A 124,535-nucleotide genomic window follows, 5' to 3' on the forward strand; every position below is an offset into this window, starting at 1 on the left:
CAAGTTGATACATTAACATTAGATGCTTCCTAACCAAGCATTAAAGAGCACATAATAAACACTGAAAATAAGAGAAAACTAACCTCAGAGATTGCATGATACTTTTTTGTTCATTTATATATCTGTGATGTTCTTTAATTGCTTGCTCCAAATTCTTGGTGGCCAAGAAAGGCCCACTGGTCAACAAGTCCTCGACACGATGCTTTACTTCCCCAAAACTTTGCTTAAATTGTGACATTTTATTCTCAAACTGCTTGTGGGAGCTGGTGCAATTCTCCACCGACTTTCTCAAGTTTTCTTCCTTCACCAAATCCAGTAAGCATTTATGATTCACAGTTTGCAAAGCAGGGTGAAGTTTGATGGATCTTAGTTTCTCAACATCCTTTCCAAAATTTGCCAAAAGATCAGAGTGCATTCTGTGTTGTTGCATATAACGTTTCATGAAATCCCCATAGTTTTGGTTAATAATTCGATAATACTGATCCAAATTACACCTTGCAACTTCCACTGCTCTTTCTTGAACCATCTGTTCTCTCAAAAGCCTCTCACAATGCTCATATTTCATCGAGGTACCAGTATAAATTGCATGCCCCCGATGATAATGGTGCCTAAATTGCCTCTCATAAGAAGGTAAAGCCTTTAAAGCAGGATCCAAAGCATCATCAAGAGGGTGTGGATCATGGGAGGACGAAGGCGATGGAGGCTCCAAATTTTCAGGAACATCAACTTGCTCTGGTGGTGGAGGATGCGCATTACTTTGAAGCCTAGCTTTATTGAAAATGAACACTTCTTTCTCATCAGATGGAAGCTTGTATGCAGACAATGGCCTCTGCGGCTCAAGTTTCAAATCCGAACAAAGAACAAGCTGATCATTAAAATTGATCCCGGTAACAGATTCAATAGACCGCATAACAGCCTCAACGAGCGCATTCTCATCACATTCCAACTCAAAGGAATGTCCATTCTCAGCAATATGAACAAGGAGCTGGCTCCCATTGACCGAACTTCCGGTGATGCTGGAACTCATCTTATCAACACCACCAAATACTTAAATTCCTTATAACACGACAAGACCTCAATTTTCTTCCACCAGAAAAGGAAATCAATCAATTAAGACCAAATAAAGGGTTCCACAAATCAAACTATGACCTATAGTTGAAAGTGAAACACAACCCCACCAAACCAATCAAGCCTGATCTTTTTTTCTTAACCCTAAAACAATATAATTTTTTTTCTTCTATTAAGAACCTAACAAATTCTCAGATTAGTGAAACCAGAACCCAGAAAGAAAAAAACTTGTGCAACGAAATTTGTGATCAATAAATATTCTGAATTGAAGCTCAAAATTTCAGAAAACCCAGAAGAGAAATTCGTGGAAAAAACACGAACTTTAACCTAAGATCTTCTGAAAAACCCTAGTAAAAAGCAAACCCAAGTCAGAAAAAAAGCAAATAATGAAGAAACCGAAAATGCCCAAAAAAAGAGAGGAAAATCTGAAAACCCGACCCGGAAAGTGAGATTCGAATAATTTACAACGAAATTGAGGAACAGAATAGAACAGTTATGATTAAAAATAGATTAAGGGGAAAAAGATAAGGCGAAAATCTTGGAGAAGATAGTTAGAGAAGATTACGTGTGAACGATGATGATGATGATGAATTTCGGAACAGAACAGAACAATAACGTTGTCACGAAACCAAACCAGACCAAACGATGATCTTTTCTTTCTTACGAATCACTCTCTATATACCCTTTTTTTTTTTTTTTTATTATTCTTTTTTCTTCTTCTATCCCCAAATTTTTTTATTGTGTTGAAAATTGCATACAGAGAAGCTTCTATGGGAAGCAAATAAGTATAAGCAACCCTTCCTCTTCCTCTCTCTCTCTCTCTTCTCTAATTGCAACAATACCTTAAATCCAAAGTCTATTATGCATTTATCAAAAAAATTAATCAATTTTTTAATTAAATTTCTATCAAATTTTTCACGGTGATGATATAATCACATGATTTTTAAGGAAAATGATTTTTTTGTTTTGAGAAAATTAAAGAAAATGATATTGTTTGTTATTAGAGGCATATCTATTCTATATTATATAAAGAAAACTAACCCTTCAACACTTAGAATATTATGCATTAATGATATCGTTCAGCTAAACGTGTCCAATCAAATTTTTACAACTATAAATTTTTCAAATACACACTTTCAAGGAACCTATGACAACGAAACAGAATCGAGTACCATACATATTAATGACCCAACACTTGATTAGTGATGAAAACAAAATTATACTCCCTCCGTTCCAAATTATATGTCACTTTGGAAGAAAAAAAAATTGTCTCAAATTGTATGTCGCATTACAATACCAATGAATCATTAATGTTACTTTTCCTATTATATCCTTCACTATTTATTGCTTTCTCTACTTCCAAGTCATTCATTTATTTTTCTCATATTATTTATTAAGGACAATTTTGTAAAACAACTCATAATATCTCTTTCCCACACAAAATTAATTATATTTCTTAATACGTGTGAAATGTCCTAAACGTCATACAATTTGGGACGGAGGGAGTATATTTTTACACCTATTTAACAATTACTATTATTTATTATTATATTGTGGTACTTTTTTTTGTGTCATAAATATTCTAAAATATTTATTTTAACTATCATATCTTAATAATGCATCAACTTTTCAAGGAACTCATGATAATGAATCATAATATGATGAACCAAAGTATTATGAACCGAAATATGGAAACTCCAATGCTTTTGTAGAATATATCAAATATTTACATTTGTTATGTTGTGGTTTATTTAAGAATGTGTTGGATGTGGAAATCCTAATAGGAAGCAATGCTGGAAAAAGAGCATTCTTGCCCATAATTAAATTAAAAACAAATGCGAGTTCAAGACTTCCCTTTGTGCTTAGTAGAAAATAGTTTCCCGTTAGACTAAGTTTTGCCATTACCATGAATAAGTCATAAGGGCAGACCATTCCCAATGTCGGAATCTATCTTCCATGACATGTTTTCAGCCATGGTCAATTATATGTAACTTTATCTAGAGGAGTTTCTCAAAATTCAACAAAAGTTCTCATTAAAGAAGGGAAAATAGAAGGAGAAGATGGAGACTTCAAGAAAAATATAGTTTTTAAAGATATTCTTTTATCGCAATCATAGCAATGTTTCTTTTACATAACATGTCATTTATACATTTATGTTATGATGTTACTAATTACTATTAGAATAAACAATAAAAGATCACTATTTTATCTTTATGTTACATATTTTTTTGCCACATGTCTTGCATCCAAACCCTAAATGGAGTAAATAGAGCTTAGCCTAAATGGAGCATACCCGGACTCATTTTTAAGTATTATTTGAACCTTGAATTATGCATTGTAAGTACATCTCAATTTGTTGTCCATTTACAAGAAATAGACGAAAATGATAAATTAGTGCGACTCGTTTTAATAAGTACACTCTACTACTAGATTCCACTAATTTATCATCTGTATCTATCTCTCTCACACCAATTGACGATAAATGGAGCAAACTCGACATTGATATCCACCACGAATCTTAGGGGTGTTCGAATTGAAGTTTGGATTGGTTTTGAGGCAAAAATTCATACGATCCAAATATTATATTATATGTGGTTCAGTTTGATTTTGGATGATTAATTTTAAAAACCGATTCGGTCCAATTTATTGTGGTTTAATTTGGATTGATTTTTGGATATCAAAATTACAAATTGTAATATTTTTTAATTAATAATAGTATTATAAAAATATGATAAAATAATAGGTTTGATATAAAACATAACATACGACTTATTAAAAATTAATAGTACGAAATAACAATAATTGATTATCTTTCAAACATATGAAATAGTGACAAAATAGATTTTTAAAATATAGTATTAACTTAAACTAATATATAGTATTAGAAGAATTAAAATTTAAAAAATAGCCTAATATACTATGTCATATTTATAAAAAAAAAATGTAAATGTGTATTAAAATGTATATGCGGCTCGGTTTGTGCGACTTTTGATTTTTGAATCGGTTCACGATTTTAATTTTGATCAGTTTAGATTTAGACATCTTTAACGAATCCATCCTTTAACCCGCCCCACTTGTATCATTTTTTTTTTCTTAATTCTCTTTAATTAGAAACCCTTAAACTAACACTTAAATTATATGCATGAGTTTATGCATGAGTGTTATACTTTCTTGGAAAAAGTTAACTTGTGCCATTGAGGTATAAGTTAAGAAGACAAATGTAGTAAGTTTTTTCTGAAACTTGTGCATTCAATGTCTCAAATGTTGCAAAAGTTAAACTTTCAATATAAAATTTATTTTTAATTTCCTTTTCCCTACTTTCTTTAATATATAAAAGTACATGATTGTGGCTCAAGTTCATGCAAGGATGGAGTGGGGCGAGGATTCTCAAACCTCACTCGATACGAAGTTGAACTCTATTTGTTAACCTCGTTAGAATCAGGGATATAGATACCTGAACTCCAACATATTCAAGGACATGGAAGACAAAAACTTGTCATTGCCATTCCCCGTCGCCATGCCTAGCGGCAATGGGGAGCTTTGTGACAAGATAACGACGTGAAACAAGGACAAGAAACACTTTAGGTTTATATATGACTTTTTCTCTTTTTCATATACTTTGTGTTTTGGGTTAGAGTGGTGTTAAGATGTAGTTATATATTTTTTTGAAGAATGTGGGTGTCTTGGGAAGGCCATGGGTTGAATTTTTAGAATCGCTTATATGTTGTTACAATTTTCATATAGTGATATTTTTTAGTAATTGGTTGTCGATCATTATACAATGACTGTGATTATTTCTCCAGACTTTATAGTTTCCAAATTATGTTCTTGTGATTGTATTCTTTTACTTTATGCTTATTTTTTCCAATATCTAACACACTTACAGATATATTCAACTTCCATAAACATGAATATAGAGTGCTCTGTCTTTTTAAGTTATTAATATGATGTTGTGAATTTATTCACAAATTCATCATTTTTTGTTTTTAGCGAATTTGAATTTGTATATTATTATTTATAATAAAAAGAATATATATTTTTGTGACTGAGTTCTAATTTTTCTTTTCTACCTATGGCCCCCTCAACATGGAGTGTTTGTCTGGCCCTAAATGTATGTAAAAAATTATGCTAATAATTAACTATAACTGGTTCTTGTCAAAAATAAAAATAAAAATAACAATGCTGGTAGTAGAATCAAAATGGCAAACTGATCGATGTTAATTAATTAACAATACGTGAAGGTCGTCCTTTAACCGAATGAGAAGGGGTGAGGCAAGAAATATTACAAGAGGGGGTTTGGTCACCCTTTTCTCAAACTCATTTTCTATAAAGAAAAATTTGGTTGATCGGAATGACAAATATTTGGACGCTTGATTTAAACACACGTACATACACGAAACCATGTAGAAAGAAAACTATTACATAAATAATACATATTTTAGTGAATACATTTAAATGATGAATCTAAATATTTATGATCATACAAGACTTTCTCTGGCGCCGTCACCGGTGCAATGTACATCGAAGTTGTTTGTAATATTGTGACTCGTGCATTAGTCGTCATGATGGAACTTGAGGGAGAGCTCCTTGAAACTTCGCTGCGCACAAAGCATGCTAACTTTAGATTCAAAGGTAAAAGGTCTCTATGTTCATTTGTGCATACGAATCTGAATCTGAATCAGATTCCTCTTGGCCAGGCCTGGTATGAAAAATCAGAGTACACATCACAAGAAACAAGGAAAAGATGACACTTTTCTTTATCTTGTCCAAATCTATGTCACATGGGATAAAATTAAAGAAAAAAAAATCAATTCAATAAAAACAAATTATAATTAATGAGTTTCAATTGCTTCATTCATGCATGTTAAAGTTTAATCAATTGATTTGAGATGTCTATGTCTTGGGGGAAAGGTCAAGTGACAGCAACCTCATTTTCGATTAAGTTGTGAAAGAAACAACTTGGGAAATAAACGTTTGATAACTACTAATATAAAGCATTCAGAAAACGTTTATTTTTAAATGAAAGAAAAGTCAATTTTTGTCTATGAGTAATTCTCATTTTGTTGGCTTGACTTTATAAAGAATTGATTGAATAGATGAAATAAAAATAAACTGTTAGGTATATACCCAAAAAAATTGTTAGGCTAACTAAAACCGATCAAAGTTTCATTCTTTCAATTGTGTCAAAATTTAAACTTTATCAAATACATTTATTTTCACAAAAGAAAAATATAATAGAATTGATTTTGTATTCTTTCAATTCAAACATCATTTTAATAATATTTTTAATTTCAAAATTAAGATCATTTGAAATTACGTTTATTACTTTATCTAAATACACACACTACAAGTAGTCTATTCGGAATTTCGGATTGTGTGAGTATTGTAAATTTAGTGTGTTTTTACTTTTTATTTTTATTTTTAGGGAAGAGTGTTTTTTTAAAGTTTAAAGTGGAAAAATAAAAATTGTTATATTTAAACACACACACACACTAGGTTTCACAAAACTAGTTTTCAAAACAACACCCTAAAAAGACAACTTAACATTAAGTTCACAAACATTCTATGGTTACAATTAAGAGCTTTGGCATTCACATGGGGATTTGTTGTATAAGACATAAGACAACTATGTTTCACCCTAAAAAGGGAGTGACATGGAGATGGATAAAGACCACCACAAGAATGATAGAATATATTGTAGCCCACACACTCTCTCTGTGTGTGATATGGTTCTAATAGATAAGTACAACGTGGTCATGTTCAAATGAGATGCCTTTCATAGATATCATAGAATTGTTCATTCTTATTTGCCCATCATAAGAGAATCTCGATCTCCTTCATTGCTCATAATTTGATCATATTCATAATAAAATGAAGGCTTAATACATGCTTTGTTAAAGGACCACTTAGGTAAACGGAGGTAAAGTTATGAGACCAAATTGAGACGGTTTAAAATTAAAGGATCAAAATGAAATTCAAAAATAAGTTAAAGGATCAAAGTATGTATTAAACCTAAAATGAAAGAGGATAAACTATGTTTTTAGGATTAGATATTGGCATAATGTACTTATACATCATCGATCATTCTAAAAGAAAGTGGAAAAAGAGAGAGTTACAAACTTACCATTATTGACCCCATATATGATTCTCTTGTAAACTTGATGTCCATGATGATCCACCTAGTAAGTCAAACTTTGTTGTTCTAAACATATTCTCAATGTGAAATGTGTTATCATGACATCATAAGTATGTTTGGTCAGTTTTTTTTATTTAAAAAACATTTTTAATCATGATAACATTTAGAATTTTATTATAGTTACTATTTCAAATTTTCAAGATAAATATTTTTTAACCTTTTATGCAATTATAAAAAATTAAACATGTTTTTTTTTTTTTTTTTTTTAGGAAAGAAGAAACTCTCAAACACAGATGAGTGGAGTGGGCTTTATTCCTTGGTTTGGGCTGCGCATGTCTAAAATCAACCCTTGTCCGAAGACATGGAAAATTGCTTTCTAGCACCTATCAATTGCTCATAGACACCTCAAGTTATTCAAAATACTTCCAACAATTTTAAAATTGTTTACACAAATTTAAAAAGTAATTTAAGGGTGTGTTTGGATTGAGGGTTTAGGAGGGAAAGGGAGGGAGGGTTTGATTTTCTTTTTTAAATTACCGACTATATATCATGTTTTTCTAAAATAAATTAAGTGTGATTGGAGTATTATATGATTGTTTATCATGTTAATATGCTAACTTTTTAAAAAACGTTTCATAGTGTCCGTAATTTAAAAATTAAAATCAAACCCTCCCCTCCCTTCCCCTCCTAAACCCTCAATCCAAACACACCCTAACTGATTTAAAAAGTTTTGAACGACAATTAACTATCGTTTTGAAGCGAACAATAGTTAGTTCTGCTTAGTGAACCGTAATAGTTGTTTGTGAGCAATTGCTAGGTGTCTAAAGAGAAATCTTCTAAAGTCCTAAGACATGCTTATTTGAGCAAAGAGAGCTATCTTCCACTCTGACATTGCTACTAAAAAAAATCCATATTTTTTTATGACATAAATTGTTTAAAGATGCACTTTCATTGTAAATGTATACTAAAATGTTATCGAGACATTTGATATGTTAGAGTACATTTTTAAATTCACAGCATTCCGCTTCTCCGCACTAAGTGATTGCGAATTTCAACTTAGACTTCTACTCTTATGACAAAAAAAAAAATGCATTTTCATTGTTTAGGAAAAAATGCACTTTCAAACAATACAATACATTTCTTTATTGATATTTTTTTTAGGGAATTTCTTTATTAACATGTACACTTAAACTCTTTTTGGAGTGAAAAAGATTTTTCCTTACGCAAAATTACAAAGTGTACTCTCACATATAATCCACCTAGATACAACATGTAGAACTATTTACTGACTTGTCATTGGTTTAAGTGGTAATGGATTCAGATACTTTAAACGGACGTTTAAAAGTTCTACATTTGATTCATGTAGAAAATTAAATTAAATAGAAAGAACCTACTTTACGTGTCCAATAAATTCTTAAACGAAGATTAATCACGATTAAAGAGTTACAAAAATTTTGATCGTACAAAAACAGACTAAGCTATGTATAGCCTTGTGACCAAGGGAGAACTATTCTAAAAATTTGTATCACATTCTCCAACAAATAATATTGTAATAAAATATGCAATATTGTATGAGTGCTTGTTGTGAACTAGCTAGCGTTGTGGTTTTGCTCAACCTTGTTACTTGCGGATCAATTCATTGAATCTTTACCAAACATGCATTTTAAATTTGGTTAGTAACAGTATATAACATTTTCTTTCTGCTATATAAAAATGTAGAGACGCTGAAATTCCACTCACACCCTTTTCAGATGACATCAAAAAACAAAATCAAACTACATAACAGTTCAGCAACACAGCCGACAATTATACTAATATCAACATTGTTTGCACACAATCATAGTTCCTAGAAAGCATGCCTATTAATCAATATTATCCTTATTAACAACACATCATCCACTACCACTTGAACAAAATCTATATAAACCTCCCAAATTAATCAACATAATCCAAAATTTGATTAATACAAATCAATGTTAGACTCGTTATGTAGTGCTGACATGTCCATCACCACTATTGCTAAACAGCCAATATTCCTACTCACGTGTTTTTTATAAGTCAATTTTGAAATAAAGTCAAACATATTATTAAGCACCAAATTAATGTACGTTTGTTACTTCAAAGGCAGTTAGGCACAACACAAGTCAAACAACTCAATTTTTCCATCACTTCTGCTTCCTTATATTGAGCCACAATTGTACCTGATATGACACATTCCTCAGTTTCTTTCTACATTTCTTTCACTTTTTTTCTCCTTCATTCAGATAAAAGACATAATAATATATTGATTCATGATGTGTTTTTTTAAACAACTTACAATGCTTCTATTTTATTTTCTTGTCCTTGTTCATTCTAGAGTTCATGATGAGGAAAATATTGGTCTTATGAATGATAAAAATTCACTTGTTTCATTCATGTCATACATTATTTCGGACCCCGAAAACGCGCTAAAGAGTTGGAAATTAACTGTTGTTCATGTTTGTGATTGGTCAGGTGTTAAATGCAACAATGAAAGTAATAATAAGAGGATCATAGAGCTTGATCTTAGTGGAAAATCACTAGGAGGAACTATTTCCCCTGCTCTTGCTAACCTCTCTTTGTTGCAAATTCTTGACCTTTCTGGGAATCTTTTGGTGGGTCACATTCCAAGAGAATTAGGCTATTTAGTTCACCTTGAACAACTTAGTTTATCTTGGAATTTACTTCAAGGAGACATTCCTTTAGAATTTGGTTCACTTCACAACTTGTACTACCTTGACTTGGGAAGCAATCAACTTGAGGGAGAGATTCCTCCACCCCTTTTATGCAATGTTACTTCATTGAGTTATATAGACCTCTCTAATAATTCATTAGGTGGAAAAATCCCATTAAACAATAAGTGTATCATTAAGGAGCTTAAGTTCTTCTTGCTTTGGTCTAACAAACTTGTAGGACAAGTTCCTTTGGCTCTTTCAAATTCTACTAAGCTTAAATGGCTTGATTTGGAGTCAAATATGTTGAGTGGAGAACTTCCATCTAAGATTATATGTAATTTTCCACAATTACAATTCCTTTACTTATCGTATAACAATTTTGTTAGCCATGATGGTAACACTAACCTCGAACCTTTCTTTGCTTCTTTGATGAATTCATCAAACTTTCAAGAACTTGAATTGGCCGGAAACAGTCTCGGTGGGAGGCTGCCTCATATTATTGGTAATCTTCCTTCAAGCTTGCAACACCTTCACCTTGAAGAAAATCTCATACATGGCTCTATTCCACCTCACATTGCCAACCTTGCCAACTTAACTTTCTTAAAGTTGTCTAGTAACCGAATAAACGGAACAATACCTCACAGCCTATGCAAGATTAATAGGCTAGAGAGAATGTATTTGTCAAAGAATTATCTATCTGGTGAGATTCCTTCAACTCTTGGCGACATCCAACATCTTGGACTACTTGATTTGTCAAAAAACAAGCTTTCTGGTTCGATACCGGATAGTTTCGCAAAACTCGCTCAGTTAAGAAGGCTTTTACTTCATGAAAACCACCTTTCTGGGACAATCCCACCAACTCTAGGAAAATGTGTCAACTTGGAGATTCTAGACTTGTCTCACAACAAGATCACAGGGATGATTCCTTCAGAAGTTGCAGCATTGACTAGCTTGAAACTATACTTGAATTTATCAAACAATGAGTTACAAGGGATTTTACCATTAGAACTAAGCAAAATGGATATGGTGCTTGCTATTGACGTATCTATGAATAATTTCTCTGGTGGAATTCCACCACAACTTGAAAATTGCATAGCATTAGAATATCTCAATCTTTCTGGTAATTTCTTTGAAGGTCCTCTCCCTTATACATTAGGCCAACTGCCTTATATTCAATCACTTGATATATCTTCAAACCAATTGAATGGAACAATACCAGAGTCACTCCAGTTATGTTCCTATCTCAAAGCACTTAACTTCTCTTTCAACAAATTCTCAGGAAATGTCTCAAACAAAGGAGCGTTTTCATCTTTAACCATAGATTCTTTCCTAGGAAACAATAATCTATGTGGTCCATTTAAAGGCATGCAACAATGTCATAGGAAAAAAAGTTATCATTTGGTGTTTTTGCTAGTTCCTGTGTTACTATTTGGCACACCTGTGATATGCATGTGTAGGGACTCCATAATAATCAAGTCAAAAGTGAAGAAGAAACTTCAAGCCGTTAGTAACAGATGTGACTTGGAGGATGAAGAAGTGGAAACAAAAGAGATCAAGCATCCAAGAATTTCATATAGACAACTTAGAGAAGCCACTGGAGGGTTCAATGCTTCAAGCCTTATCGGTTCAGGTCAGTTTGGACGAGTTTACAAAGGTGTCCTCCTAGATAATACAAGAGTAGCAGTGAAAGTATTAGATGCAACAAAAGATAATGAGATATCATGGAGCTTTAGAAGGGAATGCCAAATCCTTAAAAAGATAAGGCACAGAAATTTAATAAGGATCATTACAATTTGCAACAAACAAGAATTTAAGGCTATTGTTCTTCCACTGATGTCAAATGGTAGTCTTGAGAGGAACCTATATGATCCAAACCATGAGTTAAGTCATAGGTTAGATGTGATTCAATTAGTGAGGATTTGTAGTGATGTAGCTGAGGGAATGTGTTATCTGCACCATTATTCTCCTGTGAAAGTTGTGCATTGTGATCTTAAGCCTAGCAATATACTACTTGATGATGACTTTACAGCTTTGGTCTCTGATTTTGGAATTTCAAGGCTTCTAAAAGGTGATGCCAATACTTCTACATGTAACTCAACATCTTTCAGTTCAACTCATGGCTTGTTGTGTGGCTCTGTTGGTTATATAGCTCCTGGTATGTACTTTGTCAATTGCAATTCAACATTTTTCCATGACATGTTCAAAACTGTTTTTTTGTTAATGATGAATTATAGTTTAAGAATTTCAGTATGGATTTCGATTAGAAATATTTTACATGGGACAGAACTTAAGAGTATGTTTGGAATATTGGCTTATCTGAGCTTATTTACCAATATAAGCACTTGTGAGACTTTCGGAAAACTTACGGAAATAGTTTATGATATGTCCATAAGCTGTTTTCAGTTTATCTCCATAAACTCTCCATGATAGCTTTTGAAAATAGCTTATAGCTTATATGAAAACAGTTTGACTTTATTTTATCTTTTGTAATAGAAATAGTTTATACACAAGCACTTATATGATAAGTATTTACAGTATTAGTATAAACGCGTAATTAAGTTTTTTTTTTTATTTAATCAGGATCTAACTACAGTTTTAAGAAATTGAGCATGGCTTTTTTTTTGTGTGTGTGTATGTGTTATGATTGCCTTTTATCAAACAGTTTTGTGTTGTACATCTCAATATTGTCTCACTCTATTTTCTTGAACAAGACAGAATATGGAATGGGAAAACAAGCTTCAACTGAGGGTGATGTTTACAGTTTTGGAGTGATTCTGTTAGAAATAGTGACAGGTAAACGCCCTACCGATGTCCTTGTCCATGAAGGCTCTAGCTTACATGAATGGGTTAAGAGACAATACATACAGCCACACAAACTTGAAAACATTGTTGAACAAGCACTTCGAAGGTTCTCTCTTTCTTGTGTGCTAAGGCATGGTAGTAAAATTTGGGAAGATGTTGTTTTGGAATTCATTGAGCTAGGGCTACTCTGCACACAACAAAACCCTTCAACAAGACCAACCATGCTAGATGTAGCACAAGAGATGGGGAGGTTGAAGGATTACCTCAATAATTCTTTCATAAGAGAAGATAATTCAATTGAAAAGTAAAAAAAAAAGTTATCAAGAGTTTAATTTTCATCTATTGTAAATGTGAAGCTTTGTACACATTCCATTGTCAATTTATAAATTTTAAATATCTGCTCAAGTGTTAGTTACTTATTATCATATTCGAATAGCTTCGAAGGTGTAGCTCAGTGGTATGAGTTCAGACGCCGAAGGAGGGTCCAAATGTGGCTGCATGCATCACACTGCACATAATCTAAATCCATAAAGGAGGGGTTCAAAAAGATCGTGTTAAGCTATCTTTCCAACATTCCATTAGTTCACTCCCCATCACAATCTTGTACAAGTTACTCCTTCCGTCTCAAATTAGGTGTCCTCTTTCCTAATTTTATTTGTGAGACGGAGGGAGTAATAAACTAATAAGCATGCTTCTTGTAAATTGATAAGATGTGTTGAGCTATCTTTCCAACATTCCATTGATCTATGACAAGGTGGATATTGCAATAAAAATTAATTAATTATATACGTATGTCAGCTTCAAAATGGAGTTTCTTTTGGTTCCAAGACAAACGCAAATCAACATTACATACCTTCTTTAAAAAAAATAAAAAATTACAGACTTAAAAACTGTGATATTTCTACTTAATCCTTTCTGGTAAAGTTCCAATTAAGAATCCCCCAACAAATAAAGCTCATTTTGAAAAATGCTAAAGAGAGACAATATTTGATACATTATTTTAACATACTATTAATCGTTGAGTGAATCTCACTCAGATTGCATTAAATAAAAAATGGACTTATGAAGTAAGGTTATTTAATCAGAAATTCATGTGGATACATTTCATATGCAAATTCTGAATGCTTCCCTTTGCTGTGAAATCCAAGTGCATCACACATCTTCTCTGGTGGTCGGTTTTCCAATTATTATCATTGGAATTTTCCATTTAGTTTATTTAATTCATTAAGCTTTATTCATAACCATGTCACGTTAGTAACATTTTATGTCTTCAAGCTCACGTTACTAACAGCTGGATTCAATATCCACGGAGATATATATTTGATGCAATGGATTTCATAAGTGTACTATAAAGGATTTCACTAGACTCTAGATAACTTTTAAGTCTCACACTTAAATAAATAACTACTGTGAACATCATATCGATAGTGACTGAGTTAGGCATCTATACATATGAATAATTTATGTAAAAATGCACTGTCAATTTTGCAAGTTTTGAATCCACTAAGTTGTATAATCACCGGGGCAAAAAAACACAAGACACCATATTCAGTCACAAAAAATTCAACTCACCTGTCTCGCTAGTGTCAATTGTAAAATATTGAACTATATGAAAATGTATACACTCTTCAGTAACTAAAATTCAGCCTATAAGATCTATTTTACCTTCCTATACCAAACACAATCATCTTTGTGAACAAAGTATAATATGTACACCAAATAATGCTCTGAGTTGATCAGTTATCTGAGATGTTCATTCTGTAATCTGTAGTAATTTGATCAAAGCCAAAAATACAGCATTGCCTGTTCATAGAAATTTGAAAAATCTTATTATAAAGTTGAAGAAAAATAATTCAAGAAACAAAAGTTAGTCCGTAATTATTCCATCCCTTGGTCATAAAGGGCCTATTTGGAATGACTTGACGTATTTGAGCCCATCCACCGACATAAGTACTTGTGAGACTGTTCAGGAGAGCTTACGCAAAAAGCGTATTGCATATTCATAAGTTGTTTTCAGCTTACTCCCGTAAGCTCTCCAGGTTAGGCTGAGAACAACTTAGCTTATATGAAAACAGTTTGACTTTGTTTTATCTTTTGTTATAGAAACAACTTATACTTATGCAATAAGCACTTATATAACAAGGGCTTATGTTATAATTGCTTCATTAAGTTGTTTATTCAAACATGGCCTAAATGTAAAATATCAAAGAATAACTAGGTTTTCTCAAAAGAAAAGGAAAAGGCACATTACCTCTTGAAGAGGTCCCAAAGAAACATCCTCCTTCTTAGGTGAAGCTTTTTTGGTTTTATTACAGTTTCTCATCTCTGACTGTATTGAATTGAGTTGACTCTGAATGTCCTTCAACAACCTCAAATACTCTTCTCCATTTCCTTCATGCCTAATCTCATCTTGCCTTATACTAACTCTCTCCCTCTCAAGCCTATCAATTCTCTGATGCAACTTATGAAACTCAGCTTCAACATTACAATCTACAGCACTCTTCGCACCTTTATGATTTGATTTTTTGACTTCATGATTTGTGCTAAGCATGATGCTCTTGAGCTTCTCCATATCATGCTTAACATGTGCTTCTATGATTTCCTCAGACATAGAATCTGGTTTTATTAATCTGTTATCTACATCTGAAATCCATCTCTCAAGTCTTCTTTTCCCATGTTCACTAACTTCATGCTTTTCACTTGTTTGTGGAACTTCAAATACATCATGCACATTAACCGAACAAGAGGGACTAGAAACTTGCGGTGTATCCATTCCCCTTTCAAAGTGATTTTCTTTATCTGCATTAATAGGATAAGGTAATCTATATGATTTATCAAGAGGTATCTTATTGCTTTCTTGTGAAAATATTGAACATGATCTCCCTCTTCTACTCCTCAGGTTTGCACATTTTTCAACTCCCGACTCTTTACAATCCGAAATCTCGTTCACTTTTTCGTCTAAGCTTTGGATTTGGTTCCAATATGAATCAAGTGTTCCATATGTTAAATCCATAGATTTTCTTGGCAATTCCAAGCTTGGTGAAATGACTTCTCGGTCCCTATCTTCAAGTGTATTAGGAATCACATCTGAAACTGGAATTGGAGTCGGCGATCGATCTCTCTTTCGGTTAGCTCGGTCCCTGTTCTTAGACGGAATAGGTGGCAATGAGCTTAGCCTTTTTATAGTACTACTCTGAACATTTTCTCCATTATGTTGTTGATCATTTCTATTCAAGATATGGTCTTCAGGGAATTCAAACTCACTTGCATTGAAATCAGCACCTAGTGTTAGAAGTTTGTGTTTATAAGCACATACTTGAAACTCAAGAGAAGCAATTTCCATTTCTTTCTGATACATAAGCTCTTCAAAAACCTCAAGGGTAGCCTCGGCATGACCTATCTTTTCCTCTGACATTCTCTTATAGTGACTTGCTTCCATCTTCACCGCAGCCTTTTCACCTTGCAGACGCAGTATCATGTCCATTGCTTCACTTGCTGCAGTTGCTGAGGCTTCTCTTTCCTGATCCAATTCCGCGTATAGTTTCTGCAGAAGTTGTTGTTGCGCACGAAGAGTCTCCTTCATGGCTGTTATATCACTCTCAGACATGATGGATTCTATTGAATGTTGAACTTGAAGCAGTCACTTAGTTTCTACCACCCTAAAATTGATTAAATGTTGAACTTGAAGCAGTCACTTGTTCCTGAAACACAAGATAAAAAATTTAAGTCAACCATTGAATGAGAAAAATAATGATTTGTGGTTGAATTGGGTTCCTTTTCATCCATCCATCCAATGACAAAATTTATATGCATTTTCTCAGATGCTGTTGGTGCTCGCTTAAGATATTCATAACTACCTATAATTTGTTCGAAGTCATAATTTCAAAGTTCGTTATAACCACAAAAAAAAAAAAAAAAATTAATAAAACGACACCAGAAACAGCAAGGAAATGCACGATCAATTACAAGTAAATAGCTAAAAACACAACTACTCGGGTTCATTTTCTTAGATGCTAACTGTTGATTCAAAATTTGTTATAATCACAAAAAAAAAATTCTAATTCATGAAATGTGTGTGTCTTTGATTGATACACTAACCTTGATGAAACTGCTAAAAAAAAATTGCTAAATTGCCGAATCCTAACAGTATTGATAAAAAAAACCAGTTAATATATATCTATTGATCGTAAAAAAATGAAAGCAAAATCTAGTAGAAAATGTGAAGGTGAAATTTTGTATTGTGCAAAAAGAAAATAGAAGAAAGCGCGTAAGAAAAGGTAAAGGTTGCTTAGTAGCATTTGATTGATTGATTCACAGAATCACAGACAGCGACCTAGTACCTAACCATATAAGACTTGGTAACGCTTTTGTAACAAGGAAATGTAATCAAGAACCAAATCGACCCTTCCAATTGTATTGTTTTTATTTTTTCCAAACATAAATAAATAAATAGATAAAATCCTATGATTATGAATGAATATACAAATTGGAGGGTGATGAAGAAAAAAATAAGAAATGAAATTACCTACGCAGAGGAAGTTGTTGGAATGTAGAAAAGAACAAGAGAGTGTGAGTTTCGTTTGTTGTTAAAAGACAAAATCATAGTTATTGTTATTATTCGACTTCTTCTTCTTCTTCATTCTGTCTGATTCTGTGATCTCACTCATTGTTTTGTTTTGTTTTGTGAAATTGTAGGGTCATACTCTTGTCTTGTCTCCCGCAAATGTTCCTTACACGTCGCAATTCTTTTCGATTCTTTTCTTTTTCTTTTTAATTTTAATTTTCTGAGTAATTTTTCAATTTGGGAAAGCCGTTTGTTTGCTCTGGTCAGAGGAATAATAATTTCTCAACGGTTATAATTGAGAACCGACCTCATTATTAAATTAAATGTGTCAAGTCAAACTCCAACACACGCATGCATTCAATTCAACCCTCCCTTCATTCATTTTGCTGCTGGCTTCCTCCTAGTCATGCGTTCAAAAATAAAAGCATTTTCATGACTAAATGCAAACAAAAAATTACTATCGAAGTTCTTAAGTACTGTCCACTCGTTAACATTTCTCAACAAAAAATTACATAATTTTCTTGTATTTTATTTATAGGGTCATGCTGACCAAGAAAGCCAAAAAAAAAGAAATTTTAAATAAAAATGAAAATTTCTTAAGCTTTGAATGCATTGACTACACAATTTTTAATGCAAAATATTATTATATTTGACTCATTAACCAATACTTCCTCCGTTTCAAAATAGATGTCCAAGTCAATCACTTCACATATGTCAATGCACAATTTTAACCGTTAATATATTTAATTATCTAAAGTAAAAAATTATAAAAATTTAATATTTTGAAAATATTTGTCGAGATAAATCAAACAACATCTTACATGCTAATATTTGTATTTATATATTAGTTAAAAAGTATGGTCAAAGTAAGTCAAGTGAATAGCGCACATTGCAAAAATTGGACATGTATTTCGAAACGGAGGGAGTACTAAGGAGCATTTATTAGCATTTCTCTCATTTATATAAATATAATACCCATTGTATATAATCCTCTTGTGTTTTTGTAAATAAAAAAAATGATTTCTATTTTTTTTTATAGGATATAACTAGTTAAAAACCCGTGCTTCGCACGGGTTCAATAACGTATTCGATAAAAAAATTCTTTGAAAGAAGAGATGTTAAAACGACGGAACATTGTGATTCATCATAAAATATGTATGGGCTGATTAAGAGAGCATATAATCAGTTTATGAGATTAGGAATTGACATAATATTTAGGATGAAAACAATTGGAACCAATGAAGGATCAGTGAGTGAAGATAATCTAGTCTAGGATTAGAGTTAAGGTGATCTGTTGAAAGTGCGGATCATGAACACCAAATCTTTATTTGGAAACGACTTGAACGTGCATATTTTTAGGTGGCTTCTCTAGATCAAAAATTAACTTATCACCTACCTCTAACATATGTTCTCGGCAAAATTTGAACCATTGGCCGCCTAAGTATTTTTTGTAACTTGCTCTCTTTGCCGTTATCAAGCGACACTTATACCTTTTTTGAGCTTGTTTGTCGATGAGTGTGATTGTTTTCCGTGTTCCTTTTAGAAATGTCATTGATATCTCATTTGAGAAGTGCTAGGTACAAAACAAATTGCAGTGTTAATTAGAAGTTATATATATGTACATTTCTAAAACATTTACCAAAGCATTATAAAGATTTACTGTAGGAAAATAGCATGTTTTATTTTTCTCAAGAGATTAGAAAAACAACATTACAATTAACATGATACTAATTGGAACCAATGAAGGAACCAACAATGTGCAGATTAACGTTACGTAATTGTTAGGTTTATAAAAGAGATTGCAAGTTTCATAGACTAACCAAAAATGGATTTTTGCCAATACTTACATCAGACAAAATGAAAAGAACAAATGACATCCCAAAGTCAAGATAGTTTACGACTACAGTTCAAAGCGATACGTCAAAATAGTAGAAGTTAAAATAGTTCAACAACAAAGATCTACTTTGGAACAACTCGAATTTGCAAGTTCTTCTGTGACTTTTTGAGATCAAAGATGAGCTTACCACCTTCTTCCATCACTCGTTATCTGCAGAAATTGAACCACTGCCCACCCAAGTAATTTTCATAGCTTGCTCTATCGGCGGTAATGAGATGACAATTATACTGTCTCTGTGTCTGGTCATCAATGAGAGTGATTGTTTTGCGCTTCCTTTCACAATTGTTCTTGACACCTCGTTTGGGAAAGGCTAAATAGGAAAATAACTGCAATATTAGTCTAATGCATATTTACATAGATAAGATGTATGCGAATATAGTTACATATAATTTATAAAATAAAGGTAGCATAACTGATTTTAAGCTAAAGAAAATGTAACATGACTTCTAATTTATCATCATATTATCTTCCTATAAAGTCTAGATAAATGCATGCATGTACATTATATGTACCCCGTTGACCAATTAACATTGTTGAAACAAATGGAAATTAAGCATCACTTCCGCATGTGCATATATAGCTAGCACCAATTGACATTGATATCTTCGAACATTTGGTGCAACTCTCATAATACAATCCAAAATGGATAAGATTGAATTTAGTTGTTTTCCAAATAGTGATGCAATATGTTTCCTAAAACAAATTATGCACATGAAATAAAGAATAATGCAATATGTATTTTTAATTTATGCGTAAAAAAACTCAAAGCATGTTTGTGCATAAAAAAGCAGACATTGACTAAGTTTATAAATTCAGCAATTGGCCTAACCTGAGACAGTTTGGAAAAATCGTTGTACGAAGTATGTTGAGAAGAAGTCGAACTATGACTTAAGTTCTAACTGAAGTTTTGACTCCGAGCTTGAGAAGTGTTAAAGTCACGACAACAATTCAAGAAACATGGTCAAAAAACAATCAAATCGGATTGTAAAATAATAAGTTACTCTAATATTTTACTTTTAATTAAAATCAAAATTTTATAAAAATTATACGCATTAGCGTAACAAAAAAACAGACACACATAAAATATTACTCTAAACGCTAATATGTGTGTCTGTATATTTGCGAGATTGAAGAAAGAAAATAAAAATATTTTTGAGGTTGTTATGATTAAACGATATTTAAAATAAATATATAAGTGATAAAAAGATAATAAAATTTCTTTGAAAAAAAGTAATAAAATTAAATGGAACATCCTTTTAAAAATTAAATGGAACGGCTAAAAAAAATTAAATGGAATAAAAAAACATATTGAAATATAATATTTGAAAATAAAAGAAAAGGTTCCCAAAGTGAATTGAAGAGAGATGCTTGTGAAATAAATTGTCGAGAAATAATTTTTTGAAGTAGCATTCAACAACTTTTGGAAAATAGTTAAAAATAAAAAAATTGGAAAATAGTTAAAATAATTTAAAAATAAAAAAATTGGAAAATAGTTAAAATAATTTAAAAATATAAAAATTGGAAAATAGTTAAAAAAAATCAGTGATGTAGCACTCAATCAAGCAACACTAAACAAAATTATATGCATCAGCGTAACAAAAACACAGACAGACGGACATAAAATATTACTCTAAACGTTAATGTGTGTGTAAATATTTGCGAGGTTGAAGAAAGGAAATAAAATTATTTGGTATCATTAAATGACAGTGTGAATAAAAATATTTGTGAGGTCGTGATGATCAAACAATATTGAAATAAAAATAATTGATAGTGTGTTTGACCTAACTTCTCCTTAAAAATGTAGAGAAGTTGGAAAAAAACTGGGTCAAGCGATACCTTACTCTCCCACAATGGCAATTTAGAAGCAACTGAATTTGGATGAAAAAATTGAAAAATAGTTAAAAAAATAAAAATTATAAAAGTTATTAAAAATATAAAAATTATAAAATAATTAAAAAAAGGTGAAGGGCAAAATGGGAAATGCACCCTGAAAATGTTGAGGTGGCACTAACCACACCCCATCAATAGGAAATTACTAAAATGCCCCTCATAGGGGCAAAATGGTAAAATCCTAGGGACTTATCTTTATAATATACTAGTAAGTAGATAGATTTTTTTTTGGAGTTCTTGTAAATTATTCATGCACATATTGTTTTAAATTGGTCAAAACAATTGCTTTGACTGGCATGAGACTTCATACAAACAAATGTGTATAAATAAAATAAAATAATTTCAGTAAAAAAAACTAAAAGAATAATATTTCCTTTTGTCTTAAAAAATTCTAATATTATAATATATATAAGTGTAAATGTGTAATACAGTCGAAAATAATATCTCCTTGTGTCTTAAAAAACTTATATTCAAAATCACCATTGTTTCTTCACGTCATGTAATGTGGGTCTATTTTTTATAATAAATATAAGGTGGACCTTTTTAAATAAATAAAAACTCTTATTATAAGATTTCAAATTTAAATTCGATACTCTACTTATCGAAATCAAAGCCCTCGTCAATAAGATTGGTTAAAGGAAAATTGTGGCTCATTAAAATATCAATTTTTTGTGAAGAATTTTTAAAATATCATTCTAATTCATCCAATGCTCTAAAAGTAAATATTGTGTGTTCGCTCCTCTAAATGACAAGAGTAACAAGAACAAATAAAAAAAAAAATTATATTCTACTGTATTATATATAATGTTTGAATGGTTTGATAAAAAAATATAGGAAAATGCTAACTTGTGTTCTTGGGACACAAGTTAAGACGTTAAATGTAGAGATCCTTTATTGTAAATTGTACATTCAATATTTTACAAGTTTCAAATGTTATATTTTCAATATAAAACTTATTTTTTTTATTTCCATTTTAAGTTCAATACAAATTAGCATGATCCAAAAACATAATACCCGTAACAATCAATAATTTAATTTAAAAACGTATATGCATTCCTTTGCATAACCTAGTTGGTAGAGACATTGCAATATGCGGAAGTTTGAGTTTGAATCTGAATTCCCTACTTATCCATTGTGAGGTGAATTTCTACTTACTGCTTGTGATCAATGATCATTAAAAAAAACATATACTCCCAACCACGCCTAATAATGTTGTAGTATATGATTTACCATGCACATATGCGTAACCATATCTTTATTTAAAGGGTCTTGACACCACCAAAAATGGGGTCTTGCCGTTACGGACATTAGTTAAAGATTTCACTAATAGAAATTTTATCTTGGAAATACAAGTCTTTACTTGTTTCTTGCAATAATTGCACCACTTTTTTTATGCAAACTTACTTATTTTAGTACTTTAACCAATGCCCCAATGACACATATTAGTATTCTCCTTATTTAAATTGATATTCTATTATACAATTTTGAATGTTACACATAACAAACAATTACTTTTATGAAAATATGAGCAATTTGAGGGGCTTATTGAACAATTATTTGAATATTATGAGGCAAAAATTGTTGTTCTCACATCCATTGTTTCTTAGAAACACATGGAAATGACCCAAAAAAACTCGGCGGTTAACTACCGCCGAGTTTTTTTGGGTCATTTCCATGTGTTTCTAAGAAACAATGGATGTGGGAACAACAACACTCTTATGAGGCGTGATAGCATGCACTTGAAGAACCAAGGGGGTCTTGCAAGATCCAAAGCAGCGTTATGCTGCCTCAATAAAAAAAAATCCACTGATGAGTTACTACACTAGTCACCAATTCTGTTGACAACATTGTTATTAGATTTCTTAACAGATGATGATTAGGCTCGTTTCAGCCTCCCTTTAGCATGTTTATCTATTTCTTCCTTTTGCAATGCAATTTAGCTCTTCTTATTTGCTTGTTTCTTTACTCTATTTATAGATTTACAATACATTACATCTGAGGAGGAAAAGGAGTAGGAGGAATATATTTTACAGAAACCTTCCAATCATTACTAGAGTTCAAAAAAGTAAATATTGTCAACTATTCAAACGTCATACGAAACTCAATAGTTGCCACACCAATAGCTAAAAAAATCATATTTACTTCAAACATTATTTCTAAATAGAAATAAACAGCGTCGAATGCAGTTGTCTTATCACCCAAGTTTTTGTTTTGCAATCAACATATACTATCATTCACACTGAGGAAGAAAAGAGAGAATAAAAAATCTCCCTCATCAAACCCAAAGTAAGGCATGACAGAGAGATTTTTTGTGGGTATATTATACACTAGGGAAATTTCTATCCTCATTCTAATCCACGGGAACCTCTGCTTCCATCTTCAAATCCGAATTGCCAAGAATCTAACAGTAAAAAGGGATTGTCAAACATTTTTTTAAAATGAAAGACGCATACTGAACAAATATCAACAGATAGCAGTGTTCATTGTGCATAGTAGAAATTCAGCATGAGTATGAAGATGTATGGCCCTAAAACAATCACGAGCGTGGATTCAGTTGTATCACCCACAAACAGTAAGACCTAGGTTTCTAAGATAACCATAAAGTTTATATATGCTAAATCTAATTAGGACCTATGTTTCAAATAAAGATATTGAGGTTGGTTTAACTCATCAGCAGTAAAGGCGGGAATAGTTCATACAGCCTGTCACAAATCTATGGCCTTAGTTCATACAGTCTGTTTAAAGGATTTGACCCGTTAAACTGCACAAATACTGAGGCCTACAGCTCTAAGCTCAATTTAGGGCTAAGCATTATAACGTGTTTGAAAGTCTTACTGCAGAAGTTAAATAGAATTTCAGACTAAATAATACTCTTCTCAAGATCAAGCAATGGAAATAATCCTATATCAGATAGGTCCCGGTCAATCTCAGGCCTTGATTTGAGAAAAAAAGGCCAGGTCAGTGTAGTCTCGCTGAACAATTTCCATACTCGATGGCAGTCAGCAACCTCGTCACTCCAAGCTATCATGTGTGCAATCATATATAGGTAATATTCTGGGAGAGAGTTTCCATGTATTTGAAGTAAATAGTTAAGATCATAATAATATGAATGAGAAAAACCAAAAAGAACTTGGTGCATAATCCCTGATCTACCACTTGCCTATAAAAATGTTTAACCAAACTTGAGTATTCCAGTGCAAGAAGTCATGCTAGATATTATTATTTGTTTCAGTACCTTCATGAAGTCAGACAAGACTAAGAAAGAATCCTTTGTATAACCAGCTTCCTCAAGGACCTGTGCCAGAACTTCCTGTATGTACAAAACAGAACACATCACAAGCTGTTATAAGCAGACAAAATCATCCCTCATTATTTTGGGAAATTGAAATGCTAAATAACAATAGTAAGAAAACTGATATCCTCCAATAAAGTCTCCATTCTCAACCTGATTTACATATTTTCAATCACAAATACACACACTGATATCACACACACACACGCACACATACTCAATGACATGTATTTTAAAGGGACAGGAAGAGTACAATCAGTAAGAGTTTTAAAAAAAGCTTTATCTCATCTTCCAAGGTTACATAGTGTCTTTTGCTTAGTTTTTCAGCTTCTCCGAGTATAATTCCATAAATAGGCACATACTCATGTTATTATTTGAGGTGAGTTCTTCGGTGGACCACCTTCATAAGTGGTCCACCATGGATAAGTACTTCAAATTATCAGAAAATTTCAACGACTGAAGACTACACTATTCCGAAATAAAAACTCGTGACATTTCTCATATTTACGGCTAAGACAGTGACTTGATTGATGTCAGTTTAATAAGAGCTACAAATTTATTTTCCGTTTTTTCAATTAAGCCATTATTTCAATCGTAAAAATGAGGAGGATGATTAACATCTACTACCAAGAGACGATGTTTCTCGTCGTTGGAGTTTTAATCATTTTTTAAGTACCAGTCCACCGTGGATCATCCTTTGAAACATCAAATTCAATTGTCGATCATCCTTTGAAACATCAAATTCCCAAAATCGATTTGAAAGGAACTCTAAATAGAAATTGGACATTCTCTATAGTAAATAAGATGAAAAGTGACAGTGAAAGGCCAATTCACACACATAACAGAAAGCATAGAAGGAGCAGGAGAAAGATTGGTAACCTTTCTTTGATGTTCAGACATATATTGCCCAGTCAAATCCCTCAAAACCGTCAACATGTCATCAAAACTAACTTTTCCATTGCAGTCCGTATCATAAACCTTGAAAATAACTACAAAAAGAAATCATTCAAATTCAATCCAGTTATCAATCTATGCAAGCAATGAACAAATTAAGATGAATACACACATTCAATTTTGTGTTGGAGAGTAGAACGTGGACTGAATGCAGACAAGAAAGCTATAAATTCCTTGAAGTTAAAGCCATCCAGCATTCTCAGCAAACTCTGAAAAATTGAATAACTCATTAGCATTTAGCATTTTGAATTCAAATCGATTTAAAGCACCTTGCGAGGAAGAGAAAGAGGGAGATACCTGACCTGAGAGAGAGGGTTGACGGCGAATTCGGGAATGGAGAGAAATTCATCGGAAGGAATGAAACCACAGTTGTTGCGATCAAGCTGACAGAAACGCTGGTAAAGAGAAACGATCTCTTGCTGAGTAACTACAAACGGAAATGGAAGAAGTTAGAAAAATAGAAATGAAGGTGAGAATTAGAGATTGAAAGAGAGAGAGAGAGTATCGTTATCGTTACATGCGTGTTTGCAGTGTTGTTGAACTTCTTCAATGTCGTACTGTGTGAGCATGGAAGATGTGTTACCCATCGATCAATCACCTACAAGGCTACAACATTCAACTCCAAACCCCCTCAGACTCAGAGAGTGAAGAAACGCGAGAGTTCGCCAAACTGCCAACTGTTTCTGGGCCCACATCAATCAATACCTTCACTTTGGCCCAATGGGCTCATTGACTTTTGACCCTATCGAGGAAGACTACAATGCTAGCTAGCCTCTCAAAATTAGTAAAATCATCATATTTGCTCAGTTCCATAATAATAGAAAATTGTGCACCATTCTCTCACTATTATAAATAAAAATTTACTTTTTCGATTCATTTATGATGATGTATGTGATCTATAAAAATTATTGAATGAATCTAAAAAATAAATTTTTGCTTATAATAATGACGGAATGGTGTATAAGTGAAAGATAGAGAAAAATGGTTAAGTGTTTTGTAAGTATGGACGTATTCTTCATTATCATAAATGAAAAGTAGAATATATTAAATGGGTCTTGCTAACCATTGCCCTCAGAGCAATGGTTAAGGAAGTCAAAAGTAGCATAGCATATTTACATTGGTTTCAAAAATATTTTGACTTTTAAAAAATTAAATTTATCATTTTCACCATTTTTCAATGTTATATTTATATTTTTATCCCTTTATCCAATGCCCCAACGACAATGGTTAGCATTCTCTATATTAAATTGATGAAAGTTGTATTAATTAAAATTATAATTGAAAGAAAATAAAGTAATTAATATTGCATTAAAAAGTGAAATAAATCAATTATTTTGAGACTTACAAATGACTCAGTTATTTTAGGACGGAGATAGTAATCGGTGAAAATATTGTTTTTTGAGATAGAGTAAACGATGGTTCTTGGTAAAGGTTAATTAAACTTCATAAAGAGGACCTTTCCATGCTTAGCACATCGGCATGGTTGAAAACATCAAAACTATTTTATATAAATTCTATGTTATTGAGTTTCATACTCATTATGTTTGGGGGATATTTTCAAGTATCAATACACATTAAAAGATTGAGGAGTACAAAAATAATTCGTCAGACGTTCAATGTTTTAAGTCGAAACCAGATCAGTCTAAAGTTTTATGAAAATGTGGTTTTATGTTTGTAAATTCAATGTTTTTTTTGTTGTTGTAAAGTTCATTTCAAGGTTGTAAAACTACATTCTTTTAATTTTTACTACAGATTCCAATTTATTTTTATTTCCTGCGCACCCTTTAAAGTTATTTCCTTAAAATTAAAATTTAATAGCATAATTTTGGACATTACATTAATATTGTTATATATAGAAATTAAGTAAAAGTAATGGCGCAGCTTGTCTATATTTTTTCCCTAAAATTACATTTGTCTACTTAGTGTTGTGGTGTTTCCATATCTTAATTGGAGTATATTAGTACGATAACTTTTTTTTTGAGGGAAGTACGATAACTATTTGTTGTCTTCACTTGGATTGCTATATAAAATGGTAGCATCAATTAGTTTCGTTTGATGTTATTGGAGCAGTATTGAATTCCTATTTGTTGTTATGTGTTCGGATGAAAAGTGTTTTACATCGGAAATGAAACTGATGTAAAAAGTCCATTTTACCTGGTGTGAAAAGTTCTTTGTGTAGTAGTGTAGTTTTTTTTTTTTTACTTTTTAGTTAAGAGAGAAAAAATAATTATACAAATATGTTAACTAATGTAACAATATCATATTATATATATATATTTATAAAAGACAAAATTAAGAGACACGCTTCATATAAGGTTAGATATAACAACTATCCGCATTGAGGATTTACAATAGAATTTACATATAATAATCTCTATATTGTAGAATTCCGAACTAAAATCCAAGTTACCACAATTGATATATCATTATAGTATTTGATTGAATGGATTAATATTCAATACATTTTTTTTAAGGATGATTAACATTCAATACATAGAAATTAGTAATGGCGCGGCTGGTATATATTTCCCTAAAAAAGGATTGTACATGTGTATACTATTTTTTGTTTCAAAAAAAATATGTATACTATTTTTATTTTATATAAACAAAAAAAAAAAAAAAGGGGGTAGCTAATACGTGTAAATAATATTAAATTTCGTAGAAGGCTTCAATTCAGGGCCAAATTAACAATGCATGTACCGGCATTTCTTGTTGTTCACTGAACTGGAACTGACAAGGTATCCTATGAACAAAAAAATAAGTTATAATCATACGCTTTTGTAGTTTTGCAAAAATAATTAAACTGTCATTTTGAATTATTGTGCAGTTTATAATTAATCAAACATGATTCCCTTGGATTTCACCGATGTGGCATATAATGATTCATATGTCTCAAAATAACTACACATGAGTCTGGGAAGTTTAATTAAACATCGGCAAATCTAAATTCCGAAAGGATAAAAAAGAAAAACAAAGACAAAATAAAATAAAATAAAATAAACGTTGGAGTATCAATGGGACATAAGGGGATGTATTGGATTAGGATTCTATGGGATTTTAAAAGACTTTTTAATTATGAAAAAGTCTTGTGGTATTCAATCAAGACTTTTTGCAATTTAAAAAAAGTCTTATGGTATTCAATCAAGACTCTTTGTCATTTTAAAAAAGTCTTGAGGTATTCAATCAAGACTTTTCATCATTTAAAAAAAGTCTTGTGGTATTCAAAATCATTCAAATTTCGAAGGATTGTTTAATAAATTGGATTTTGATGGATTTTGTGGGATTTTGTAGTGTAATTTTAACAAGAAAAAGTCTTTCATGAAAAGATGAGATTTCTTGAGATTGTTTTTATTTTAAAAGTTACTATTTTTTTCTTCTAATCTCTCTCTCTCTCCTTTCTCTCTTTGTTTCTCTATCTCTCCATTCTCTCTCTCTCTCTCTCTCTCTCTCTCTCATCCCCCCTCTCTCCCTCTCTCTATCTCATAAAAAAAATAAAAAAAATAAAAAATTGTATTGAGAATATTATGATAGAGAGTATGTCGTAATCAATGTTCCGCAAATCGAGTGTTAAATCTCCGAGATTATCGAGTTTACATTTTTAGGTACAAAAATCGTGTAAACTCTGAGGTAAAATCGGTTTCTGGTAAAATTGAAAGGTTTAACGAGTTTGACTGAGTTAACACTCGGTAATTAAACTCGTGTAACTCGACCGATTTGTAATGGCTGACACAATATTTTTTTTTGAAAGATTTGTAAGTGCTGACATAATTTTAAATATGTACAATTGAATTTTGTGGGAATAACATTTTTAACAAATAAAAAATATGTATTGAGAATAATGTGTTAGAGTGTTTTTTAGTCCCTTAAAATCTTATAAAATCCATAAAATTCTTAAAATTTGAAAATCAATAGTAAAAGAATTTTTTATTGGTTTTATTTTTCTTTATTCAAACGTTAGAATTTATTTGTTCATTATTTTTATCATTTACGCTTGTAAGTTTGTTCTTTTTCCCCTAAAATTCATCGAATCTTTTGAAATTTTAAAATCACATAAAATCCTTTGAAATCCTTAAAAGTCTGTGTGATAAATCCTTTAAAATCTTGAGTGTATAAAGTCTTTTGCATAAAAAGTCTTTTAAAATCTCACAGAATCAATACAATCTCACACAGTCTTTTAAAATCTTAAAGACTTTTTTTATTAAAATAGTCTTTTAAAATTCTAATCCAATACACCCCCTTAAGCATTGTAAATATGTGATTGTGTTTCTCATTCCTTCACGTGGCTACCAACAAACGAGTATGACATGTCTGCTCATACAAAAGGGTTAGTTATCTGCTGCATAATTTTAGTATTAGTTTTTTTGATGTATAAAAAATATTTTAGTATTAGTTTAATCTTGCACATTTTGCCCTAATTGAAATCTTGATAATTATAAATTACTCTGAATCTCATATCAATTGAGATAATTTATTATGGAGAGATTTCACATTATCCTCTCATATGTGTGTTGAGATGTTAATCCATAATACAGACATATAGCTAGTTATTTTGTTAAAGTTTGTTACTTGACTAACAAGCAACTACTATAAATAGGTTGTAAACATTCTATTCATTTACTAATGAAAATTCAGTTACAACGAATTATTCTCGTCATCATAATCTCATCATTCATCATCTTTCATAGATTACTTAGAGTGCAAGAAATCAATAAGCTGTACTAACAATGTGATGATTACACATCAGAAATCCACTCCTCCACTAGTGTTATTAAAAAAAAAAAAATATTTGAACAACTATTTTTTAACAATTTTGATGACAACGATCTTTCTCTCATACTCTCATTATACTTTTATTCTCTCTCTTCTTTTTTCTCTTTGTATTGTTATTGTCCAATAAGAAAGGAGGAACAAGGTTGTCACCCAAAGTTGTTTAAAATTGGTTGTCAAGATATCATTCCTATAAAAAAAATGTGTAGAGTGTTGGGTCACTGGGAAGCTCGGGGGACCATCCACATCGAGGCTAGAACAACCACTCAAGCAAGAGAGACACCACACTCTTACCCAAAACCTTAAGGCAATGGGGTCCTCTTACTTATAAGGTGTTCAACCTTTACTATTTTATCCGATGTGGGACATATAACTGTTGATTTTTGTAATTTGAAAATATACGATGGAGCTTTTGAAACTATTACCGGGATGAGTCACGACCAGGTCGCTCTCTTTAAGACGTTTCGCGGCACTACCCGAATTGTGCAAGGTAGACTAGCAACCGCGCCGTCTCCAGGATAAAACAGCCCAGATTCTTACTGTACGATTAAAGGCTGCACTGCCAGAAATCGCTCGAGAATGACACCTCGATATGGTACTTAGACCACTCTTCCGAAACCCACAATATGGTTCTTAGACCACTCTTCCGAATCCCACAATATGGTTCTTAGACCACTCTTCCAAAGCCCACAATTTTCCGAAGCCCACAGAAAGAGGAGGAGGAAAAGAACGATTCGTCAACACAAATCGCGGGAGATGAGAAGGGGAGAAAACCAGAGAAGAGTATTCGATTCTCAGTTTTGGAGTGAAGAATACTATTCCCGAGCTCTCAATTTATAAGGAGGATTTCTACTAGAGTGTGTGATCTACCCGATGTGGGACATAAAATTTTCAATTCACACTTTACACTAGTTTCTCCATCCTTATGTTTACATGCCAAAGGCTCCACAAACTCACTAGTATACTCCAAGTTTTTTCATTATACACTAGTGTTCCAACAATCCCCCACTTGAATTCAAAATTGGTTTCGAAAGTTACGTTTTAAACGTTTCCTAAAGATTGCTAGTAAACAAAGGTGTCGCCAACAACTTGAACCTTTGCATAGTGAGTAGTATTCTGATTAACAAGAGTTGCTTACAGCATTGAACTCTATCTCAGACATAGGACCCACACACAACCTTTTCTTAGGTGTTTTCTAAAAAGCCCGTGCGTTAATGGCCTTGCACGTCTATCCCAGTTTTAACGAATGCTCTAGAAATTCTGCCTCGAAATTCCATAAGAACCGGCCTCAGTTCTACATACGTATAGGTGAGTCTATCAGAAGTACTCCTGTAGCTATGTACTTCACTCCATAAGAAGTATAGATCTCATTAAGAGTTTCTATTATCTCAACCTTCGGTCACTGCAGGATCATGCGTTCTCATAGCATGTTCTATCACTTGTGATTTGTTATTACCCATTGAACCTAGTTCTTGGGATCTCCAGTCATTTAGGTCGGGTTTCCATCACTTATGATCAATAGGCATTAGTCCCATACTACTAGATGTATTTGCGACTTTCTCTCTGTTTAGTCCTTTCGTCAAAGGATCAGCTAAATTTTCATTTGTTCGTACGAAATCTACTCTTACCGTTCCGTTCGAAAGATATTCTCTTATCGTGCTGTGTTTTCGTCTTATCTGTCGTCTCTTACCATTGTAATAACGATTCTCAATCTTTGCGATAGCCGCGGTACTATCACAATGAATTAACACAGCTGGTAACGGTCTCTCCCATAAAGGGATTTCAGATAGCAAGCATCTTAGCCAACTTGCTTCTTCACTAGCAGCAGCTAGTGCTATCATCTCAGATTCCATTGTGGACTGAGCCAGAATGGTCTGTTTCTTGGATTTCCAGGAAACAGCTCCTCCAGCAATGCTAAATATATAGCCACTGATCGCTTTGGAATCATCTGATAAGGTGTTCCAATCTGCGTCACTGTATCCTTCAAGCACTGCAGGATATCTTTGATAATGCAGTCCTAGAGTCATGGTCTTCTTCAAGTATCTCATGACTCTTTCGATAGCTTGCCAATGCTCCATGCTTGGCCTGCTCGTAAACTTGCATAATAGTCCCACGGCGTAGCCGATGTCGGGTCTAGTACAATCAGTGGCATATCTGAGACTGCCAATGATGCTCGCATATTCAGTTTGTCTAACACTATCTCCAGTGTTCTTAAATAGCTTCACACTTGGGTCACAAGGTGTGCTCGCAGGTTTACAATCGAAGTAATTATATTTCCTTAAGATCTTCTCAACGTAGTGAGATTGATTCAAGGAAATTCCATTATCAGTTCTAGTAATCTTGATTCCAAGAATTACATCTGCCTTTCCTAGGTCTTTCATATCAAAGTTGTGGCACAACAATGATTTCACATCTTTAATGGTATTGAGGTTTGAACCAAATATGAGTAAGTCGTCTACGTATAGACATATGATCGTGCAAGTGTTATTTTCGTACTTGGAATAAATACACTTGTCGCTTTCATTCACCTTAAACTCATTCTCAATCATAAGATTGTCGAATTTCTCATGCCATTGTTTCGGTGCTTGTTTTAGACCATACAAAGATTTGTCTAACTTACAAACTTTGTTCTCTTGTCCATGGATTACGAAACCTTCAGGTTGGTCCATGTAGATTTCTTCTTCTAATTCACCGTTTAAAAAAACAGTTTTTACATCCATTTGGTGTACTATCAAATTGTGGATAGCCGCCAATGAGATTAGTACCCTAATGGAAGTGATTCTAGTTACAGGTGAATATGTGTCAAAGAAATCTACATTTTCTCTTTGTCTAAAACCTTTGGCTACAAGGCGTGCCTTATATTTGTCGATTGACCCATCAGGTTTTAGTTTCTTTTTCAAAATCCACTTACAACCTATAGTCTTACATCCAGGAGGCAAGTCAGTTAGGTGCCAAGTTTCGTTGGACATTAGAGAATCCATTTCATCATTTATAGCTTCTTGCCATAAATCAGCGTCAATTGAAGACAGAGCTTCCTTGATGCTTGATGGATCCTCCTCTATTGTATATGCCACATATTCGGGGCCATATTCTTTAGCAATTCTTGCTCTCTTACCTCTACGAGGTTCTATAACATCTCTTTCGATGTTTTCATTGCTTGTTATGATTTCAGAAGGTTGATCAAGAACTGAGTTATCAGTGCCCCCACTATTACCCCCACTGTCTCCTGACTTAAAGGGAAATTTATTTTCATAGAAGTCAACATCATTTGATTCTATGATCGTTTTAGATTTCAGGTCGTAAAACCTATAGGCTTTACTATTTAAGGCATACCCAATGAATGCACATTCATAGGATCTACTTGCTAGTTTGACTCTTTTGGGGTCTGGTTTTCTTACATAGGCTAGACAGCCCCATGTTCTAAAATAAGACAAGTTTGGTTGTCTTTTCTTCAAAATTTCATATGGAGAAATTTTGTTCTTTGTTTTGGGTACTCTGTTTAGCACATAGCAAACAGTCAATAAAATTTCTCCCCACCAATGAGGCGCTGCTCCGGAATTAAGCATTGTTGCAACTACTAATTCGGTAAACGTTCTATTTTTTCTTTCCGCTTTACCGTTCATTTCAGGAGAATAAGGAGCAGTTGTTTCATGAATAATTCCGAGTTCTTTATAATACTCATTGAATATATGTGATCCATATTCAGTACCTCTGTCACTTCTAAAACGCTTGATTCTAATATTGAATTGATTTTCAATTTCTTTAACATACTGTTTAAATATATCAAGCGCTTCATTTTTATTTCTCATTAAATACACATGTGTGTAATCCGAGCAGTCATCTATAAAAGTGATGAAATATCTTTTTCCATTTCTAGTCAAGTTTCCATCTAATTCGCATAAATTAGAATGAATTAATTCAAAAGGTTCAGTTATTCTGGTTACTGATTTATGTGATTCTTTATTTATTTTTGCTTGACTACAAAATTGACATTTTTCAAAATCGTTTAAAGATATTTTAGGAATTAATCCTAAACCGCTCATATTTGAAATAATTCTTTTGTTAACGTGACAGAGTCTAGAATGCCAAATATTAAAATCACACAACATATAAGCAGAAGAAGAAATTTTATTCATATCAATGTTCAACTTAAACATGCCATCAGTGGCGTACCCTTTCCCAACAAAAATACCATTCTTAGTGATGGTGTACAAATCAGCCCCTATGCTTTGAGTAAACCCAGCCTTATTTAAAAGAAAACCTGAAACTAAATTCTTCCTAATCTTAGGAGTGTGCAGCACATCCTTCAGTATCAGAGTCTTTCCAGAGGTGAACTTCAGCTCTATATCTCCGATTCCAACAACATCAGTGGAGTGGGAGTCTCCCAACAACACCTTCTGATCACCACAAGCAGTATATGTTTTGAACATACCTCTATCATAGCAGACATGGCGAGAAGCACCAGTGTCCACCCACCAGCCATCAGAACCTGCAATCATATTGATCTCAGTAATCATAGCCACGTAGGGCTCATCAGGTGCAGCATCAGTAGCCATGTGAGCCTGTGCTGGTCGGTTGGTTCTGTTTCTGCACTTGCGTGCCATATGACCTGCTTGCCCACAATTGTAACAGTTGAAAGGTGGAGCAGCATCATTCTTTGGTGGCTGTTGAATCTGGGGTCTTGAATTGTTCCCAGTCTTATTCCTGTTGGAATTCTTATTCATAGGGCGGTTCTGATTCTTAAATGGTTTGCCAGCAGGCTTCAGAACAGCACCTACAAATTTCTTTTTAGTGTTGTTGTTAGAAACAGCAAACACCTCTTCATTCTGGTCCTGCTTTCTCGCTTCTTCTTCAATACGAAGGCGAGTGATCAGACTTTCAAGAGAGAACTCCTTAGTTTTGTGTCTAAGAAGACTCTTGAAGTCCTTCCAGGCAGGAGGCAGCTTATCAATAATCACAGCTATTTGAAATTGTTCGGGAATTGCCATCCCTTCAGCTATGATCTCGTGAGCAATTTGTTGCAGCTCATGTGATTGTGCCTCAACGGACTTATCATCACTCATTTTGAAATTCAGATAGCGGCTTACGGCGTATTTCTTAACACCAGCCTCTTCAGTATCATACTTCTTCTGAAGTGCTTCCCATAGTTGTTTAGCAGTATCACAGAGTCTATAATAATCATATAGAGGGTCTGTGAGTCTATTAAGAATATAATTCTTACAGAGGTAGTCATTTTCCTTCCATAGAGCAATGGCTAGCTGTTTATCTGGGTCAGCTTTCTCAGCAGCAGTAGGGTCTGCTGCCTTACCGTTATTATTCGCTCCAGCAGGAGTCGAACTCGTAGGTGCTATAGGCATAGCTTCCTTCAAAACGTAGGCAACCTTTTTAGTGGTCAAGAAGAACAACATCTTTTGCTGCCAACGTTTGAAGTGGCTACCCGTAAACAGAAACGGTTTGTTAAAGTCATCAGCTGAAACCGCGGTAATCTTTTCAGAACTCATCGTATCGTATTCGAAACGTCTTAAAAATGTTGATTTTTGTAATTTGAAAATATACGATGGAGCTTTTGAAACTATTACCGGGATGAGTCACGACCAGGTCGCTCTCTTTAAGACGTTTCGCGGCACTACCTGAATTGTGCAAGGTAGACTAGCAACCGCGCCGTCTCCAGGATAAAACAGCCCAGATTCTTACTGTACGATTAAAGGCTGCACTGCCAGAAATCGCTCGAGAATGACACCTCGATATGGTACTTAGACCACTCTTCCGAAACCCACAATATGGTTCTTAGACCACTCTTCCGAATCCCACAATATGGTTCTTAGACCACTCTTCCAAAGCCCACAATTTTCCGAAGCCCACAGAAAGAGGAGGAGGAAAAGAACGATTCGTCAACACAAATCGCGGGAGATGAGAAGGGGAGAAAACCAGAGAAGAGTATTCGATTCTCAGTTTTGGAGTGAAGAATACTATTCCCGAGCTCTCAATTTATAAGGAGGATTTCTACTAGAGTGTGTGATCTACCCGATGTGGGACATAAAATTTTCAATTCACACTTTACACTAGTTTCTCCATCCTTATGTTTACATGCCAAAGGCTCCACAAACTCACTAGTATACTCCAAGTTTTTTCATTATACACTAGTGTTCCAACAATAACTGTTTACACCGATTTTTGGTAATGTAAACTTCATTATTCATCAATGGTATCCATCAATGATTTCAGGACATAAATGTCGATCGATGGTGACAAATGTATTTTTAAAGGGGATCGTTCAAGCCTCGCGGTTTATGACATCACTTCCTGCATTCTTTAAGAACATTAATGTCAGAATTGCTTCCAACATCTTGTAATAACAAGTTGTCTCATGACAACATGATAGAAAATTGCCCAAGTGAGCATGTTAAAAAGAAGAAGAAATAGAATAAAGATGAAAAGAAATGCAAAAGAAAAAGGAAAGTAAAACAAGAACATTGATATTAAATTGTAGGAATGTAAAGGGTGGTCGGAATCTGTCAATCTCTCCACTCCTGAACCCGTTTGCTCCCATGGCGTGGGTGTTACAGAGTTTTCAGAAATCAAGAAACCAACCCATTGTTATTATTACAAACTGATATATATAGACCTTATAGAAAAAACTACCAATAACTTCCTATACTTAGAGCCTTACATTTGGCATAATCACAAGACATTAAAAAATAACTTCAATAAACTTTAGGCTTGTTTGTCACCATGCGCTCCAATTGCAACTTCGAATTATTTATGTTTGTCTTTGGTCGAAATTGCGGTGTATCGAAGTCTGTATACTCTTGGTCGAAATCTCTTTGCACTTTGCAACATGTCGAAATAACCCATCTGCCTTGTCGAAAATATAATCATGAGTTCGACCAAATATTTCATTTTTGGTGTTAACAATAACTCACACTTGCAACCAACATAGAGAAGCTTCGGTTTACAACTTGGATTTATAATCGTATATAAAAGTTGAGTATTGTTCAGAACAAGCAGAGAATTTACCTGGAAAGGGTAAGGATACTCACAGTGGTGGTGGACCGATGAAGGAGGTGCTCCGGTCGTTGATGACGGTACTTTGAGGATATCGTGATTGCCACCCCGTTGAAGAGAAGGGGATGTTGTACATGCAGGTGCTCCAACGCTCAAGTCAGTGTATGATCAAGAGTGAGAGTGAAGCATAAAGAGATACATATATTATGAGCTTGTCAACAGCTCTTTATATAGAGTCGAGGAGACCGTTGTATAGTCATGGGGCGGCCGTGATGAAAGGTGTCCATTATGACTGAGATTGAATGAGCGTTACCAACCATTGGTAGCAGTTATAGACTATTATTGGTAGGAGAGGATTCAATACTAAGGGTTGGCTTTGCTTGTTGGGAATTTGAGTAATTGGACCCTAATTTATGGTGGACTCGGTTTTCGCCTAGTCCAAAACAGGTATAATATTTAGGTAATAAATGAGGTAGGTATACGAGATTTTTAAAAAACAAATATACTACTGAATAACAATTGAAATTTGTCTGGTCAATTTTGCATTTTTATTTGTTCGTTAATTTACTAGCAGTCAAAGAGATGTAATGGAATTTGTTCACAATAATAATAACTCTTTGTGAGACTAAACCCAAGTGTATATGTATGAAACAGTCGGTGTAAAGAACAAAAATATGAGCTGAAACGAGAGATACGTGACATGACTTGTCGGCGTTAGTGCATGTGGTGGTGGTGACCATCTCACAGAAAAACCACAACACAAGGTCGCATGTGCCAACGTTCTAGTAATACAATACTGTTTTTGTCGAATACAACTTATGTTAAACATTGTATCTGAGCAACGAGTGTCCCCTTTACGGCCTTCACCCATTCAATAAAATAATTAGGATGTTATATGTTGTGATCTTTAGGTGTAAGACAAACTGTCGTTTTCGAAAAACACTTTGTTTTTGGGAAGGAAAAATAAAGAAAATAGTATAAAGATGTTGACACTAATTTGTACCCAAAAAAATGTTAATAAGTGTTTTAAAGACACACTAATTTGCATCAACACTAGCATGGTGGAGCTTCATTATGAGTCATCGACATAATTTTGATCCCGGTGGAACTCCCTTTAAATTATGAGTTGTGGTGTGAACTATTTGGATTTCCTATTCCTTTAAACTTTTTGATGCATAATGTCGATTCTTGATTGTTGAACAATTTGAACATGGCTCGAATTGGTTTATCACCTTTGTGTGGTGGCTCTGGGTCGTATTTTGATGGCTCGAAATGAGAATGTGTTTATTAACTACAACGTCTCAATTGAAGCAATGTCTGAGAGTATTTAAAAATAAACAAGTGATTGGTATCTCTCCATCCTTGTGTTTTAATCATATTTTTGTTAATCCTCATCATAGTAACAACGAGTCTTGTACATATGTTGGATCCTTCTTATTTTGGTTGTGTGCAGTTGAATGAGAGGATGTTGTGATGTCTTGTTCACCATGTGTTATTATGTCACTACGGCCGAATTATAGGCCATTCTTAAAGGTTTGAACATGACTTTTGAGAAGGGTTTCATATATCTATTTATATTTGTCACGACCCAAGAACAAAAATCGTGACCGGCACACAGACTTATACATTTTAGTCTGGCAAGCCTAACGACCAAACTCGACAAATAACGTAAATAATTTACAGATAACCATTTTTCATCAAAATAATATTTACAGAAATTTGGACAGAGTATCCCCTGTATTTTTAACGTTTCCAAGATATGAATCTTGTCCATAAACCTGTTCCATCATCCAGAAGCTCAAAAAGACAATTTTTACATAACTGTACAACTCAAAATGAGACACTCTAACTCCATATAGCTGCAGATACATTGACTGAATATTTACATAAATAAAAGAGCCATCCATCAAGGAGGCCTACCGAAAAGGGGAAATGATGGACTTCGGATCTACTTGCAGCTTCCTACTCAGCTGCTCGGGAATTTGAAAAAAAAATAGAAAAGAAAGAGTAAGCCACTAGGACTTAGTGAGAGACAACAACCACCACCAACTAGAAAGGAAACATACAAGAGCACGGTTATTTACTTTCTCAAATCTAATGTCAATTTAAATAAAAAATAGTAACCGTATAAAATTGAAGTGATCCACAATTGTTGGTACGCATGGAAATTCACAACCAAAGAGTATGCATGAAATTCAGAAAACTGTGTAAATTTATTAAACCAAATAAGACCATATCAAAATTCCAATATCGTAAAAAAGGTGAAACCAAATCCACAATTTTAAAGATAGTATAGAAATCTGGAATGCTAAAAAGAAATCAACATAATCAAATTCAACTATAATATAAAATCAAATTCAATTTAATAATACCAAAATAATCAACTTTAAATAAAGTATAAAAATCCAACTTTAGTGAAAATAATCAAATGGGTGAATCGAGAACTAGCTCCATCTCGTTGATAGCCCTCTCCTCCTAATGGTGGCCTTCCCATGGGGCGGCTCCATCTAACAGATAGCTCTTTTCTCTCGACTCAAAACAAAGTGTAAACATTTTCAATTAGGGAGTTTACATCTCATTGATAGCCCAATGGCAGCCTTTCCATTGGGGCAGCTTCATCTAATGGAGTAACTCTACCTAATCGAAATCACATACTATGTGCACCTAGGTCGTTGTCATTATAACCGTAATTTTCAAAACCCCATTCTTAAAACACATGTCTAAAACCATATTTCGCAACATAACAAAACTTGGACCAACATACGTTCATCAAAACTCAATCGGAAATCTACCACTTGTAGTCATAAGTAAATCCAAATCAAATCCACATCTTTGAAAAAAACACAATTCCAAAACCATGCTTTAGAACATATCAAAACTAGTCAACACTAGTGCACAAAATATATGCAATCAAATCTCCATTTCAAATCCAAAACTTTATAAATCATAAGTAGCGTCAAAGTGAGTATATATTAATATCGAAAATTCCCAAAAACATATATCTCAAAATCGTATTTCTCCATATCTCAAAACTCATGTCATAGTATATGCAATCAAACCTCTATTTTCAAATCATTTTAATCAATAAGTCATAGATAAATCCAAATAGAGACCATAATAATATCGATGACTTTAAACATAAGTATCAATGAGAAGAAAAATGTTCAAAGGGTGTTCCCCATTTTTATAAACACTTTAACATAGAAAATCACCAAAATATCAATAATAGCTATAATTAAAATAAGTGATAATGATCGTCATCAACTCACAGTTGACGAATCAACTAATTGTGCTCTCCAATCACTCCGGGAGAAGCATGTGAAGCATCCGACGCCATATCTTAAAGAGCCTCAATGAGAAATTACCAAGAGTTGGAACTATTCTCTTCTTAGAACCCTAACCCCAATCTCCAAAATCAAACCCAAATCTCACTTGTACTATGATATAGCTTAGCTTTGTTGTATAATTTCTCTTATGAGTGCTTGATTTGTGAAATAAATTTCATGAGTTGAAAGAAAATTGGAGAAGGAAGAAGTGAAGGAAAGGAGGAACAGAGAGGGTGTCGAGGGAAGTGGAATGGAAAACAAAAGGTTAATAGGCTTTTACTCCCGTGCAATATAGGTCACTTTTGGTTTTCCCCCGTAAAAATTTTTTGTCAGATTCCGTCCTTGTAAAAAAAATTTGTTTTGGAAAACCCCCCTAAGCCAGCTGACTATGCACTTTCGCTGATGTGGCACGCTGAGTCACCGTTTTCTGATGACGTGGCGCGCTGAGTGTATAATTTTTATTTTGTACACGTGGCATTTGTGATTTTTTTTTAAAAAAATAATTAAAAAAACGAAATAAAATTCTAGAAAAATTAATAAAAATGAAAAATAATGAAAACAAATGCTGAAAAAATAAAAAATAATTCTGGAAAAATTAATAAAAATGATTAAAAAATTGTCGAAAAAATACTAAAAAAAAATCTAAATTAAGTTCCTGAAATATTTTAAATTCCTGAATTTTTCCTTTTTTTATAAAAATTCTAATAAAAATTAACACTTCTTATAAAAATTTCAGGAACTTAAAAAATAACACTTTTTTAGAATTTTTCAGGAACTTAATTAAGATTTTTTTTTTTATAATTTTTTCGAAAATTTCGATACATATCAATTTTTCCAGATTTTTTTCATTTTATGAGATTTTTTAAATTTTTCCGGTATTTTTTCAGAATTTTTTTATTTTTTAAGATTTTATTCCTTTTTTTTATTTTTTTTATAAAAAATCACAAATGCCACGTGTGCACAATAAAAAAATAAAAATAGTTATACAGTCAGCGTACCACATCAGTGAAAATACGCAGTTAGCTGGCCTAAAGGAGTATTCCAAAACCAAAAAAATTTACAAGGACGAAATCTGACAAAAAAAAATTACAGGGGGGAAAACCAAAAGTGACCTATATTGCAGGGGGGTAAAGGCCTATTAACCCAAAATGAATAAGAGTGAGTATGCTGTAGAAAGTTCCACCGTGTTCTAGTTTTTTTTTTTTTTTTTAACATGATTACTTAACTATTATTTTTTTATTATTATATTATAATATATGTGTTTAAGTGAAACGGTGCGTTTCAGTCTTCCCCCCTTAAGAAAATTCGTCCTCGAATTTTGTTAATATCATAAACACCACTAACCTTAATTTTGGAATAAGTATGGATACTTTGCATGCAATACTTCTTCGGGTTCCCAAGTGGTTTCTTCACCGGACGGACCTTTCCAAAGAACCTTCACTGAAACAATATCTTTTGAACGTAAATGTCTCACTTCCTTGTCTACTACAGCTACCGGATGTTCGGTGTATGATAAATTCTCATCCAATTGCACATCTTCATAACTAATCACATGAGAAGGTATAAAGGACTTTTGAAGCATAGAAATATGAAAGACCAGATGAACTCCCGAGAGATCCGGTGGAAGTGCAAATCGATAAGCTACATGTCCGACTCTCTCCAAAATCTCAAACGGCCCAATGAATCTTGGAGTTATCTTGCCCCTTTTTCCAAACCGCAAAACGCCCTTCATAGGCGAAACACGTAAAAAATACATGCTCCCCCACTGTGAACTCTAAGGGACGTTGCCTGTTGTCAGAATAAGATTTGTGCCTACTCTGAGCAGTTACTAAACGATGTCGAATCAACTTAACCTTATCAATGGCATCCTGAATCAACTCGGGACCCACTAGCTTAGCTTCTCCAACTTCAAACCATCCTATAGGAGACCTACATCGCCTACCATACAATGCCTCAAAAGGTGCCATTTGGATACTTGATTGGTAACTGTTGTTGTATGCAAATTCAACCATCGGTAAATATTGATCCCAACTTCCTCCAAGATCAAGAACACAAGCACGGAGCATATCCTCTAAAATTTGTATAGTTCTCTCAGATTGACCATCAGTTCGAGGATGAAAAGTTGTACTAAGATTCAAACGAGTTTCTAATGCCGCTTGAAAAGACTTCCAAAACTGAGCAGTAAATTGAGCCCCACGATCAGAGATAATAGATCAGAGATAATAGAAATTGGTACACCATGCAAAGAAACAATCTCCTCTAAATAAATCTTAGCATACTGAGAAGCAGAAAGGTTTTGACTCTGTATGGGTGATTATAGACCATTTGACAAAGTCTGCACATTTCTTACCTGTGAGAATCTGAATCATAGGTGATTTTAGGTTTGATTCAAGATAGTTTCAATGTTCGACATCTTCACTCTCTTTTGATGAATCGGGTCATTGATATCGATCTTTCGTTATTTGGATCATTTATTTTTATCTCACATTTATCGTGAATCTAAATAAGTCATAGATGTTTTCACCAAGAATAACTTAAAATTGGCCCCTTAATTTTAATTTCTGGCACCGTCCCTAATTGTAGGGCTTATCCCCTGCCTTGCATAAAAGAAAAGGAAACTAAAATATTAAGATTTATTCCATGTTTGCGTTCCACACTACCTTATGACTTGCTAACTCATTGTCCAAGTTACACTTCATGAAAAATAAACCCCAACAGTAGGGAGACAAATATTAGAAATTTGGAGACTATATTTTTGTATTTAAAATTATAAGGCTAAAATTGTGAATCAAACAAAAAATCAATGAGAATAGGATGAAGTAGAGTGGTTAAAAGTTAAAACTTTCTTTAAAAAAAAAATAGTGGTTAAAACTTAAAATAATATTGTCTTCGCATGATATTGGTACAAAGTTTCCTCAACTGTGAGTTAAGTAAAGAATGAGTGCTATGAGCTCTAAGTTTGTTTTCTCTGCTCAAAGTGATCATAACCTTCAAACTACAAAAAAACCACCATATCTAAAAAAGCCCCCAACCCCAAAGATCTCCTTCCGTTATAAACTCCTAGGCCCCTCCCAAGAAACCCTCGTCTTCATAATATAAGACCATGTTCAATGACCCTATTGAAAGGGTGATTCAATATGTTGAACCATTGGAAGGAGAGTATTGAAGATGATGTGGAGGAAAGAGGTGATGAATACCTTCAACATGTTGAACCTGCAAACCGATGGACAAATGACGAGTTTTCGTTGGCAGAAACAGGCGCGTGCGTCACACGCGCAGACAGTGGCAAGTGGAACGGCTGGAACATGAGAGAGAAAATGCTGAAAGGATAAGTGGGTGACACTTGGTAGTTCCTTATTGGGTGCCTTTTTTTTTTTTATCTCATCTTAATTTTTAAACTCAATTATTTCATTGAAAATTATTTTATTTTTTAAAACTTTTTTTTTTACCAAAATTCATGATTTTTTTGGCTATAAATTGAGATTTGATTCATTTGATTTGGACACAGAAAAAAACTAAGTTTTTCACTATCTTAATATTATTTGTGTGTCGCGTGCTTAGTTTGTTGTATTATATTTTAAGTTAAGAAAATAAAAATAAATTTTTTAAATAAATTTTGTTTTTACAAAAACAAAAAAATAAACTGTTAAGTGTTTTTTATTTTAATTTATTTATAATCGATAATTGTAATTTTATGTAATTATAAAAACAAAAACATAAAATTAAATAAGAATAAGAATAAGAAATAAAAGGTGGTGAGGTAGAGTGTTGAATGAAAAACCATTAGAGAGAGTAAAAGTTGAATGTGTGTTGAATAAGAGAAAGAAAATGATGTGGAGTGTTGGGAATTGAAAAAGTGGATGTTGAAAGAAAAAAACCATTAGAGGTGGTCTAGGAGGGAGTGATCAGTATACGATGTGTAAGTACGGGTATGATATCTAGTATAGATACAAGCACAGGTACGAAAAAAAAAAGTAAATTTTAGAAATAGAAGGTACATTATTTCAAAGAAAAAAAAAAGATACGTGTATTTTTTTGTTTTTTTTTTTAAAGAAAGAAGGTACGTGTATGTTAAAATGTATTTGATCGGCTAAACAGTAAATATTTGACAACAATATACAACATAAGATAGAACAACATATGGCAAAATTTTATGTTATTAAATTACTTTTGATCTCGATTTTTTGTGAACAGAATGCTATTTTATTATTTTAGTCGACTTATACATTAGACAAAAAATTGTATTGTGATTTAATTTTTGTCTTGTCTTGTAGTTGTCTCTCAAACAATTTTACAAATTAAAAACTTCTATAATTGAAATTGTCTGATCTTATCTTTCATTTTTTATCAGAACAAATGCACCCTTACATACTTCAATCATCATGCTTCAAAGATTTACATCAATATTTTCACCAAAAGTAAGATGAATAATTAAAATATACAATAGAAAAGCAAAATACACTATGCTATTTTTTTATATTTTTTTGTAGATACACTATGCTATTTTTACTCCTACATGTTTTGTCGTATCCACCACTCTCAAGTTTATAAATGAATAGGGATCGTATTTATGGTATGAGTATATGCGTACCTTGTATTAATAGAGAAATGTTAAAGTGCCCTTTGGATAAAGAAACAAAAATAAAAATAATGTGTTGAAAAGTGATGAAAAGTGGTCAAATTAACTTGTAAAAAGTTTACAAATTGTTCTTTTCAATGTAAAGTTATTAATTTTGGTTACCTTCACTGGTGCTTTAAAGGCACTTGTTAACAAGACCTTAATACTACTCCCTTCGGTCTCAAATATAAGAAAATATTCTTTTTTAGGTTCATTGAGTAGTTAATGTATCTGGTCTACATTGTAAAACAGATACATTAATTATTAAATGAACCTAAAAAGATAATTTTTTCTTATATTTGAGATCGGAGGGAGTATATGTTGTGGGAGAATATGATGAGTTAATTGACGTGACAAAATATGAAAGTTAGTGTTACTAGAGCAATGTTATATCTCTAGAAAAATAACTTTAAAAAAATTTCAAGAATAAAACTTGCCATTTTTCAGCCAATCACAATGCACTATTTGCCACAATTTAAGGGGGTGTGGCTGAAAAATAGGAAGTGAACAAATAAATCATGCAATTAAAACTTGCCAACTATGTCTTGAAAAATTCTTGATGCTATTTTTCTAGAGAAATAACATTTTCCGTGTTACTATTATGCATAGAATAGAATATAAAAGTAGTTTTTTTTTTTTTGGATTATGTTTGATGAACCACCTTTATTTCCATCCACCCCTTATACCACCCTGATGTGGCATCATGTGCTTGGAAATTAATTTTATTTTAATTTATAAGTAAAAGAAAACAAAATTAAAAGAAAAGAAAAATTAAACAAGCCTTGCAACGTAACCAAAAAAAAAAAAAAAAGCCTTGCAACTCTGGCTGGTTTCCTCTCTCTCTCAATCCTTTCTTTCTTTCTCTTTCTCACCTAGTTGAATTTAAACAAAATTGGAGAAAACTCATATGCAAAATCAGTGTAAAGTTTGTGAATTTTGAAGGGAAATTGAGAATGGAGGAAATGGATAAAAGGTGTGAAATTTGAATGTGGAAATTGAAATGGGAATGAAAGGAAAAATTTGAGCTATGATTGTGAATTGGGTTAGGGAAATTTGTTGGTAGATAAAGAGGAAGTTGTGGAAGAAATTAAGAAGAAGAATGTTGAAGCTGAAGTTTGGACTGAAGACTTGGACTTGCATGACAGAAGAGGGAAGAAGGCGATGGCTTTGGAGCCTCCGACCACCTACAACCACCCTTGTATGACAGAAGAGGGAAGAATGGTGGTGGTGACGGTCATATGACAATGAGAACGGGAGAGAGATACGATGGTGGTGACGGCGGTGGTGCGGAGGAAGAAATATGGAAAGCGGTGGAGAGAAAAACATACAAGGAGATGAGCCAGAGAATGGAAGAGAGAAGAGGGTGACAAAGAGAAAGTTGCAAAGTGTTTATGACAAAATTGTCCTTAAATTTTTATTGTTTGACAAAATTATCCTCATAATTAATAAAAAAAATGCCCCATGTAAGGATGTACATGATGGTTTGCCACATAAGTGTGTTTATGTATCACTTCTCTGGTTTTAAACAAGAATATAAAAGTAGTTAGAAATGGACGTGTGGTAGATGTGATCAAGTAACCCCCACCCAGCCCCCAGCGACCGTAGCTAATTCCAATCAGAAGAATTTTATTACTATAAACAAAGAAAACAGACAACAAACTACCAAGCGAACTTTCATTCATGTTTTCGGACATGGAGGAAAAGAACAAAAGTAGATCACTTGTTGATAGTGACCCATTTTGATGTAAGCAATCCATTTTTCTACTAAATTATTCTTTCCAGCTTTTATCACCAAGTCAGCTTTTGACATAATTCATTGCCTCTTTTTTTTTTTTTTAACTAGGACTTAATTCATTGTTTTGTTGATATTGATTTCATGCCAATTTTATTATATATAAAAAAATTTATATGATTCGACCAGTTTATGGGTCAGCTGTCGGGAGAATTGACCAAGACAAAGCCTCCGTTCTTAAGAAAAGTTGTCAGTATAATTAATGTGTCTGTTTTATGTGTTAATAATATTACGAAATTGTTCTTTGTATGTGTATTAAATTTAACTTTTCATATTTCAAGACAAGATAGTAGTATTAATTAGGTGTATGTTTAGGAAAAAATAATAAATGCATCTAGTAATTTGAAAAGTGGTTTACATTTAAAGACAAAAATAAAATTAAATGAGTGTTTAGATATAGAGACAGAGGGAGGAGTATAATGAATCAAGAAAAAAAAATCGATATTGTTAAATTTTAATGCAAAGTTGCATGTGTACCTAGACTTAAGCAGGGTGTTCGCAATGCTAGTCCCTATATGAGATTATTGTTAGTTTATCGATTTAGAAAACAAATTTATGGGTAGATTTTAATTTGTTGTATATAGAGTAAAATACAAACGATTAATACAATTTTTTTTCTTCTTTTCTCTCGTTCTTTCTCTTAACTCTCTATTTCTCTTGATTATATTTTTCTTTTTTATTGAAAAGAGAGAATAAAATTAGAGGAGAAAGAGAAAGGTGGTCTAATGTGAAAATGAACCTTCGATTAATGCAATATCTTTTTTTCTTTCTAAAAGTACAAATAATTCAAATTAAAGGAGAAAGAGAAAGGTGGACAAGCTTGTTGTAAAGATGCAACTCTTAACACCTTAATCACATGGGTCCTTATAAGTCAAATCAGAAGAATGTAATCTCAATTGTCGCTAAAAATGCTATCTTCATCTTTTAATGAAAAAAATACAATATTTGATTTATTTGCCCAAAGTTACAAGTCCCTAACTAATTTCCTGTTAACATTTCATAAACCACTTTTTGCATAAGAGAAAAGATAAAGTGTATTGTATGCGTGTCTTTTGATATGAAACCTTAAACATGATGATTAAATTAGGTTAATTTATCTTTCTTTTGAATCTATTTTTATTTATAAACTTTATTATTTTACTTGCCTGATGTGCTCGTATGTGTTTGCTTTTTTATAAAAGTAATCGAAAATTATGCAATTCATTTTGGTTCCTCTATTTTTCTATTTTAACAATAACAAAAAAAAGTGTTGGCTCTCAATTTTAAAAGATGGTTTGTTGTCCCCATATTTATTTATTTATTCAGAATTTTTGTCTCTCGTGTCATTTTTGAGTCATTTTTAATGATGTGACAATTATTTTGAAGTAGTAACGTTTAGTAGACGTAATTTTATTGACATAAATATTCAATGTGGTCTAATATGTGTTGTTATCATATAAATGAATAGGCTATGTCATAAAAATTACCCAAAAATAAGATGCGGGAGCAAAAAAAAAAGTAAAATATAAGGATGAAAATACTATATTTTTTTAAATAGGAGGACTAAAACTTCATTTTTAAAATAGAGGACTAAAAGTGCATTTAAATAAATAAAAGATTATTTGGTTGGGTAAATAAGGATATATGTTTTTTACTGAAAGGATAAAATTTTAAATATAATAATTAAAATGAAGGGTAAAATTGAAAAAAGAAATTATATCAGAACTTGGTATTCTCTTTGTATATATGTACGAAATTGTTTAAATGAATGATAAAATTAGAAGATAACATGAAGTATTCTCTTCATATTCTTCCATAGAGCTGCAACATAATGAATCTAGATAATAGATTGCATTATCTATTCGGTGAATCTAGATAATAGATCGTATTACCTATTCAGATAGCGATTGATGAATCCATGCAAGAATCATAATATTGCATCGGATCCACGGAGCATACAAATGATCATAAATTGAGGGTTTGGGAAGACTTTCGTCAATGATTTTTTTTTTTTGTTCTTCGAAATCAATGCTATGTGCATTGATCGCTCCTCCTATGGTAATCTTGTGATCCAGAGTTGGAGAAACAAGAATAGAGGATGTATTTTCATTTGAGTGGAAGTGCAAGTAATAGGAATTTGCAAAATTCATAGAGAAATCGAAATAGGTCAGAATAGTCATGATCAAAGAGGAAAAGTGAGAAGGAAATATGCAAAAGATGCACGAGGAATAAAGGGAAAAGGCACATAGAGCGAAATGAATAAGAAGCGATCAATAATGGCTACCAGCTATGGTTGAGCTCTGATACGATGATAACATGAATAAATCAAGCTAAGAATAAACTAAATTTCATTCTTGATGTAAAATCAATTTCTTGCATACACGGTAAAAGTCAATGTATGTGTGTATACTTCCTCCAATCTCATTTATAAATAAATCTTTACTTTCTATATTCATTGAATTAATAATTGATGCATGTGATTTATAATATAGAATATAAATAATTTATTCAACGAACTTAAGAAAATCAAAATTTACTTATAAATAAGACCGAAGAGAGCACACACATATATACACACACATACACACCTACCGTATGAACTAAGGTAATAATCAAACTAACAATCTATTAATAATCATCTTTCAAAAAAAATCTATTGATAATCTACCAACTATACAACATTATAGGAAGTTAGATTTTTAATGATTTTGACGTCGTTAACGTTGGATTCCACTTGTATAACATTGGGCATTTTTATGTTATATAACATTGCCTAATCAGGGTGTGCCACATGGCACACCCTTTTTTTATAGTTGATAAGAAAACACGTGAGAGTAGAAACTCAGAAAACCAAAAACGCATTCCCTCTTCTCCTTCTCCCCTGCGACATGTCACAACAATTTCTAATAGGAGCAAAATAACAGATGCTGAGTTTTCATAACAGATGCTCAGTTTCTAATAGCAGCAATTTCACAGATTTTCAATTTAACAGATGCTCAATTTCTCTGCAACATCATTGTAACCCTTTTTCAATAACGGCGGAAAGAGAAGAGGAAAGGTTATGTCGCAGGGGATAAAGAGAAGAGGAAAGGTGGTCGATGGCGGAGAGGAGAACTGTAACAGCCCAATTTTCGCTAGATTTATTTTTAATTATTTTAATACATGTTGATATGTGCTTTTATGTGATTAATTGCCTCTGTGTGTATTTTTGGTTGGGATTATTAGAATTCGGTATTAGAAGGGTAATTTAGTCATTTTTGAATCAAGAGTATTTTGGTCATTAGTGAGCAAGGGTAAATTAGTAATTTCATGGTGAGGATTATTTTTAGTGTTTCAAGTGAGAACCATTATTTTACTAAGTTACTAGTGTGGTAATTAGTTGTGAGCCGGTAAGTGATCGTTGTTATTATTTTACCGTTAAGTGAGTAGAAACATTTTTGAATTAGTGAATGAGTGAGTTAAGCTCATTAAGGCATTAAGGGTTAAGCTCATTTGAGAGGAGCCTATATAAGTTCTAGTCTTTAGAGAAAAATAGGTTTTCATTCTCATTTCATAAGAATTTGAGAGAGGTAGAGAGAGAAAGTTCAAGAGAATGAGCAAAAGGGTTAGAAGGGGGAAAGCTTGAAGAACCAAGAGGTGATAGAGATTTTAGGAGCTAAATTGAAGCTTTTGCTAGGATTATTGTTTGTTGAGGTAAGGGGGGTTAGATTTCATTCATAATCCTTTAGTTTAATTTCTTCCCTAATTCTATGCATAAGTGCTTAATTAAAAATAAGTGATTATTTTGAATTTAATTGATGAAATTCGTGCTTATGCTTTGATGTGATGTTTGGGTATATGAATTTGTTGATAATCAAGTTGTTGATGATGAAATTACATGCTCAATATATGTTTATATGTATACTTTGTTGATGTTGCTCAAATTAGCATAAATTAGTGTTGTTGTTGTTGATTGTGATGAATTCATGTTTAAATAAAGTTGTGGTTGAATTAGATATGTTGTTGTTGCTGATTTGTACCATGAGTATTCCATTTTGTGAAGTTGTAGTTTGAATTGGTGAAGTTTGAGTTAAGTTGTTCATGTGAAGGACCAAAATGAATTTTTGTTACATGAGGTTGTTGACTGAATTTTTGATGTTCTTGGATGAATTGAACCTAGAAGAATTTTTGTTTTGATGTTGTGGTTGTGTTAGTTGAGTCGTTTGGGAGAAAACGGATTTTTCGTGCGAAATGTCGATGTTTAAGCATTTTTGCCAATAAGTGATTATGTGAGGTTTTGGAAAATAATTTTTGGGATGGTTGAAACTTGAAATTTCTATAGATTATGATAGAGCTAAGTGTCACGAGCGTGTAGGCGAAAACGGCATCAAAATCCAATTAACGGTTTGAATTTTATGCGCAAAATGGTGAAAACGAAAAAACGAAGAAAAAGATGTACTGTCAGATGAGCACGGCCGTGCGTGTGCATGGCACGGGCCGTGTGTACACTCTGCCTTTTTTTGGCACGGCCGTGCGTGCTGTTAGGACTTCGATTTTCTGCGTTTTTGTGTTTTTTCACCCATTTCCATTTTGAATTGCCCTTTGGTGTAAACATGAAAGTTTTAGATAATTTTGTTAGATTTCCAATGAATTTAGTTTGACTTGAAAATGTTTTGTGGATTTTGAGTTATGATGAAAACACTCCAAGTGGGTCTTGGAGAAATTTTAAGTAAACTTAGCATAACTATTTCCAAGTCAACCCAAAACTTAGAGTTCGTTTCCAAACTTCAAAACTTGAGTATTAAGAGTCCTATTAGGATATTAAAGAGTAATTAACCTATGTCTTGTTGAATCAAACTTAGTTTTCTTTGATAGTGATTTGGTTTTGCAAAAGGATACGAACTTGTCGTAACTTTGTGATTTTGAAGTTTTGTCGAAGTCGGCTGGTGAAACGCACATGTATATTCAACTACACTCATATGTGATCTAAGTATACGCATAGTCGAGGCCCTAGAATTTATTTACTTGGTTTTGGTTCATTTGTCTCAATTATTTTAAAGTTGTAAAATGAGAGACGAACTTTGTCGAAAATAATCTTTAGGCCCAAATACTTGGAAAATCTTTTGTAGATAGTTTGATATGATTATACGAAGATATGTGAATGATTGTTAGGTGTTGAATATGATATTTATCATAAGGTGTTGTATTTTCTCCTTTACTTGGATTGTGAGAAATAGTATGATGTTGTTGAATTATATGATAAAGTCGATGTTGGTGAATACATATATGTTGATTTATTGTGATATTGTTGGTGAATACATATATGTTAATTGATTGTGATATTGTCGGTGAATGCATATATGTTAAGTGATGACGATTTTGTTGGCGTTTGCATATATGTTAAATGATTGATGATGATGTGGTAATGACTCTTAATTGAATTATGACTTGATTGATTGTGTGGATGTAAACACTTGATAATTCAATTGTTGTTGAAGGTGATCAATATAAATGGAGGTTATCCTTTATATTGTTGTTGAATATTATGAGGTGATTTTGCATTGTCGAGTCTTTGCTTGTATGTCCATGCATCATAGTCATGTTGAGTCTTGATGTTGTAAAAGAGGGTTACTCTTTTACTTCGGCGATAATGTAAGAGGAGGTGTACTCTTACATAAGATGTTATGTTGGCATCTTGGGGTGACGACCTTTGAGGTGATTTGGTACCACATGCATATACGTATCGTGTATAGGCACACATCATATTGGCATGAGTCTTAGTCGTTGCATGTGAATGATGATTGTTGATGATAAGAGTGTTTGATGAATACATACTTGTGACATTTGGAATTGATTGGTTGATGAATTGTGTCATAATTGAATATGTGACTTAATGAATTTGTGCATTGGTGAAATTTGTTGAATGTTGTGATCTATGTGGATTGGTGTATATGTACAATTGTGGACTTTGTTGATGGTTGTAAATGATTGAGCTATGCTCTAATTGCATGTTTTACTTATTGGTGCTTATACACTTGGTGAATCAATTTGATGATAATTATTTTGATAATAATGATGAGGTGAGAATCGTATATTTTTTTTTTTTGTGTGTGTGTGTGTGTATATATATATGATTTGGTGATTCCTTTGATAATGATGATTACTTGCTTATAACTTTGAAATGATGATTTGTACTTGTTGAGTTATGTATGCTAATGAAGAATAATGTGAGTAATACTTTCATTGATTAACTGTTGATAAATGATGAGCTTATGTCGATGACGTGATTAGAGATTGAATATGCTTGATATGCTATGTTAGTAATGTGATAGCTTGAAGTGCATGGAATGGGGGAATAATAATCATGTGATGTTAGTATTCTAGGAGGGGTGGGTATGTATATGTGTTATGCATGAAATCCTTGAATGCTTATGTTTGTTTATGTTGATTATGAATGATGTGAAGCTTACCCCAAGTGGTTTTGACAGCATACCTGTTTGTATGAATGGGTAGACGAAGTGCAGGATTAATTTGCTTTTGGTGAGTTGCTTGGATAGCAGGAGCTATCTCCGTTATCGTTTCCTTTTGAGTCTTAGGGTAGACTCTGATCTAGGATGTATGTCTTTATGATTATTCTAGATTGTTTATGCTGGATTTGTATTATGGGGATTTTGCCCATATGTCGGGTTTTGGAGATTTCATTTATTTCTTTAGAGATGTATGATCTATATCCGCTACGACTGTTGAGAATTTTTATATATGCATGTTGATTTTGTTTTTGTTGAAGACGTAGCGTCTATTTCTTGAATATATGCTTTATTCGCGTGTTTTATTGCTTTAATAGAAATAGAGCGTTACAAGAACAGTGGTGGAGGGATGTAACGGTGATGGAGGAGGATAGTTGACGGTGGGTGGTGAGTTCTGATGTAGTAGGGGAGAAGGAGAAGAGGGAATGCATTTTTGGTTTTCTGAGTTTCTACTCTCAAGTGTTTTCTTATCAGCTTTAATTGTTTTTTTTTTAAAAAAAGGTGTGTCATGTGGTACATCCTAATTGAACATTGTTATATAACATAAAAATGTTCAATGTCACACAAGTGGAACCCGGCAATGTTATAGATCTCGAAATATGTGTAATAATTTCTACATTATCAAAGTAATAATTTTTTATTATTATTAACAGAGTGTTATATTCATAGGAATGTACTAGTTTTTTTTTTTAAGGAGGGATGTACGGGTCTTTTGGTATTGTACATATAGATACGCTTGTTTATGGAGTATTACGTCCATTTTTGTGAATCAAATCCAATCCATAAAGACGAGGTTTGAAAACACCTAAACGGCATAATGCGTCAAAAATACGTTGTTGCATGCATGATGCCACTAGACAGTTATTGTCACACAGTGACATTTAATATCATTGTATTGTATAGTCGACGAAAGCTAAGTAAAAACAATCAATCAAAAACTTATATTTTATTTTGAATTGATTACTATTAAAAATGATATTTGATGTTAATTAGGTCTTGAAATACTCGATGAGAAAATTTTACAGGTTTTAATTCTAACGAACCGGCAAGTCCTATATTACATACCCAAATATAATACTAGTAGTAAAGTATTTGAGATGAATGAATAATTGACCCCACACGTTGTTACAAACGATGATTATTGTTGCAATTGGAGATAAAAAAGATGTACTTTTAGAATTAAGAAATAATAAAAGTTTAGTAAAATTAAAAAATGATTAATTATAAAGACAAGAACAAGAATGGTAATAGCAGTTAGATTAGAGGAAAAGAACAATTAAAAGTAGGTGGCGCGAAAACAACAGACCCCACGTCTCCCTCCTTTTTCCTTAACTGAAACCGTTTTATCATTACCCTTTTTAATTCTTTTTTATTTTTTATTAGTAAACTTTTTCCTTAACACGTAATCATAATTTTTCTTACCTCTTTTAATTCTCTCTCTTATTTGTTTTCTCTTTCCCACTAACTTTCAAAATCACGAAACTGCCATCGCCGGTGAAACTCCTCTCCGACAACCACTTGTAACCTCTCCGTTCAATCTCCGGTGACTCTGATTTCAATCCCAATTTCGTTATTTCACGAACAAGGTGATTTAATTCAATTAGGGTTCTTTCTTGTGGATTCGTTGTTTAGTTTTAACTTTCAATCTGATCGGAGAAACTTATACGATCAGTATTCAGTACAACGTGAAAATTACATTAGAATTTAGTTAATTAGGTTTTTATTAATTTTCCTTTTCTGCAATCTTTTCTATAAAAAAAATTCTCGATGGTCTTGATTAATGATTACTTTGATTATTACCACATTATGCTTGAAATACTTTAGGTTTTTGTTTCCGATCAAGTTTTATGCTTTTAATTATATATTTCCTGAAGGTAGTTTTCATTATTTAATTGAAATTGAAATTGTGAAAAATTTGAGAAAGTTTTGAATGTGTTTATTATTGATTTATGGAAGAATCTGGGAATAAAGTTGAATGAACATTAGTATGTAGTAGTAGTTGTTTGTGTGTGATAACACTTAACCGTGTCTTCAGTGAGAGAGACATGAATCTGTGTTATTTCAGACATTTGTCATGGATCTCTGTTCTGAACCCATTGTTTTGTTTCTTTTCAATCAATTTTTCAGGTTAATAATTTTTTCACCTTTTCCTTCTTGGATTTCAGCAATATTCTTCATACTAGTGTCAAAAATCGAAATTACCACTCTACTATCATTTTTCTATTTTTTATTTTTTGTTGTTGCAGAAAATGGTGTCTGTGTATCATGTTAGGTTTACACAATAGTTATATGGGGATGGACAATGATCACTGCACGTGGATCTACTTGTCTTTGCCCATTCCCCAAACAACAATAACACCATCAAGTTCAAACTTCCACCTTCAATTAAATTATTAAAATTAAAATAATATATAAAACATTATGCAGTATCAATACAAACAAAATACATAATTAATTGGCTTTAGCTCTATTGAATATAATATTATGTTTGCAAATTTGGAAGGGGAAATTTATATTTTATACTACAAAGCAGTTACTATATGGTAAGTATTATCTAAGGAAAAAGTTACATATTGATTAAATTGCTTGCAACTTAATTAGTTTGGTGTTATAGGAGAGAGATTAGTTAGTTAAATTTGGGGCCTGCAATGCAAGTTATTGTATCACTTTCATTGAATTCCCTTTCATGAAAAGGAGTTGAGAGAGAAGAAGAAATTGGACAGAGTGTGTTTGTGTGGAGTGAACCTATTGCCAGCCCACAAGACCATGGCATTCTCGTGAGAGAGACAAAAGGGGAAAAATTAAAGCCTATGCATTTCCTCTTTCTTATCTTATATACCCTCTATTATTCCATTTTATTTTTCACTATCCCTAATTTCCAAGGGGACCCCCCCTTAAACCAGCAAATCAACTTTTTTTTTTTTTTTTTTTTTTTTTTATTAATCTTGAATTAACCATAAACCAAGTTTTAATGATAAAAAACGTTAAATGTACGTTGAGACAGTTTCCGCTAGTTTCTCTCATCCATTACACCAGATGTTGTTTTCCTTCTCCATATTCTTCTTGCAGTGTCTTGATCTTGTTGGATTCGGGGTTTTTTTCATGAAAAAAACATACCCACTTGTGTTAATTACCTGCGATTCTCAAATTCATTCTCCAACAGATCTAAGTCTCTGTAAAGATGTGCGCTTTTTTATTTTTCTCCTTTTGAAGTGGTTTATTCTTTCTTTGTGTTTCTTCTCTTTACCAGTCTGTAGTATCTTACTTTATTTTCATCTGTGACAGATTTATTGCAGAGAAAAGGATCTTCTTTCTGGATAATCTTCGCTGTTCATTTATTCCATTGGATTTGGAGTGCCAAAGTTGCTTGCTATATTTGGTTTAATTTAATGAAAACTTCCATCAATGTGGTCTGATTGGGTTAGAGTGGATGGATGTATGTGAATCAGAGCAAGCATTACGGAAACATAGAACTAGGGAGACCCCGAGACGCCCTCTGGTCCCGGCTGAAAAGAATAATGCAATCCCCACCCGGCGCTCTGGAACTAGGGAAGTTAGTTCAAGGTATAAGTCACCTACTCCGGCAGCGGCTTCTGGTCCTCAACGATGCCCGTCTCCATCTGGTACTCATCGTTGCCCGTCTCCATCTGGTCCTCGTCGATGCCCATCTCCAAGCAGCTTTACAAGAACAACTGCAGCGTCCAAATTGTTACCCAAGAGAGCTCTATCAGCTGAGAGGAAGCGGCCTACAACCCCTACTTCCCCACCAAGTCCTTCTACACCAGCTCAGGATGATGTGCATTTATCCAGAAGGGCAGCCAGTAGCCGTATGCAAGAGAGTCTATGGCCTTCCACAATGCGAAGTTTGAGTGTTTCTTTTCAGTCAGATACCATTTCGATACCTGTGAGCAAGAAAGAGAGGCCTGTTACTAGTGCTTCTGATCGCACTCTACGGCCAACTTCAAATGTGGCACATAAGCAGGTTGAAACACCAAATACACGAAAGCCTACGCCAGAGAGAAGGAGGAGTCCTCTTAAAGGGAAGAATGCCTCTGATCAGTCTGAGAACTCGAAACCAGTTGATGGTTTGCAATCTCGATTGATAGATCAGCACCGGTGGCCAAGTAGAATAGGTGGGAAGGTATCTTCTAATTCCTTAAATAGAAGTGTTGATCATTCAGATAAGATAACCAGAACGTTGAACAGTTCTGTTCCAGGAAGTGGTGTATCTTCACTTAGAAGATTTTCGTTACCAGGTGATGCAAGCAGGCCCTTGCAAAAAACATCTACTGATGTTGCAAGGCTATTGTCGCTTGTTGAAAATGGTAGAATAGGAAGCGAGGTGAAAGCATTTGATGACAGCTTCCAGGTATTAAGACCTCACAAATCTGTTCTTGCCACTACATCAGGTAAAACAGGATTAGCATTTGCTGGAGTCAGATCTCAGTCCTTGGCAACTCCAGGGTCACGTCCTGCCTCACCTAGTAGGACCACAATGCTATCCTCTTCTAGTTCAAGAGGTGTCAGTCCATCTCGGTCAAGGCCAGCAACTCCTCCCGGAGGGGTTAGTCCAAGTCGAATAAGGGCAACCAATTCATCCAACCAATCCAATAATTCAATATCTGTGCTTAGCTTTATTGCCGATTTTAAAAAAGGGAAAAAAGGTGCAGCGTATGTTGAAGATGCTCACCAATTAAGGCTCATGTATAACAGATACTTGCAATGGAGATTTGCCAATGCGAGAGCAGAGGACGCGTTTTATGTTAAAAATGCAATTGTGGAGGTATGACTTGCTATTTCCGGCAAATTCTTCTTTGCGGACTTCCTCTATTACATAAATAAATTGCATATTTGGAATCATTTACCTGCATCAATTTACAAGTACTTGTTCAATGATGCAGAAAACTTTGTATAATGTATGGAGCACTACTTTGTCTATGTGGGAGTCGATAACTAGAAAGAGAATCTATCTCCAACAGCTGCAGCTTGAGCTAAAGCTAAACTCTATTTTGAATGATCAAGTAATGCCTTTCTCTTGACTGAAATATTCCTATCATATTGTATTATTATAGTACCAGTTCAAAAAAATCTTTGTTACTGTAGTACAGTCCGTTCACGTGTTTTTATTCGTTTGAGTACTTTAGTTTCAGACAATTATTGTGGAGTTTATAAGTGACACACATGTACTTACCAAGAGATTGCCCTTGTTTTATCGAAAAATCGTGTTTATGTTAGTATCTGATAATATGTTATTCATGTTTCATGTTAATGGTTGAAATAAGTATCTGTTATACAATATACATAAGTCTTAATTGGTGAAAGTCCAACAGATACTAGCAATTAAGATACGTTTATATGAGATATTATATGATTCTGCTTATACAATATACAATATACATAAGGTTATGATTCTGCTTGTTGCCCTTTCTATTTTTCTTGTCCATACATAAGTATCTGTTATACAATATACATAAGGTTATGATTCTGCTTGTTGATAGTAAAACATCGGAAGAATGGGTACTGTGGTATGCTAAGAGAATCTGATATAGTTTGGAGGTTGCTTACATTTTGATCAGGATTACAGATTTTCTTTCAAAAAAAAGATCAGGATTACAGATTTAAAAAAAACATTTTGATCAAGAAAGTTACAGATATTATATGAAATCTTTTACAACGCTGAGTATCTGATATGATATCAATTATTGTATGTGATGCTAGTTTCTTTCCTTAGTTAATTTTTCAACTTTGAATAATAGTAATAAATTTTTTATGGTCAATGAACTAGATGGCCTACCTTGATGACTGGGCTGCTCTTGAAAGCAATCATGTTGATGCTCTATCTGGGGCTGTAGAAGATTTAGAGGCAAACACGCTTCGTCTTCCACTCACTGGAGGGGCAAAGGTATGCATGGTTTTGTGCTTTTTGGTTTGTTACAACTTACCTAAGAAGTGCACTAGCATCAATTATTCTATGTTTACACTCCTACAGGCAGATATTGAGCCCTTGAAGGTTGCTATCTGTTCAGCTGTTGATGTCATGCAAGCTATGGGATCTGCAATCCGCCCTTTGTTCTCACGGGTGAGTTAACTGTCTCAAGAGTTCTACTGCTGTGATTCACATAATCTCCTAGTGCTAGTTCTATCCTGCTATTTCGAATGCAAACATTTTTGCTGGTTCTATGTGTTAGGATATAGATTTAAGGGGAATTAGAGTAGTTAAGAGTGTTAGAGCAATTAGTTAGTTGGTTAGTTTGTTTGAGCAGGGTATCTTTGAATCATTGTAAAATTTGTGAATAAAGTACTGACTCTATTGTGAAGTGGAAACCCTTGGAGGAGATATTTTCTCTTATTCTTTTTTATCCTTTCTCAGTCTTTCGATATAATTATTCCTTTGTTTATTCAATTCTGTCCAGTTTTGGAAAGTCTTTTCTATACCAAAAGAAAGGTTCCTAAAAATATGTTTTTCTTCCTTTTGATTTTTCATATTAGTAGAACTGAAGTTTTGGGCATTAAAGGGTTAGTATATTTTATGCATTGTTCATCAAATTTTATGTTCTACGAGAGGCTGACCTAATTTAATACTGTGTCTGACAGGTTGAGGGCATGAATAACTTAATTTCTGAAGTTGCTATTGTATCAGCACAGGAGAAAGCCATGCTTGATGAATGTGAAGCGCTACTGGCTTTTTCAACGTCTATGCAGGTAAGAATCATAATATATAGTTGGCTTAATACATCATTTGGTCCCTTAACTTATTTTCCGTTTTCAATTTGGTCCTCTAACTATTAAACGTTCCAAATTGGTCCTTTATCTTCTTTCCATCATTCAATTTGGTCCTATTTTATTCATTTTAACCCCCAAGAAAAGGAGACCGTTGGATAAATGAGGTCTATTAGATCTAACTGTGTATCACCAACACCTGATTTATTCATCTTCTTCCCTCATCTTCATCTTCATACAACCTTTTCATCAATCTTCATCATCTTCAACCTCATTATTTTCAACGGTTTATTATCAATAGAAGCATCGTTTGCGGGAGATCCGGATACATCTAACTTCTCAGGACTACCTATACCGTAAAAATATCCATGAACCGTGGCACCAATCGGCGATGAAACAAGAACAAATGAAGCATAAATTAAGAAAATTGCAAGCGCTCCTACTCAAACAACAATCCAAGAAAATGGTCTTGGATGGTAAGACATTTTGGGTGAATCTTTAGGTGTACCCCAATTCATATCATTCAATCAAAACTCTAGCTACACTCAAAACTGTAATCTTTCGAAACCATAGAAAAATATCTATTATCTAAATGTCAATTATAGAACATAGCAAAACCACATAGGAGATTCAGGTAAGTTGTTCCTGAGATGATGAGATCAATGACCAAGATCAACCCCGTTATATCCAATAATATACAAGTTAATCATCAAAATTAAATAAAATGTAACAAACTTTGATACTTATCAAGAAAAAACAAATTTTTTGAATAAAATCTAGATGAAATTGAAAAACCCAGAAAAATAAATGAATGAAAAAGAAATTTGGATCACGTGATTGATGAAAAGGAGAAACCTTTGTGGCGAGATTGTGAACAAGTTTGGAGTATGCAATAGTATGTGACCAATGCGATGCGGAATTTGGAGGAACGAGAATGAATTGTGGCTTTGTTTGTGATGCTTTTGTCGGTTCTGTAAGCAATAATGAAGGAATAATGATGCTTTTGTCCACCAAAACTTTTTTTTTTTGTGGTGGTGGTGTTAGTTATAAATTTAAATGTTTGATTTTGTGGTTTTTGTTGAAGTTGAAATGATGAATTTTTTAAAGAACAAAAAAAAAGTTGAAGAAGATGAATAAATCAGGTGTTGGTGATACACAGTTAGATCTTATAGACCTCATTTATCCAGTGGTCTCCTTTTCTTGGGGGTTAAAATGAATAAAATAGGACCAAATTGAATGATGGAAAGAAGATAAAGGACCAATTTAGAACGTTTAATAGTTAGGGGACCAAATTGAAAACTGAAAATAAGTTAAGGGATCAAATGATGTATTAAGCCTATATAGTTTATGAACTTAAATTATGCAGATATAATTTTTCAATTTTATGATGCTAAGGACGGGCATAAATTCGTGGAGAATACATTCCACTCACACTTATCAAATTTTGCATTAAGTTTGATTTTCTTGCAATACTTGATTAGTGAATCATACTAGAGCTTCAGTCTAGATCTTAAGAACCTGGGTTGGTTGTAAACTATTTTAATTTTGCTATTACTTTTACTATATACTCCCTCATTTTTCACTGAAATACTAGAAATGAATTAGTTGTTGAGGAAGGTTGAACATGTCATAATGTGAAAATGCTTTGATGGTCAAATGCTTATTTCTTGTCTATTCTGACATTTAAGTGTAGTTTTATAACTCTTTTCACTCTGCCATTTAATATCTGAAAACTGTTGCACATAATTAAACTGTTCATTAAAACTTTGATAATGAATGGGTGGAGGTGTAAGTGCAAAAAACGTGATCAATTAGAGACTTGTGTGTATTTAACCAATATATGTGGCATGCACAGTTATCCACCACACCTCCTCATGGTTTGCTAGTAGTATAACTGCTGCAACTATATTATCTATAGATGTGTGATGGTCACGATGCCACATATATAATATATTCATCAAGGCTATAGTTACTTATTTCATGCTTCCATCTGAATGAAGAAGTGAACAAGCCAAATGTACATAGTTCTTCTTCTTTTCATTTCATGAAAGGAAGAGGCGTCCTTTCAACACTAAGGTCTAGGGCCTTTATCAGTCCCTTACAATTGGACAGTTTGAAAGAAACGAAGCGTATGTGAACTGGTTCTTCAATTTATGGCTTAGACCGAGAGGAATGAAATGCAACGTGCTTTATCATTGTTCTTGTATTAGTTTTTAATTATATACTTTTTTTGGCGATATCAGGTTGAGGAATATAGCCTTCGGACACATCTGATGCAATTCAAGCAAGCTTTGGAGGTAAAAAGGTAACCAATCTCATAGCGCGATTGTTTCTGCGTCCAAAAGTCTTTCAACGCACATCCATATAGAAGCTACAATGTGTAGCTTCATCCTTATCGCGCGTCTACAATGCTTCTACTATGGTTCCAGACACCATCTCAGAAATTTAGACACACATGAGCCTGACCTGCTACCAAGCTAACAGGAAATAGTCTCTTGCGGCTGCACCCAAAGTGGTAGTATTAGTATGTAAATTTTTTAAATAGGTTTTTTTTTTTGGTTCCCCTCTTCCCTCAAATATGTTGGAAATTATATTGTTCAACCATTATCTTTTTCTTTCTAGTTAACACTGGTGGCCCGAGCTTTCCACTTGTAATTTTGTATCAGGCAAATGAAAAGAAAATGCAAAGTAAAAGAACAAAATAGTCTATATTTACATTTATCTCGCCAAGTATGACAAAGAGATTTTGAACATAACGTGGCCTATATCAAATGTGTAGAGATCCTCTTCATTTCTCAAAAGCAATAGAAATGTCCATTATAAAATTGAGATGTAAATGCATGATACATGTCACCACTAAGTTGGAATCCTCTCCTTTTCTCAAAAGATATAGAAGACTCAATTTTAAGAGATGTAGATAAACAAAAAAGTAAATAATGAGTCCCACCACCAAATCTTAAAATTTTAGTAATGGATATCCCCATTTTTATTTTTTTTGAAAAATAAAGGGATCCCTACTCATATCAATCTGGTGTTGCATGATTAGGTGGCGCCTAGGGTCCCTTAACTATACGACGATCTAGAGTTTGATGTTTGATTCATGTATATGAAAATTTATCATGCATGTGAAACACTCCACTCCAAAAGAATCAAGTGAAGTGAAGAGAGAATAAAAGAGTAATTCTTTTTAAAATGTCAAAAAACTGAATAGATGTTTAATGTTAAAGTTGGTGGGTTAAAAATTCACTACTCTTAAAACTATGACGATGTTGGATTACTTGATTTGTGGTGATGTTCATGATACATTTATATGTATTTATATGTAAAGTTAGATTTAAATTCGGAATTAATAAGGAGAAAATGTTTATAAATAAAGATGTTTTGTGTCATAAACGTTTTGTAGACATGTCAACGTGATAATGTAACACGAGAAATGCTAGCAACACTTACTTTTCAACGCTCTTTTTAACATTTACAACGATTTAAACTAATAAAAAAATGAATATTAAAGAAAGTGTTAATAATAAACACACTTTTTCACTGAAGCCGATGAAAAACGATTAACATGTAAGTAAAGTATTTTATGTTCCTTAAAAAAAAAAAAAAAAAAATGTTTTCCACCTACACAAATCGTTTTCAGAACTTAGAAAAAAACACAAACTTTTGTGTCCCGCGAAAGCATAAATGAAAAATTAGTTCAATGATTCTCGGCAATAGCAGTGGCAAACTCAGCCGCAACACACTATTTTCCCTAATCAACAAAGCTTCAACATTTCCTCATCTTGCTCAAACCCACGCTCAATTCATTCTCAATGGTTACCGTTTCGACCTCGCCACCCTCACCAAACTCACTCAAAAACTCTTCGACTTCTCCGCCACGCGCCACGCACGCGCCCTCTTCTTCTCTGTTCCCAAACCAGACATCTTCCTCTTCAATGTCCTCGTTCGTGGCTTCTCCCTCAACGATTCACCTTCTTCTTCCATTTCTCTGTACACCCATTTACGTCGAAATACCAATCTTTCCCCTGATAACTTCACCTACGCTTTCGCCGTTGCCGCTTGTTCTAATGATAAGCATTTGATGCTTCTGCATGCTCATTCTATTATTGATGGGTATGGTTCTAATGTGTTTGTTGGTTCTGCTCTTGTTGACTTGTACTGCAAGTTTTCGAGAGTTGTGTATGCAAGGAAAGTGTTTGATGGAATGCCTGAGAGAGATACTGTTTTGTGGAACACTATGATTAATGGGTTGGTTAAGAATTGTTGTTTTGATGATTCTATTCAGCTCTTTAGGGAAATGGTTGCAGATGGGGTGAGGGTGGATTCGTCGACTGTTACTGCTGTGCTTCCTGCTGCTGCTGAGTTGCAAGAGTTGAAAGTTGGGATGGGGATTCAGTGTTTGGCTTTGAAAATTGGGTTTGGTTTTTGTGATTATGTGTTGACCGGTTTGATTTCCTTGTATTCTAAATGTGGGGATGTAAACACGGCGAGGTTGTTGTTTAGGAGGATTAATAGGCCGGACTTGATAGCGTACAATGCGATGATTTCTGGGTTTACTGCCAATGGTGGGACTGAATGTTCTGTGAAGCTTTTCAGAGAGCTGCTTTTTTCTGGTGAGAGAGTCAGTTCAAGTACAATTGTTGGTTTGATTCCACTGCATTCTCCATTTGGTCATCTGCATTTGGCTTGCTCTATTCATGGGTTTTGTGTGAAATCCGGTATTATTTTGAATCCGACCGTCTCAACTGCATTCACTGCTATATACAACAAACTTAATGAAATAGATTTGGCTCGCCATCTGTTTGATGAATCGCCAGAGAAAACCGTGGTGGCTTGGAATGCTATGATTTCGGGTTACACGCAAAATGGTTCGACAGAGACGGCTATCTCTCTTTTTAAGGAAATGATGAAGACTGAATTCACTCCAAATGCAGTTACCATCACGACCATCCTTTCAGCTTGTGCTCAACTAGGATCTTTAAGTTTTGGAAAATGGGTCCATCATTTGATTAAAAGCGAAAATCTTGAGCCAAACATTTATGTCTCGACAGCTCTAGTTGACATGTACGCCAAGTGTGGGAACATTTCGGAGGCTTGGCAATTATTTGATTCGATGAGTGAAAAGAATACTGTAACTTGGAATACTATGATTTTTGGTTATGGGCTCCATGGATATGGGCATGAAGCACTTAAGCTTTATAATGAGATGTTACATTTAGGGTATAATCCATCTGCAGTCACTTTTCTTTCAGTCTTGTATGCTTGCAGCCATGCTGGCTTAGTAGGAGAAGGAGAGGAAATTTTTCATAATATGGTCAATAAATACAGGATTGAGCCCTTAATCGAGCACTATGCATGCATGGTGGACATTCTGGGACGATCTGGACAGTTAGAAAAAGCCTTAGAATTTATAAAGAAAATGCCTGTTGAGCCGGGTCCTGCTGTCTGGGGTACATTGCTTGGTGCCTGCATGATTCACAAAGACACGGACATAGCCCGCTTGGCTTCAGAAAGGCTATTTGAACTCGATCCAGGTAGCGTAGGATACTATGTCTTACTTTCTAATATATACTCTGTGGAAAGAAACTTCCCAAAGGCTGCTTCAATACGACAAGTTGTTAAGAAAAGAAAACTGGCAAAGAGTCCAGGGTGCACTCTAATTGAGGTTAATGGGACCCCCCATGTCTTTGTATCTGGTGATCGTTCTCATTCTCATGCAACCGATATTTATGCAAAGCTGGAGAAGTTAACGGGCAAGATGAGGGAGATGGGGTATCAGGCAGAAACAGTCCCTGCTTTACATGACGTGGAAGAAGAGGAAAAAGAACTCGCGGTGAATGTTCATAGTGAGAAGTTAGCCATAGCTTTTGGCCTTATCACCACTGAACCTGGTAATGAGATCAGGATCATCAAGAATCTTCGGGTTTGTTTGGATTGCCACACTGCAACTAAGTTTATATCGAAGATCACTGAAAGAGTGATAGTGGTTAGGGATGCTAACAGATTCCACCATTTCAAAGATGGGATCTGTTCTTGTGGCGATTATTGGTGAAGCCGAACTAATATTTTTTCACCACTTAAAGTTATATGGAGCAGAAGCATTATCTAATCTTTTGCTTTCATATTATTTATCTTACAATTTTGATATGGAGTCTGAACCCTCATGTGAACCTCCACTTGAGAAGTACAAAATTTCACAGCACCGGCCTGACTAAAGGAAGTTTCATCCATGGTTTACCTCACTGTGTCCATGGATGATCACAAGCTTGGAGTTATATTTGAACTAAACATATGTTCAAGCTGGGACAGGGTAGAGTGTGTACGTTCAAGAAAGTACCATAATTGCAGAAACATCTTTCAGAAAGGGGTATTTTCTTCTAGGGAGGCTGTTGGTGAAAGCACATGGGGTGGAAGAATAGGCATCTCACATTTCATTTTAATAACATGTATACAACAACTGTGGAAACTGGACGTTCTTCCTGATATACTTGCGTTTTAAACACATTTATTACGTTTTTTGCTCAAATTCAGCTTTATGATCCATCCTACTGCCAAGTTTGATCTATCATTTTCAGGATACTGAGATCATGTCTTGATGATTTTCAATGTGCTCTTGTTTGTTGGCTTTTAACAGTGAAAAAGAAAAGGGTAAACTGCACTTTTGGACCCCTACTTTTGTTGATTTGATTTTACTCCCCACATTTCTAAATATGAAAATATAGTCCCCCAATTTTGAAAATTTCAGAAATTTACTTCGCCACTAACTTGGGACTTATTTTTGCCGATATGTCAAGCTGAATAATGGGCATGTAAGTCATAGAGTGGTGTGACAGTGCATATGTGGAATCTTCTTATTTGGTTTTCTATATCATTAAAGTGTTATTTTAAAAAATAAAACTTAAAATGAAAAAAAAAAAATAGAAATCGTATAAAATCAAAATTTTCAGAAAAATGTGCATTGTGGCACCCAAGGACCTCACCATTCAATATGACACATCAGCAACAATAAGCAAAAAATTTGGTGATGGCGAAAATTTCATAAATTTTAAAATTTGGGGACTGTATTTTTGGATTTGGAAATGTGGGAAGCAAAATCTTACATAAATTAGCAAAAAGAAGGGGACCAAAAGTTTATTTAAGCAAACAAATAAAGAAGGTAATAGAAGGATAAAATGTCGGTGCCTTCTATTTTCAGTCTAAAAGACAAAAGTTACATCATAGTTTGGGTGGGTTAAGCAATCTTTTCGATGTTAACATTATAGCAAGTTAAAACAAACTCTACTTTTTTGTCTGAATTTTCTATATGAACTCAACTTCCCTGTTTTACATATATGAGGAAACAAAGGAAAGCTAATTTAGTAGTTCAATTGTAAAAAACATTTCTATTTCCTTCCTCTTTTGTATTTATAGGGCAACAAATCCAGAATCATAAATTATGGGTATCTCGAAGACGCTTCTTATAGTAGCAAAAACCCAGACCATTAGCTATCAAGAAGTTAGTCAAGTAAGTTCTATTTCCTGTCCTGTTTCTTAGTCCAGGTTTTAAGGGTCATTTACTGTTATATATTCTTACTTTGTACTTATTCGTGGCAATCTACTAGTGCATAACTTGTAAAGATTGTAGAGGAAGAAACAGAAAACCTAGAAAATTCATATAGTCCTGCCAAATGCTACATCCGCAAATATGTTCTTTTCTTTTTTTTGAGAGGAAATATGTTCTTAATTACATGAAATATGTTAATGTTTATGTAATTAATTAATTTAACTCATGATGCAACCGACTTGATGCTTTCATGATTATGAATTGTGAAGAACTAATTGAATGAAGATTCTGTTTCTTTTCTTGTTTGTTGCAATTTCTTCATTATACAATTTATACACATGAGTTGGATTAGATATACTGATTTAGATGCATTTGATAGAATATTATCGACACGTACTAATTTGCAACAATGTATAGGTAAACCGTAAACCTGTACTATTGGTATACTTTTCAATCCTTTGTTATTTGAACCAAAACACAAGATATCCACTACATTTACAAAAATGTGAAAACTGCATTTGCACTTCCTAATAATTCACTCTTTGCTCATTCATTCTTGTGCATCTAAGCTTTGTTGATCCACACATCATACTTCTCAATCAAGAATTCACATAAAGATGTTTATCAAAGAATACTGTAGGAAAACAAACCAGTCTTTTTAACAGTTGATTCCGCATAGCTTGGTATCAGGTCCCTTAGTTTTCATCACGAATGGGTCAATTCTTACCCATAACAAAGAGAAAATGGAAGCCAACAACACTGACCATATCACAACAATGGTGGGGGTGCGGTTTTGCCGACCCATCAAACCTTTAAGGAATGGATATAGATGGACAATCACCCAGAAGGAAAAGAAGAGTTTTCCAAATAGAGGTCCCCATGATTGGTAACCATTGTTTATGGCGTCTGAGATTCCAGCAACAACCCCAACAATATTGATTATTAAGATAGTCGTTGGAGGAATTAGGAGAGTGGTCCACTTGATGGCGTACAATTCTCCAAATTCCTCATCATCTGTTGCCTTGGATGTAACAGTGAAGTTTGTGTCAATTCCAGCAAGAACTTTCAGAAGCCCTTGTATGACAGCAAAGAGATGTGCTGATACACCACCAATGACCCAGAATTGCTCATTTCTCCACCATTCCTCAATGCTGACTCCACTCCATTTCAACTCAAGAATGCCCGTTGCCATGATTGAAGAGAAGAGAGCAACAAAGTACAAACTAGCAAAAGTGCTTATCTGAAGAATGAACAATTAAAAAAAAAATTGAGTAAAAAGGCTTGGCATGAATTCTCTGAGCATCCTTGAACAATGATGCCTAGCATTTCTAGCTGTTATGGATTTAAAAGTTGAATTCCTACTACATACATAAAAAGATCGTGATCATTCTTGTGCTTTTGAAGGTAATATAATGAAATATTGTAATGTTTGTCAAAAAATTATAATTTCAAAAGCTCGTCGTGTCTTAACTCATTTTCTAACAGGAAGATAAAAGAATAAAAATGTTACCGGTGGCATGATGAATTTGTCAGTGAGTAAGCAGACAGCTGGAAGAATACAGTAGGCAACTAGAGGTATGGAGGTGAAGGGGTACACGGTTGTGTTTGCATAGGCAAATCGCTCCAGCCACTTCAGCTTCCCTTCCTTGTGGCCATACCATAAAGGGCAATGATGACTGAAGAAGATCTCAATGGAGCCAAGAGCCCAACGAAGCACCTGGTTGAGTCTATCTGACAAGTTGATAGGAGCAGTACCCTTGAATGCTACTCTCTTTGGCATACAGTAAATGGATCTCCAACCACGGCAATGCATCTTAAAGCCTGTTAAAATATCCTCTGTAATAGATCCATAAATCCAACCAAGCTGCAATTTGGAAAACAAAATAATGGATGAGCTGATTTTCTTATTGTGAACAACTATTGTAAAATATCAATTGAGAGCCTAGGCTGCCAATGTTGGTGTTACCTCAATCCCCCATTCAGTTTTATCTTCATATCCGCAACTGATTACATGAATGGCTTCTTTAAGTTGGCTTGCTGGACTTGACGAAGGAGGTACACCACCCTCTTCCATCAAGACTGAAGTCACAAAAATCGATGACTGCCCAAATTTCTTCTCAAAATTCATCTGGGACATCAGTAACTCTTTGTCATCTTCCATTCCTATATGGACATGTGACAGAGATTAGAACAGGTGAACATGAAATCAATTTGTATAAGGATTTAGTATCAAGATTGCTGACTATTTGTAAAATTAGAACCTCTTAGGCCTGCAGCTTCTCCATTTGCGTCGTTCATTGCATGCTTAACCTTCTTGCGCCTTCCAAAACATGGGCAGCAATCACAACTTACCATTTTTGGACGCTTGGGACCCTTAGGAGGATTATATCCATATAAAGCCTGCCTTCTAAAAACACACCCTGTGCCGACATACACAGGACCCTGAATACCATCTAGACCCTTCATGTTAATCTGCCATGACAGAAACAAGAGGAATTGGTAATATATATTAGCTTGCACTACTACAAAAACATCAATTGCTTCAAAGAAGATCATGTCGTGTTGATGTTGACTTTCTTGCAGTGACTTACATCAAAGAAAACTGTGTTCCTATTAGCATATCGATCATGCGCATCAATGCCATCGAATCTTTGAGGAAACTGGACATAGCAGACTTTCTTCCCTGTTTGGGGGTCCATCAAGAAGCACATGGCCTCTCGGACAGCCTTGCTGTTATTGATATAATGATCACAATCCAAGTTCAGCATAAAAGGAGCATTTGTAAGCACTGCAGAGACCCGTACCTGGAAGTTACATAAATTATTAGATGAGTCAAGTAAGTGTGGTTCAGAAAGGTGAATGGACATCATAAAAATAACAAAATCTGTTTGTTCAAGTAACTCTACCAGAGCATTCATGGCACCGGCTTTCTTGTGGTGTTGAAATCCTGGCCTTTTCTCTCTAGATACATAAACAAGGCGAGGAAGCTGGTTTCCTTCACTATCATGACCTCCACTGTGACCAAGAAAGACTTGAATCATACCAGGATGATCCTTAGTATTGTTTCCTGGCCATGGTGTCCCATCCTGCATAATCCACCCTCCTGCAGGAACCTTCTGAGCTTTTGCCACAAGTGCATTGATCCTAACCTTAAACTCTTCATATTCTCTCTGCCATGCATCCAATTAATAGTCGGTGAGTAAGCTTTAAACTGATTTCAGAACTTCATTTTTTTTCAACAATTCTAATAGATTAATACAAACCTTCATGGACCGACGTTCTTTGACAAAAGTTGGCTGCACCTTGTCCTTTAGATAGTCAATTTTCTCAGAGAAGTACATCTCTGGTGCACGAGGTTCTATCAAAAATTTCTTACAAAATGGTACCCACTTCCTAGCAAACTCTGCCGTTTCCGACAGGGCTTCAAATGTACACATTGAAGCTCCGTCATCAGAAATGTAGCATGATATCTTATCAATGGGGTAGTCCATTGCCAAGATTGAAAGAACTGTGTTGGCTGTATTCAGAGGAGGTTCCTTCAAGGGATCCACAGTACTAACAAACACATCTACAGGAGCAAGCATATTGGGTTCGCCTTCACGCTCATACCTGATAAACAACTTTCTTTGTTCAGAGATATAAATATTTAAACACTGGTATTTCAACAATCAGGAGGGAAGGTCCCTTTACCTGAGTGAAAGACGGTCAAGGTATGTTTCTCTATCAATAGGATACCATTTGGGGAACTGATCAAGGATCCATGATATAGCAAACCAGATTTCACATATAATTGAAGTTAGCCATAGCCCCATTGCATCATGTACTGGATTCATAAGTCTGTATCGGAGGAAGAAGCCAAGAATAACAAGCCGTGCCACGATCACCATCCTATATGGATTGATTTTGCTAGATGCTATTGGTACCTTCCTTGACAGTGGTTGTCTTGCTTCATCTGACCTGCATCGGTTCACATTGTATAGTAGTAACTAACATTAATATTAATTATGATCTTTCAAATATTACTATCATTTCATTAGAATTAAATTGTCAGGAAATGCATTTAGTACTGAAAAGCATACATGTTTGCATCTAGATCTTCATCAGGTTCAGGTCCCAAATTTCCTTGCTGCAATTTCCAGTCATCCATTCTATCATATGATCCATCTTCTCTCCTTTCATCCCACCCTGCACTTCCTGTTTTTATCACAGCATGCCACATATTATAATCATATCCACCATGTTGTAGTAAGCTAAGAAAAGCATTTCAGGGTTGTATTTTAATCAGTGCCAAAAGAAAGGCCTGTATAACTAGTATAAGATTTGGACTTTAGCAAGAAATTAAACCAATTTTGGCATAATCCGTTTTGCAAATGAACCAAGAAAGTGATAAATCTATAAACTACATCTTACGAGAATCAGAAGCGGAATATGGATGCACTCTTTTATGCAGTGAAGATAGCATCTGCTCCCCATAACTATGAGATGATATTGGGAACTCACCACTCACCTGCATGCATGTAAAAAGCAAATTTAGTTGTATTGAATTACAAGTTCTATCGAGTTTAAGATGGACTAGAAATGGTGAAATTCTTACATTCCGAGAGCGACCACCAGCAATAACAGCTGGGAAGTGTGCATTTTCATCATCTTCAGGACCTCTTCCATAGCTCATCTTCCCATGCAGCATGGCCTCAGCAGAATGATCATGATTGTTCATTTTGTCTTCAATTTTGAATTCATGTTCAATATCGTCCACATCCTCCTCATCATCGTCTCCCTCAACCCGAGGGCTCCCTAAACATCATTAGTTATATGCATTTGAGTTAATCGATCAAATTAATATCACAGTCATCTAAAACTGTATCATGTAAGGTTCATGTTTTAACAAGTTTAATGCATGTAAACAAAGGCTAAAAATAACTTGTTCAGTATATAATTCTACCTTTGAGACGCTTGTATCTGGTCTTGCACTGAGGACAAAGTTGTCTCCCCTCCCTTCTTTCATACTCATAGCAAGGCCGGCACACCGGAAAACCACACTCGTTACATGCCACAAACAAATCTCCATCCACAGTAAGTCCAACATCATCACCACATATCTCGCACACTTGACCGTCCAAGTTCTTCAATGGCTTGTGCTGCACCAAAACAACACAACAAAACTATCAACATAAAAACAAACAAACAAATATCTCTAGCCACTCACTTGTGGTTATAAGTTTATTATTACCTCTTCATGGCCATGAATGACAACAAGCTCGTTCCGGTTGTGAGAACCAGCGACTAGTCCGGCGCTGGCTTCCATATCTTGTTGGTGACAGGTGAAAATGGCACAATGAGGTGGTGAGGTTGAGAACAAGTTAGTGTTTTATGTATGAAAATTTTGGTGCTTTGAAAGACTTAGGTGTCCTCACACCTAATATGTGTCCACATAAGTGTTGCTGGTGTTGGTTGCAGGGTCCCCATTGCCTTGAAGCTAAGCTTTCTTCCTTTTTATTCAACAACCATCTCCTTCTATGCCATCTCCAACAACGACTAATTCCTTTTTTGGTTTCTTCTATTTATTTTTCTATCTTTCAAAATTGTATTACTATAGGCGCAAAAAGAGACAAGGTTGGTTTTTGAATATTATTTCCTTTTGCATAGTTATTTTATGGTTGTTAACACATCAAAATAAATATTGCAAGCAAGCGAAACAAGTAAGCAATGGAGTGTCAGAGTGCCAAACCAAACGTATTGATTACATGACTATTAACGTGAAAGGGAATAATTTTTGTACCAGATATATATCAAAATGTCACCATACATCAAGTAATAATTTTTTTAAGAAAAACACCTTATCAAAAAATCATAATTAAAAAGTACGATAAATTTTATAAAAATTATTTGAACATTATTTTGATGTTTTCATTGGTTATTTTTTTTTGTGTGAATTGAGTATCTTTTGCATACAACTAGACTATTCACTCAAGGCGACAAGATCTGCAATGAGTGGTAAAAATGTCCCTCAAGAGATTTAACAATGTTGCATTGTCAGAGCTAGATTCGAACCATAAATCTCGGTTTTTATTGGTTATGTTCGTATGTTAGAATTAATTTCATATTGTACCAAAAAAAAAAATCATATTGATCCCATACAAGACATAGACAGATAAGGACTAATATGATTGATTTTTATAATTTAAGGACTAATTTGATGGATATTGTTATAATTTAAGGGCTGATATGATTGATTTTATTTGCAAGGAATTGGTACAAGGAGATATGGCATGAGAGAACCAGTGATTTCGAATGACAGACATAAACAAGCACCACTGAGGGGTCCTGCTCCACAAAATTCAATTGCTCCTGGAGTTATTAGAGTTTCAAATCCAAATTGCGAGTCATCCGCTTCTACTCAACCCCAATACATGGAGTTTATCCCAATTCCAGGATTTCCAAAGTAGTGATGCTTGCTTAAATTATGTTTTTGGACTAGTTTAATTAATGCTTTTTGGACTTGTTTAATTTATGTTTTTTTGGATATGTAATGACTTAAGAACATCAAATGACTTGATGGCTATGTAGTGTTATTTTTTTGGCTATGTAATGACTTATGAACATCAAATGTATGACTTATGATGGTATGCAAATGTCTGTCTTTTTACAATCAAAGTGTATGTCTTTTACTTTTTACTTTGTTCAGCAAATGTATGCACCAAGAATTGCAGTGATATATGTTGTGAAAATTCAAGGACTTATTTGATGGTATTTTCACTAATTTGGGGATCGATATGATGGAGAGACATACAATCGAAGGACCAATTTGATTGAAATTTTTTGACAGAAGGGTTAAATTCATTCATTGACAACCTCTTTTCATTACAACATTACACAGACTTGGCACAATACAATAACATTTTAAACAACTCAATCACACAAAAATTTACAATTTTCACCATCATCCTATACAATCAAAAGACAAAATCAGTACTATTTTAACAAACCATATCACATAACCATCGTTAAACAAACATTTGGCATAGGGCAGACATAGAAAGGTCTTCCTGGGTTATTGACAGTGTTGGCTTTTCTTACAACACAAATTCTAGGACACCAACATTGAAGCTCTCTCACATCATTATTATACATAGAGCTTGAAGATGAAGACCGACTGTTGTAGTTGTTTTTGCCCATACGCCCACCACCCATCATTTCTGAACACCAAATCTTCAACAATGACCACTGATTTTTGAATTTCGAATTGAATAAAAATAATTAGGGTTTTAAGTTTTTTGAATTGGGGAAGAACTTTGGCATCAATTCATGGAAGAAATTTTGAGGATTTTGAACTCTAGGTGACAAATTGTAACATTAGGGTTCCAAATTTATATATTTAGGGCAGAAAGAGTCGTTCTTGAGAAAGAGGAGAAAGAGTCGTGGGAATTTTGCAATTTTCTGAAAATCAATCAATTTGGTCCTTGGCAATTTTCTGTAAATCAATCAGTTTAGTCCCTGCTTGCGTGGCATTTGACGTGGTAAGCCTTGTAAGAGGTTAACGGTACACTCACCTCCGTTAACAGACCAACTTAACGGATGAACTGATTTGATGGACATTTTGTAAATTCGAGGACTAAATAGATATTTCGCAAAATTAGGAACTAATTTGGCTGATTTTTAAAAATTTAAGGACGAATTTAAGATATTGGTCTATATATAACTATGATGACTATAGGGATAGTCAAGTCGCCGCGTTCCCGAAAATAGAGTCATAAATTTTTATAGGAGCCCAACAATAAAGTCTTAAACATTAAGTTATCGAGCTGGAGGAGATTTTAGGTTCTAGGGATTTTATTTAGCTTTTTTTTTTTTAATAATGAAATGAAATACTAGTTTTTTTTTTTTTTTGAGGGAGAAATGAAATACTAGTTGTTTTATGATTATACTTTATAAGAAATCAAATCATTGCATTCCATGAAAATTCACGAGAAAATATGATTTTATAAAAATAAAAAAATGATTGGATTTATATATGTAAAAAAATTATAAAAAAAAAACCTCGGTGCATATTTTATTTAATCTAGTTAGCTGTGTATATTTTTTTCCTAAAGTATCTCATTAATCTATGTGCATCAAACTGTGTTTTGATTCTTTGATAATATAACTAGTTATGCATTTTTGTATGATATAAACTATTGATTTATAGATTAATAACTGATATTATTCGCTTTAAACTCTAAATAGATTGATCACTTTAAAAAGGTTGAATCTTTGAATACGACTTCCCTTAATGTGCTCTCATTCTCAATACACTAATTGTTTCTTCTACGTAATACATCTCATCTTTAGTTATTTTGTTTTCCTCTCTAGAACTACCTCAATATTAAGTCAACCACATTAATGTTGCATAATGCTTTAGAGTTGTTTACTTATCTACTAACGTTTTCTATTAGAAATTAAATAAATATACCGAGAAGATGAGGCACGAATTTAATCGGAAAAAGATGTATTTGTAACCAATGAAAAAGTATATCTACCAGAAGTATATACTAGTATATCTAAACAAGGTGCATGTGTATAACATGTTGCTTTCAGCACTACGTTCTGTTTACTTGTGCGTGTAGGAAAAACATTTGACATGTTAGCATTCTTCAAACGTAAGCACTTCAAAACTAAGCTACCTTCATGAAGTCGTTAGGTATGTACGTTGCAGCATCTACATCTTGAGCTGAAATAACAAGTTTGAGTCAATATTATACATAAGCTGCACTCATAGACTGGTAATGAGTCATCATCAACTATATCACCCCGGCTGGCATATTTCCCAAGAGAGGGATTTCTTACTATAGTTGGTTGGGTCAAGGTATGGAGTCTCTGACCAGTCATCAATTTGGTATTCGTTGGATTGGAATATAATTCAACTTCAAAAAGTATAACCATCATTAAGTACTGAAGCTTTGTCGAAATGGGGTTAATGGATACAGATTCTCTGGAGTTCAAAAAATTGATGCATCAATACAGTTTTGAATATACGAATGATGTTTTAAATTAAGTTGATTCATAGTTTTATCATTAAAAAATGAAATGAAATTCGAAGGTTGAGATTCTTTGCAACTCAAGCAACTGCATAAGATTACCATCCTGGGTGATCGATCAGCCTTGTGTTGTTGTTCTTGTATGAATACATTATTGAAGAGAGCGGTTAATGGGATCCCTTCAGGCTTAAGCGTTCCAATGGACAAGGCTGCCTCTATAATTAAACTTCTAGTGAACTATATACCATTATCACATGAATTATATGCATGCTATACATACAACACAAAATTCTAGTACAGAGCAATATCAGTTACAAACCATTCCTTCTACAACTAGTAGCCCGCATGGAAGTTTTCAACTATGCTTCAACACTGACGGAGACTTCATCTGTTGCAGCTTTCGTTGGAGTTTCTTGAGGTTTCTGCACTTCAGTTTTATTTGGAATCAAAGTTATGAAAATGTTCTTGTCACGGAAGTTTTTAGCCTCCTCTGTTGCAAGCTGCACATGACCCGTGTGGTTTAGATATAAAATTCACTTGGGCATTAAATTATTGTCTCCAGTAATAATAAAATAAGATATCAGCACAGAGTGACTGCAAAATGAATATGCTATACGTAAATCCTAAACACAAATGGAATTTAAATAGAAAAAGAGACAATAAATAATGTGATGATTATATTAAGAGGTATTGAAGTGTGCCAAGAAAGTATCTGTATAGCACATCAATAAATTAAATTACTAAAACTACGTCATAAGGCCTTCTTTTTTGGTACAAATGCTTAAGAAATATGATATTACTCAAAACCAGAACATAGCAAAGCGGCATCACATACCTTCCCAACATCGTTCTGAAAACGTCTAATAAGCTCAATGGCATTATTCCTGAATTCTTTTTCACGGCCTTTAAGGTTTACTATGACCTTAACCTGCAGCAATTGATCCAAAAGATCTGAATACACTTGAAGATAACATATTTAATTTGTATGTATAGTGTGCCATATTAAAAGAATTAATGTAACCTTGTCACCATCACTCAAAAATTTCCGCGCAGCTTTCAAACGTACAGAATAATCATGTTGATCTATGTTGTATCTGTTAAAATAACCAAAACAAAAAACAAAATCACATTCTAGCAAAAATAATTGAGTATAACTACAACTCAAAACTAACGCTGGTTCATAAAAAGTAAACTCTGGAACTGGTCAAATTGAGTTCATGTTATCAAAAGAAAAATAACCCAAGGCAATATTTATGCTTTAAAATGATACTGTTCTGTCAATTGTATCTATCTTTATACTGCGATGCATCACATCAAACCTCCCATGTTTATCTTTAAGCAGCAAGACCAAACAAACTGCTCTAAATGCACCTTGTCCTAATTGATTGCACATTCATTAAAAAGAAACAAGATATAAATGATGAAAGGCCCGACATTTGCCACTTCCTATGTTTATCTTTGAGCAGTAGGATTAAACAAACTCCTCTAGGTGTGTCGTTTCCTAACTGAACCCAAGTTCATAACCAAGAAGCAATTTGTGAACAATAAACTGCACAACAGATGCAGCTTATTTCTTCTAGTTTCTCGAGCAATGAAAAAAATTAACAAGTAAAGATAGGTATAATACCTTCCAAGAGAACATAGAGTAAACCCCATAAGAATGTACGGCAATAACAAAAATGTATTTGTTCACATTTCTAACCCTTATAAAAATATTGATGATTAAATTGATCCATAACCAAGAATGGGTCAAATCTGATTAGGAACCAAAGAACAAGAATTCAGATATTTCTTTTCTGCTTTATTTTCTATGAAACATAAGAAAGATGATCTAGGCTCCTTTAGGATATTACCCCATTTTGAGCTCCTTCAAATCCATCCGACTAGCTACATTAAAAAGATCATTTGATCAGCAATTTATATTTTGACCGAGTTCTGTAAAATTGTAAATGATATAAAGGAAAATGTCAGTCCAATAAATACAATGCTTACCAGCACTTTTCTTCTGCTGATCTCTTTTCTTCTTCTGCAGTTCATATCTATATTTACTGTAAAAGAAGAAAAATATAAGGAACACTGACTTTCAAGGTCCACGAGTAAGTATGCAAGTGAGCAGGCAGAAAAGAAGTAGAAGTAAACACAGCCCCACCAAGAGATTCTTCTGATTGTGTTAAGTGAAAGTCAAAGGAAAAATGTCTTTCATGAAACAACGTGTTTGGGCTAATCTCTATGTTGATTCTACATTACTGATAGCTTGTTTTCTTCACGATAGCCCCACCCCAAAAAAACAAAATTGGAATGAATCTTAATTATAAAATCACCTACCATCCAAATTAACAACATTCAAGACAAAATAAAAGCACAACATTTCATTCAATGCAAATGATGCATTTGTTTTATTATAAGAGCAAGAAAAAAAAAGACAGGAAATGTTGTGTAGAAAATGATACTGTAAATATTAATTAGATGGCTCTAATAAATAGAGCTACAGTCTAAAAGAGAAACAAATACACCATCTTAATCCTAAAAAACTGCAACACAAATCCTAAAGACTTATAAAAATAACAGAGCCCTAAAAATTGAGTTATCCATTTCACGCTGCAGATATTTAGACATGCTTTTAACCGATACTCCCACCTTTACTACCACTCTCCCCTGTCACATTAAAATTGGAACACCTAGTAGTTGCATAAGGCTAGAAGAAAGAAACGCTATACACCAAATTTGGATAATTGTCTATCGTCCTATAACCTACTTGTGGCTACTTAATGATTGGCATCCAAAAATGAACATTCGAAATAGATATTATCGCATCCTTATATGACCACTTTATACCAATGTTATGAAAATTGGACTGGCTGGTTTGGGAGCCAGTCAGGAGGAGTCTAATCAATTTGAACCAAAAAACTAACAAACCAGAACATATAATATAATCATTTTATATTAGTTTAAAATTGAATTTGTCTATATCTTCAATATTGTTATATTAATTTATTACTTAATGTATTATATAATCTCAGAAACATAAATTTAATTATCATTAGCTAGACAACGATACAACTAAAGTTGAACCACTGAACGGTGAATGAGTGTCTTAACCGGTTCAATGACTGAACCGGTTTTTAAAAGCATTGCTTTGTAATGCCATCAACCACTGGTTTTTTTATACTATATTCAATTTCAAAAAAATAAAAAATATGCAAGTTGTGTGTGTGTGTGTGTGAATGTGAGAGAGACTAAAAATACAAAATGTAAAGTTTAATATATTTCAGGACGGACTGAGTTCTTGCCTGTAATTCATTATTCTAACAACAGGAGGATCTGCCTCTGCGGATACTATTACCTACAGGGCAAAGAGGGTGAAAAAAAAATAAGCCTATGCAATTGTGTCATGTTATAAGTAATATGTGCTCAAAGGTCAATGGAAAAGAAGTGTAATGCTGAATATATTGTGAACTGATTTGAAACAGTTGGGTTTTCAACAACACAAACCTAGAAATAGCTCGATCAATCCCTTGCATTCGCAATACTCATAATAGCAGTTTTCAACTTATTTTCAAAATTTCTCCAAGATATCTTATTAAAACAGCTAATAGCATATACAAAAACAATTTAACTTTATTTATTTTTTATTATAGAAATAGCTTATACATAAGTGTGTGTGCTATAAGCGGTAAATAAGTTGTTTATCCAAATGATGACTATATGATAGAACTGAGTCAAAAATATACAATATAACAAGAAAAAGATGAACATACCAAATCAAGTTCAGCATCTTCAGCCATTCGAATTGCCTGATCAAGAGATACTACTCCAACCATATTCTGACTCTGATCAATAAGTCTAACGGTATTCGAACTATTTCAAAAATCGAAAGTAACACAACCATTAAGCACAAAAATTCGAAATAGAAATGAAATGGAATCAAGTATGAGTTAGAATACGTACCTAAGTGTGGAGAGGTCGAGAGCTTGTCCATCGTCGGCGTCTTTCTCAGGAGGAGCTCTTCTGAAGTTGCCACCGCCACCGTAGGCGGAAGGACGGAGGTTAACACCATAACGAACGGTTGCGTGGGAAGGAAGAGTGAAAGAGGGAGAAGATTGTAAATTGAGGGAATGAGGAATAGAGAGTTTATTAGAGAAGAAGTGCGAGGCTTTGAGTTTAACGGGAACAACGGTGGTGGAGGTAATGCCAGCCATGGCGTTGGTTTACACACTTTCCACGGTTCAACTCCGATGCATGTTCTAGTAAAGAAGTATAAGTATCTCTTATCTACAATCTTCTTTCTTTTCTTTTCAGAACAACCAATGAAAATTTGAGGAGGACTGGGCCTAGTTATTAAATTCTCACAAATTCATATTTTGGCTACTTACACCCCTCACACAAATTAAATCTTTTGATACGTATCAGATCTATTTTGAAATATTTGTGCTTCAGAGAACTTAGTTCAAATATATAAAATTACATAACCTTAGTCAAAATAGCTTATTTAAGTTTAGTTTAAGTGTTTTCAGATAAACCTAAATATATGCTTATACAAACTCAATTTTTTAAGTAGTTCAAGTGTTTATAAAAACTCAATTCAACTATGTTTACACAATATTTAAATGTTTATATGATACGAAATATAATTTGATCAATTTAAGCTTCTCTGAAAAGCTGAGAGAGATTTCAACTTTTCATTGATTAATGGACTTGTCCTAATCTTTTCTACGATTATACTAGTTGGTGTTGGTTGTATAATGTTTGTTTGTAAATCAACAAATATTTCTTTATCCGAGTATCCGACCAAAATAATTCTGCGCCTTTAAAAAAAATAATTTTTTTTTGTGAGGGAAAAAAATTCAATTTTTGAAAAATATGTTGAAGTGAACAGATTGGTTAATTTTGATGTCCGTTGTCGTCCATTTAAGTTAAATTATTATGGTCCTCGTAAGTTTAGCTCAATGACAATGTAAGCAAGGTCAGAATTCAAACCCCTACTACCAAAAACAAAAAAGGTAAATTATTATGGTTTTATCTCTCTAGTCAAAAATAATAATGAAGTTCTTGCGAAAATAAAAAGAAAACTAAATTGGTTGCATCAGCTAGGAGTTCAAAGAGTTACCATCTACTTGTGAGTCACATAGTTGATGTAAATGAGTTTGGTCTTGTTGTTGACACGTTGTAAAGCCTTGTTGACTTTTCATCAAAATCAAAAGATTAGTTTTATCAATAGACAAGCAGCTAACGTTTATTTTGGTGTTAAGGCCTTATGCTAGTTCTAAACTCTTGATTGAATCCAACCTACTCAAGTTAAAATGAAATAAATTTTTTCTAATTAAACAAAATTTTGCATCTATAATGTTAAGAATTGCCAGATTTATACAAAAGGGTTTGCTCAACAAAGCATATATATCAAATATAAAAGGAATGAAATAAAAAGGATGTTTGATGCCTCGAAGATAACTTAAGGAGAATACAGAACAGATATTTTTGAATAAGTAAGCTTACTGCACTATTATGGTAAAAAAAAAAAAAGTAGAAAACTGTTTCTTTAGTATCCAAAATTCAAATCAGCTCATGGATATTACCCACACAAAAGTAATGAGAACCTATGGACCATGGTGCCACTAAGCTTTGACATCTAGCTAAATTAAGATGTTGAGAGTGATAAAATAACTCAGACAACATACTTTTTCAGTTCAAATCCAAATCATTGATAGCGTTCCTCCACGTAAATTAAATCATAAATATTGTTTGCAGAAATTAAATCATTGATAGCCACCTCTTAACAGGTAGTATCAGATTTAAGCGATATAAATTGACAGAAATTAAATTACATTCATTTTATTTCATCTCTCAATTACACTGATCACACAAAACTAAAAAAAGACATATATAAAACCTTAGACACTCAAGCCTACCTACCTTCTGTAACTAAAACATTAACAGGACTTTCATACACATACAACCAATGTTTCAAAAACTTAGTCAACCTCTTCAATCTTAGGTCCAGCTCCAGAGCCTGTCCCATTAGATGCACCACCACCACCACCAGGCATACCATCTCCCATAGGCACATCTCCACCAGCACCACCTTGATACATCTTAGCAATAATAGGATTACAAATTCCTTCCAACTCCTTCTGCTTATCCTCAAACTCATCCACTTCCGCCATTTGATTCCCCTCCAACCACTGTATTGCATCTTCCACAGCCTTCTCAATCTTCTCCTTATCTTCATGACTCAACTTCCCACCAATCTTCTCATCCTTAATTGTATTCCTCATATTATAAGCATAATTCTCAATTGAATTCTTCGCCTCCACTTTCTTCTTCACCTCTTCATCCTCTGCCTTATACTTCTCTGCATCTTTCACCATCTTCTCTATCTCTTCCTTGCTCAACCTCCCCTTATCATTCGTGATCGTTATCTTGTTCTTCACTCCAGCTGTTTTATCTTCAGCAGAAACGTTCAATATACCATTCGCATCAATGTCGAAACAAACATTGATCTGTGGTACACCTCTTGGAGCAGGAGGAATACCAGTGAGTTCAAATTTCCCAAGAAGATTATTATCCTTTGTTCTTGCACGTTCACCTTCAAAAACTTGAATCAAAACACCAGGTTGGTTATCTGAGTAAGTTGAGAAAATCTGCTCCTTCTTCGTAGGAATCGTCGTGTTCCTTGGAATCAAAGTCGTCATAACACCACCAGCAGTTTCCAACCCCAAACTAAGAGGAGTAACATCAAGCAACAGAAGATCTTGAACCTTTTCATCACCTTCACCGCTCAAAATCGCTGCTTGAACAGCAGCACCATAAGCAACAGCTTCATCAGGGTTAATACTCTTGCAAAGCTCTTTCCCATTGAAGAAATCCTGCAAAAGCTGTTGAACTTTTGGAATCCTTGTTGATCCACCAACAAGAACAACTTCATGAACATGACTCTTATCAATCTTAGCATCCCTTAGACACTTCTCAACAGGTTCCATACATTTCCTAAACAAATCCATATTCAATTCTTCAAATCTCGCCCTTGTAATAGTTGCATAGAAATCAATTCCTTCAAACAAAGAATCAATTTCTATTGTTGTCTGAGCAGTTGAAGAAAGTGTTCTCTTAGCTCTCTCACAAGCTGTTCTTAATCTCCTCAAAGCTCTTGCATTACCACTAATATCCTTCTTATTTTTCCTCCTAAACTCCGAAACAAAATGATTCACCATTCTGTTATCAAAATCTTCACCACCAAGATGAGTATCACCAGCAGTAGCTTTCACTTCGAAGATCCCTTCTTCAATAGTAAGAAGAGAAACATCGAAAGTTCCACCTCCCAAGTCAAAAATAAGCACGTTCTGTTCGCCTTTTCTCGAAGCTTTCTTATCCAAACCATAAGCAATTGCAGCAGCAGTAGGCTCATTAATAATCCTCAACACATTCAAACCCGAAATAGCACCAGCATCTTTCGTAGCTTGACGTTGAGAATCATTGAAATAAGCAGGAACAGTAACAACAGCATTCTTCACTGGATGACCAAGAAAAGCTTCAGCAACTTCTCTCATCTTGATCAACACCATTGAAGAAATTTCCTCTGCTGCAAATTTCTTCTCTTCACCTTTGTAATTAACAACGATCATAGGTTTTTCAGCGGGACCTGGAACGACTTTAAACGGCCATAGTTTCATGTCGTTTTGAACTGATTCATCGGAGAATCTACGACCAATTAAACGCTTAGCATCGAAGACGGTGTTCTGTGGATTCATGGCAACTTGATTCTTAGCAGCATCGCCGATGAGTCGTTCGGTATCGGTGAATGCCACGTAGGATGGTGTTGTGCGGTTGCCTTGGTCGTTAGGGATGATTTCGACGCGGTCGTTTTGCCATACACCGACGCAGCTGTAGGTTGTGCCTAGGTCTATGCCAATGGCTTTGCCTTCTTTTGTCGCCATAGTACTAACGGAGTTAGTTTCTGGAAAAAGTTTGAGAGTTTTTTTTGCGTTGCGTTTGCTTTGTTGTTTGTTTGCAGTGTTTGATTTTGATTGATTGTTCGATGATGTGTGAGGAGAAGGTGAAGTGAAAAGAGTAATTTATATGAGTGGTAGGACAAGTGTAGGAGATAGGAGTGAGTTCTAGAATTTGCGAGGTGGCGAGCGAAAATAACAGAGCAAGGTGGACATTTCTCGAGCTTACGAGGAACTTCCAGAATAAATGAAAGAATATATACAAAGTGAGGTCTAGGAGGTTGTCTGAAGATTCATGGGCAATTTACTCAAACTAATCAAAAGTTTTCATGCCTACTTCATTAGAATAATAATATTTATTATTTTATTTTGCAAAAATTTAGCAAATAATTTATTATTTGCATATTTACTCCATCTTAAATTAATGATTTTTTACAATTTAAACTATCACAATAATTAAATTTTACCAATTTAGTTGAACAGCTTGGCAAAAATCATTAAAAATTAAAATTATCACCCTGGGAATTGAATCTAGATGCTCCCACTTATTTAAAATGTACTCCGAAACCACTTGATCAATATATTTTTTATGAAATAATTTGGAACTCAAAATTATGTTATTAGTGAGCAAATTATTTTATTTTTATTTGGAGTGCCTTTATAACCTAGCTTTATTAAAAAAAAAAATCATTTTATATGTGTATAATTATGAAGTAGTACATTTTTCTTAAGAAAAATGAATTCATTCAATTGATTTTTTATATTTTAAATATCATTCTTTTTTATAAATTCATACTTTTATATAGATTCGATGACCTACAACAATGTTTCATTTGTGATCAACCGAATTATGATTTATTTTAGGTACTATCTTTCATTTGGATCAGATAAATTGTTTAAAGGTAATAAATTTTTTTTGCAAGGTCTTATAAGTTATAACCTAGCTTTAGTAAAAAAAATCATTTTATATGTGTATATTTATGAAATAGTAAATCTTTCTTAAAAAAAATGAATTCATTCAATTGATTTTTTGACACTTAAAAGGGCTCTCAAAAACACTTCAAACATGAAAACAAATTGCATTTAAACATAATTCACCAATTCAACTCCTTTTCACAAAACCAACAATAACAACTTATTTCAGATCACAAATTCATGATTTATAAACACCCAAGCCATGAATCATCAACAACAATATCTCTTAACAACAACAACATCAATTAAACATGATTCTCATCACAAATCAACAACAACATAACACAATTCAACAATTAGAGCACAATTCACAATATATTATTTTCATATACTATGAACATGCAATTTCATCAACAACAATTCAATTATCACCAATTTCATGTACTCAAACATATCAACATAACAAGAGCACGAATTTCAAAAACTAAGAGCAAAATAATCCCTTATTCAATTAAGCACTTAAGCATACAATTAGAGAAAAATTACAACTAAGTGATTATGATTGAGATCTAACCCCCTTACCTCAATTAGCAATAATCCTAGCAAAAACTTCAATTTAGCTCATAGAATCTCTATCACCTCTTGGGTCTTCAAGCTTTTCTCCCTTCTAACCCTTTTCTCTTCTCTTGAACTTTGTCTCTCTACCTCTCTCCAATTCTAATGAAATGAAATGTGAACCTATTTTTTCTCTAAAGTTTAGAACTTATATAGGCTCTTCTCAAATGGGCTTAACCCTAATGCCTTAGTGGGCTTAACCCACTCATTCACAAATTCTAAAATGTTTCTACTCACTTAACGGTAAAATAATAACAACGATCACTTACCGGCTCACAACTATTTACCACACTGGTAACTTAGTAAAATAATGGTTCTCACTTGAAACACTAAAAATAATCCTCACCATGAATTTACTAAATTATCCTTCCAACACGAGAACCCATAAAAATGCACCCAATAATAATATTCACACACAAGCACATAAAAACACATGTTAAAACAATTAAAAAAAATAATTCTAGCGAAAATCGGGCTGTTACAAATTACACCAATATTATTGAATGGGAGCATAAGACAGTGGACAAATATAAAATTGCAGGTTTAAATTCAGATGAAGGATGGGAAATGATTAAGGAAATTGAGGATGATGTAAGATCTAATTAACTTGATATGGTTTCTTGTCCAAGGAAAATAACAAAAGAGAACCTTCTAACTTTTTTTTGATAGTGAGAATTTTCATGAAATATAAAATCGGATAAATTGTGGATTAATTTTCAGGGTTAATGGATGGTGATAAGATTATCACGGGTTTCAGTAAGAAATTTGGACCACTACTCGACTTCAAAAGATACTCACAAGTTAAAAAAGTGCATTGTTGGTATATCAAATAGTAGGGAAAAGATCAGTATCATTAGAGTTTGTGGAGCCATCGATGATGGAGGTGATGTAGTGATTCATGATTAGATTGAGAATATATGTGGGATTGAGTTATCAAAAAGTTTGAAGGCTATAATCCTACGAATTGACTGTCCTGGAAGAAATGTTTTGTTGGCTGATATATTATGGAGAGAAATCAACATTCTTACATCTAAGATATCGGTCATTTCTTCATTATCAGATGAGGCAGTCAGTGGTGCATATTTAATTGCAACCGGAGTAGGAACCATTGTTAATGAGAAACTTACTATTATAGGTTCAATTGGAGTGAGACTGTCACGTGCAAACTATTTGAGACTGATCATCGGCTGCTTATGGCACATGAAGAAGAGCGCATCAAAAATGAGTTACAAGAAATTTACAAACACTTTGTAGACATGGTAGCGATGTCGAGATCATTAAGTACATATGAGGTTGAAGAGATTGTCCAATGGTGACTTTGGACCGATAATGAGGCAATGAACAATATGGTGGTTTCTTGTAACATTGTAGTGGTATCATAATTCCTTAAATATTTTTTTAAGGGTCTTACTGGGGGCAATGGTTAAGGTAACCAAAATTAATAGCTTTACATCGGAAACAACAATTATAAACTTTTTACAAGTTGACTTAACCATTTTTATCATTTTCCAACACAAAATTTTTATTTTTATTCCTTTATCCAATGCCCCGAGGGCAATGGTTAGCATTTCGGTTTTTTTAAACATACTTTAATAAGTTTAATTGGAATGAAACTGACACGTGCAAATATTAAGAAGTTATACAAACATTTTGGTTTTAAGAAGGATCGCAAGCTGATCATCGGCCACATATGACACATGAAGATAAACGCATGATAAATGAGTTACAAAAAACTTACAAACTATCTTTAAACAAGGAATCGATGGCCAGATCATTAAGTGTAAATGAGGTTGAAGAGATTGCCCAAGGGCGACTTTGGATCGGTAAGACGACAGTGAACAATAAGTTGATTTCTTGCAACATTGGCACTGAATCATAATTATTAAATCATATGTTTAAATTATTTTAATAAGTTTAACTTCAATGAAACTGATACGTGCAAATATTAAAAAGTTATAAAAAAATACTGCACAAAAAAACTTACAAATTTGTAGATAAACTAACGATGTCCAAATTATTGAATGCAGGTGAGGATGAAGAGATCGTTAAATATAATTTTCAATCGATAAGACAATGATAAATAATTGGTTGGTTGATAAACATAGCAGATTATCATGTATTGTTGCTATAACCAAATTAAAGGGTAACATGCCTCAAAATAGATGTATTAACCTTGTAGAACCCTCTTAGCAAATTTTATTTTTGAGGTTTTAAGGCGTAATGCATCCCAGATTGTTGTCTTTATACTTTATAAGATATAAAAATTGTATAATAAGAGGTCTGAACAACTATTTTCCTTACTTTTACTAGTATTGTTTTATCTTTTAAAACGGTTAATATTTTATTTAGAAACAAAAAATTGTTTACTTTTTAAAATTCACTATGGTAATATAAAAGTTGAATCTAACATTGTCTATATTCATTTTTTTGTGAAGAACTTGTGTATATTCATGTGTTATTATGTGTATGGTTTTCTCATATTATATTGTATAAATTTTATTATTGCAGGGAGCAACATTTTTTACAATTGTCATAACCGTCCGCAATATTTTTTCAACTATTTTTAGCTCGTTTTTCTTTGTATTTATACTTAAACGTTGAGAAAAATATCAAATTTAAGTGTGGGGGTTCTTCGTCATGTTTCTTTTTAATCAGCAATTTTCTTATATTTTTCTTGCTTTAAATAAAACAATTATTTTCACTCTAACATTTTTCTTTTTAACATATAGGACATAAAACTTTTATTCATGAGCATGTGTGGATAAAGGGAAAAAAAATATTTTGACATGTGATTTTTAGGGTTTTTTTTATCGATTTTGTGTGATTTTTAATTTTATTTATCATTTTGTTTGGCGTGAACATTTTTGTGCGTGTTTGTTAACCATTGAATTCGAGAGGAATAAACCTAATAATCCAAAATTTTACCGTGAGGTAAATAAAGTTTACAATTGTTCTACTTAGAAAATTAAATTTAAATTATGATGAACAATTTGTTGTTTATTGAACTTTTTTAACCATTTAAATCAAATTATTTAGTTTGTAATATGAACTAATTACCCACTTTACTGACTCAAATACATTGGTTTGTGCACCTATGTGAGGGATACAATAAACTTTTTACTAATCTTATAGACAATATTTGTAATTTTAATCCTTATTTTAGGTTCAACTAACAACCTAATGTCATAAATCATAAATGCACCAATGCACGGAGATTATCTATTCTATTATTTAATTCTCATAGTTGTCTTTCTCATCAATCTTTCACTTCAGGTAATGCCTCCTGTTCTATTTTATTAATAGACATTTTTTGTGCTTTCTCTTCATAATTCTTCTATTTGATTATTTTTTAGTTAACTTTGACCGTGCTTGTCTGTTTCTTGTGCTTTTGTGAATAAAAAAACAATTTTATGAATGAACGATTAAAAAAAGTAAAAGATCACGATGATTGAAAAAATTCAAGTATTGATTGTTAATAAGAATTATACTTGTATTGTTATAAACAAAAATCATGTTATAAAAAAATTCATATTGATTGAAACACCCAAAAAATTCTTTATTGGTATATTCCTTTTTCAGTTTGCAGGTTAAAAAAATTTATGATTTTATAACTTTAAAAAAACATGTTTTTTATAACACCATTTTGTTTGTTTGTTTTTATGAATAATGGTTTGCTTATTTGTTTTTTCTAAAAAAAGATTATATTTTTCGATACTTACGCTTTAATTTTCCTACTGTAACAAAAAAAAAAAAATTTACGCTTTAATCCCATTTTTTTTGCCAAATTTGTCGATACTTTTGGATATATCATGCTACCGATAAAGGTGTTGTTCCCCATGTTGATAAAAATTCAATTAGGGTTTTTCAAAGACAAACATATTTTTGACTCTCTATTCCCATTCTACATTAAGCACCACACAAACTGCGCTTTTAAACTCGTAGTGAAAGAGATTATCTGCTTTTGCAAAGAGAGGCAAATTAGGTCTGCAAGAACAGTTTTTGACAAACTTCCTGTCAATGATATTGATGTTTGGAGATGCATGATAGAAAGATGTATTGGTGCTGGCAGGAATGATGAAATTATGTATCCTTTCCATTCAATGTTGGACAACAAGTTTGTGCCGAACTTGAACATAGCCAAGCTTTATATGAAGACATGTAAGACAATAAGTTTGATTCCTTTCAAACCTCAAGTGATGCATGCATTTTTAATTTTTATTCAAGTTAGCAACGGTGAGCTAACTCTCCAAGACAACAACATTCTACTTGATTACTATATGAAAACTTGTTTTCATGATTATGATGCTTTGAAGTTTTTCAAGACTATAAACGGAAAAGATGTTGTTACTTGGAACACCCTCTTGCATGGTATGGTTGGTGATGGTCGATTTGAGATCTGTCTAGTTATATTTCATAACATGATTGAGCAAAAACATACCCCCAAATGATGTTACTTTCCTTAGCCTTCTGATTGCTTGTAGTCACACATGAAATATAACATTTGGGCATAACCTCTTTAATCAAATGGTGACGTAGTCCTAAATGTGAAGCATTATACTGTTAGTGTTATGGTTACTTTGATTGGTTGTGCTGCCAATACAAATGAAGTGTATTGTTTTATCAAAGAGAGAATGATAGATGTGAAGCCTAAGAAAGTCGTTTGGGTGGCCTTGATTACTTGTTGCGGTGCTAAGAATGACTTTGAACTGGTCTTGATTACATCCACACAACAATACAAAATATAAGTTTTTAGGTAAAAAATACAAGTTACATATAATCATTCACAATCCACACTATAACTAGACTGGTGTTAATTCATACAAATATTTTCCCACAATCGAACACGTTAAATTGTTTTTCTTGTGAAACTTCCCTTTTCAACTTGTAATGCATCGTTAACACCATTTATCGATCCTACTATCATTCAAGTTGTAGAGGTAAATGAATCTCATAATAACAAGCATATATTAATCTACCAAACACGATATACACTAAAATACAATCAACATTCATGTTTGGAGATCCAAAATGCATGTTCTGTTCCAACTTATTAATGACAAATAATAATGAAAGATCATCCACAAACAACCCGTTATTGCCTTCTCTTTAACCTCTGTCATAACAAATCCCACCATACATCTCATTATTCACACCTGTACAACTATATTGTCAAAAATTAAAAAAAGTACATTCTAGGATTAAATAAAATTGTAACTAAAGATTAAATTTATTTTGAGGTGGGGGGTGTGGATATAAAGTAGAAACGTGGATATCCAAAGTAGTCCAATGTAGTTTGTGAAAAAATAAAGAATATAAATATAAACCTTACTTGACCTAATTTGTAGAAAAAATAATAATAAAATAAATATTAAGCAACGCAACGCACAAATCTTGTGTGAAATAAGGGTTTTTTGTTACCCCTCCTTTGTAACGCAACGCAGTTCTCTCTTCTTCTCACTCCGTAGAAGAGAGAGAAATATCCATTCGATACAATAACCTAGCTAACCTCAAAATCCAATCCAATCCAATCCTTATTCTTCTTCAATTTTCTATCTTTTTCTTCTTCTCTTTGAATCGATTCGGCGCCGCCGCTGAATCAATTTTTGATTAATTAATTCATCTATTCGGTGAAGTTTGCAAGCAATCAATCTCTTTCAAGCGTTTTAGATCGGTATGCAGCAAGGTGATCAAACAGTTCTTAGCTTGAGGCCTGGTGGTGGTCGAGGAAACAGGCTTCTCGCTCCTAGATTCGATTCTTCCTCTTCCAATTCACCTGCTTTTGGTTCCTTTTCATCTGATCTTTCTCATCTTCGTCCTAATGCTGGTGCTTCTTCTCTCCTCGCTTTCAAGGTATAATTAAACCCCTTTTATCTGGATCTGCTTTTTCACACCCCTTTTTAATTAAAAATTTGATTTTTTTTCATTGCTTATGATTCGTTTAATGCCTATGATTTTATTTTTATTTTAGATCAACTTGATTAATATTAAGCCTCAATAAATTGCTGTTTTTTTGTTTCTTTTATTTTATGTTTATATGTTTAATTTAACGTGCGAGGCCTTGTACTGATAAAAAAATTGTCTTTAGGTTTCAGTGTTTAATAGCACTGTGGTTTTTAATAATTTGGTTTTGTTTCTATTAAATCCCATAGATTTGAATGTGTCTGGGTTTGATGATTTTGTAATTTGGGATTGAACTGATATGTTTTATAACTTCATTATTATTAAAGCATGAAGGTAACACTTTTGACAATGTAACTAACATAGACTTGAATACCTTTATGCTTTGTTTACTGTTTGGGGATTTAAGGTAAGACCTATGATAAAGGTCTAATGTCCTAATTCTTGGTGGGACACTTAAGTATGTGTACTTGCTGTAAATATGGACAGAGAGCAATTCGTGGGCTTTAGGTGGGATTGACTCAGTTTCAAATTACTCATAAAGATCCCACGCATATTCTGTTTAATTCACAAAGACGCTAGTCTTTTAATGTTTATGTTTTACTTTATTTGTATATAGTTAATAAATTTTATAGTTTCAGATCAATTTCATTAATATTAAGACTCAATTTGTTGTGGTACTTTTGCTTATGTTAAATTTTATTTGAGTTGGGAGGTCTTGCACCGACAAATAATTTGTCTTTACGTGCGATTTTATTACATGGTTTCATTTAATCTAAATCCATAGATTTGTAAATAGTTGAGGGTTTTTTATCTTTTATTTTTTTAAATTTCAGATCAATGTAATTAATATTAAGATTCAATCTCTTGCTGTTTTTTTGCTTCTTTTAAATTTAATTTGAGGTACTAGGTCTTTTGCCGACAAATTTTTTGTTTTTATGTGTGGGTTTATTTAAATTTAATTTGAGTTGCGAGGTCTTTCGCCGACAAAATATTTGTCTTTAAGCGAGGCTTTATTATGTGGTTTCATTTAATCTAAATCCATTGATTTGGATATGTCTGATTTTGATGATTGTGTATTTTATAATTTGACTTATTTGTTTGACAATTTTATAAAAGCATGGCGATAATGCTTTAGAGGAGCCAACTAAAATATACTTAAAGACTTGTTTATTTCGTTTACTGCCCTTGTTTGCTGTCTAACAACCCGGGATTTAAGTTAAGACCCCATAAGACAGAGGGCAGGCCTTGATTTTAATGTCCTAATTCTTGGTGGGACGCTTAAGTACGTGTACCTGCTGTAAATATGGACAGATAGCAATGTGTGGGCTTTAGGTGGGTTTGACGAAGTCTCAAATTACTCATGAAGATCCCACATACATTGAACTTAGTTTCAGAATTCTGGTTGATGCTGCAACTTTGTTGCATAATATTTGATATTTTCTTTTGGTATTTTGGTCTATATATATGTTTTTCTCTGTATCATTCATATTTCATACCGATTACAGCTTGGTATATGTGTGGTTAATCCATATACGGACTCAATTTTCACTTTGATGTTCGTGCATAGAATTGATGTCATTGCATTCCAACTTTGAGCCATTTTCTTTCTTTGGGTTGCATGCTTGAATGGTGCTAGTTTGACTATGACTATGCTATGGGATTTGTATCTAACTACTCTTGGCATTATAGGTTGGAGATTCGCAGTTCGAAAGCCGTGAGCGTGTGCGATATACCAAAGAAGAGCTTTTACATATTAGAGAGGTAATTGATAATTTGCTCCTGCTGCTTAGTGTTTTCCTTTTCAAATTAATTATATGGTTCCTTAATGAGTTTTTGTTCACCTGCTGCCTATCTACAATTCTTCCTCAATTATTCTGTTTTTTTCCATGAAGCTTATGGTTCATTAAAAGGCCACCCATGCCGTTGTCTAAGTCTATGGATAAATGTTCTGTATACTTTTGGGTCATTTTTGGACTTCTTTTCTCTAGGGAATTGCTCTTGTGTGCATGTATTTTGTGGCTAATATTTCTTTTACTCACAGACTCTTGAGGAGACCCCTGAGGATATTTTAAAGCTCAGGCATGATATTGATGCTGAACTTTTTGGTGAAGATCAAAGTTGGGGCCGTGTAGAAAACAATGTGAGTGTGTTTTATGTCTTCTTTATATTCTGTTAGCCTTGTAAAAGGTTGAATCATTTTTCATCCCAAAGGGTATGTTGATTGTTGAAGTTTATTAGTGTTGATTTATTAGGCATTGAACACATACTAATAGTAGTATCTTGCTGGGGATCATTTCAGCAATGAATGAAAAATTAGTGTTTGAATGACATGCCACTATTTTATTCTTTTGTCATGTGCAATTATGCATTGTCTTTTTTATGAATTTATTCATGACCATTGTCAAAATATTTAGTTATATTTTGTATTAATCTTCATATTATCTTCTGCAGCCCCCAACTCAAATTCAAAACCGATACTCTGAACCAGATAACCGTGACTGGCGTGGCCGTTCTGCACAACCTCCTGCTAACGCAGATGAGAGGTCTTGGGATAATATCAAGGAAAATAGAGAATTTGGCAATACTAGTCAGGTTAATCGTCAAGACCAACCAAGGACTAACCAAGGGGTAATAAACATTTGCAGAACTGCACAATATCTGTTTTGTTTTCTAAGTTTTACGGGCTCATGTTTGAGTCTCGCATTATTGAGAAACTAAGTTTTTTACCCCCCTTGAAGTAGAAGATTTTAAATAGATGGCACTTTGTATAGTTTGCACATAGTGTACAATGGATTGCTTATTTGGTCTTGTTTATAAATCTGTCTCATTAATTCAGGGAGGACCTGCTCCTACTCTAGTCAAGGCTGAGGTACCATGGTCTGCCAGAAGGGGAACTCTCTCTGACAAGGATCGTGTCCTAAAGACTGTTAAAGGGTAATTTTCAATTCTTTAGCATCTGTAAGAGTTTTATACTGATTTCCATTTGACTTTGTTCTGTCTCAAATCCTTACTTCCGTTCATGTACCCGAATGCCTAGTAATTTTCTTGGATATTTTTCAAGAACAGTTTTGGGGACTGTACCTTATCCAATTTCCATAATAACCCTAAGTCAATATTTGCGAGTTGGACAAGATTCTTGTATTTATTATTTTGTCATGTGTAAACCATTGAGCTCTGTTTACACATTTCATTGGTGTGCTTTTTCAATGAAGTAACTCAATTACGAGCCTTCAGAATTCTTAGACTTGTGCTACTTCTATGCTAAATGCTCCTAACTACTTCAATGCAGGATACTAAACAAGTTGACTCCTGAAAAATTTGATCTCCTGAAGGGTCAATTGATCGATTCTGGCATTACATCAGCTGACATATTGAAGGTTCCCCCCTTTTTTTTGAAAATATATTTCTCTTTACCCTTTTTTTTGAAAATATATTTCTCTTTGCATCCTTGTTGGTTGTTCTCAACTGACATTCTTTGTAATTGCAGGGAGTCATTTCATTGATATTTGATAAGGCAGTGCTGGAACCAACATTCTGCCCCATGTATGCTCAGCTGTGTTCTGATCTTAATGAGAAGCTGCCTTCATTCCCATCTGAAGAATCTGGTGGGAAAGAAATAACTTTTAAGAGATTACTCTTGGATAATTGCCAGGAAGCTTTTGAAGGTGCTGGCAAACTGAGGGAAGAATTGGCGCAGATGACTTCCCCTGAGCAGGAGACAGAGCGACGTGACAAGGATAGACTTGTCAAAATTCGCACCCTTGGAAACATCCGTTTAATTGGTGAGCTGCTGAAGCAAAAAATGGTTCCTGAAAGGATTGTCCATCACATTGTTCAGGTTCTTGCAGGACTTTTGACTTGATTGTAATGTAATTTCTTGTTAGTTTGGGAGGAGTATTCACTTTCCTTCTTGGTTAACTGATTTTATGAACAGGAGCTTTTGGGAGCTGCTGACAGCAATGTGTGTCCGGCTGAGGAAAATGTTGAAGCCATATGTCATTTTTTCAACACTATTGGCAAGCAGCTTGATGAAAGCCCAAAATCACGACGTATAAATGATATGTACTTTGGCCGGTTGAAAGAATTGAGCACAAATCCTCAACTTGCACCACGGATGAAATTCATGGTTCGTGATGTTATTGATCTGCGTGCTAGTAACTGGGTTCCACGACGTGAAGAGGTAAACTTAAACTGTTCACTGTTCTGCATATATACATTATGTTTCAAAATTCAAAGGTTGAATTCACTTGTTTTTTAATATCAAAAGTATTAATGTTTTACTCTATCTGTATCTAGATCAAGGCCAAAACCATCAGTGAAATCCATGATGAGGCAGAAAAGAATCTTGGATTGCGTCCAGGTGCCACTGCAGGTATGAGAAACACCCGTGTTACTGGTGTTCAAGGTAACACGGGAGCTGGGGGCTTCCCCATTGCCCGACCTGGTACAGGAGGTTTAATGCCTGGGATGCCGGGTGCAAGGAAGATGCCTGGGATGCCTGGTATTGATAATGATAACTGGGAGGTGCCTAGGACTAGATCTATGCCAAGAGGAGACATGTCTGGCGCTCAAACTGGAGGACGTGGACAATCTCCTTATCTTTCCAAGCCATCAGTCATAAACTCAAAGTTACTGCCTCAAGGCAGTAGTGGTCTTATAAGTGGGAAGAATAGTGCCCTGGTGCTTGGAGGTGGTACTCCTTCTGCTCTACCATCAAACATTGTTTCAGGTACAGAGCCTGCACCTCAAATCCCTTCACCTGTTAAACCTGTTTCTGCCGCATCCCCTGAGAAGCCACAGGCCCCAGCTGTAAAGTTGAATATTGACGATCTCCACCGCAAAACTGTCTCTCTTTTGGAAGAATATTTCAATGTTCGGCTTTTGGACGAGGCATTACAGTGTGTGGAGGAACTAAAAGCTCCGACTTATCACCCAGAGGTTGTGAAGGAAGCCATTTCCCTTGGACTAGATAAAAGTCCACCACGTGTTGAACCTGTTGCCAATCTTATTGAGTATCTGTTTACGAAGAAGATTCTCACAGCTAGAGACATAGGGACTGGATGTTTGTTATTTGCTTCTCTGCTGGATGATATTGGCATAGATTTACCCAAAGCACCAAATAACTTTGGTGAGATAATAGGGAAACTAGTTTTGTCCGCGGGTTTGGACTTTAAGGTGGTCAAAGAGATCCTTAAGAAGGTGGGTGACGACTACTTCCAGAAAGCAATATTCAACTCTGCAGTACAGGTAATTAGCTCTGCATCCGGGCAAGCTGTGTTGGATTCACAAGCATCTGATATTGAGGCCTGCCAAGCTCTGTTTGAGTGAATCGAAAGACTTCGCACAAGAATACTGATGTCTTTTTTGCTGGATGAATGTCTCTGCCTTGTTTCACTAGTTTCAAATTCCCTTCTTTTTATGCTCACTTTGAGTTATTGAGCATTTGTATTACAGTAAGAATATTAAAGTGGAGCTTCCAGTCAGGTAATTTCATCAGTTGTATAATTTTTTGTTTTGTTTTGATGTCGTAGAGTTGTTTATTGAGGGAAAAGTTAAACCATAAAGCTAAGGATTTTGTTTTCCAGTTGGCTTAATCATATGCCAAGTTTCTCCAAGATAGTGGCCCATCCCTTAGGGGTCCAAATGTTTTGTATTTCATTAGTTGCCATTTTTTCTTCTGATTTTCTTGACGGAGTAATTGTTAAACTGGTCAGTTCATAAATGTCATTGTCGTTATTTCTGCTAGTTTTTCTTTTGAGGTTTAGATTTCTGTCTTGTGTGTTCGCAATATAAATTGTGTGATCAATTATTTCATAAGTGAACAATTCATCTTAGACAAAAATCAACCAATGGTTGATGATATTATGTGCACACCCATAACAATCCATGGGTTGTTACACGGGTGATTACAATAACAATAATTAGTTTTTTTTCTTCTTTTTTTTTACTTTACCAACTTACACTTTATAGGATCCAATTTTTGTCCTAAATCCGGTTCCCTCTGTTTCTTTGCAAGTGTCGTTACATTTCTTTGTTCCTATTTAATTGTTTTGATAGATTAAGGATACAATTTGTCTATTATACTTTCTCAATTACTCATATTTGCTTCTTTCAATAAAACTAATTTTTTTTTTGAAGGAAAAACTAAAAATAGTTGTTTTTAAATAAAGTTTTTTTTTATTTTTTATTTAACAGTTTGTCTTTTGGTAATTGTTTGTTACGGGAGAGAGGTCCATCAATTTTATCGATGTGCAAAAAAAGTACTAGGATTTTATTGGAGAGAGGAAGAGTGTATCACAATCTTTTGTTGTGAGGGGAAAAAATGTACAAAAAAATAAAATTTATTGGTGATTAAAATAGGAGAACAATATAAAGAGTACTTTTATATTTTTGAGGGAAAAACATAGTTAGACTATTTTCAAAAACGAAGGAATAATTTCAGTATGACGTGGAATTAAATAATCGTTCTTTTTACAAATATAAGGGCAATTTAAAGGAGTATATAATGTGCGAAAGCTGATAGTAGTTAACGCCATAGACCACATTTAGTAATAATCCCAACATTTTGATGCAGTTTTGGTATTTTAAACATGTGTCGTTTGAGATATTTTGGTATTTTCCTCTCTCCCTCTAAACCATTTTCTCTGCCCACCATTCTTGGAATCCTCCGTGCTTTGCTTGATCTCCCCCACTCATGATGATCTTTGCTCGTTTCCTCGAATATCAATAAGCTGTAAAATCTTAATGATTTTATAAGATTTGGATTCTAGTGTTAGGCATAAATAAAAAAATAAATCAGTCGTGCTATTGAAAATCATTGATCAGAATAGTTATCAATCATTATATCAAAAATAGATGGTTAAAATTAAAAATCACATTTTAAAAACACATGTAACTTCCTTCATTAAAAATAGATGGTTTAATGTGAATAGTGGTGAAGGATGATGTCCACATAAATGACGGAGGGTGAACAGATAAAAGTATGAGTTAGAGAAGATGAATAGGGTTCATGACAATCAATAGAATAAGGGGAGGCGTATATCATTTTAGTTTGTTCAAAATAAAAAAGGGGAGGCGCATGTGTTTTTTAAAATATGACTTTTTAACCTCAATTATGTATTTATGACTTAATAAGTCGATAATTATTCTCACAAGATATGTTATATATATATATATATATATATATATATATATATATATATATATATATATATTAGTTCAATAATCTGACACATATTTAATATGAAACATAATATCCCGACACAAGTTGGATTAATGAACGTTTTGATTGACTTATTTTTTTTAATTTATAAAAGATAGCTTAGGTAAATAGATAAACTTTTATTTTAATTCATAAATCCCCACTATCGAAATTTGTATCTTTATACTTTTGTTTTTGCATAAACTACACTGACAAATATATAAATAATACATAAAAATTTATTTATTTGCATAAGTTAAAAAATAAGCCAATCCAAACGGACACTAAAATGTTCAACATTAATCTTAAAAATTTAAATTTTGTGATGGTTCAGTTAGAGAATATTTTTTTTTTCTTCTTCCAGTTAATCGTTAGTCTATTTCAATATAAAACTTAGTATCTCTAATGGGGTATTTTTAACAACAATTTTAGTAATTTATGTTTTGAAGGAATAGATTTAGTAAAAATTACTTACGTAAGGAATCTTTAAGTTTTTGGAATCTTAAAGCTTAATTATAAAATATTAAAAAAAATATTATGCGTTTAATGTAGTAGACTCGAGTGAGAGAATATGAAATATTGAAGAGGCAAAAGTGATATTTTTAACTTAAACAATTGACCGTATATTTGATCGTATATTTTTCCACAGCACGAGAGCGTTTCACCGTCGTAGTCTCTAACAACGGATCCAAAAATATATTGGACGGAAGGTTAGAAAACAAAAATTAAGAAAAACTAAGGGTTTGATTTAGACCCCGTTTGGATTGGCTTATTTTGAGCTTATGTGGGCTTATCTACTCCCATAAGCCTTTTTAAAGGTGTTTGGATAAATAAATAAAAATAGCTTATCATAGTTTCATAAGCTGCTTATGTCATATTCTAATAAGTCTAAATTTTCAGCTTACCCTCTGGCTTAACAAGGAGCATATGAATTTATGTAACCTCCTTCGATTCTCTCTGGAACCACTTTTTCAAAACATACATTTTAATTATGATATTTTTTGAAGGAATATTTTAATTATAATGTTAGTTATCTTTAGCGGTGCATCAGTAACGAAATTACTATATACTTATCTTACTAAAGTAACAAACGTAACAAAGATTTTTTTTTTTAAGAAAATTTTTATTATTTTTTTTGTTACGTAACAAAATGAAATTGAATAAAAAAACAAATTTAACTTGTCTTTTTTGGGTAACAAACTGCACACTAATATCAATATATATGATATGTTTATTTACACCTGAATATTGATATTTTTTTTAAGGACAAATATTGATTATACTATATATATATATATATAAAATTAATATGTTATAATATTGTTTTTTTACGCCTTGATTAATTTTATCAAAAAAAATCTTGATAATTGTGGTTCAATTCTTTGATTTTTTTGTTAAATTAAAAATATTTAAAATTTGGATAATTGCTTATGTAATATCACATCCAAACACTTCAATTTATGTAAGTACTTTTTAGTGTACATATCCAAACATAAATAGCTTATCAAGTATAAGAGCTTATGATATAAGCTCTAATGTCATAAGCACTGATGTTTATCCAAACGGGGCCTTAATCTTTTACAATTTGCTCGCATCACAATTCAATTTCTAATAAAAAAGAATTTAGATCTATCTTTAATTTATTAATTAGCGATAGGTATCACTCATTTTATATTTTAAATGAGTTGCTCATTTTAGAGGAAGTAAATTTGACTAAAAAAAACACACCTCTCACATTTCCATACGAGGTATAAATTAGTGTATCTATTAGTTTTGAATCATTACAATATAGATATTAATTTATTCTCATATAAAAATGCTAGAGATTAATTTGAGTATTCTTTTTTGGATGGACCGCGAGAAAATTCTAAAGGAAAGTCAGGTCTTTATCCATAAGAAATATTGCATAAAATTAAATAACAATGTCCTTTTTTTTGCTAGATAATAAATACTAATATGGTTTTATTAGAGGAATAAATAATATAGTTATATGGTATAAATAAATAAAGAAGCATAAAATGAGCTAATTTAAAAAGCATAAATGGGTCGTTAAAAGTTCACAAGAGAGTCTCATGAGTATAACTCAGTTAGCAATATATGCATTGTTATATGTAGCGGTCGGGATTCGAATTCGGACACCCCATTTATTCACTTTGAAAAAAGTGAATTTTAGCAACTAGAAAGTTTACAGGAAAAGAGAGGCTCTAATAGGTTTGGCGCGTTTTTCATTTCGAATCTGAAAGGAAATGACGGAGGTTGGAAATGCCGCAACGAGTGATGAATCTATGAAACTTGCCGTAGCGATTTCACTTCTCCGTTCTAAGTTTATCAAAAACACTAAACACTCCTCCAATGCTATCTCTCCTTCTCAATCGGAAAATCTTCTCCGTTGGAAACGAAAGGTTCATCGAAACTACTCTTCTCTCTTTTCTTCTGAAAAATCCAATGCGTTTTTAACTTGAATCTCGTGTTTTGATTCTTAGGCTAAGGAAAGGAAGCAAGAGATTCTACGCCTCAAAGAAGATCTGAAAGAAACTCAAGGTTCAACGCGGATACCGCTATGTTCTCTTTAAACGTGCAATTGTGATATGATTCTAAGTTTTTTTGTTTTTTTTGGTTTTTTGGATTCAGATGCTTCGCACTGTGATCTATTTCCTGAGAGTGCTTCTTGCAAGTGCTATTTCTTTGATAATTTAGGGAAATTAAGTCCTAAGCATGATCGAAATGATTCGAATAACAGATTCAATGACGTGCTTCGCCGAAGATTTCTAAGACAAGGTTTCGTTATTATATTAATTATCATAATCATCACGTTCTTATTATTCTTAGTTGTGGTACCATGCTTTTGAATTGGTTATTGATGTTGATATTTTGCATTCTGCAGTGAGATTTAAGGAAAGGAGGAGAAGAATTGGATCTTCATCTTCTTCAACTCAGCAACGGCTTTCTTTAGGTACTTAGTAATAAACAACTTAATTAAGTGTTTATGTTATAAGCGCTTATCATATAAGTGCTTATGTATAAGCTATTATTTTTATAAAGAAAGAGAAAATAAAGTCAATCTATTTTCCTATAAGTTATAAACTGTTTTCATAAACTATTTTATAAGCTCTCTCAACCAGTTTTACAAGTGTTAAGGGAGTGCTTTAGCACGTCACACTAGGATACATTCAGGAATTTAGAAGCGAATGTAGTTGCACTAAATCTGTTTTCTAATTTGAAACTAAAACTGCAGGTTTAGTTGAGGAGGATGAAACGGAGCAGCTTAAGGCGTCTGTTGATTTTCTTATGGAGCTGTGTGAGACTGTATCACCTGTAAGCATGCTTCACTCACTGCTTTTTTGCATTTTTCTTTGACCAATTTGTGATTCAAATAATACATTTTGTGGTAGAGTTTATAAAAATGCTGATGTTATTACATAGAATGTGAACAGTTTTAATTCTATAGTTATTCATTGTATTTTGCAGGTGGATGATTCAAAGTTTGCAAACTTGGCACACCAATCCGTTGAATTTATATTGGGTATTCTGTTCTCTTCAGTAATCAACTGAAGTGCTTTTCCTACTCTCTTTTTTGTTCTTTTCAAATTGAATATTTGAAATGACATGTCTTCTAAGTTTGAAAAGCCGGGACATCATGTACACTTTATATTCGGTATGCTGCTCTTTTCACTAATTGAAGACCATGTTATTGGTTATTTGAAATAAGATAAATCTAGAACTACATAGAATTTCCATGTAAAAATCTAAAAGTGCTTTAATTATAGAAAAAAGTGAAAAATATCCCAAAGTGCTTATTAAAAGCGTCTTTTAATTAGCAATGACTCTGTTCCATCCATGCATGTACTCGGCCTGCTTATGCGTTGTGATATGAGCGGCCTTGGTGCTTTTTGAGTTGCTTACCCATGCAGCCATTGGGGGATTTAATTGATCTGCTGAATAAAATCTCTGTGAAATTATCTCTAGTGTTGGATAAGCTAATGATTTATCATTCTGTTTGAGTAAGGCTTATGACTACCCTGCATATTTAATGGAGGAGTCTCCTAGTGGTGGGGGATAGGGGAAGGGAAACTGTTCTCCTTGCACATCCAGTGCTCCTGTCAATACTGTATTGACAATACAGCTGCCAACTCCAGTCAGTTAGTTATGAATTGTTATTGGCTGTGGGCTTATAAGCTATATAAGGTAAACACAGGCTCCCTACTCCCCTTCCACACATCCAGCGGTAATTTACGAGTGATTAACATCAAATTTTACTTGTTACTTTGCTTCCCTTTGATTTTTATACTCTTATTATGGATCACTAGCATATGAATTACTCATGAAACCCACATCCATATTATTTTCCATCCGCACTGAAAATCCCGTATATCTTTTCTGAAGGTTCATTGAAGAATCTTCTGTCTAGAGGAAGGAACCTGGAACTTGTTGAACGAACTATCAACAGCTTAGTTACACGTTTGACTGTGAAGATGTGCTCATACTTGTCAGAAAATGGTATATTACAAGTTTTAGCTTGATGACAATAAATAATTTTTACTTGCATTGTTAGCCTAATATGTAATATAAGACCTTAAACTAGTGTAGAAGTGTTACGTTTCCGACGTTTATTCTGAAGCTTAACCATTAAATACTATTTTCATTTCTTATCTACTCTAATTAATGGTCTTTTTGTTCCTTTTTTTTTATCTTTACAAAATCGTATCTTCGTAGGATCTCAAGACAGTGGCACCAATGCACAGTTCTGTATTCAGCATTTGGTCCGTAAACTTGGAAGTGCGCCCTATATTGGCCAACGGGTTATACTTTCAGTTTGTCAAAGAATTTTGGTGTTAGCAGAACGTTTGCTTTTCTCTGATCCTTTTGATGAAAAATTTCCTGACATGCACGAATGTATGTTCATCATGTAAGTTCTTTACTAATGCACCTTACTATGATCTCCAAATTTAATTATCACAATGAGTAGCTCAATTTAGAGGTATTGTTCCAAAGAGTAGAGTTTTTGAAAGCAATCCGTCTTACTTTTATTTGTGGGAACCAGGATCCAGCTTATTGAGTTTTTGGTGGCAGATTACTTACTAGAGTGGTCAAAAGCTGAAGATTTTGACACCAGTATGTATCATATTTCAGCCTTTTATTATTATTATTATTATTATTATTATTATTATTATTATTATTATTTTACATGAATTCTTAATTAACTTTAAATAAAAGCCTGCCACAATCAACATTTTAATTTCTCAGCTATCAAATTCTCCGTCAAGTATTCTTCACAATACAATATTATTGTTAATTGACTGTGATGAAGATGAATCGAGTTTAACGGCTCAAACTAAGTGGTTAATATGACATTACAGTGCTCCTTGAAGATTGGATGACAGCAATTATTCAGGCAAGAAAAGCATTAGAACTTCTGGAAAGCAGAAATGGACTATTCGCGCTTTATATGGACCGTGTCACAGGTGAATTGGCAAAGCATGTCGGTGGAGTCTCATTGCTTCAGAAGGTTAAACCGGATATTTTTAATCGCCTGTTTCACTAAACATTGATTAAACTGTGAGTAAGCTTGAGCAGGCTATGCAGAGTCCTGCAAAGAAAAAAATCTCTTAAAAAATGAGGCAATTGATGTAATAATTCAGCATTTGGTGCCAGGACTTGTGAGCTGAAATGAGAATGTGGGAAAAGTCATACAGTGCCAAGACTTGAATACTTTTAGAAGATTGAAGAATTTAATTAAATATTTTAGAACTTTATTGTAACACCAATGACTGTTGAACCCTTTTAAGAATCTTGAGATATGTAATGTCAATGACTACTGTATGGTACTGCTTAAATTCCTTGATTATTTTGGTATGTAATGTCCATGCCTACTGTGATGGTGTAATGTAATGCCTAGTGGTGCATTCTTTGGCTACTTATTTTGTAATCATGACTATGTAGCACTTTGTGCATAACTTTATTAGTTAAATGAGTATTGTTGTTTGTTTTTTGAAGCGAGTATTGTTATTCAATTTATCCGGATGGTAAAAGTGCAGGATACTCTAATGACCGAATTATTTTTGTTACCATATGACAGTGGATCATCTTTCCATTTTCCCCTTCAACCCAATATCTTCATACGTGTTGACTGTTGGTAGGATGATCTCAAACATAAAAAATCATTTTGGGTTCTGCTTATTCACCAATCACCACAATAACTGCAAAAACAAAATATAACAGTGAAACCCTCTCTCTCCTCGTCAGCTGATTCTAATGTAGTTTAATTCACAATTTTTCATCACCACCTTTCTCCCATTTCATTACAATACCGTGAACATCAACATCGCAATTCACAAATCCCGATCACCATGAACTTTGTAATTTCACAATATGGTGATAGTGATGGTGGCAAAAGATAAAGGAAGATACAAAATGAAGAGGATCTTCAATCAAAAAATTCCCCCAACTCAAAAAACGAAAGATAAAGTTGAGTTTAACAAAAATATTTTAGGCTTTATCTTCTTAGCAAATTACCTGATACTCAATAAATACATCGTCAACTTCTAAAAGGATATGATGCGTTTATTGAGGTGACAACTATTTGTTAATTATAGAATCAAGTAAGCATGATACATTGACACATGTCAAATGATCAACTCAAATTTAGTCAGTGGCGGAGCCAGACTAAAAAGTTTGGGATGGCCGAGACCAAAATTGATTTTTCGACTCTTTCAATCTTCTTGGAAAACGAATTGATTTTTCGACTCTTCATGTTGCAAAGAAACAAATTTTATCAAAATGATACTCATAATTATAGTATGTTGTATCTTGTAACAACAAATTCAAATAAAATCAGAGAACCAACATTGTTACAAGGACTGAGGTACAAATTGATGATTGAATACAAAGACACAGTAGGTAGAACTAGAAGATACTATATAGTGACAGGTCAATATCTGAATGAAGAAGTAATTTAGAAAATAATTTCAAATAGAGACAATGATGATGATGAATTTTTATTAGGTAAAGCAATTTCAATATCAGTGAGAAGTAATTAAGATACTTCTCAATCTAATTATGTACAAAACTCTTCATAGTGCTAAACAATTTCAAAAAATGAAATTCAATGCTCTGATGAACAAAATACAAGAACAGAAAATATATGAATCCTTCCTATATATATACAAGTGAACCAAAACGCATAGATGATAGACAGTGTTTCATCAAATATATACCAATAATAGGCAAGCCTTCATTCAATTAAATAGTGGATCCAAAAGAGAGACTGTTAAATTATGGAGAGGAACCTTCACACCCTCAATATCACTTATGATATATACATATTTATAAAATAGTTAATGAATTGAGAGTGAAGCGCAACATGGTTTAGTGATTTCAAAAGGGTTTGATTAAGGTTATGTGAAAATTGAAGGTGAAGGTGAAACCAAATTCATTAACAACAATTTTCAGCAAAAGTGAACGAACAAATAATATTATGGTATGATTCAAGTATGAACGAAAGATTAACAGAGAGAACATTAACATAGAGAATTATCAACTAGAATTGGAAAAGAAAGAAAATAGCAGATGAGTTAGGGGCTTGCTAGGTTTCCCGAAAGAGGAGAGAAATTGATGAGAAAATACGCTTCTGCTTGGTTCTTTTCTTTCCCAGAATATATTTAATTGAATAAATGGCCTGAGTTTTGCTTGAACAATATAATCAACCTTTTTTTTTTCTTTCTTTCAAACATTGATAAACAAATCACAAACATTAAATTTTGTACTATTATTTTTTATTCTATTGAAATTTAGTTTTTATATATTATTTTTGTGTATTTTGTATCATTTTTAATTTTATATATCTATTATTATTTACAATTTGTTTAGGTAAAATTTATTAAAATAATTTTTTTACAATTTTGATAATAAATATTTTTATGCATTCTAATAAAAAATAGTTAAATTAATATTAAATTTTAATCAAAATCAATTACAAATAAAAATATAAACATGTTGGATCAAATTTAAGTTCTTTATATAAATCACTGTTAAAATACAAACTACTTAAATTAACAACGAAATGATTAAATCAAAGTGACAATTTAGTCCCATCAATTCTTCTTCAGAAAAAGTTAGCCTCATCAAATATAACGTAGTTTACACATTATTTTTAAGGAATTTAATTTTTTTTTCCGGGTAATAAATTTACTCATTTTATTTATTTATTTATTTTGGTAAAGTTACTCATTTTAATTTATCTCATTAAAAATGCCTTAAGAACATATATATATATATATATACTTTTTTTGTAGATAGACGAAATGGCAAAGCTATTATAAACTTACACACATAAGTAGAGGTACCATGGTTCGAACTCCAGTCCTAGCATCCGGCATAACAATTTCGGCATTTTACCAGTTGAAAAAAGAGTCTACAAGGAATCGAACCAGGTACCATATGCTTACACTTTACAAATATAGCCACTATGCCACTTCTTTTTTTTTTTTTTAAATATATATATATATATATATATATATATATATATATTTTGGCAAAATAAAAGATATTCATTCATTCAAATTGAAATAGTACATCGATATAATGCAAATTCACTAAAAACAAAAAGGATGAATCTGTGAACAGGCTCACAACATCCATGTTAATAGCATAAAACATCAAAGTACAAATGCTTACACATATGACTATATTTAAATCTCCGGAATAGCCATGTTTCCGGATCTGCAACGTGGATGACGTCAAAGTCATTGATTGAATCTGCACTAGATCGAAAGTTGATCTGACAATCTGAAGCGATCAAATACCTCAGAGAAACAAGAAAAACAAACAACGTCGCACAAAGACGACGAAATCACAAAATAAAAAACGAAATAGATGTGAAATCACTTATTTCAATAAAAGGAAAATAGAAAAACGAGTTAGAGGAGTGATTTTGGGTCAAAAATTGACCCTAAATCACCCATCTTTGGTGGATGAAGGAGAAGAAACTAGGGTTCGTGTGACGGCTCACAGGAGAGAAAGGAAAATAATAAAATATAAGCAACAACCGCCCTAGGGGTTTCCTCTCTCATAGCAGTTATTTTTTTAGTAACTTTATTGATAGTAGTTCTTTTTCATTTTTTTTTGTGTACGTTAACTACGTGTTACGATATTAAAGTTGCATCTTTAAAATTGTAGACAATTCGACTGATTCAGATGATAATTTTTTCATTAGAAACTTCACTTTTTCCTGTATTATATTACATGAAGTTTTTGTTCTGACTTTTTATTTGCAAAAATCATTACATTAGACTAATGACTTTGATTTTATATTCATTTTTGTTGATTTCCATATTCATTTTTGTTGATGTAAACTAAATGTTGTTACTTTGCTTCTTTGAGATTGTGCATGTCGATAACTCTCAATTGTCACTTAGTTTGATTGTTTCTGAGTTTATAAATATAACTCTACGATTTGATTTTTAGAGCAAAAGGAAGATTAATTCATATCATCCAAAATCAAAGAGTACAAAGTAGTTGTTACATGATAGAAAATATGGGGGCTAGGATGTGATAAGGAAGCTCTAGCAATACTATGACCAACCTTATTAGCTTGCCTCCGAATAAACGACACTACAAAGTTGGGATTGCTATTTAAGAAACTTCTACATTGAACAATAAGATCACCAAGCTCATTATGAGGTGTTTCATGTGATTTGATGATCTCAACCAGAGTCTTACTATCTGTTTCAAATAGAACCGCGTGCATTCCATTTGTTGTAGCCATTTTTAGAGATTCTAGCAAAGAAATGGCCTCTGCTTCTAAAACGGTGGTAGAGGAATGTAAGAAATCTGATTTACTAATCAACATCTGTCCCAAATGGTCTCGAAAGCATATTTCGTAACCTACCGTGAAGTTATTGTGAAAGGTTGCAGCGTCAACATTGCACTTTGTCATACCTACTGGTGGCTTAGTCCAAGAAGATAAACATGGCATACTATGAACTTGTTTTTTGGCCCTATGCATGCAACTCCACTCTTGAAGGGTATCTCTTGCGCGAGAAATTGTGAAAACCGACGATGTGTCCAAGGCATCCCATATTTTAAAATTACGGCTTTTCCAAAGGCTCCAAAGAAGCATAGCAGCTGATTGTTGTTGTGTAAGTGATAACCTGCGGAGAAATTCAAACAACAACGTTGTGAAATCGTTTGCCGTCTATAGCAGCTCGCGGACCAGATTGCCAAGGCCGAGGAAATCCAAGCACACTGTGGCCTTTGAGCATACAAAAAATGTATGCATATGGGTTTCTGCTAGAGCGTCGCAAGTTACACAAGAATCATCACAATGAATACCGCGAGTAATGAGGTTTGTGCGTGTTGGAAGGCATTGGTGAGCGAGACGCCAAAGGAAAGATCGGACACGATGATGGATCTGTAAGTTCCAAAGAGTCATCCAAGAATTATTTGCATTATGTGTTGTTGATGAATGGAATAGGTCAATGCACACACGATATGCAGATTTTACAGAATAATGCCCATCATTAGTAGCTTTCCAAATTCTGATATCCTCACGCTTGGGGGGATATAGGGGGATTGAGAGTACAACTGCAACATCAACAGGGGATAGTAAAGAGTGCAGTAACATACTGTTCAAGGAATTCATGTCAGAGTTCATAAGGGAATTTACCGTAACATCCTCATATTGAGGGGGTGGAGGTGTTAACAGTTTGCAAGACGGGAGATCGCATATCCAAGGCATACTCCACATATTAATTTTTGAGCCATCACCGATCTTCCATCTATGCCCCAAGGTAAGCAGAGATTGGGCACTCCATAGACTCCTTCAAGTGTAGCTTGGATTGTGACCAAGACGTGCTTCCAAGAAATCCCGCCTCGGGAAGTATTTGGCTTTGAGAGTATGAGCGAGTAAGGAGTTTGAGTCGTGCATGAGTTTCCAACCTTGTTTACCAAGCATTGAAAGATTGAATGCTTCCATGTTACGAAAGCCAAGGCCACCAAGACTTTTATGTAAAGTGAGTTTTCCCCACGTTAATACCGCGTCTACCATTTTTCTTTGAACCCCAGTAAAATGAATTCATCATCCTGTCCATTTCTTCACATAAAGAAGTCGGAATGAGGAAAGCACCCATACAATAAGAGGGTATAGCTTGTGCCACGGATTTGATCAAGACTTCTTTTCCTGCACGTGATAGGGAGCGAGCACTCCAAGACTGACAGTTTTTCCAGATGCGGTCTTTTAAGTAAGAGAATATTGCCTTCTTACTTCGACCTATCATTGATGGGAGGCCTAGATATTTACCGCTTCCAATTTCCGCAAGTACACCAAGGAGAGATGTGATATCAGCCACGGTTTCATGGTGAGTATTAGAGCTGAATGCAATAGCCGATTCACCATAATTTATTGCTTGCCCGGATGCATGCTCATAATGAGAGAGTTTCCTTGAGATGTTGCACTTCAGCCATTGTTGCTTTACAAAATAAAAAAACTGTCATCTGTAAATAATAAGTGACTGATAGGCGGGGCTGTGCGACAGATACGAGTGCCGTGTATCTTGCCTCTTAACTCGCTGTTTTTTTATGGATGCTGATAATCCTTCTACACAAAGAATGTATAGATATGGTGAGAGTGGGCAGCCTTGATGGAGACCTCGTTCGGGAGTGATAGGGCCAATGCGGTCGCCGTTGAAAATGACGTGATATTCAACGGAGGTGATGCACATCATCATCCAGGAAGTCCACTGTGAACTGAACCCCATTTTAAATAAAATAGCTTTGAGGTACGACCAATTTACACTATCGAATGCCTTGGATATGTCAAGTTTGAGAGCCACCTCACCTATTTTTTCTTTTGTTTTGCAGCGCATATGATGAAGAACTTCGAATGCTGTTAGCGCATTATCCATGATTGAGCGAGAATGCACAAAGGCTGCCTGTTCTTGGGAAATCCATTTGTTAATAAGTGGACGAAGACGATTGACCAGGACCTTAGAAACGATCTTGTATAACACATTGCAGAGAGAAATAGGTCGAAGGTCCCGCATGGATTCCAGATTATCACCCTTTGGTGCAAGCACTATGTTTGTAGCATTTAAATCTGGGGGTAGATAACTCGAAGTCTCAAAGCTAACCAAGACGAGGCAGAAGAGAATATTTCATCACCGATATCTTTCCAAAATCTGTGGTAGAAAATCGGGTTAAGGCCGTCTGGCCCAGGTGATTTATCCGAATGCATGTTAAAAATAGCTTCCTTGAATTCCTGCTTAGTGAACGGTTGAGTGAGCATGGAATTATCTTCGTCAGATATCCTTGGCTGAACACAAGATATAATAGGATGAAGATCACCTTGTTGTGCTCGAAATAGAGAGGTGAAGTAATTATGAACGAGAGTGCAGAAGTCTTCATGTGATGTAACCCAATTACCAGAATTGTCACGAAGCTTCTTTACCATATTTTTACTTTTCCTGGCTAACGCTGAAGCATGAAAAAAGTTGTTGTTTGTGTCCCCGTCTGCGAGCCAAAATATTTTTGAACGTTGCTTCCTGGAGCAATAAAGAAGCTAATTTATTCTGCATAGTGGCTAGCCGCGGATCGCTTGCGTCGTCCGAAGAATTCCATAAATCTTCAATTTCTGAACGTTGTTTATTAATCGGCTGCCTGAAATTTGGCGTGATATTTCTGCTCCAAGAGGAAATGTCTTCAATACAGTGATTGAGTTTGGTGAGAATATTTGACGGAGGATAATAGGCCCAGTTGCTCTTCACCAATTGATTGGGTTCTGTTTTTAATAGCCAAGAATTATTAAACTGAAAACTACGGTGAGTTTGCCTCCACGGTATAGAATTAAGCTGTAGGAGAAGAGGAGTGTGGTCAGATATAGAGGCCACCAAGGTCTGGAGGGCAGAGTTTGGATAAAGTGTTTGCCAGGAAGATGTGACTAGAGCACGGTCAATGCGAGTTTCCTTGGAGGAGGGCGTGCCGATGCTCTTGAACCATGTGAATTGGCAACCATGAAGAGGCATATCAAATAAGTTGCAGTCTTTTACAACATCTTGGAATCCTCTAATGAGCCACGAAGGACGGTCTGGACCACCTCTACGATTAATAATAGGTTTTATCTAGATTCCCTATGAAGAATGGTGGGTAATTTACCCACCGACCAATGAAAATGAGCAATTTGTTGGTGGGGTCAAGATAGTTCATAGATACCACTTAAAAATGTGCTTATGTGACTAATGTCTATTGGTTGGGGTAAATTACCCACGATTCTTCCATGGTACACTAGTTGTCACCGACCAATTTGATATTTTATACTATATGAAACTCTACAAAAAAAACCGTGCATCGCACGTGTTGGAGTCTAAAAATTATCTATTACAATGGACGCAGTTCCGTCTAAATCCAAACAATAGAAGGAACAAAAATGGAAGTAGAAAGCGAAGCCGAGTGGGGCGAGTTGACTCGTGAGTGCCTCATCAACATCCTATCTCGACTCAGCTTTGAAGATCAATGGCGCGGTTCGTTGCTTGTTTGCAAATCATGGTTCAACGCCTTCAAGGAAGAACCATCTCTTCACTCTGTATTCAACCTCGATCCTTACTTCGACAAGCCACTCGAATCACCTCGCTGGTGGACCCTCCAATTCGAATCTCAAATTGATTCCATGCTTCGTTCTATCGTTCAATGGACTCATATCTTCCTCACCCAGATTCGTATTCGACACTGCTCTGATCGCTCTCTCGCTCTTGTTGCCCAAAGGTTCAAACTTTCTTCCAAATTTCAAATTACAAATTATCGGGTCTGCAATTTTCTTAATTAATAGGTTTTCACTTTGAAATTGGGTTCCCTTTCATAGCATTACAACTGTATGCTTTGTCTTGGAGGAGGTAAAATTGAATCAATAGAGGTAGAATTGATTTTGATATGTTTGAATGTATTCAAACATAAGGGCCCGTTTGTTAAAGATTAAAAAAAAGAGATTTTTTCTTTGTATTTCTAAAAATGAGTTATTATGAATGAGTTCATTCAAAGGAATTCTTTTTCGATCGCGAATATAGGGCCTGTTTAGATAGTCAGCTTATTTGCAGCTTATATCACAAGCGCTTATGTATAAGCTTGCATAAGCTACTTTTGTAGCAGCAGATAAAATAACACTAAATTGTTTATATATGTTATAAGTTGTTTTTATAATCTATATTGGAGAACTTATGAAAATAACTTGAAAAAAGCTTATGAAAATTGTCATAAGCTGTTTTCCTAAGTTCTCCCAAGCAGTCTCACAAAACTTATGCCAGTAGATAAGCTCAAATAAGCCAATCCAAACAGGCATAATACTGAAACATTTAGCATGTAAGTAGTGATGTACATCATCTGATGCTTCACGTTGCTTTGTTTTGTTTTTTCGACTTTGGGTTGGTTTGAACTTAAATAATTCAACTGCATTTCAGATGTCCAAATCTTGAGGTGTTGTCAATCAGAAGCTGCCCTCGTGTTACTGATGATTCTATGTCTAAAATTGCTACTGGGTGTCCAAATTTAAGGGAATTGGATATCAGCTATTGTTATGAGATAACTCATGAGTCGTTGGTGCTGATTGGAAGAAATTGCTCCAACATTAAAGTTCTCAAGAGAAATCTCATGAATTGGCTTGATCCATCCCAGCACGTAGGGATTGTTCCCGATGATTATCTAAATGCTTGTCCGCAAGATGGAGATTCTGAAGCTGCTGCTATTGCTAATTCTATGCCTCATCTAGAGGGGCTAGAGATTAGGTTCTCCAAGTTAACGGCCAAAGGCCTCAATTCCATATGTCAGGGGTGTCCTAACCTTGAGTTCTTGGATTTGTCTGGGTGTGCTAACTTAACTAGTCGAGACATTGCAAAAGCCTCATCCAGTTTGTCGCACTTGAAAGACATTAAAAAGCCAAATTTCTACATTCCAAGGTCTGTCTTTCACACTGAAAGGTATGGACATTGGAGTCTATATGATGAGAGGTTTCAAACCGATGTTTTCAGAATCTGACCGTTAATAAGAAGATTATCCAATATGAATAGTGTGAGTCCACCACCCCATCTTCTTTCTACTAGTCTGTGCAGATCTTAATTGCATTTCTATGGTTATTGATCCACACAAACATATCTTATAGAAGTTGTGATCTTTGTCTTTGTAATTCATATTCTATGTTGTTTGTTTTCCTTGTATCTGTAATGTATATGTGTAAAAGATCATTGTCTCAAGTCCATAATGGATTTACCTAATAATATTCCAATTAGTTCTCTTTGCTTTGACTGTTGCATTACTTCTTATATGTTCTCGGTAGCAATCTTCCATAAAAATTGTTTACAGTTCTTAAATTTTATGCTTTACTTTTTTGTATCTTTCTTATATAGAGAAAGCCTCAGGTTGTGACTTTTACGCTTATGGCCTTGTATGAATTAACTACTGCTAGAACATAAGTTGGCTGTCAATGAATGGGTAGTTGTTGAATTATTTGCTAGTATCATTGAGGCGAGTGGTGATTGTGAAGTTTAAGATCAGGGTCACTTTTTTATTAAGGTTGCTAGCCAGCTTCGTTTGATTTCTTCGTAGACAAAGTGATGTATCCAGACAATGAAAGCATGGTTGTCAAACTCCAGAGTTAACTTATAGAATTGTAATAGATCAACGTGCTTACAATACAGAGTCATTTTTGGGTAACCTCAGGTAGATTCAAAGAATAGCAAGTTCCAAAATGATTGAATGAGTCTACGATATGATGGTTATTTTCCCTCACATGTGGATCATTGTTTATGTTAAACAATAATAAAAAAAATGCAACACTTGTCACTTGAATGACGAGGCTTTGTAGTGCACAACACATTTGTGTCACAATTGTAGCACTGAACTCTACATATGTATGTAACATCTCAATGTTAACCCATCTACAAAGGAAGTGAAACATTGTCGTACTGAGTCTCTACCCTGTAGCTTAAAGCATGAAGAAAGCTATGATACGAGCTAGAAAATACGAACAAAACTACGGTCGCTAGTTTGCAATGAATCTAACAGGTCAACAAAGTGAACGGAACCCAACTTTGATGAGCTAAAACCTAGTTCTACTGGTTTGAATCCGACTCCAACAAGAGGAACCTAGTCCCATCTTTAATTTAGTAATTTAGAACTTTGTGATTTGTCAATTTGTCCATGGGTTTTGAACTGTCTTATGCTCTTTTTGTCCTTCACTCTGTCAAGCTGTGAACTTATGGTGTGATTTTGCATATCAAATTTGAACAGGTCTGCTATGTTTGTGCGTCTGCTTTGTTTGTCCTGGAGCATCTATGAAGTCCGTTGAATTTATTATTTGCTTACAAAATATTTAATTTTGTCATGGTGGTTTACTTTATCACTAAGTCAGAATTTTGAATATTTACTATGCATATGTGTAATGTGATAACAGAAGAACAGAAGAAAAATTGCAATACTAATAAGAATCAAGCAATTAAATGGAGTATTGCTTGTCCATTGATTTCATTCAATTCACTTAACATAAAGATACTGGAAATGGCTAACAAGCTAATACAATGAACAGAAAGATAAAGGTAAATTAGAGAGAATAAGGAAAGAGAGAGAAAATGATATCACACATAAAATGCACACCACATTCATTGTACTACCACCGCTTAATATCCCTTCATTTACTAGCAAACTGGGACCACATTGGATGATTCCCTTTGGATACGGTTGCTACGTCTCAACCCCTTCTTATTTGCCATGTCATCATCATTTGCACCACTTTTATCAATTGGGCATTCCACACTCATAACAATATGGTATTAAGTTGTGTTTAGATATTGTAATGATTCCCTCAAAAAAAGATATTGTAATGATGGATGTATAAGAAGTTATTTTTGTACTAAGTAAACTCTTTCAACTCTAGAGTGAAGTCTATGAAAATTCCACGAGTTTATGTATGCTATCGAGTTTGACAGTCATGGATATAAAGATTGAGTCAAGAAAAAAATCCATCATTTGCAATATTTATACACACTGTGGAAACCTTAATGAGAGGTAAGCTTAAAAATGCAGTTATATTATATAGATAGATAAAATATAGAAGCCAAGTGTAAGTTAGGGATGAACAGTCATATAATTGGAATTCAAAAGAAGCAAGTTACTAAAAGCAATGTGATAAATATATTCCTAAATGCCGCCGCTATAAACAAGCAAGTTAAGATGGTAAAGTATACCTTTTTGACATTTAGTAGGAAGTTTTAATCTTAACTCATTTGATTTGATTGGGAAATTTGCTTGTACATTTTAGGTGTGAGAGTTTAAGTGAGCTAACATTTATTTCCTAAGCTTATAAACAAAGATGTAAGCATAGACTTTTGATATATCTAAGTTACAAAAAGAGCCTAAATGTGAACAATTTTGAACTTCTCACTCACTGTTTTTTTTCAAGAACAATAAGAAGTAATGCAACAGCCAAAACAAAGAGAAGTAATCAAGTATTATTAGAATGCTAGGTCCAAACGTGGCTTTTTAATGTTTTTCAAGTGCAACAAACTTGACGATGCATTGTCAATGTCTTGACTAGTTAATTTAGCAGTAGAACTCGAGGTTAGGACACCCTTGACATATCAAATTGAGGCCTTTAACAGATAACTTAGGGTATCTAATCTCTAACCACTCTAGATGAGGCATAGAATTAGCAATAGCAGCAGCTTCAGAATCTCCATCTTGCGGAGAAACATTTAGCAAACGAGCTGGAACAACATCTACGTGTTGGGTTGGATGAAGCCGATTTCTCTTGAGACCTTTTAAGGTTGGGGCAATTTCTTCCGATCACCACCAATGACTCCTGAGTTATCATATAACAATAGCCGATGTCCAATTCTCTTAAATTTGGACATCCAAAAGCAATCATTGAGATAGACGAATCAGTAATGCGAAGGGAGCTTCTGATTGACAATATCTCAAGATTTGAACATCTGAAATACAGTTGGAATTATGTTCAAACCATAGAAGAAGAAAAAAAAAAAGCAAAACAAAGTGACTTGAGGCTTCAGATGATGTACATCACTACATACACATTACACATAGGCTAAATGCTCCAGCGTTATATAAAAAAGTGAGTTCAATGTAAAGTGATTTAACTTTGACTACATTCACAATAAAAGTAAGTTGATATATAAAAGAATTTTAGAGTCAAAAACTTCATATTCTTGCTTTGAAGAAAGTTGGTACCTTTGGGCTACGAGAGTGAGAGAGCGATCAGAGCAGTGTTGAATGCGAATCTGAATGAGAAAGATATGAGTCCACTGAACGATAGATTGAAGCATGGAATCGATCTTGGACTCAAATTGGAGGGTCCACTAGCGAGGTGATTCGAATTGGAAGGTCATCGGTAATTCAAGTGGTTTGGGGAAGTAAGGGTCGAGATTGAATAAAGAGTGAAGAGAAGGTTCTTCCTTAAAGGCACTGAACCATGATTTACATACAAGCATTGCACCGCGCCATTGATCTTCAACGGTGAGTCGAATGAAGATGTTGATGAGGCAATCTCGAGATAACTCGCCCCATTTGGACTCTTTTTCTTCCAATTTCTTTTGTTTTTTTTTTTATATGAACTTCCATTTCCTTTTGTCAAACATAATGGATATGGATGTGAGTAATTTCCAAACTATCTCTTTACTTAGAACTGCCATAGTATAGTATCAACTAATAATGATATGAGTAATTGCTGTATCTTAGCTAGTATGCCCTCTCAAGAGCAAGTCACCATTTGTGACCTTGATCTTGGATGTGAGTTCATGATTTTCGCAGCAGTAAGCAGTTTGGTGAGTATATATGCAAGTTGGTCTGTTATGCATACATATGAATTCATTTTGGATTCCTCCATTTACTCACCATTCATTTAGAGTTATACTCCTATAAGGAATATATTTGTCTTTTAATCGTTTTTATAAATTTCTCTCTACTTATTTTTCTATTCATCCAAACAATACAAACTAAAGGAATTCACTTTAATTAGCACTTCTCACTAATGGAGTTCATCAATCTTCTAATTGTGTCTATCTCTCTCATAAATGAACAATAGTCTAGATGTGGGGTAAATGAATGGAATCTCAACTCAAGAAACACACAATTGATTATCTTGAACTTGTTACTAAACAAATGTTAATCCACTAGTCCATATTTGCTCCATTTAGTCCTGTTCACTTCATATATGCAAAACATTGAGGACAATCCATATACACTTCTTCTCAAAAAATGGAGGACAATCCATATACACTTATTCTTCTCAATCGCCATTGAGGTAGGCATTTTTTACATGTAGCCGGTGGAGAGGCCAGTCTAAGTTAACAACAAGGGATAAGAGTATTCTCCTGATTGTGTTAAGCTTTGTAAAGTGAGTTCATAAAAACAAATTCCTTCCTCTTTGGAAGATCTAGACTCTAGAGCCTCTTGTACATTTTTTGGAATTTCGACACTAGATAACTATGAAGTAAATGCGTCAAAAGAGGAGACAAGCTTGATTAAGATACAAAATTAGATAAGGGGTACCTAGTACCCGTGCTCCAAACCTAGTCTAGCATGTCATTCAAGAATGGTTAATGATCTAGAGTTAATGAAACCCAATTGGGTCTTTAAATCATCAGGTTCAGTATAAAATGGACCTGTCAAAATATCGGTCCATGTTAGACCACTTTTGTCCACTGTTAGATTAAATTATTTTGCCAAAACTTATCATGGTCTACCCGCACCATATTAGATCTAATTCATAAACTCTCTCTCTCATCTCATTACTCTCTCTCTAGCACAACATGTTGTATCTCTCTCTCCCAGTGTGGCTGGCTTTTTTCGTACCCAGGAAGCTTTTGTTCCTTTTTTTGTTCCATCTCTTTGGGGTTTCTTTTTTATTTTCAATGACCCCATTTTTTTTATCGGTGTCTTCTGCAAGGAGAAGTCTTTGGGAATTGTTTGATAATGGTTTCTTGAAGGTTTTGTTAGCTATTTAATGGTAGATATATATCCATGCAAATTGTGGAGATAAATTGATGCATTAAGATTTAAGATCTCCAATCTCAACCATGGATTGATTTTGCTATCAATATATATTTATTAAATCAATAACTTATCATTAAGAATAACATGGTGAAGTTGAAAGAAGAAAAAAAATGGTGAAATAACAATTTAATTAACTTAATTCTAGAATAACATGGTAAGAAAAAAAAAATGGTAAAATAATAATTTAATTAACTTAATTATAAGTAGCTAGATATGCATTGAGGTATTTGTGATGTGTGTTTTTTTTTTGCCTTCTTCTAAATTTACAAATCTGAAAAATGATATATTTGTTTCATTTCGACTGATTTTCCCTTTGTTTTGTATTTTTTTTTTCCAGATTTTTAGTGTGATTCTTCCCCCCCCCCCCCCCTTTAGTTTTATTTTAGAGATGAAACTTGAAAGATTCATATATTTATTTTCTATTGTGGAAGTTAACTTTTCTCCCTTTATATCCTAAATAAATTCAACTGTAGAATTTCAATGTTGTTTGTTGAATAGATTTCCATAGCCACACATGAGCAGAAGGTTGCATTTTTATGTTGCTGGAAAACAGGTGAGAGAGAATACAAATGAGAGGGCAAAATAAGAGAATATGTTTTGGTGTAGAGAGAACATCATAAGATCTATAAGTCTACTTTATCCAATGATTCTCACCATTTGTCCAGAATGGACCAATACTTATAAGCTCTAAAAATCATGAAGAATCGTATCCGATACCGATACGTCCCGATACGCGTATAAAAGAAGTATCAGGTAATTAACTTTTTTTAAAAAAATATTTAAATTACCGATACGTATCGAATACAGCTAACTTATACATCCGATACGGCTAATCTAACTGATACTTCATTCGATACGTGGACAATATTTTTTATTATTATTTTAGCTTTTACTTAACCCACTTCATTTTATAAGAAGAATAATAATAAAATAAGCAATAAGAAATAAATATAATATAAATACATAAAGTAGTGGAAATGCAGCGCTCTCTCTCATTCTAAAAAACATGGAATTGGAATGGAACCCATCTTGAGTTTCTCACCGTCAACGATTCTCCTCCAGTCCTTCTTACCTGTCTATTGCTCCATCTCAACATCAACAACAAAACCTCCATCAACATCTTCAGGTTCTCTACTTTGATTCTCTTCTCTCTACTGCTCTATTTTCTATTTACTTCTATTCTCTCTAATGTTTTGTTCTTCTCCCTTGAATATCTTCTTTTCTCTTTAATTTTCTCTTTTGTTTCACAAAAAATGTTTACTTTCTTCTTTATAAGATTGTTTGTATTAATGATTGTTTTTAGCATATGTAAACAATAAACCCTAGATTTATTTTTTCTTTTTATTTATAATACCAACCTCTTGTTAATGTTTTATTATTGTTTCTTTTGTTAATAGTTATGCCTCCAATTGAAGAAAGTGTTACTAGTTCGTTTGCTTCAAAAGAACCCCAAGATGATAGTAAACCACTATGGAGATTTGTCACTGTCACTGTGGTGCAGAATAATGATTCTGCAGGTGGAAACAAGCTTTGGAGGTGCAACTTTTGTCAAAAAGAGGTGAGGAGTTCATACTTTAGAGCGAGATTTCACTTATTGAAAATTGCTGGTGAAGGAGTTCAGGTATGTTCTTCATCATGTTCTGAGAAAAATTGGAGTACTTACTCTTTTATTTATTCTTTGAAAAGAAATAAAATGGATCCAAAAAGGGTTGAAGATGTGGTTTATGCGCATGACCTGCTTGATTGTGTTGGAATTGAATTAGCTGAGTTATCTTTAGATGAATCGGAGTTGGAGACTACAATGTTCTTTGATGATGGAAACGGAGGAGAGGAGACTGATACAATCCTTGTTTCCTCTTAAGTAGTGAATGTTGGACTATGATGTTCTTTATGAATAGCTAAACTATGTCCTTTTTGGGTAGTGCTGATGATGATTTTTTTGGATAGTACTAATGATGTCCTTTTATAACAGTACGTAACTTAAGATATGTAAATGTCACTTGTTTGCTCATTTTGAGTAATTTGAATGGTAATTTATCATCAATTTTAGTAATGTTTATATATTGTGCATTTATATATTAAATTTTAAATTTTAAATTTTAAATGTATCCCAGCCGTATCGTATCGGAAATTTTACAAATTTATCTGTATCGCCGTATCGGTATCGTATCGGGTATCGGGGCTTCATAGCTTATAAGGATCCAGGCTAAATGGCACCTTAAAAGATTTACAGAGTTGCTTTCACCAACAATATTTCGTTTGAAGAAAGAAAATAGACATGGAAAATCTAAGACAGAAATTGATGGAAGCTATCTATAACAAAAAAAGTATAGCCTTGCAAACTATAGTCTTGCAATCATTAATCATTTAAAATTACGTCCTTCATCCCAGTTAATCACTGCCACGTCACTAATCAGCTGACGTGGTGCATCTGATCTCACATACAAACGTGAAAGGACGAAAATGCCCTTCTCAAAAATTCTTCCCTTTGCTTCTCTTCTCTGCAACCCATTGAACATTGTTTCCAATAAATCTACTAGACAAATCCAAGAGAGAAAATGTTTTCCAGTAAGATTGGAAAACAAATACAGTAGCAACAAACACAAGAACAAGTTAGAGATGTCTAAATCTGATATAAAAAGATATGCCCATTTATTATTCATGGTTGCAATATTATGTTAGAAATCATGAGCCATAACCTAAAAAAGGTGATTAAATTAAGTTACATATAGCCAGTAGAAGAAGTAAAAGAATTGAAGTTTACAAGAAATTAAAGTAAACCCAAGTTCGTGAATGCATAGATAAACATTTATCAAAGGAATTGAACATATCATTGGATTTTTGTTCTTCGTGTGTGGATCTTTGCTGACGTTTGTTGTTGTCTCTTGTTAATTTGGTAAGCAACTCAGTCAACAGAGTTATGACGTTTTCAAGTATCATCAAGTTCAACACGATTCTGGCGTCTCTTGTAACACAAACCATCGCGCCACCTGCCGTCACCACCGCCGCCATCCGCCGTCATCTCTATCTTCGTCCTCCCAACACAGATCTGAAGCACCTACCTTTCATGTTGTTTTTCTGGTTCTGGTTCTGGTTCGGAGAGAATACAATGAATGGTGGAAAATGGATCGGGTCGAGTGATTCTCCGGTAGGAAGTTAGAGAGAGAAAGCGGAGGAGCGAGAAAGGAAAAGAATGGCAAGTAGAGGAGAGAAGTGGACAACATAGCAAAGAAAGAGTAATTAATGATTTCTGGGTAAATTATACTCCCTCCAATCGGTTGCTGAGAAGAGAAGCGCAAAGGGAAGAAGATTTTGAGAAGAAGAAGAGAGGGGCAGTTTGGTCATTTTTCATTGCTCCTTTCGCAATTGTCTGAGAAGTTAGGGCTATTTTTGTCGGTTCGCAGCAACTTTTGCTGAGTCAAACAATCATTTGACCAATTAACAGTGCGACGTCAGCTAATTAGTGATGTGTTAGTGATTAAGGGGGAAGAGGGACGAAATTTTAAATAATTATCAAATGCAATGCTAATTTGCAAGGATTGACGATTACATGGATCAATTTTTAAACGACACCTAATTGCAAGCACGAAATACATATTTAAGCCTAAAAACAATGATGCAGTTTCAATTTTGAAATACACTCTCGATTTAGTAAATAATACTACATTTCTTAATATTAGCTCAATTGATAAGTATTTGACTCACGCGTAGGGTTTTGGCTTCAACTCTTAATGTCAATATGAAAATATCTAATAGATGATTCATAAATACATTTGTAATGGTGGTCATACTTTGAAGAATACATGGCGAGAGTTGGCCGAAAAACGAGCAGGAAAAGGGAGGCCATTTTCATGGTAGTTCCTTTTTTAAATATGATTTTTTGGTAACAATACTCCCATTAATATGCTTTGAATATAGGATTCCTAAAACAAAAGAAAAAATAAGTTAAATATATGAATATATATTTCTTAAATTTTAAACGGTATTTTTTTAAATAAAATTTTAAATCTAATTCGAATGACACAATCTGACTATTCATTTGCAGGGTTCATTTAAAGACAAAGGGAGAGTCATGTTCTGGATGGACTTAACCCATCAAAATTGGAAAATAATCCTATGGTGTAGACTCTAGAGTGTTTTTATTATTACAAAATCAGAGAGGAGTGGAACTGAGCAACAACATATGCTTCCAGCATTATTATAGATTAATTTGTATGTGTGAATCGTGAGCCATGACTACATAAGTTTACTATTCTAAGAGCAACATTAGAACATAAAAATGGCCAAGCCATAAAGCAGAACTGATGAGAATAACATCAAGCAATATGTTAAGTTGGCAACAAGAAATTCAATTTGAAAAAGGATGGAAAGGGAAGCAAGAAAGCAGCCATGTCAATATCAGATTGTCAAAACAATCTTCGCTGTGAGCCTTTTGAAGTATAAAAAAACCGATCAATCATGCCAGATTGTCGTTGTAAATTCTATTTGAAAGCATGGAAGATAAGAAATCATAGTCTAAACACTGGTGAAAACTTTGGACTGGTTCATATCAACTAGCAACCCGAAGTACTAAACTTTGGTTTGACCCAAGTAACTTAGATAATAAATTATTTGAGAATTTGGAATAACTTGTTGATCGATAAATCAATTTATTCTTGTTGACCATGACGATTGACATATGTTTTGTCTTCAAAATTCACGTATTACTTAAAAGAAGAGTCTGATCTTTGTTATGAAAATTACCTGGCAAGTTCAGTGACTAGTAGTATTGTTAACACTAAGTTGAATTACATATTTAAATTATAAAAACTTTTTGGCTATCATCGATCTTCTTATGTAACACATTTGGAGAAATCAGCATCAGGTCTCCCAAAACAAATAGTCATGATGTGCTATGGAGCACTGATATTTGTACAACCGAGAATAAACAAAAACAGGTAATCCTTTGAAGGATTAAGCTCAATCAATCAAAAAATAAATAAATATAAACTTATTCTGATTAGTTAATCAAGTATCAAGCAAGCCATCATAAACTAAATAAATAAAAATAATAGTATCTTCCACAATACAACTAACCACTTTATTTTCATAATTTGATCACATAACTGTTCTTAACATCAATGAGAATTACAACAGATAAGAATAAAATTCAAGTGGTGTCTGTCCATTACATACATAATAAAGAAAGAGTTGAACACATAGAAACACAAACACACACAGCATATGTGCGTGCTAGTATTTGTTTGCATACAAAGGACGCCTAGCTTCATCAAAGTACTGCTCACGATCAACAAAGATAATGACATAGATAGCATAAATGATACCAGGAATATATCCTAGTATTGTAAGCA

General features: G+C 33.7%; 14 protein-coding genes, 2 non-coding genes and 1 pseudogene across 21 annotated transcripts in view; 9 read left to right on the plus strand and 8 right to left on the minus strand.

The window, feature by feature from the left end:
* LOC11428392 (autophagy-related protein 11) overlaps window positions 1–1,894 on the minus strand; it is a 6,933-nt gene extending 5,039 nt beyond the window's left edge. The window contains exons 1-2 of one of the 2 annotated variants that reach the window (XM_024782810.2): window positions 1,634–1,894; window positions 84–1,415 (exon numbers count right to left, since the gene is read on the minus strand). In XM_024782810.2, coding sequence (XP_024638578.1) covers window positions 84–1,027 — 944 coding nt within the window. In that variant the 5' untranslated portion in view covers window positions 1,028–1,415; window positions 1,634–1,894. Of the gene's footprint in view, window positions 1–83 lie in introns of both variants that reach the window. The other variant, XM_003610222.4, reaches the window with a different exon arrangement.
* A 7,371-nt stretch (window positions 1,895–9,265) lies between these two features.
* On the plus strand, window positions 9,266–13,451 carry LOC11442687 (putative leucine-rich repeat receptor-like serine/threonine-protein kinase At2g24130). The gene is made up of 2 exons (XM_003610224.4): window positions 9,266–12,052; window positions 12,613–13,451. The coding sequence occupies exons 1-2, from the start codon at window positions 9,496–9,498 to the stop codon at window positions 13,005–13,007; spliced, it is 2,952 nt and encodes a 983-aa protein (XP_003610272.2). The 5' UTR covers window positions 9,266–9,495; the 3' UTR covers window positions 13,008–13,451.
* Window positions 13,452–14,182: 731 nt separating this feature from the next.
* On the minus strand, window positions 14,183–17,514 carry LOC11440087 (myosin-binding protein 7). Of its 3 annotated transcripts, none has more exons than XM_024781064.2 (3): window positions 17,225–17,514; window positions 14,951–16,400; window positions 14,183–14,502 (listed from the first exon to the last, which is right to left on the minus strand). In XM_024781064.2, the coding sequence occupies exons 2-3, from the start codon at window positions 16,304–16,306 to the stop codon at window positions 14,479–14,481; spliced, it is 1,380 nt and encodes a 459-aa protein (XP_024636832.1). In that variant the 5' UTR covers window positions 16,307–16,400; window positions 17,225–17,514; the 3' UTR covers window positions 14,183–14,478. The 3 variants fall into 3 exon arrangements, with proteins under 3 accessions (XP_024636832.1, XP_003610273.1, XP_039689906.1); XM_003610225.4 differs by lacking the exon at window positions 17,225–17,514 and adding an exon at window positions 16,798–17,102; XM_039833972.1 differs by lacking the exon at window positions 17,225–17,514 and having other exon boundaries at window positions 14,951–16,787.
* Window positions 17,515–23,073: 5,559 nt separating this feature from the next.
* On the minus strand, window positions 23,074–25,963 carry LOC11444173 (calcineurin subunit B). The gene is made up of 6 exons (XM_003610226.3): window positions 25,814–25,963; window positions 25,599–25,723; window positions 25,409–25,505; window positions 25,222–25,331; window positions 24,286–24,360; window positions 23,074–23,451 (listed from the first exon to the last, which is right to left on the minus strand). Exons 1-6 carry the CDS (start codon window positions 25,881–25,883, stop codon window positions 23,401–23,403), a joined length of 528 nt encoding a protein of 175 aa, XP_003610274.1. The 5' UTR covers window positions 25,884–25,963; the 3' UTR covers window positions 23,074–23,400.
* Window positions 25,964–54,682: 28,719 nt separating this feature from the next.
* Window positions 54,683–62,774, plus strand: LOC11437569 (AUGMIN subunit 8). Of its 2 annotated transcripts, none has more exons than XM_013603129.3 (7): window positions 54,683–54,875; window positions 56,575–58,072; window positions 58,191–58,310; window positions 59,075–59,191; window positions 59,279–59,368; window positions 59,884–59,991; window positions 62,253–62,774. In XM_013603129.3, exons 2-7 carry the CDS (start codon window positions 56,720–56,722, stop codon window positions 62,316–62,318), a joined length of 1,854 nt encoding a protein of 617 aa, XP_013458583.1. In that variant the 5' UTR covers window positions 54,683–54,875; window positions 56,575–56,719; the 3' UTR covers window positions 62,319–62,774. The 2 variants fall into 2 exon arrangements, with proteins under 2 accessions (XP_013458583.1, XP_024638268.1); XM_024782500.2 differs by lacking the exon at window positions 54,683–54,875 and adding an exon at window positions 56,225–56,472.
* Window positions 62,775–63,639: 865 nt separating this feature from the next.
* On the plus strand, window positions 63,640–66,667 carry LOC11437873 (pentatricopeptide repeat-containing protein At4g30700). Its single transcript, XM_003610233.4, has one exon. It carries the CDS (start codon window positions 63,710–63,712, stop codon window positions 66,059–66,061), a length of 2,352 nt encoding a protein of 783 aa, XP_003610281.1. The 5' UTR covers window positions 63,640–63,709; the 3' UTR covers window positions 66,062–66,667.
* A 1,297-nt stretch (window positions 66,668–67,964) lies between these two features.
* LOC11440412 (cellulose synthase A catalytic subunit 7 [UDP-forming]) lies at window positions 67,965–73,088 on the minus strand. Its single transcript, XM_003610234.4, has 13 exons — window positions 72,783–73,088; window positions 72,495–72,690; window positions 72,147–72,346; window positions 71,963–72,059; window positions 71,632–71,746; window positions 71,243–71,509; window positions 70,816–71,161; window positions 70,459–70,722; window positions 70,144–70,356; window positions 69,814–70,024; window positions 69,519–69,715; window positions 69,063–69,416; window positions 67,965–68,792 (listed from the first exon to the last, which is right to left on the minus strand). The coding sequence occupies exons 1-13, from the start codon at window positions 72,855–72,857 to the stop codon at window positions 68,211–68,213; spliced, it is 3,117 nt and encodes a 1,038-aa protein (XP_003610282.1). The 5' UTR covers window positions 72,858–73,088; the 3' UTR covers window positions 67,965–68,210.
* Window positions 73,089–76,595: 3,507 nt separating this feature from the next.
* Window positions 76,596–80,844, minus strand: LOC11438624 (translation initiation factor IF3-4, chloroplastic). 2 transcript variants are annotated; one of them, XM_003610236.4, is made up of 8 exons: window positions 80,515–80,844; window positions 80,325–80,424; window positions 79,857–79,909; window positions 78,559–78,614; window positions 78,420–78,453; window positions 77,588–77,660; window positions 77,402–77,494; window positions 76,596–77,066 (listed from the first exon to the last, which is right to left on the minus strand). In XM_003610236.4, the coding sequence occupies exons 1-8, from the start codon at window positions 80,763–80,765 to the stop codon at window positions 76,926–76,928; spliced, it is 801 nt and encodes a 266-aa protein (XP_003610284.1). In that variant the 5' UTR covers window positions 80,766–80,844; the 3' UTR covers window positions 76,596–76,925. The 2 variants fall into 2 exon arrangements, with proteins under 2 accessions (XP_003610284.1, XP_039689557.1); XM_039833623.1 differs by having other exon boundaries at window positions 77,018–77,160; window positions 80,515–80,786.
* A 1,439-nt stretch (window positions 80,845–82,283) lies between these two features.
* LOC11443124 (heat shock 70 kDa protein) lies at window positions 82,284–84,877 on the minus strand. Its single transcript, XM_003610239.4, has one exon. It carries the CDS (start codon window positions 84,495–84,497, stop codon window positions 82,536–82,538), a length of 1,962 nt encoding a protein of 653 aa, XP_003610287.1. The 5' UTR covers window positions 84,498–84,877; the 3' UTR covers window positions 82,284–82,535.
* A 6,548-nt stretch (window positions 84,878–91,425) lies between these two features.
* On the plus strand, window positions 91,426–97,685 carry LOC11435782 (eukaryotic translation initiation factor). The gene is made up of 9 exons (XM_003610242.4): window positions 91,426–91,889; window positions 93,630–93,701; window positions 93,982–94,080; window positions 94,392–94,568; window positions 94,777–94,874; window positions 95,230–95,317; window positions 95,428–95,778; window positions 95,875–96,120; window positions 96,237–97,685. The coding sequence occupies exons 1-9, from the start codon at window positions 91,713–91,715 to the stop codon at window positions 97,266–97,268; spliced, it is 2,340 nt and encodes a 779-aa protein (XP_003610290.1). The 5' UTR covers window positions 91,426–91,712; the 3' UTR covers window positions 97,269–97,685.
* On the plus strand, window positions 92,393–92,496 carry LOC112421524 (small nucleolar RNA snoR103). The gene has a single exon (XR_003011850.1). It is a non-coding gene; the product is annotated as a small nucleolar RNA snoR103 (small nucleolar RNA).
* LOC112421525 (small nucleolar RNA snoR103) lies at window positions 93,218–93,321 on the plus strand. The gene has a single exon (XR_003011851.1). It is a non-coding gene; the product is annotated as a small nucleolar RNA snoR103 (small nucleolar RNA).
* A 3,654-nt stretch (window positions 97,686–101,339) lies between the features above and the next one.
* On the plus strand, window positions 101,340–105,102 carry LOC11442688 (protein MULTIPOLAR SPINDLE 1). Its single transcript, XM_003610243.4, has 10 exons — window positions 101,340–101,543; window positions 101,625–101,682; window positions 101,773–101,919; window positions 102,026–102,094; window positions 102,377–102,456; window positions 102,610–102,664; window positions 103,525–103,638; window positions 103,855–104,047; window positions 104,183–104,253; window positions 104,499–105,102. Exons 1-10 carry the CDS (start codon window positions 101,388–101,390, stop codon window positions 104,681–104,683), a joined length of 1,128 nt encoding a protein of 375 aa, XP_003610291.1. The 5' UTR covers window positions 101,340–101,387; the 3' UTR covers window positions 104,684–105,102.
* A 7,402-nt stretch (window positions 105,103–112,504) lies between these two features.
* LOC11444176 (F-box protein SKIP1) lies at window positions 112,505–114,417 on the plus strand. Its single transcript, XM_003610246.4, has 2 exons — window positions 112,505–112,893; window positions 113,583–114,417. Exons 1-2 carry the CDS (start codon window positions 112,559–112,561, stop codon window positions 114,154–114,156), a joined length of 909 nt encoding a protein of 302 aa, XP_003610294.1. The 5' UTR covers window positions 112,505–112,558; the 3' UTR covers window positions 114,157–114,417.
* Window positions 114,418–116,627: 2,210 nt separating this feature from the next.
* On the minus strand, window positions 116,628–118,015 carry LOC11437295 (F-box protein SKIP1-like; annotated as a pseudogene).
* A 2,160-nt stretch (window positions 118,016–120,175) lies between these two features.
* On the plus strand, window positions 120,176–121,243 carry LOC11437570 (uncharacterized). Its single transcript, XM_003610248.4, has 2 exons — window positions 120,176–120,310; window positions 120,582–121,243. The coding sequence occupies exons 1-2, from the start codon at window positions 120,202–120,204 to the stop codon at window positions 121,043–121,045; spliced, it is 573 nt and encodes a 190-aa protein (XP_003610296.2). The 5' UTR covers window positions 120,176–120,201; the 3' UTR covers window positions 121,046–121,243.
* A 2,953-nt stretch (window positions 121,244–124,196) lies between these two features.
* Window positions 124,197–124,535, minus strand: part of LOC11437571 (UPF0057 membrane protein At4g30660) — a 781-nt gene continuing 442 nt past the window's right edge. Inside the window, exon 2 of the mRNA XM_003610250.4 lies at window positions 124,197–124,535. This exon is cut by the window's right edge and continues 22 nt beyond it. Coding sequence (XP_003610298.1) covers window positions 124,417–124,535 — 119 coding nt within the window. The 3' untranslated portion in view covers window positions 124,197–124,416.

The sequence above is a fragment of the Medicago truncatula genome, chromosome 4 (assembly GCF_003473485.1).
Source record: "Medicago truncatula cultivar Jemalong A17 chromosome 4, MtrunA17r5.0-ANR, whole genome shotgun sequence".
Lineage (NCBI taxonomy): Eukaryota > Viridiplantae > Streptophyta > Magnoliopsida > Fabales > Fabaceae > Medicago > Medicago truncatula.

Coding starts and splice junctions, on each gene's coding strand:
- LOC11443124 (XM_003610239.4), bottom strand. CDS start 84,497: ATGGCGACAAAAGAAGGCAAAGCCATTGGCATAGACCTAGGCACAACC.
- LOC11442688 (XM_003610243.4), top strand. CDS start 101,388: ATGACGGAGGTTGGAAATGCCGCAACGAGTGATGAATCTATGAAACTT. Junction 102,665..103,524: donor ATCCGTTGAATTTATATTGG/GTATTCTGTTCT, acceptor TCTTTTCTGAAG/GTTCATTGAAGAATCTTCTG. Junction 104,254..104,498: donor AGCTGAAGATTTTGACACCA/GTATGTATCATA, acceptor ATGACATTACAG/TGCTCCTTGAAGATTGGATG.
- LOC11437570 (XM_003610248.4), top strand. CDS start 120,202: ATGGAACCCATCTTGAGTTTCTCACCGTCAACGATTCTCCTCCAGTCC. Junction 120,311..120,581: donor ACCTCCATCAACATCTTCAG/GTTCTCTACTTT, acceptor TTTTGTTAATAG/TTATGCCTCCAATTGAAGAA.
- LOC11438624 (XM_003610236.4), bottom strand. CDS start 80,765: ATGGCTGGCATTACCTCCACCACCGTTGTTCCCGTTAAACTCAAAGCC. Junction 80,425..80,514: donor CTCGACCTCTCCACACTTAG/GTACGTATTCTA, acceptor TTTTTGAAATAG/TTCGAATACCGTTAGACTTA. Junction 78,615..79,856: donor GTTAGAATAATGAATTACAG/GCAAGAACTCAG, acceptor CTTCTTTTACAG/TAAATATAGATATGAACTGC.
- LOC11437873 (XM_003610233.4), top strand. CDS start 63,710: ATGATTCTCGGCAATAGCAGTGGCAAACTCAGCCGCAACACACTATTT.
- LOC11442687 (XM_003610224.4), top strand. CDS start 9,496: ATGATGTGTTTTTTTAAACAACTTACAATGCTTCTATTTTATTTTCTT. Junction 12,053..12,612: donor TGTTGGTTATATAGCTCCTG/GTATGTACTTTG, acceptor TGAACAAGACAG/AATATGGAATGGGAAAACAA.
- LOC11444176 (XM_003610246.4), top strand. CDS start 112,559: ATGGAAGTAGAAAGCGAAGCCGAGTGGGGCGAGTTGACTCGTGAGTGC. Junction 112,894..113,582: donor CTCGCTCTTGTTGCCCAAAG/GTTCAAACTTTC, acceptor ACTGCATTTCAG/ATGTCCAAATCTTGAGGTGT.
- LOC11437569 (XM_013603129.3), top strand. CDS start 56,720: ATGGATGTATGTGAATCAGAGCAAGCATTACGGAAACATAGAACTAGG. Junction 59,369..59,883: donor TCCGCCCTTTGTTCTCACGG/GTGAGTTAACTG, acceptor TGTGTCTGACAG/GTTGAGGGCATGAATAACTT. Junction 59,992..62,252: donor CTTTTTCAACGTCTATGCAG/GTAAGAATCATA, acceptor TGGCGATATCAG/GTTGAGGAATATAGCCTTCG.
- LOC11444173 (XM_003610226.3), bottom strand. CDS start 25,883: ATGGGTAACACATCTTCCATGCTCACACAGTACGACATTGAAGAAGTT. Junction 24,361..25,221: donor TGTCTGAACATCAAAGAAAG/GTTACCAATCTT, acceptor TTGTACATACAG/GAAGTTCTGGCACAGGTCCT. Junction 23,452..24,285: donor TCTTGTCTGACTTCATGAAG/GTACTGAAACAA, acceptor TTTTACTGTTAG/ATTCTTGGCAATTCGGATTT.
- LOC11440087 (XM_024781064.2), bottom strand. CDS start 16,306: ATGTCTGAGAGTGATATAACAGCCATGAAGGAGACTCTTCGTGCGCAA. Junction 14,503..14,950: donor CTTTGGGACCTCTTCAAGAG/GTAATGTGCCTT, acceptor TTCTATGAACAG/GCAATGCTGTATTTTTGGCT.
- LOC11440412 (XM_003610234.4), bottom strand. CDS start 72,857: ATGGAAGCCAGCGCCGGACTAGTCGCTGGTTCTCACAACCGGAACGAG. Junction 72,691..72,782: donor TCATTCATGGCCATGAAGAG/GTAATAATAAAC, acceptor GTTTTGGTGCAG/CACAAGCCATTGAAGAACTT. Junction 70,357..70,458: donor CCGGTGCCATGAATGCTCTG/GTAGAGTTACTT, acceptor TGTAACTTCCAG/GTACGGGTCTCTGCAGTGCT.
- LOC11435782 (XM_003610242.4), top strand. CDS start 91,713: ATGCAGCAAGGTGATCAAACAGTTCTTAGCTTGAGGCCTGGTGGTGGT. Junction 94,081..94,391: donor GGGGCCGTGTAGAAAACAAT/GTGAGTGTGTTT, acceptor TATCTTCTGCAG/CCCCCAACTCAAATTCAAAA. Junction 94,875..95,229: donor GTCCTAAAGACTGTTAAAGG/GTAATTTTCAAT, acceptor ACTTCAATGCAG/GATACTAAACAAGTTGACTC.